This window comes from Sinohyriopsis cumingii, chromosome 12, assembly GCF_028554795.1.
Source record: "Sinohyriopsis cumingii isolate HCF-2022 chromosome 12, ASM2855479v2, whole genome shotgun sequence".
Lineage (NCBI taxonomy): Eukaryota > Metazoa > Mollusca > Bivalvia > Unionida > Unionidae > Sinohyriopsis > Sinohyriopsis cumingii.
Window position 1 is genome coordinate 25444818 of NC_142972.1, and position 144179 is coordinate 25588996.

The 144179-nt window shown below is 38.5% G+C and overlaps 1 protein-coding gene across 1 annotated transcript; it reads right to left on the bottom strand.

The window, feature by feature from the left end:
- Window positions 1–51969: 51969 nt before the first annotated feature.
- Window positions 51970–109884, bottom strand: LOC149786119 (uncharacterized). The gene is made up of 16 exons (XM_089976449.1): window positions 109818–109884; window positions 101557–101717; window positions 98453–98575; window positions 93357–93972; window positions 92692–92722; window positions 88317–88347; window positions 86208–86262; window positions 85197–85334; window positions 81910–82019; window positions 75616–75783; window positions 74207–74282; window positions 73103–73308; window positions 64724–64832; window positions 62101–62336; window positions 56282–56415; window positions 51970–55639 (listed from the first exon to the last, which is right to left on the bottom strand). Exons 2-16 carry the CDS (start codon window positions 101697–101699, stop codon window positions 55458–55460), a joined length of 2358 nt encoding a protein of 785 aa, XP_089832575.1. The 5' UTR covers window positions 101700–101717; window positions 109818–109884; the 3' UTR covers window positions 51970–55457.
- Window positions 109885–144179: the final 34295 nt, after the last annotated feature.

The window sequence follows — 144179 nt, forward strand, 5'->3', positions numbered from 1 at the left end:
ATGTATTGAATTCTGTTGTATTGCTACATAATTATACCTAATCCTGTCACTAGAAATATATTACATATGTATTGAATTCTGTTGTATTGCTACATAATTATACCTAATCCTGTCACTAGAAATATATTACATATGTATTGAATTCTGTTGTATTGCTACATAATTATACCTAATCCTGTCACTAGAAATATATTACATATGTATTGAATTCTGTTGTATTGCTACATAATTATACCTAATCCTGTCACTAGAAATATATTACATATGTATTGAATTCTGTTGTATTGCTACATAATTATACCTAATCCTGTCACTAGAAATATATTACATATGTATTGAATTCTGTTGTATTGCTACATAATTATACCTAATCCTGTCAATATAAATATATTACATATGTATTGAATTCTGTTGTATTGCTACATAATTATACCTAATCCTGTCACTAGAAATATATTACATATGTATTGAATTCTGTTGTATTGCTACATAATTATACCTAATCCTGTCAATATAAATATATTACATATGTATTGAATTCTGTTGTATTTCTACATAATTATACCTAATCCTGTCACTAGAAATATATTACATATGTATTGAATTCTGTTGTATTGCTACATAATTATACCTAATCCTGTCAATAGAAATATATTACATATGTATTGAATTCTGTTGTATTGCTACATAATTATACCTAATCCTGTCACTAGAAATATATTACATATGTATTGAATTCTGTTGTATTGCTACATAATTATACCTAATCCTGTCACTAGAAATATATTACATATGTATTGAATTCTGTTGTATTGCTACATAATTATACCTAATCCTGTCAATAGAACTATATTAAATATCTATTGAAATAATACGCAGTCTCGCTTCAGAATTAAACCTAACTCTGTCACTAGAAATATAATACACATTCATTGAAATACGTATTATTGCTTCAAAATTAAGTTAATACTGACATTTGAGGGATATTGCGTATTTTATTACCATTTTATAAAACGTCTCAACCTGTCTTCTCTGAAATTATAAAATTTTAAAAGTAAGAAGGTAAAGATACTTTAGATGTGTCAATAACAAAATTTTAAAAGATGAAACATCCGCACTGTTACAAAGATATTGTGCTCGGAGATTGTGCCCGTGCGTGCGTCCATCCTTTGGTTGGTTCTCCTTGTAACCAGGATTCCACCTACACTGATCGATACTGGGCATCATATTTTGTATTGTATATATGAGGATTGCAACAAAACGTTCCGATCCAATATGCATCCCCAACTGGAGTGAGAAGCTGGAGAGAAACATATCAGATCTAATGGATAGCTAACGTGATATTTGTAAGGATAGGCTTGTCATTACGATAAGTTTATTAATGTTAAATTTCATCTTCTTTGCGACAAAGATCTTCGAAAAAAGATAGGAACTATACAAGATTCATCCAACTCTCAGGCTTGACCCCATGCAGAACGTTTTCTGGAAGGTACGGATAACTAGTATATTGTTTCAATTGATTTGTCTCATTAATTGATCATATACGTGTCACAGAGTGGATTGTCACACGCTTTCACTTTATAAACGTTGGGCATGTCCAATCATAAGAGTCAAAAGATCAAAGGGTACGGTCACGAGGAGGTCACGGGGCCAGGTGTTCAGAACATACGAAACTAAAGACCTCGACTTATAAGATGTTTGATTACAGCTGGAACGGCTATCTTTTATTTCCTTAGACAAGATATGATCACAGAGAAGAAATCATTCTGGTTTTTTGTATGGAGGATTCCAAAAGTGAAAGATTATAGGTCAAAAACAAAATCCTGTTTTTGCCATGTTAGACCGTTAATCACGACCTATTTGTTGAAATTGTTAATTCCTTTTCTTCAGTTTTCGCAGAGAATGTATACAGAGAGGGTGATGTTGTGATACTGGTTCACTGTGTGGAGATCCAAAGGAAGTCGCGTGAGTTTCATGTAAAGTGTGCACGCCTCCTGTATGGAATTGTGCATTAGTCTTTAGTAGATAGATAACAGGAATACAGGTTGGACCATTCTAGAATTTGTGCCTTTGATCATGACACCATGTAATTATGGTAATGTGATTTGGAACTAGCAAAGAAGAAATTATGCATTGTAATCAATTTTACCTGATGGGTGTAACTATATCACAGTGATGTAATTACAAATCGGTTAAAATACTGAATCAGCTGTCACTTGAACAACCAATTTAATATTTCGTATTATTTTGTTTCACCAGAAAATGATAAAATATAACACATTAAAACAAGTATGACACAACCACATAGATGTATCCGAGAGCACACGCACAAGTGTCTCCAAATCATATAGTTATCTATTTAAATACAGTGGCCACTGATGTTACGGATTAGTAACTTTAACGTGACAACTATATATTTAGGGGGGCTAATTGGAAACAAAATCGTAATGTTTTGTACTCAAAGTTTCGTGAAATTTGTGATCTGCTTATTTGAAGCCATATGACCAAAGATCACACACACATGCACACACACACACACACACTTGAGACCACAAAATTGTCAAAATTCGCTGTCCTCTATCCACTGACCATTGTCCACTATCCACTGGCTTTTTCATACGTGCGTGCATCTGTGAGTGCAACACGCGTGGGTCATCAAGAGTTACAATCAGTACACTGCTACAACTGGCAGCACTGTTATTATTTAATGCGTCTATTTTGCCTAAACCGCAGAAATTATTTTATCATTAAATAAGACAGGTTAGATCATGCAATGGAATATTCTACCATACCTTTAATTTTTAAGGACGACTTTCAAAATTTCTTGAATTGACTCGTCTTGACCACCAACGATGCAAAAACCGAATCAAATTATTTTTGGTGGAACTGCTGATTAATAATTTATTTGAGATAATGTATTGCTGTACCAAGATGCCAGACATGTGTGACCACGAATGCGGTAAAACGTTTGGGATCACGTGTGCGATATGTACATTATCGAAAATAATAGGCAGTGGTTTAGTTATTCTAAATAGGATTTTTTTTTTACATTGACAAAATGAGGCGGTGCATCATATTGTTTCTCACCTGCAATTTTGTATTTTCTTTTAGATATTAAGAGTTATTTGTGGTCTAGTTGATGAATCATACTTTTTATTAAGACATTTTAGTTTCGAATCACACTCACTGAGGATAATATTTTCTTTTTAATTGAGGAACCGTTTAACTAAGATTGGTTGCGCACACAAATATGAAAATTGCATTTGACGGTAAAGGTTGATGACAATTATGGTTACGAAGCAGAAATAATTCTTTCAGACGTAGTTTGGTCTGAATCGATCTCTGAATCTTACTGATATTATTTGGCACTCTAAGGTATCATTCGGTGCTGTACATTCTTTCAATGAAAATTGTAACTGACCAAAAACCTCTGCTGACTGTAGGAAAATAATGTGCAACAGCTTAATACAGCAGCGTGTCTGTAATCGCAAAGATACTTAAGGTTACTGCATTTGTATGGGAAAATATGAACGAGTTTTGGGATGGAATACTGCACGAATTTCTGAGTGCAGTATATCCTTCCAATAAAACGAGTTCATATTTTCCCATACAAAAGCAGTAACCTTTTTATTATATGCTCATTTTTATTATATGCTCATTTTTTTAACTACATATGGCTTAATAGTAAAATACATTACAAGAAACAATGTATTTGATTTATTCTTTATTCCAAAATAAATTCACAACCGTAGATTCCTCAATACACAATAACAGTATTCATGCGCACATAGCTCCGCCCACCGAACTTTTAACTTCATATTGTACCTGTACGCTCAGTCACTCATTTGAAAAATAAATCCCATTTTTCTTTATCTGAAATTAAAATTTAAAGTCATGTTATGAATGACTGCGCCATTGAACAAAGTTCCCAGCTGGTCAGGAATGGAGGAATTGAGTTGTTCTGTCAATCCAGCTAAATTCTGATTATCTCCTTTTGGGTGTTTTCCGCACGATGTACTGGTACATGTGACTAGAAGGACTGGCGTTGACAACAAGCTGCACAACTGTTTCTGTTCTGCCATGGATAATTTGGAATCGTAAGCTGGAAAAATATGAAAGTTTTTAAATCTAAATTCTTAATAAGATGCTGGATTCAACATTTTATTTTTGGAGAACAACAAATTCTTTTCGTTTTGGAGTGCAGTACAGCCGACTTTGTAATGTGATTTCCATTTAAAAAATTTAGTCTGGATTATAGGCCTACAGATTACAGTACATTTCCGCGACGTAGATCAGTATTTGGAAACCATGTCATTCTTATTACCAGAAAGAGACTACAAAATACATTTTGAGGAGATTAAAGATGCAAAAGGCACGTAGATTTATTCTCATTATTATTACCAGTTATAGATGACATATTTTTATGCCCAGTCACTTGCATGATCTTTGTTGGAGGGACGCCAGCTTTCGACAGGGTTGTTACAGTAGTCTTCTTTACTGAATGGTTGGAAATTCTCCCCTGGATTTCTGCCCTTTCTGCAGCTCGTTTCATCAAACTCCCCAGTTGATTAACCCCCATAGGTCTCTTATAATACCTGCAATTTGTAATATTTTGTCCATTAAAATATATTTTTTATATTGTTTAAATTTACACGTTCATAAAAATCTGTTTTCTTATATTTTGCAAGGTTTGGTATTCGCAGAGTACAAAATTTATTCCATATTTTTCCGATATATTTTGTTTACTTTCATATAATTTTATTTTCATTTATTCATTTTTTGTCGTAAATGTTTTTACGAATATTATTTTTTGTATTTATATTTTTATTTTAAATAAGGGCATTAATTGAATCTTTAGAAATATAATTACCATATCTGGGAAGTTTGTGTCAGTTTCTGAACTGGAATTGGTGTCAAATAAAAGGGGCTGTTGGCATTCATCATTTCCAAGGACATTCGTTTTAAATATTGCATATAAAGATGAACTGGGTCTCGCTCCGGTGTTGTTCCAGTAGAATAAATGCGAGGTATTGTTGATCTGTAGTCATCCTTCCCAGTACCGTCAAAGGTTTTGCTATCCCTCTCAGCATATTGAAGATATTTTGTACCGGTTGAATCGGTGAAAACTGATACATCTCCAAATTTTAATTTTCTTTGCTCGTCTCGGCCTCTAAATCCAAACATTTTTCCAAAAAAGTAGAATAGGAAAAATTGCAATGCAGCTGGCGTGAGAGAGCCCATTTCACCGGTTGAAAATAAAGCTTTTTCGTCATTTTGGCTTATCGGCTCTGATGCTCTTGCTTTTCTTCCAAAACCAGCTTTTTTCAGTTGCCTTTTTTTAGAATTTAGTGCTTCGGTTGATTTCTGAAATTGACGGTCTCTAAGAGAGACTTGATACCCTTTAGCCTTAAGATGTCGTTCTATGCTGTTTCTTATGGAATCTAAAGAGCATGGCTCATACTCAGAACCATTGACTTTGCGAATCGTTATAAACATTTCGGCTAAATACGCGTTTAAATGATCAGGAATGATATTTTCAATGCAGCGTGTCTCACGTTTGTTATCATACAGCCATCGCTGTTCTGATATCACTCTCAGTCGCCTGCTTTGTTGAAAGTTTCTTTTGTGATTCTATAAATTCATCCACATTTTCAGTTTTGACATCTCTACTCTCAAATGGCTCAAACAACTGGTTTACTTCATCCACGGACAAATTAAATAAATCAAAAGTGCTGGCGTCTGCGTCCATTGTTTGTTTACAATAGAAAGTAGTTCCTTTATGCACGTGAATGATATATGTGTATTGTCGCGCGCGTTCAGTATCTGGAAATACTGAACGATTCTGACAATGTAAAGTTAACGGGGAAAAAAATGAGCATATAATAATGATATAAGTTACACATATAATGCGGAAAACGTCAACGATTATTACGTATAGCATTCTGGAAAGATTTGTGTGTTGCTAATGCGGGCATTCGATTGGCTGAGCAATGGTGTACTTGTAACGTTACAGATAAGATTAAATAACTATTTCGCCTAAATACACCGTACGAATTCGTCAAAAATCGTCGGTGAAATAGGCGTTTTGGTTTGTCAAAGAAGCACAAAATATATATAATTTTTAATCCGTATCTGGGGCTTTTTGATTCATTTATCTAGTTAGGGACCATGTTCGAACAAGAACTGTATCGGTCAAGCATATAACAGGAAGCGTGAAAAGCCATTGCATGATATTGTGCAAGAAATGTTTGTCATCGACGTTAAATCGAGTCATTAGTGGGAGACAGCTGTAACAGTGAATACATCAAAGATACTGAGACCACCACTTAAGAAGGAGAATGCAACAAGTATCACCACGGTATAATTCAAGACCACACAGAAGAAAGACAGCTGACCCTATGTTATTATTATTAATGTATGCTTGAAGTTGAAGAACCAGGGAACATAGCAGATATATATATATATATATATATATATATATATATATATATATATATATATATATATATATATATATATATATATATATATATATATATATATATATATAATTACGAGAGACAAGTCATTTAGCCCTTTTTGAAGGAAAAATAAACAAATGATTGTCGTATTGTTGTGACATCAGTGTCGAATAATTTGGGGATAATTAATCTAATGAAGTTTTAGGAAGATTTTATCAGAGTAGTTCCCTCACTTATTTGGTTGGTCTTTCTAAAATGAGTCCGCTTATTGAGCGGAGACTGATATAACAATATACATGACCATCTGTAAAATGTACTGCGAATATAATTGCCGTAAAATTGCGTACTATATTTTGGATTATACGATGTTTCCCTGGTTCAAAGCACACAAGAGGAAAACAATAGAATGAAGATAGAGTTTCCACACATATATGAAGTTGAATGGCATCGAGGCATAAATACAAAGGAACATGTCTTGTAAATCGTGAGATCTGGACGAGAACATACCACTATGAATTTTGTAAATCTCATGTTTTCCGCTTTATGTATTGGCACCAGCGCTAGACCATGCTTTAAATGTAGTGTCGGAGTAAAGTCCTGTAATATACTTTGCCATCCTTGTGGATCTGTTCGCGACTATTAAGCATTGACGACCTAAACACGGTTTCCAGACTCGGTTTACGCACTGGTCTTTTGGGTCGGTTCTATGTGATTGCACCATCAGCTGACTACCAACACTGTTATGATGTTCTCGTGAATATTACGAAAGCGCTTCGTCGTCAAAGAGATTTTCTAACCCACCATCCGTTTTTTTCACATTCAGTGAGGCTCTTGTCACTGAAAACCTCGATCCGGAAAACAATAATGTTGTCGTGGGCAATGATTTAATACTTGACCGGAAAGACAGTGCCGCGAGAATATTTTACCAGGGCCGGCACAAAAATCACATGTGATATGTGACACAACGATACGCACACATGCCTAACGTGATCCGGGGAAACTGGGAAGCTGGCCAGAATCGACTGAAGCTTATTTGATGTTACTTAGATGTCTGTGAAAGCGCTTGAAATATGTTTCCGTTGAAATAGGCCGCACGAGAAAACCTTACAGCTGGTTTTGAGCAAACGTTTGGGCCGCTGATCAGACCTACGCACGAAACAGTGGAACAAGTGAAGAGGGTCGCGAAAACCACTCCGTCGATGATGGGACCAGAAGATGAGCTTTAAATCATTATCAGGACTGCCCAAGCCAATGGATACTTGCCAACGTTGATTTCAGGAGTCCAACAACACCCACAGGCGTCGGCGTTGAAGATGCAATGGGTCATCCTCCACAACCACCGAAGCGCAGGTCAAAGAACCCAGAAATATTTAACGGGCAAGGCCTCAAAGAGACTGATAAGAATGTTATTAAATTCACTGCTTCTTTCTCCAGGAAGTGGAAGCTTAGTGGAAGTGTATAAGAAACATGACAGTTATGTAGCATCTATAAATGGGTCTAAGTGGGCATTTCGGGAGAAGTTTTACAAGAGAAAGCCAACAGGCGTAAAGTGATATGATTTTAACGATGAAGAAGACATATAAAACTCGACGCGAGAGATAGCAAGAAATCCTTGAGAGACCGGATCCGAAAGAATTCGTTTTTGAGAGTGTTAGAAAAGCTCAACGTTCACCCCCATGTTAATTGCACGACTGCAGGCTATCAGCAAGTCAATGAACTTGTGAACAAATTGGAAGCGCTCGTAGGGTCAGTTAGTGTCGGCAACAACGGGCCAGAAGTTATTAATGAGACCGGATCGGTTTGTCAACGGATGCTCATCAGCGACAAAATTGGCGGAGTTTCATGCATTAATGCATAAACTCATTGAAGACGTGGATGATGTATATAACAAAGATCGTGTCTTTGCAAAAACAACCACTGAGCGTTAGTAGTGAAGGGGGATACTATACGTACAATGGGAATTAGCATTACAGACCCCCTTGGGAACATATACGTACAATGGAAATTTAACATGGAGAAAAATCGTGGGAACATATACGTACAAGGGGAATTTAACATGGGAATAAATCGTGGGAACATATACGTACAAGGGGAATTTAACATGGGAATAAATCGTGGGATACTATACGTACAAGGGGAATTTAACATGGGATTTTTTTTTTTAAATTTTAAAAAAGGGGTAGGCAATTGAAAGGCTATCTCTTTTCGAGAAATATGGCTGGCCCTGAAAAGGGCCTTTGGGTTTATGTTAATGTATTCATTAACATAAATGGCACCGCATTGGTCTTCTTCTTGTCCTTAGGCTGCGTGTTACTGTTGGCCCGTACATCAGCACTCTTTTCAGGCATCCTTGCCTCTCCACGTAAATCCTACGTATCCACAGGCTGGTGTTTGTCCTGTGGACAACGGTCCACTTGGATCGGACATACATGAGCAAGTCTGTCCGAAACATCATGGAAGACACAAGGGTGGATGACTCAACTGTGGTCCACATCTTGAAGTGACGAGAACAGGTGAATCAATGCACTGAACTGCGCTTATTTATAGGCAGAGGTAGGATTGAAACGGATTGAGTTCATTCACCAATCCGAACACGCGTTACAGAATTCAGTCAGCCCGCATCCAATCCGAAGAGAACAGTCTGTGACGTCACGTAGTCAATATAGATTCGCTAGCGCTTGTGTGCAGTCAATCTATGCGACAGTCATTCAACATGACGGAAACTCAGAAAACGATCCAATGGGGTGCACCAGCAGGGGAGACCGCCCAAGGGAACCCGGACTTACTTTCAGAAGAGGTGAATTGGGATTTTGTGGATTTTCTCTCTTCGCAAGAATTTGTTCCGGAACCTTCGTTACCTTCTTCATTACCGCAAGTGGAGAATTTTAGACAGAGACAGAAAGAAGAATTGGAGAAATTTATACAACGACAAAAGGAAGCGGAACAAGCTTTTCTCCTACAGCAACAGCAGCAAGAAGAAGAGGTAAGAAAAAAACAACAGCAACAACAGCAAGAAGAAGTAGCAGCAAAGAAACAAGAGGGTGAAAATCAAACGGTCACGGTACTGTTGGACATTTTAGCGGAGTTAAGAAGTCTGAAACAAATGTATCAGACTTCTTTATTACGACCGAAGAGAATACGACCTTCCCGAGCTAAACACGTCAACCCTGTGATTAAGCCTACCGTACCACCCTTAGTGATTTCAACCCAATCATTATCATCATCATCAACATTACGCAGTCCAGAAGTAGGCCTTGGCCGTGGCAAAGGCATAAGGCAGTTAAAGTTGATTGCTTAAACTCACCCCTACGCCATAAAAAAGGCCCTTTTCAGGGCCACCCACATTTCTCGAAAAGAAATACAATTTCAATTTGCCAATAACTCAAAAATAAACCCCACCCATTTTACCCTTATAGTACGTCTCTGTGTATGAGTGCGTGAGTGTACGTTCTTATTTTAAAATCAAAACTCAAAGACACTTACCTTATATCATTCATTTATTCTTTTCTCCATTTTTTTACAATCCAATTCACAATTCTCAACACAACACTTTAATAAAAAGTTCATTGACTTCTTCTTTCTCCTTGTTTAGTCTCTCTGTTTTTTAAATTTCTTCACCGTCTTTTCCTCATTTTCTTCCCTTCTTCTTTTCTTCTTCTCCTGTTTCTTTGCCTCTTGTAAATAGAATTGTCTTCTTTCTTCCTCTTCTTCCTCTGAAGAATCCCTCTTTTCTTCCGAAGAATCCCTCTCTTCTTCTGAAGAATCCCTCTTTTCTTCTGACTCCTCTTGTTTCCTTTTTGGGCAATCTGGAGACCAATGTCCTTTTTCTTTACTATAATAACAGGTATCTTGACTTTTGTCTTTTTTAGTCCCTGTTTTTGTTCTTTTTTGACGGTCTGGACACTCTGAAGACCAATGCCCTTTCTTCTGACAGATATGGCAAGTATCTTGACTTTTATCTCGAAAGGAAGGAGAGTAGTCCGTAGGCTGGTCTGAAGAGAATTTTCTAATGACCCCTCGCAAAGCTCTGACGAAACGTTCCATCTGGTTAGTTTCTTCCATCGTTGTGCTCGGCTTGAGAGTGAAATGAATAGTGAAAGGACAAGACACACACCCTTTTATATACGCTGGTCTGCTATGACTATAAAGTAGCTCATGGTGTTTGAACTTGAGTCATTTGACTTTTTGCTTTCAAGATGAAACGATCTAATTCATTTGAGAAGGAAGAAGAAGAAAGTAAGAGGCAGAAACGTGATCTATCGCCTCGTACCAGAGCTGAAATCTTGGCACAAATTCATGCCAGTGATTTTGAAGAGGACATGAGTGAACCAGAATCAGAACCCTCTAAAACAAGTTCACCACCCTTAGTCAACCCTGAAAAATACTATTTCATTCGAGAGACGGAAAAGCGCTCCTCTAGAAAATTTAGAACCACGGCTTACAAATACACGGTGAAGTTTAAAGATTTCAAGGCTGAAGTGCCGTTAGAGAAAGCAGAAGTGTTCATCACTGAGGTGTGGGATTCTTTGCTCACTGCACTCAAGCAACAATGTCAACCCAAAGAAGACGATCGCTTGAGACTTTCCATACAACACGACGGTTTGAAATCCCCTGTTTGGATCGAGTTTAGCACCCCTGCAGAATTGACCGCTTCCAAAGTCATGGACAAGATTCAACACGTGCAACAATCTAATGACCAGTTTGACATCACCGATGGAAAAGCCACATTGGACATGACCCACGTCTCTCCTCCTCAAGGGACCGGACGCAAAAAGATGTTATTGGTGAACGACCTTCGCAGCATTAAGCGTAGCCTTGTCCAAATTCACAATCCTCATGACCAGATGTGTTTAGCCCGTGCCATCGTGGTGGGACGAACCTATGCCAACAAGAACGACACGGTAGAATGGAAAAGAACCTGGAACACTATTCAACGTTCCTATCGAGCCAAACAACGAAACGAAGCAGAACTCCTGTTACGACAAGCTGGCCTGTCCAAAGACACACCCTGTGGCATTCCTGAGATGCAAAAATTGCAAGATGCCCTAGCTCCACGATACACCTTGAAAGTGTACCCTCAAGAAGTGCGCGGGTCTCTGTTGTTTCGAGGGCAAGATTTTAAGGACGGAAAATACATTCACGTTTATCATCACGATGACCATTTTGATACCATTACCAGTATCACCGGATTCCTGGGATACGGTTATTACTGTGAGAAATGTGACCATGGTTATAATAATCGAGAGCAACACAAGCATTGTGGATCGAAATGCTCTGGATGTTTGGCCTCTTCACCCTGTCTGAGTGAAGAACCAGTGCCTTGTTCAACTTGTCTGCGTACGTTTGTCAGCCCTACCTGTTACCAACAACACTTGAAGACGCAAGGTTCACAGAAGAAATGTGCTTGTCAACTCCTGAGATTTTGCCCTACGTGTGAACAAGTCATACGTACCAATAATACCAAGGCACACGTATGTTCAGGAAAGAAAAAATGTCACATTTGTCACCACATCGTGGACTTGGAACACCAATGTTACGTGCAAAAATACCAACCCCCACCAGAGAAAGAGGACGGTCACAAGAAGAAAGGCAATTTCATCTTTTTCGATTTCGAATGCATGCAAGAGACTGGCATTCACATTCCTAATTTCTGCGTGGCTCATCGAGCGTGCGAGAAGTGCATTCAAGAACCTATCTTCAGTCATTGCCCTCACTGCAGCAAGATTCCTGGAGGGCGTGAAAAAATCTTTCGGGGACCAAAGACGCTAGACGATTTTGCCCAATGGGTCTTAGACCCCATCGACAAGACGTGGAGCAAAGAGGACATCGAACTTTACGGAGATTGTCATCGTCATGCCACGGTGATGGCTCACAATTTCTCCGGATACGATGGACAGTTTCTTTTGAGGTACTATACGGAACAAGGCACCGAACGTCCTAAAGTCACTTTGAACGGAGCCAAAATCATTTTCATGCAAGTGGGACAAGTGCAGTTTAAAGATTCGATGAGTTACTTGGCCATGCCTTTGAGTCGAATGCCTAAAACGTTTGGAATGACAGAAATGGCTAAAGGGTACTTTCCACACTTTTTCAATACGGAAGCCAATCAACATGCCGTTCTACCCCATTTGCCTGAGGCTCACTATTACGACCCCGACAACATGCGTACCGAACAACGAGAAGCTTTCTATGCTTGGTACCAGGCTCACGCCTCGGACCCTTTCGACTTTCAGGAAGAAATGCTAAAGTATTGTCGTTCCGACGTGGACATTTTACGACGTTGCTGTGGAAAATTTCGAGAACTGTTCATGGAACACGGAGGGGTCGATCCTTTGAAAGAAGCTTGCACCATTGCCAAAGCGTGTTCCTTAGTGTATCGACAACGATTCATGCCTGAAAACACCGTGGCTGTCATCAGCCCTCAAACGACCAACTTTGTCAAACGTCAATACTCGGTCAAAGCCCTACGCTGGTTACATTACTTGTGCGACAAGGAAGACAAGTGGATTCAGCATGCCCGCAACGGAGGGGGCGAAAAGACCATCGGAACGTATTCGGTCGATGGCTGGGACTTAGAAAACCCCAAGATCGTGTACGAGTTTAACGGTTGCTTATTTCACGGATGTCCTGTTTGTTACCCTGACCGTGGCACTAAAAATCAGTTTTTGCAACGAACCATGGAAGACTTGTACCAGGACACTTGTCAGCGACGCCTAAAGTTAGAACAGCAAGGATACCAAGTGGTGGAAATGTGGGAACACGAGTACGATCACCGTATGAAAACCGATCCCGAGTTTAAACGCCTCGTGGAAAGTTACCAGTTCATGGACCCGCTGAACCCGAGGGATAGTTTGTACGGAGGAAGGACCAATGCCACCTGTTTGCTGTACCAAGCCGACGAAGAGAAAGGAGAAGAAATCAAATACTTGGACGTGTGTTCGCTGTATCCCTACGTGTGCAAATATTGTCGCTTTCCCGTAGGGCACCCGCAATTGTTAACGGAACACATCGACCTGAAAAACATTCGACAATACGAAGGCTTGATCAAGTGTAAAGTTTTGCCTCCCACGAACCTATACCATCCCGTCTTACCTCACCATTGTCAAGGCAAACTGATGTTTCCCTTGTGCCGTACTTGTGCCGAAACGTGCAACCAAGACCAACCTTGTCAGCACACCCAGGAAGAACGGGCCTTGACGGGAACCTGGGTCAGCGTAGAATTGTTCAAAGCTCTGGACATGGGATACCAACTGTTAGAAGTGTACGAAATTTGCCACTTTCCCAAGACACAACAATACCGCAAGGGTGATCCCAGTCAGAAAGGCATTTTCGCAGACTACGTGGATGCCTTTTTGAAACTGAAGCAAGAAGCCAGCGGCTATCCTTCCTGGTGTCACACTCCCGAAGACCAAATAAAATTCAAAGAGAAATACTACGAACAAGAAGGCATCACTTTAGACCACATCGAGAAAAACGAAGGCAGGCGATCGTTTGCCAAAGTGATGTTAAATTGCTTGTGGGGTAAAATGGCACAACGACCGTGTTTACCCAAGACGGAATATTTGACAGAACCTTCCCGCTACTTCCAGATGATTCACGACAAAACCAAATACATGAAACACGTGGACGTCGTTCGAGAGAATTTGATCTTGGTCAATTACGAAGAAGATCTGGACTTTGTACAAGACGACCCTTTTGGAAATGTCATCATTGCGGCTTACGTGACAGCCCATGCTCGCTTAAAATTGTACGAAGCTTTAGAACTGTTAGGGGAACGCGTCCTGTACTTTGACACGGACAGTTGCATTTACATCCATCACCCGATTGAACATCACCCTAACATCGAAGGAGACCGTTTAGGAGCCTGGACAGACGAGCATCCCGACGACAAGATTCTAAGTTTCGTCAGTGGCGGTCCCAAAAATTACGGCTACGAATACCGTGACAAACAAGGAGAAGTGCACACGACGTGCAAAGTGAAAGGACTGACTCTGAATTATCGTACCAGTCGTGTGGTCAACTTTGGGGTATTGAAAGAAGCCTTGCAATCGGGAGAGGATGGAAACTTTAATGTGACCACTTACCAACCGAACAAGATTGTACGTTTACCCACTCACCACATCGTCAGTCGACCTTTGGAAAAAGTTTATCAAATCGTGTACCAGAAGCGAGTTCGACTTCCCAATCATTTCACCTTACCGTATGGACACGTTGGTATAAAACATTGGTTGTAAGAGGATAGCCACCCACCAGAAAGATGACTTCGCCACAGCAAGAATCGAGTGAGAAACCCGATGAGAACTCCAAGTTCAAACCCTACCATTTTCTAGTCTTCTTACCTGACTATTGTGATTGTGCCCGTCGATTGGACACGTTTCAGAAATGGCCTACGGATAGGGAAGGATTACCTTCTTCGCATGTTTTAGCTAGAACAGGATTTGTCTACTTGGGACCTGAGTCAGGATTGGGATACGATGTACAGTGTTTCGCTTGCGGACTGAAGTTACGAATGGATCTATGTATCTATAAAGATTCAGCTATTCTGGAACATACTCGATGGTCTCCGCACTGCCCTTACCTTTCTATGGCCTTTCCACCCATCACACTACGGTACAATGTTGACGGTACCTTAGAGACGGTACCTTCCGAAACAAGACATAATAAACGTAAAAAAGGAAAGATGTACAAGCTGGAGACTGCATTGCGACTAGTATAAAAAGGGGCTATGGTCAAGATCGATAGTTCATTGTGACTACCAAGACCGAGCGAACAAGATGAATACTTTGAAAAAGACATCGTTTCAGTTTGGGGATTGTAAAAAAGTTGTATCTTCCTCTAGTGTGACTAATATTGGATGGATAAGACCCAGGCATTGCGACGGAAAATGTCCGGAAGGAAACTGCGATTGTCCATGTGGTTACCATTGTAATTGCGTAACGGAGTTTGCAGACGAGTGCGATTGTGAGCCTTGCGATGGGACCGATGCTGTACGTTGTGACCTGAGCGATGCCGTAAAGCATCATGGGAACTTTGTTCTCACTGCCCCTGTCATGGAAAGTGATGCTGTACGTGTCAAACCTGAGGGATGCGAAAGCGATGCCGCTCGTCCTCTTAGACATTTTACCGGGTTTAAAGGGGAATGTTCACCTTCACGTCTACCCCCCTACGGATGTCATCCAGCCCTGAGCAAACTCCTGTTCCTGTCACCCAACCCTCATCGAAACGAACCTGTGAAAAACGAATATTCGTTTCCTGTGCGTTTGTCGGAATACTGCGACTTTGAAAATCGTCTTCAATCGTTCAAAGGAAAATGGCCTAAGTATCTGGGAGGACCGACCCCCGAAGAATTAGCCAGAGCCGGATTTTTCTACTTGGGCGAAGGAGATAAAGTCAAGTGCTTCAGTTGCGGTGTGTCACTTCACCACTGGGAACCACAAGATTCGGCCTACGTTGAACATGCTCGATGGTCACCGAATTGTCATTACTTACCTTTAGTGGGACAGAGACATTGAAGTAACTTTTTACCATAATAATCTGTTCATGGATACTTTACAAGAGAACATTCGTGCTTTGCCTGTGGAGTTGAGAGAACGCATTTACCGAGAGCTGGTCAAAATACAAGTCAAACGTAAAGAACAATTGCATCCGATACGTCACCAGATCTTTAACCACTGGTACCTTCAGGCTATACAAGGACTGATTGAGTTGAAAGTGTTCCATTGGACAGACATTGATCAACGACCTCCTGGTTATAAAAAGGAATGGTTTGGTATGGACGATTCTATCTACTACATTGTAAACGTACTGCATCGAATTCCAGAGGAAGAGTTAACGAATTACCAACATCTTGAACACAATGTCAACTTGGTGAAAGAGGAAACTTCTGAACGAATTGTAATGTGTAGATTAGTGACTCAACGATTTAAATTCGACACTGAAGTAAAACCATGTTTGTGCAAACAGTACATTTCTTGTGTCAGACCAAAGAGGATTTAGTATAACCTATTCATGGATACTTTACAAGAGAACATTCGTGCTTTGCCTGTGGAGTTGAGAGAAAGGATTTACCGAGAGCTGGTCAAAATACAAGTGAAACGTAAAGAACAATTGCATCCGTTACGTCACCAGATCTTTAACCACTGGTACCTGAATGGTATAAGAGAACTGATTCGTCAGAAATTCTTTCAATGGTCAGACATTGTTCAAAACTTTGAGGTCGCTAATGATCGACATGTTCATAATTATGGTTACTTCGAGATTCACCTACAGCAATACATTGAGGAAGACAAGGTAAAGGATTACCAACATTTGTTACGTGGAATCTACTTAGCGGAAGAGGAAACTTCTAAACGAACTCTGACGTTTCGGTTACAGTATGCAAGTTTTAGATTCCCTACTGGAGAACGAAGATCTCTGGCTAGAAAGTACGTGTATTGCATCCAAAAAAAAGAGAATATAAAAACAGGCTGCCATGCCACGGTTTATGTCACATGTCATCCAACAGATTCCGTGGAAGGAACTCAATGACCATATTCAAACCGTGGATCATTACCATCAATTATTACAAGAACTGTATCCATTCAATTTTGGACGACAAGTGGTGTGTGTTTTAGTGACTTGTTTTCTGGGATTTCGTTTACCAGTCGATTCTTTGTGGACTCTTTACGATCAGTATTTACCACCTCCATGGCCTTAAATGGTCACGAAAAACTTCTTTTGCTCAAAGCCTTGCGTTTTCATCTGGATACTTCTCGACCTCTACGGGAAAAAAAGATTCGTCAACTTTTAGCTACCCAAGACGTGTATGACGATGTGTGTGTAGCTTGTGACTTACATCCCCATTGGACAGATGTCCGTGCCTGGAAAGAATGGGATTTTGAGGCTTGGACCCAAGAAGTGGCCCAGTATGCACGAGAGTTGTTCAAGGAAAAAAGTTACTTTTCAACCCGTGTTAGTGACGGTGCCAGAAGAACCCGTCACCCAGGACAGGACTGTCGTGGACAGACCTGAAAGACCCTTTCGGGAGGACACTTGTGTGACCTTACCCCCTGTTGAACTGGTTAGAACATTACCCAAAACATGTGGTTGTTGTACAGACACTTGTTTTTATTCCACGTTCATCGTTATCATGTGCCTTTTATCCTTGTACTTAAGCCTTTGGCTTTTATGTATTTTTGTCTTTCGTATTCATGTTTGAAAAAAAAAACATTCAATAAACGTGTTCTGAAAAAAGTATATAAACTCTTGTCTTGTTTGTTTTTCGTGTCACAAGTGACATTTCTCACACCATGGCTACCTCTGCTGTCTCTGCTCCCTCTTCCTCTACTGTCAAAGTCATCGACGAACACTTAGATCGTGCCAGTTGGGAGGCTTTGTATCTTCGCCATCCCTTTAACATGCTCATTGCTGGACCTAGCGGTTCAGGCAAAACAGAATTCGTCAAACGTTTGATCGAACATAAACATCATTTGATTGATCGACCCCCTCAACGAATCGTGTGGTGTTACAAAGAGTGGCAATCGGCGTACAGCCTCTTGCGAGAAAGTCAAGGCGATTCCATCGTGTTTGTGGAAGGCATTCCTAAAGAAGACGATGGCATCGTCTCTGACTCCCGTCTAACCCATTTGGTCATTTTCGACGACATGTTAGGAGAAGACGAAGAAGAAATTAAATTGTGGTTTCCGCGCAAAGGGCATCACCGTAATGCCAGTGTCGTTTACATCACCCAAAATTTGTTTCAACAAAGTAAAGCCCATCGCACCATCAGTCTCAATGCGCATTACGTGGTCTTGTTTAAAAGCCCTCGAGATAAATCGCAAGTGCAAGTCTTAGCCAAACAGTTAGGAACGCCTTGGCTGACTCAGGCGTACGACGATGCCACTCAAACGCCACACGCCTATTTACTCGTCGATTTGAAACCTACGACTCCCGAGGATTTGCGATTTCGTACCCACTTGTTTCACCACTGGTGCCAAGACGGAGGGCCTGTCCTGTACACGTATCCGTCCTCGACTTCATTTCACTCCCCATGAAAAAAATCTATAAAAACCTCAGACCCTTTTTCGTCTGTCTCACACAGTGTGAACATGACGTCCCTTCAGTCGCATCTTCCCGTCAAATTGATTCGTGCCTTGTATGGCATCAGTCGAGAAAAAGATCCACAAACACGAGCCCGTGTCTTAGAAGCTAGTCTCAAAGAAGTCTTACGATGGTTCACGGTGACGGCACGTCAATTACTCCAAGGAATCATTCAGATTCCTCATCAAACCCAACGCTTTTTCGATCGAAACAAAGTTGCTTTGGTCCAACTGGCCGATCCCCGCATCGACACTCAAACCAAAAAACAAATCATTTTGAAACCTGGAGGGAGCGGTACTCTAGGAGGGGTCATCATTCGCTCACTCTTAAGATGGGATCCTAATGCCCCCAAAGTTATCCCCAAGACAAAAGTCCAACGAAGCCCCAAGAAGAAAAAGAAAAAGACCAGGTCCCCAAGAAGAATAACTTCTCCAGTGGCAGGACCCTCCTCTTACCAGACACCACCCCGGAAAAAGAGAAGAAGTCCCCAGAAAAAGAAACAGAGAAAAAGTCCTCAGAAAAAGAAAAGTCCACAGAAGAAAACTAGTCGCAAGAGAGGCACTTCAGCCAGGACGCAACCTTACACTCGCAAACCACGACCTGCCACAGCGGTGACTGCGTCCCCGGCAGCCTCACGTTTATCCACTTCTCCGTTGATGTCACCAGGAACTGAAGAGTACTTGGAGACGTTGATCACACCAAGAACTTCTCCGTTGATGACCCCCAAAAGAACTTCCCCAGTGGCAGGACCTTCCAATTTAGCGGCAGTGGCTGCTGCTCAAAAAGTACCTTCTCCCAAAATCAAAGTCCATGAAAGATCGGGCATGTTACAAAGTTTACTGGATTTGTCCAAGCAAGAACTGGCTCGATTTAGTCCGTTACGTACCCCTGCACGACGTGTCATGCCTGTCCTCAAACTGATATGCCGTAAAGACAATCAATGGCGACGCGTTCCAGTATAAAAAAGGCCTGTGACCGAGTAGGGTATCAGTGTTTTTTTGGTGCTCCTAAAGACTCAAAGATGTCACCCTCCAGAAAACCCCAAGGAAAGAAAAGGAAAGGACTGCCACCACGTTTAGCCAAACATGGGGACATGTTATCTGTCCTGTCCAAAGCTTCTCCACCCCTACGAAAAAAACTCATTCAAACGGCTTCCAAAGAGGTCATCGATACCGTGTGCGAATGTTGTTTGAACGTTTTGAAAGGCACGATCCCTTTGTCCAAACACCAGAAACAATGCTTAAGCAAACATCGTCACGTTCTTCGCCAAATGGTTCGAAAGAAAATTCCCATTCGTCAAGAAAAGAAGATGTTAGTGCAACGTGGAGGCATTTTGCCTCTCTTGTTAGGCCCCATACTGAAAGGAGTCTTGGGAACCATGTTGGGAGGACTAGTGGGAGCAAGATAAAAAGGCCCTCGAAAGTCCCAAGATCTCAGAATTCACCCCTGACAACCCCATGGAAGGACGAAAACTAGCTTTAGTGCCTTACAAACGATGGATGGAATACCATCGGTGGCAAGAACAACGCACCCCGCATTTACCTCCCAATCCCAATTTGAGCGAGATGTCCCAGTTACAACACGAATTGCAGTCCTTGATGGATCGCCAAGATTTGTCCGAAACAGAAAAATCGCAAAAGTACGGTCAACTCTTGCAACGACTGCAACTCTTTCACCAGAAAGCTTTAGACGAAACAGCTCTACCCACTCTGAAAGATTTTAAGACCTTGATGAAAAGTCCATCACCATCACCAGTACCAGTACCAGTACCAGTGACCAAGACAGAAAAAGGAGAAGAAGAGGAAGGGTTTCAAACTCCACCAGAAAAAGTACGCAAGTTAACAACACCACCTACCTCCAGAATTGGATGGATTAAAAAGATGATGGCCACCCCTTCTTCCTCACAAGAGAAAAAGAAAGTGAAGACAGAAGTGAAGACAGAAGTGAAACAAGAACCGATATCCCCCGCTCAGACATCCTCCTCCTCTTCAACACCTATTGCCGGTCGCACACGCAAAGCATTGCAATCCAAGAAAATACCCCAAGAGAAAAAGAGTAGCATCCTCCAAGAGTGGGTGTCTTATTAACACACCAACCAACACAAAAAAAATGGAAAAAGTCTTAGCCAGCATTTACTACGATCCCTCGCATCCTGCAGGTTACGCAGGAGTTCAAAAATTGTATCGTGCTGCCAAAACGCGACTGAAAAGTCTCCGTTTACCTCAAGTGCAACGATGGTTACAAGAACAAGCTACCTACACTTTACACAAACCCATTCGACGCAAGTTTGCCAGAAGTCGCACCCGAGTGGAAGGCATCGATCATCAATGGCAAGCCGATTTAGCCGATGTCTCTCATTTGGCCAGCTACAATCGTGGTTACAAATATTTGTTTTGTGTCATCGACGTCTTTTCCAAATTTGCCTGGGTCGTGCCCTTGACTTCCAAATCGAGCAGCGAGTTAGTGCGAGCCCTGCAACGGGTGTTGAAACAAAGCGGTCGTCACCCTCTTCGATGGCAAACGGACAAAGGCACCGAATTTCTGAACCAAGCTTTCCAAAAAGAATTAAAGAAACGTGACATTCATTTTTTTACCACCGAGAATCCCGAAACCAAAGCCAGCATCGTGGAACGTTTTCAACGCACTTTGAAAGAACGCATGTGGAAATATTTTACGCATCACCACACTCTGAAGTACATCGACATCTTACCGCACCTGGTGCAAGCGTACAACCAATCTTACCATCGAAGCATCGGACGTGCCCCGCAAGACGTGACTCCCGAGAACGAAGTGCTGGTGTTTGAGCGCCTGTTCGGTACGTCCCCGACGAGGGCTGTCCCCAAGAAAAGTGGAGAGTTGGCCGTAGGAGATTGGGTGCGCATTGGCAAAACCAAACGCACTTTTGACAAAGGTTACTTACCTAACTGGACGACCGAATTGTTTCGCGTCACTGGACGAGTGCATGGCCGTCATCCTGTCGTCTATAAATTGGAAGACATGAACGGAGAAGTGCTCAAAGGAACGTTTTATTTGCCTGAGTTACAACGTGTCACCAAAAAAGAAGACGACGTGTACGACATCGAAAGCATTCTCGAACGCAGAACCCGTAAAGTGGGCAAACGACGTGTCAAAGAAGTCAAAGTACGTTGGAAAGGATATCCACCCAGTTTCGATTCTTGGATCGACGCTTCGCAAGTCATCGACTATAAAAAGAAGAAGTGACCATCATGCCCTTTCACACAGCAGACGCAGCTACGTCGACCACTCCTTCTTCCCCTAGTTCTTCTGTGCAAGATTTACAAAAACAACCCTTGTGAGCGTGGTGTGGAGAACGTGTGCCTAAAACGCAAATCGTCTTTTTCTGCCAAATATTCGTGGTGTATTGTGTCATCGGGGCAGCCATCGCCAATTTGAGTTTGCAACAAGGAGACAAACAATTGTGGACCATTTTATTGAGCAGTTGCATCGGTTACCTGCTTCCCAATCCCTGCCTGAAATTCTCCTCGAACGGGAACGTTGTGTCCAGTGCCAGTGCCAGTCACCACTCCAACCACAACCACAACCAGAACCCCATTTTGGACGGAGACACGCCTCTGACATCCACTAACCCCTCGGACAGCCACAGAACTCTGGAATTATGAGTCACCAAAACCAATTTTACTTAACCTTACCCAGTGACAGTTCCATGGAGGTGTTTCCTGACAACACGTTGTGCTGTTACACGGCCAAATTACCTCAAGCCATCCCCTTAGATCACGAAGCCCATTGGGAAGTGGCTTTAGTGGAAATGATTCACCCGACCCAAGTCCTCAATGTCCTTCCCAATCAAAATACTTTTACGGTGGAAGTTTATGACGAGCCATTGCAACAATGGATGGATACCCATAGCAAATATAAGCATAAAATCCCTAACACAAAAAATCCAAAGTGGACCGACTATCACTTGTTCATTCCCCCAGGTTATTATTTTAGTGGCCAACATTTGGTCAACACCATAGCCACCAGGTTTAATGGTGTGTTTGGGAAAGCTTTTGACATTGTCAAGAACAAAAGTGTCACCCTAGAATACCACAAAACAGCTCGTCGCTTCCTGATGAAATTTCCTGAGGGGGATAAAATCATGGGTTTCTATTTCTGTGATGAATTGTTTGACATGTTGGGCGGTAACATGAAGATGAGGAAGAAAATAGAACAAGAAAAAAAGGAATTATCAGTCATTTACAACAACGAGTCTTTTGGCCAGTATTTTCATACCCCGGTAGAACTGAACCAAGGACTGAATTTGATGTTTGTGTATTCCGATGTGGTGGAATACAACGTGGTGGGACACACCTCCGTGCCGTTACTGCGTGTCATTCCTTTCAAAGTGGATTCTGCCGCAAACGCTGACGAGGAAGGTGGAAACACTTACCACGTCCACCGCGAATTTGTCCATCCTCACTATTTGCCGGTCAGCAATTCGTATTTGGACACGGTCAACATTACTATAAAAGGAGATTTGGGACAAAATATTCCATTCACCAAAGGAAAAGTCACGGTGAAACTCCATTTTCGAAAACGGTTCTCTCACGACTCGTAAGTAAGTCATGTATCCAGTGTACCGAGGGGTGGCTCGACAGCGAGGACACGGTTTAGGAGATATGTTAAAATCGGCCTTTCGTTCGGTGGCCCCGGTGTTGAAACCGATGGTGACACGCGGATTGCACGCCTTGAAAGATGTGGCACTGACGCAAGGCAAAGAATTTCTCCAAAATGTCATCATCGACAAACAAAACCCTAAAGAAGCCTTCATGAGGGCAGGTAAAAATGTCTTGCTGCAAACGGGCAAAGACATTTTGGGCCGACGAGACACACCTATAAATGCCCTGCACGCTACCGAGTCTGGCATTCAGCAAGGACAAGGCAGAAAGAGACGACGAAGAAAACACCCTTTCACCAGACTTCAAGCTAGAAAGGCCAAGAAAAGAAAAACCGTTCGAGACTTAGACGTTTTCGATTATTGAGACACAGAAAAAATGATGCACCGAGAGTCATGTGCTTGTTCCAAGACGGAACTGGATCTGTTTGCCATGCCCCCCACCATGATGACGATGCAAGAATCCCAGTGGGTGGAATTTAATCCCATCTCCTCTTTGACCGATTCTGCTCCCATCGAGTTCGAAATCAAAGGACAACCCGAAGATTACATCGATCTGAATAGCAGTTACCTGTATTTGAAAGTGAAAGTGATCAAAGCGGCGGACAACAGCAATCCCGGAGCCAATGATAGGGTAGCTCCTGTTAACAATTTCATGCATTCCTTGTTCAGTGAAGTGGACTTGTACTTGAATAACAAACTGGTCAGCAGCAGCATGGATACTTACCCGTATCGCGCCTACCTGGAAAATCTCTTGACGTACGGAAAAGAAGCCAAGAATACTCATCTGGATGCTTGCGTGGTATGGAAACCTGACACGGCCGGTGCAACCACGTTTAGCGACACAGCCCTGACAGAAGATGACAATCCTCACAATGTGGGGTTTAACACACGTAGAACTAAAATTAAGGAAGGGCGAAGTTTAGAACTGATGGATCGTTTGCATTTGGACATGTGGTTACAAGAAAAGTATTTGCTGAACGGGGTGGATATCCGTCTGAGACTGAATCGTAGCAGTGCCACTTTCCATTTGATGGCCCATGCCAACGAATACAAAACTGTTATCCAAGAAGCCAGACTTTACGTACGCCGTGTGGAAGTGTTACCGAAAGTGGGAAACGACATCAGTCAGACGTTGAGCAGAACGACCGCCAAGTATCCCATACGACGTGTGGAAGTGAAAACGTTCACCATTCCTGTTGGACAGCGATCCATGATCCAAGATCATCTGTTCCAAGGACAGTTACCCAAGCGTTTGATTGTTGGTATCGTCAAGAATTCAGCTTTCAATGGTGTCCATAACGAAAATCCTTTTGAGTTTCAACATTACAAAGTGTCCAAGATCGAAGTCAGTCGCGACGGCAAGACCTTGTGTACCCGACCTTTCGAACCTGTCTTTAATACCGCCGATAGGACTAAGTCGAATTACTTGAGATCGTACTTGTCCCTGTACGAAGCCACCGGACAGTTAGGAACCAACACCAGTCACGGCATTACGTACGACGATTATGACGGAGGCTATGCTTTGTGGGCTTTTGATTTCACTCCTGACCAGGGCAGCGACGAGGGACATTTCCACCCTATAAAATCCGGCCAGATTCGTGTGGAACTTCAGTTTGCGAGTGCTCTACCAGACACGGTGAACGTCATCCTGTATGCAGAATTCGATAATACCATAGAAATCAACAGTTTGAGAGAAGTCATTCTAGATTACTAGAAGCCATGGAAGACTGTTATCCCTCTTTACAAAGTGGAGAAACTTTGGACATGGAATGTAAGGAGACCGTGGAAGGAGAATCCCAAGCCAAAGACGAAGAAGTTGTCATGATGAAGTCGAGATGGCCAGAACAAGAAGCCCATTTAGTCTCCTGTTTTGCCAAACACTTGGTCGACAAAATGACGGAATTGATCAAGAAAAATTGCTATGGATGTCAAAACGATCATCCCAGTCAAATTCAACACGATAAATGCCTAATGTTAAGTCAAGAAGAAAAATTGGACGAGTATCTGGACGAAGCTTGGAGTCTCATCTCGAACAAAGACGTGTTGCACCAGTGGAATAAAGACTTGCGTGAACATTCTTGTCCACCATTAACCACTCAAGAGATCCATCGTATCGAAGCTCTCCTGAATCAGAGTGAGGAAACAGAACGAATAACCGTTTATTCGTCAGACATTTTCAAGCAAAAAGTCAGGATCGAATTGACGACTTATTATTACCTGTGAAGAAGAAGAAAAAAAAAACACACAAATCAATGGATACCTGGGAACTTTATTACCTTTTGAACCACAGTTCGTATACGGCTTCTTGGAATCCTGTCGTCTGTGCTAAAGATGAACTCCCTCATCGCAAACCTAAAGACCATCAAGCTTACGTGATCAACACGGACGACAGTCATCTCCCAGGAACCCACTGGGTAGCCGTCTACTTTCCTCAAGAAGGATGTGTGGAATATTTCGATTCGTACGGATTGCCCCCTTTGGAAGACGATATCATCGACTTTATGAGAAGAAATGCTCAAACCACCCGATTCAATAATGTGAAATTACAAGGCACAGATTCCTTGGTGTGTGGACAGTACTGTGTGTATTTTCTGCATCATCGCAGCCTGGGCTATTCCTTAGAACATTTAGTGACTCATTTCGATCCTCGTTCTTCTGCTAGAAACGATGTGAAAGTAGATCGATGGTTTTGTGACCATTATGCTTATCTTTTGTCTCAAGCTAGGAAACGTAGTGTCCATCAATGGCCTAATGATTTCCAACAGTGGAAATCACAATTTCATTCACAACGTTGTCAGCCCTGTTCAAAGTAGATTGTATATTGAGAAAAAATGTTTGTGATTTGAAAAAAATTGTTTGATGTTATATTATTGTTAAAAAATGTTAGTGCTAAGTGATTTTTGAATAAAAAATGTTGTGTTTTGAAAAAATGTCTTTGTCTTTTGTTTAGCTAGAAGAATGTTGGATTGATGCTCTTTGATTTCTTACTATCCCTCTCATGACACTCACTAAACGTTGCGGCTCGAAAACCGTGTGGGGATGTTTTCCTTCACGTCCGCGCTTTGAGTTTAAGAACCGGGGTTGTTTCAAGTCTAACCATCCAATGTCGACTCATCCTCCTAAGAAGATGTGCTCCAAACTAGCTAAGCTCAACGAAGCCTACGTGAATTTGCATAGGGTCAGACACAGTCTGATACCGAAGCCAGAAGAAACAGAGAATGTGAGAATGTTAAAAATCACTGAAGACCTGATAGAAGAGCTCTTCAGAGAAGAAATGAACAGGGAAAAAGAAGAATGGACAGAGAAGTACAGACTTCAGAGACAGCAGCAACAGCAGCAACAGCAGCAGAAGCAGCAACCTGAACCTGACAGAGGCTTTGTCGATTGTCGTATCGACACCAAAGAGTTCTTCTTCTCTTTCCGAAGAAGCAGACCTATCGCCAGAAAATCTATCCTCAGAGGACATCGCATTCTTAGAAACTAAAAAAGAATGCCATAGCAAACAAAAAAAACAGCCCTTTTCAGGGCTACCCAATACTCTAGAAAAGAAATAACCATCAATTTGCCAATGTGTGTAGGTAGAGTAGTGTGAATATAAACACTAACTCTTTTTTTAAAAAATGTGAGGGTATGTGATGGTGTGTTTGTGTTAGTAAGAGATCAAGTAAGTTGGTATGGATAGTAGATTAAAATGATGTTTTTTGGTGTTTGAGGTGTATATTTGGAGTTAGATTGAATTGCTTTGAGTATGTGGATAGTCTATTGAAGTGATTTATAAAAAATTTTACAATAGTGATGGGTAGCATAAAAAGTGAGTGAGTGTTTCTTTTAGGTCCGCGCGTTGTTGTTTATTAGGTCATGATCTAGGTAAGATGAATTTTATGTTATTAGGGGGATGTTTTCCATCACGTCCGCGCTTTCAGTATAAATTGAAACTCGTTCGGCAGTCCAGCTACCCTTGTTGATTGATCAACACCAAAAAATGAACACGAGACTTGAGAAACTGTTGGAGCTTCATGTGCATCTGGAATATGCCAGGCGCATATTAAATGAACTGGCCGCGGAAGCCATTGTCGAGGAGGGAAGGATAAGAGAGGAGGAAAGAAGAAACAAAGAAGAGGAGGAGAGAAGATATAAAGAAGAAGAAGAAGAAAGAAGATATAAAGAGGAAAGAAGAAACAAAGAAGAGGAGGAGGAAAAGGAGAGAAGAAATTTCAAAATCCCAGAGAGCGAAAATTGGGATTCTGAAGCAACATATCCTGCCTCTGCTCTCTCCCCCCAAAAGGTAAAAAGTAACTGGGGGATAAGATGTGTATGTGGCGCCAGGCCTGGAAGGTGCCACCATTAACCAGGTGTCCATGAAGTTCCAAACAAAACAGCCCTTTTCAGGGCTACCCAATACTCTAGAAAAGAAATAACGATCGATTAGCCAATGTGTGTAGGTAGAGTAGTGTGAATATAAACACTAACTCTTTATTAATAGTGGAAGTGTATGTGATTGTGTGTTTGTGTTTGTGTTAGTAACTAATAAAGTAAGTTTGCGTGAATAGTAGATTATGGGTTTCTTTATTGTTTCTTAGCGTATGTGGAGAGTATAGTTTGGGTTATATTATACGAAATGAGAAAAGTGGGGATGTTTTCCTTCACGTCCGCGCGATGTTAGTCATGATCTAGGTAAGATCAAATTTATGTTATTAGGGGGATGTTTTCCTTCACGTCCGCGCTTTCACTATAAGAACCCATAGTGTTAGTTGTTCAAACCATTCTGCAAAGAATAAAAAGAAGATGGCGTCAAACCAAATCGACAAAATACAAACCTTGCAAGACGTTTTAGACAACTTAGGAATAATGGAACAGATGCTATTAAGACTGGTTGAAGACCATTATTCCTATAGTCCCCATCGTGTGAAGATGGAAATTAATAACTTAAGGAAAGCAAAGGACAAGATTAGTGGTGTCATGAAAGAGATCAAGGAGGAGAAGGAGGATGAAGAGGAAAGAATAAGAATACGCAATTGGAACGAAAAAATTGAAAAAGAAGAAGAAAATGAAAAGAAGAAGAAAGAAGAGGAGGAAGAGAAGAAGAAAGAAGAGGAGGAGAAGAAAAAAAAGAAAGAGAAGAAGAGTGTAGGAGATAAAATAAGAACTTGGTGGAGGAAAAGAAGAAATTAGAAGAAGAAGAAAACCCAAAGGCCCTTTTCAGGGCCAGCCATATTTCTCGAAAAGAGATAGCCTTTCAATTGCCTACCCCTTTTTTAAAATTTAAAAAAAAAAATCCCATGTTAAATTCCCCTTGTACGTATAGTATCCCACGATTTATTCCCATGTTAAATTCCCCTTGTACGTATATGTTCCCACGATTTATTCCCATGTTAAATTCCCCTTGTACGTATATGTTCCCACGATTTTTCTCCATGTTAAATTTCCATTGTACGTATATGTTCCCAAGGGGGTCTGTAATGCTAATTCCCATTGTACGTATAGTATCCCCCTTCACTACTAGCGTTACCTCGACGATCAAAATCCCATCAACAAAGGCAGTATTGCATGGTGCTTTTGCAGAGAAACCTCGAACACTCAATTGTTGCAGTTGGTTTATATCACTTAGCTTAGTATTCGATCACGACTGTTTGGAGGCTACAACGCAATATTTAGCTTGTGACCTCATCAAAAGGCGACTGAGATGGTACCTAGAATGTCGTTTGGTTTCCACGGGCTCATACAAGATTGAATCAGTCAGTGATGCAATCTGACAGGGATCACATCGGTGACCAGGAACTATTCTAAAGTTAATATATGTATAAACTACCACACACTCAGCTCTGCCATCTCGCTCGAATATCCACATTACTTGTTTTACATTGCACATTCGTCGCAAAGAGCGGTTTTTGGTTGGCCCGAATATATTAATAAGATTCCTGAGGTCCAACGAATTCTGCATGCAGGACCCGACCGTAGCAGCTACAATATCGCGCCAGACATTGTCAGGACTAACTCGATTATTCAGCTTAATCTGACCTGAGACACCTTCAGTAGCACCTACAGAGTCTTCAGTTCTAAATTGGCTTTTTAGGGTTCGGGTTCTATCAAAAGATGGACCGCTCCGGTGGCCTAGTGGTTAGAGCATCCGCCTCGGATAGGGGAGGTCGTGGGTTCGAACCCCGACCGAGTCATATCAAAGACTTACAAAAATGGTACTAACAGCTGCCCCGCTAGATGTTCAGCATTCAGAGGTTAGTGTTAGGACTGGTCGGCCTGGTGTCAGAATAATGTGACTGGGTGGGACATCATACTACATGTCTGCAGCATGATGCCCCAGTGCTAGACATCACTATAAACTGCCACATTGTAGACATCGTAGCAATATGACTGAAAAATTGTTAAAGCTACGTTAAAAATCCTAATCACACACACACACACACACACACACTATCAAAAGATGGCCCTAGGTGATTTGATATTAATTACTCACACTGCGCTTGTGTTATCTTTCATGCAGGAATCCCTGGTTGACGAACCATCATTAAACCTTTGTTGACCAAGATGGGTACGTGTTGGACCAGTGTTTGCAGATACTGAGCATGCAACTCTGCATAGTGATTGACGCAATATTTAATAGTGACAAGTGACAGTTACGTGGATTTGTGAGTTCCGTGCCTGTCTCCAACTGGAGAAGATCCCTTAAGGCATCATATTGCGAAAATGGCCTTGTCGATATGGGTCTTGCCGGTCCGTGCACCAGTTATGTTGTGCCTGGTAGGTGCCACGATTGCGTGTGTGACATTTCCGGATATAATTTGAATAATAGTGGTAAATGGATAGTGGGCAGTGGATAGGGATGCGATCGTGGATGTAATTATGTATATAATTAGTGTACATGTTCGTTTATGTCACGTGGACGGAGTTTTATATCACGATATCAGAGATATGTGTGCAGTAACATAATAGCGATAGTGAGACCCAGCCGAACAACAAATGTTCCTAATAATTTTCGGTGATATAATAGAAAGGCTCCTCGTGGTAACGTCGCCAGGGGGCGGACGTGGGATTTTGCCGCTCTAAGTAAATCAGAATTACTTTGCACCACGTGTTATGCGCTGAATGCATCTTTAACTGGATGATCCTTGATGTGACACCATAATGGAGATCGCGCGCTATTGAAGCGAAGGCCCTTGGTGGTGTTGTAAAGGAAGTAGTTGAGTGGCAACACAATGACAAGAACCTATTAGAACATTGCTTTAAATCATGTGGTACGAATTCCTTTCATTCACTGGCACTTAACGTAAGTGGTATACTAGTTTAAAATAATCTTAAAATTCGTAAATACCAGGACATGCACGGCAGCAGCTGTTATCTCGGATGCGGGTGGCATCGCCCAATCAACTATCGCATAAAGAAATACTAACTAAATACCAGCTCAGTAATCACACCAGACTGGAAGTATTTCACATACACTTAAAATTCTGGCAATTACTAAAATTGTTTAAGATGGTTTAAATCATGCAAGTTCGTGACATTATTCACATTTATGGTTGGACGAGTAGATACATTACACTTTCCTGTGTATGTTTGACAAATATGCAAAGGAAAGTTATTATTGGATAACTCTTTCTTTTCCTTTTGTGAAGGAAGGTGATATGTATATTTAGATTATATTGCGTGACTGATTTTCTCACGTTTTCTTCACTTGATTTCGTGGTAATTAATAGTGGTAAACAAGATGTTTACTAAAATTTATGTTCAAGGCCTAACCTTGCCTAAGAGATAGTTATATTTTCCATTAATTGTTTGGATAATGTTTTGCGTTGCAGGTCAATTGAGATGTGTATACATAAAGTTTAATAAACAAATTGCTCATCTTTTTCTTCTATACACGTGAGAGGGTATCTGCAATCACTTATCTGTTCCTCTGACGTGTGTAATGTCAATATTGTATCCCTGCAGCATCAAAACTCTACCTTCACAATTTCTGACTTTTGTTTTTCATTTTCATGAAAATTAGGGGACTGTAATCACTGACTACAATAATCGGTGAAGAATGTTGCAACGCCAACGTCAAAGACAAACATTCTTTTTCGATTGAAGAATAATTTCTCTGCTGCTTGTTAAATTGTTTAGAAAATAGCATTCCATTTGTATCTTCTTAATCCAAACAATCCACTTAATCTTAATCCAAACAATCCACATAATTTTAATCCAAACAATCCACTTAATCTTAATCCAAACAATCCACATAATCTTAATCCAAACAATCCACTTAATCTTAATCCAAACAATCCACATAATCTTAATCCAAACAATCCACATAATCTTAATCCAAACAATCCACATAATCTTAATCCAAACAATCCACTTAATCTTAATCCAAACAATCTACATAATCTTAATCCAAACAATCCACATAATCTTAATCCACAGAATCCACATCATCTTAATCCAAACAATCCACATAATCTTTATCTTCTTGACCAGATACTTCACCAATCCCTACATCACTTTCGGCAGGAGATTTTTTTACATAGATGACTGAAATCTGGAGCTGACAGAAATGGTGCACCTTTAAGCATGGCTTTAATTTGTTAATTTGTCAAAAGATTCCTGACTTTTGTCTGACCAGTAAAGCTTCGATTTCGTACTCGAAAATTTCGTTAGAGACTGAGCAATTATTTAGCAATCTGAACAAAAATTTTGATAATATACAGACACACACGAAAATTGCACGAGTTGCGTTTTACTAAATAGATATTGGGGATTCATAGGGAGCCTTAACCTTAAGAGGTTGCCGTGACCGTGTCCCACAAATATATCCTAAAAATGTGAGACAAGCATGGAAAAACTCACTTTTACCTAAATTAACCGTCAAATTTGCATCACTGGGTCGATCAAATAATCTCCGAATAGTTTCCTAATGATCTTTCCATGTATCGTTGCACATGATGACGTCATCTATGTATTCGTTACAATAATCTATACCAGATGTTATCATGTTCATTAAACGCCGTAATGTTGAAGTTTTCACTTTATTACTTTATATTGATAAAGTACATCTGGAGTAGCTATTTATGAAATGTCTTTTGCTCTTTCCGTAGGTGGAAACTGCCTGGTGACATATTTTGCAATTCAAATTTTGTCGATGCAGTCATCTATTCTTGGCTCTGGAAATGAATCCATTTTAGTGACACTGCTGACTGTTCTTAGTCAATACACGTACGGCATGTATTATCTGGTTCAGGCAAAAGAATACTTGCGAACTCCAGTTACTTTTTACTTGGTTCTTTGAAATCATTCTACAGCAATTTCGTTTATCGAAAATTCCTGCTTTAAGATGAAACATCATGTTTACCTTAATTTCATTGATGACTAAATATTGTGAAGATTAGTTCTTGCGGTTTGACAAACCTTTTGCTGACTTGTATTTGAAACCAGAGACATAGTCAAGAAGATTAATTGTGGAATCTGTATTTGAAAGAAGTTTCTCTTTCGGTAACTTCAATGATACAAAGACAGTATGTCCAGAAACCAGTTCAAATGGACTAAAAGCTATTGATTGTTTACTTGATTCCATAACAGGAAAAACTGTAAAACAAACACCCTCACCTCAATATTTATATGTATCAATGCAAAATGAACAATTCTAATTCTTCAACGTTTAATGAAATATTTTCAATGTCCCTTGACTATAAAGATGATAGGCAGAACTATTTGACGTGTGTAAATTACTGGGAAAATCCAGACATACAATTTGACCTTTCATCAAACTAGATAGACTTGAGGAGGCCTTAAACATTTTTCAAAACATTTTTGTCAAAATTTGTATTTCGGTTTTTATTTTAATATAGCTCAACGAACCTGCCTCTGGAAATCGTGTGGATAAGCACTTTATCGTTAACAAGTCTTGCCACTGGAAATCGTGTGGATAAGCACTTTATCGTTAACAAGTCTTGTTTGCCTGACTTGATCTTAGGTAAGGGACCAACACTATCTTCTGTTATTCTGCAAAATGGTACGTCATATGCAAGAATATGTTCCAGATGAGCCTTGGTATGTTTTCATTGGGTGCTCCTACCATTTGACATGTCCGTCAAGATAATAATAATAATAAATATAATAATAATGAGGACTATGTATAGCGCCTAATCTTTAGAAGCTCTAAGCGCTTTACAACATTAGACAACACCTATAAGATAAAAAAACATATATAATGATATGTTTACAAAAACAAACACCATGAAATTAGAAAACAAAAAAAAAACATGGTGAGAATATTTAAGGTAGAAAATATTATTAGGTCTTTAAGTTTGTTCTTGCAGTCGAAATAAGTGAGTTTTGAGAGCACTCTTAATGGGATCACTGTGTCTTTGTGTCTAAGTTCAGTATGCAATTCATTCCACGTTGCTGGGCCCTGGTATGCAAAAGAAGGTTGTCCATATGACTTTGTTTTCATAGTGGGAATAATGAGTATACGATTGTCAGAAGAGGAGCGTAAGTATCTTGCTGGTGTGTACACATGGGTGAGGTCGGATAGGTATGTTGGACTAGAGTCCGTCAGTGAAACGTAGCACAGAGAACACATTTTGTGTTTGATTCTGGATCGTTGTTGTTGTTGTTGTTGTAGGGTTTAACGCCATTTTTCAGCAGACGATAGGCTATACATGGCGGCCAGTATTAATGGTGGAGGAAGAACCCGGGAAATCCCCAGAAAGAACCACCGACCCTCGAGAAGCTACTGGCAAGCTTTCTCACATACCCACATTGGCTGAATCCGAGACTCGAACCCACGCAGACAGAGGTGAGATGGCAGTGATCCGTAACGGAGAGCGCTTTAGACCACTCGGCCTCTCGGGGCCTCCGATTCTGGATCGAATGGATAGCCAGTGTAGGGTACAGAGCAGCGGAGAGGTGTGCTCTAATCGTGGTACTCTAAGTATGATCCAAGCAGCTGTGTTTTGAACTTTTTGAAGTTTCTGGAGTAGATATTGAGATGAACCAGAAATAATTGAATTACAATAATCCAGTCTTGAAAGTTCTAATGAACACACGAGTGTTTTAGTGGCATCAACTGAAAGATATTTGCGAATGGAGCTGATGCGTCTTAGCTCAAGATATGCAGCCTTGCATAAGTTCATGACATGTTGGTGCAATATGAGAGTAATGTCCAGAGTAACACCTAGGTTTCGTACTGATTGTGTGAATTTAATGTTGGTATTGCTGATATTTATTGTTTGAGGTAAAGGATGTGAATACGAAAGTCTTTGTGTTGTGATCCGAATGGCCTCAGTTTATGATCATTCATCTGCAGCTTGTTACATGTCATCCATGATTTCACATCAGAAATGTACCTCTCTACACCTTGGATGGTAGCATCAGCTTCAGTTGGGTGGCTAGATTTGTATATTTGGGTGTCATCAGCGTACAATTAGTGAGACACTGGATGATGATCTATGACACTTGAGAGCGGCTGAGTGTATAGAATGAAGAGAACAGGTCAAAGAACAGACCCCTGTGGAACACCACAACATAGATCAACTTGGCTGGAGTGTATTCCATTTGCACACACAATTTTTGTCCTGTTGACCAAGTAGGACTTGAACCACAGTAAGGCTGTATCATGAATGCCAAATACATGCTGGAGACGGTGAAGTAATACGTCATGGTCTATTGTGTCAAATGCTGCAGACAAATCAAGGAGGTGAGGACTGTAATCTTTCCGGAATCCAAAGCAGAGAGAATGTCAGTAACTACTTTTAGAAGAGTAGTTTCAGTACTGTGGCAAGGGCGATATGTAGATTGCAAATGAATTCAGATGAGATACAAGCTGGGATACAACAACCGTTTCTAAGATTTTTGATGTGAATGGGAGATTAGAAACTGGGCGGTAGTTCTTTAAATCGTTATGGTCTAGTGTTGGTTTCTTCAGCAGAGGCTTTACAATGGCAGTTTTGAAAAATGATGGGAATTCCCCTAATTAGGGAGAGGTATTAATAACATCAGTTAGTGAAGGCAATACTGGATCTAAGCACTCAAGCAGCACTATGTTGGAATTTGATCAAGTTTACATGACTTTGGTGGACTCTTCATCAGGATTATACGTACGAAATCCATAGAGACAGGTTCAAATGCTGCTAATGGTTGCTGCTCAAATTCTGTATCCCAACTGTATGGTGACGACGAATAAATTGAAATTGTGGTGTCAAGCTTATCTCTAATGGTTTGTACTTTGTCACGGAAGAAATTTGCAAACATGTCCGGAAGGTAAACTGGAGAGAAGGTAGTTGGAAGTGGTGTAGATTTGTTCCTTGACATTAGCTTGTTAGTAATCTCGAAGAGCTCTTTGCAGCTGGAACTTTCCATGATCTTAGTAGTGTAGTGGGCTGATTTCGCTGCATGGACTATATTTGTGACATCCTTCTTAGTGGCTTCATAGATTTGCTTATGGAAAGTTAGTCTGGTGGAAAGCCAGAGCCTTTCAGCTTTACGGCGTTCTCTTTTAGCAGTCCGAAGTTGGTCCCTAACACTGCTATACCATGGAGAACACTTCTGAATTGATACTCTGAACTTGGTAGCTGGGGCATGTTTGTTAAGCAATGAACGCAGGCAGTTATCGAGTTGTTCTGCTGTAGGAGGTAAGCAAGTTGTTAGGTTTGCTTGGATGTCATGCAGTAGTTTGGTTCTATTTGTCATACGGAGGTTTCTCTTAGTAGCAGATAAAGGTGGAGGGTTAGGGACTGATATGTCAAGATGGCATATAATGCAGAGGTGATCTGATGCAAGTTCGTGGGATACCAGGGATGACCGTAGAATGTTATCATCAGGTCTATGAAGAATCCAGTCTAAAATGTGACCATGTTTATGGGTGGGTTGGTTGATTGACTGTTTGAGGTTGAAAACATTGATGGAGTCTTGGAGTTTTGATGTGTTTGGGTTTCCGGGACAGTCAAAGTGAAAGTTGAGATCTCCAAGAATAATCAGGTTGCTACCTATCGAATTTCCATACTCCAGGAGGTTCGGAAACTGATCCGAAAAGAGAGATTCAGTCAGCTTGTTTTTTTTTCTACTAGGAGGAGGGCGGTATAGGCAGAAAAAATGGACTGACCTTTGCTCCAGTGTGAATGTGGTTTGGACAAGTTCAAACGATGTGTGGTCGAAATTGAATGTTGTGGTGATCTACAGAAGTTATAAAAATCAGTTTTAATTTTCGGCCAATAAAATGATTCAAGATCTTGTGACAAGTCTTATGGATTACTGAAAGACCAATAAAAGGAGTTTCATGAGCTAGAAAAAGAATTTTCTGTACCAACAATTTGATAGCTCACTGACCACTCGTCACGAACGGGTACCTTAGGTGGTCTCACTTTCTCATAAGGACCACATCTTTCACAAAATAACAAACTGGTACTTGTGTGACTTCCGTTTTGCTTATAACCCTCTGAAACAAATCTCAGGATCTTGTTACAGTTCAACAACGAATGATTGTCCTTTGTTACCATGATTAGAATAGAGAAAATGAATAGTAAAATGGTCGTTGTAATCAATATCAAATGATTGATTAATACTAGGAGTAAAAGTGACTTCATCAAAAGACTAACTAATACAAATGTCAGCTAAAGAACAATATCCTAATCAAGACCAGTCTAAGGAGCTCTTTTTACCATAGCACTGGTAACTGCACAAATCAGCGATTTCATTTTCGATAAGATCAACCTTTTTATTCAAACAAGGCGTGTTTGTTACAAGTGGATATACACCGATCATATCTCCAAACAGGTTATTGCCCGCCTCGTAATAAATAAATATCTGCGATGGTAATGAAGGCAGTGCTCCAACAGTCCCGGGTTCGGTGACCAAGTCTAATTACAAATTTACATAATAGAGACGAATATTAACAAAACTGCACTCTTCTCCTGAAAAAGAACACTTTCACTTGGACTAGATTTCACAGACAAAAACAAAGTACCTGATAATAAAAAACTATGAAAAAGTCCTGTGCCCCTTACATTTTTAATAGGAATAGGCTGAGCTCAAAGGACAATAAATGGTGTAGAATATTTCACTTGAACGGTTCATAATTCTCCAAAACTGAATCAGATTAGGGTTTGTTTGATTCAGCTAATGCGGTGACCGGGACAACGTTTAAGTAAGAGCATTAAGAATAGCGCTGTCTTTATTCTGTTGCTTATTTTTCAACCTATAGCAATCATAAATGAAATGTGCATTTTCTTCCTATATTAAGTGCACGTAAGAAGAGAAAAGGGTGTTTGATCAGTCTTACCAGAAGTCTAATTTCTTAAGTTGTGACAGATTGAGAGTTAGAAGTACTCGTATCAGACGTATGATAGTTTTACGAAAGTGCTGCTGAGAGGAAGACTTGTTGGCAAATGAAACTTTGTGAGTCAAGGAATAATAATCTCCTGTGCAAACGACCTTTTCCAAAATTTCCACTTTTTCTCATCAAGATTGGTCTTGACATCACCAAGGATACAATCCTTGCACTTTTAAATTAACATGAGCCATCTCAGGTTATCTACATATTTGTCGATTTTATTGGCCACCACATATCAAATAGTTGTTCTTTTACTCATGCGAATTTGTTATATATTTGTTCAGTTTCTTTCTTACAATTCCTAAACCTCTGTCGATATGCCTCAAGTACCAACGCGTAACCATTAAAGACATATTCCTTAAAAACATCGTAATCGGTTTTCTGTTATACAGACAGTGAGATATAGATACCACGATCTCTGCCAATATTTATGCTTTGTAACGATAAATTCCACTGATATCTTGGCCATTTTATACTTTGTAACAATAAATTCCACTGATGTCTTGGCCATTTCAATCTATCAGCAAATTGCTCAAAGTGAATAAAGTATTTATCTACTTCTATTTCTAGGAAAGATGGTTCAACCCTAATGTTATATTTCTTGTAACACCAAAGCCTGAACTGTGGGGAGTGTTCCGCCTGTCACTTCTAATTCTGTTAATCAATACTGCATTCTCTCTCTCTCTCTCTCTCTCTCTCTCTCTCTCTCTCTCTCTCTCTCTCTCTCTCTCTGTGCATCAATATTCCCCACCTCTTCTATTTCTCTCAATTTGCATTTCTCTCTCTGAATTTGTATTTGCCTCTACTTTACTCTTTCTGAATTTGCATTTGCATCCTTTTTTTTCTGAAGCTGAAGCTATCATAATTTGAAATCTATCCTGCTTTTTTTAATCTGTAATTGTTCTAATTTCCTATCTAAACGAGCGACAGACTTACGAATCATACCCAAGGCACTAATATCCAAAATGTTCTTTCCACCTAATACTAAAGAAAATTATTCTTTATATCTTGTTTTGTTAAAATGCTCTCGTTTCATAAAGTTCATAATGTATGGCAAGCCGAAGCATCTCGTCCCTTTTATAAAAAATTGTTTAATACTTCCTTGTAAGACATTTTGAATGCTTTGTGGTTTCACTAAAGATTTATAACATGTTTGAAATTAAAATATTTAGCATGGATATTGAACGTTCGGAAACAAGTCAAAGTAAATGTCAAAAGGCAATTTTAATATCTCTAAAATGTTTTTAAAAAATTCGAATTCCAAACGAATTCCAATTTCTGTTTCGATTCTAACGTCCTAAGCTGTGTATTAGGAAAGAAGTAAAGCAAACTATTTAAGTAAAATTCTTCAAATAATGTATTTGCTTAAAATACATTATTGTGAACTAATTCCGAAATGATCCTCATGTTATATTACAAGTGAAACAGTGCCGATTGTTCCGAATGAATTCCATCATTCAAGAGTCTCGAATGTTCTGATGAACTACAATGATGTAATCGAAAATGCCATTAAATGCGTTCTCAATAATCCCAAAGTAATGGTTCAGTCCATAAAGTCGGTGAATACTTTGTAATTCCAATGAATAATTGAAGTAAATAATTCCTCTCAAATTATATCTGAAAAACACAACAAAAAACTCTGATCATAATTTCCCAAATATTGGTATCAAACAGCAATGGTCACTTTGTTTATCAAACCTCTATGTTTACACAGCTCACTTGACCTGCGAGGTAATAGATTTTCCGAAAAACCTTTGGAACATTTCACTACTCGTAAGCAAGTATAGTCCTTGAAATTAAAATTAGTAACAGTGTTTACCACTTATAACCTTGACAAGAATCAGGTAGGCAAAACATGACAAACTAGCTTGTTCTTTATTGTTTTTCGTACTGAAAATAAATGTTTTGATAAAATTACATTACAGTGATAATGCTAATCAAGAATAAACAATTTCGCATTAACAAAAGATACCGTTTCAAGATAATGTTGAAATCCAGCTTATTATACTATCATACATACCAAAGTGGCTGCAGATTTTTTTTATAGCTATGTTAAACAAATAATTGTCATCATTTTTATGGAACCTTATGCAGCCACTAAAGTTTCGAATGATTGAACTATAATTTTACATGGAACTTTATGCAGCTACTAAATTTTCGAATGATTGAACTATAACACTGGACAACAAATTTTTACAAAAGTCATGTTACTGAAATAAAATTAGTCAATTCTTATCAATTTTTATGTGCTGAACACGAATATGACAGTCAAATTGCAAAATTGGCTCTAGTTTTTTTGTAATCTGCAAGAAATTAATGTTTACATAACGAAATGCATTCCAATAGTAAAAGGTCAACTGTAATAGCCTACCTATAAAAAATCAAGTCATTGACTACATCTTAGATTTCTTCGCCTGTCTCTTGTACAGCTGTTCGGGAGCATCTCTGAGGAGTGTCCAGCAATAGTCAGCCAGCATTGTAGTGGACCATTTTCCCTGGTATCTTTGTTCCATTGTTGCGATATCTTGATGAAAACGTTCGCCGTGTTCATCACTAACAATACCACAGTTGCTAGGAAAGAAATCCAAATGGGAATGAAGGAAGTGAATCTTTAGAGACATATTGCAGCCAAGTTTCTTATACTTCATCAACATGTCTTCTACTAGTTCCTTATAGTTTTCTGCCCTAACATTTCCGAGGAAGTTTGTAGAAACTAGGCGAAAAGCATTCCATGCTTGTTTCGCGTCACCTTCCAGCAAGTTGTTGAACCGGTCATCTTTGAAAAGCTCTCGAATCTGAGGACCCACAAAAACTCCCTCTTTAATCTTTGCTTCGCTGAGTCGAGGGAATTTTTCATGCAGGTATCGGAATGCTGGCAAAGTCCGGTCAATGGCTTTCACGAAGTTCTTCATCAAACCTAGTTTGATGTGAAGGGGTGGTAGCAAGATTTTCTGAGCCTCAACCAGAGCTGGGTGTTGGATATTCTTCTCTACAATGGCTACATTCTGCCTGTGAGTCCATTCCTTCCTCATGTAGTGCATTTCCCTTGCTCGGCTATCCCACTCGCATAAGAAACACATGTATTTTGTATATCCTTGCTGCAGTCCCATTAAAAGGGCAACTACCTTCAAATCACCACAGAGGTGCCAGCTGTACTTGTTATACTCAATGGAATTCAGTAGCTGCCTTAAGTTATCTTATGTCTCTTTCATGTGGACAGCATACGCTACTGGAATAGATGGAAGAATGTTTCCATTGTGCAAAAGCACAGCCTTGAGACTCAGTTTCGAAGAGTCCACAAATAGTCTCCATTCTTGTGGGTCATGAGTGATTTTTAAAGCATTCATGAGGCCCTCAATATCGGAACAGAATATCAGATTACTTTCCTTTCTGAAGAAAGGCTCCAATTGCTGGTGGCGCTTTCAATATGCAGTAATTGTGACATCTTCTTCTAGAAGATTCCATTGTTGGAGTCTTGATCCTAGCAATTCTGCCTTGTTCTCTGATAAGTCCAAATCACGAATCAGGTCATTTAGTTCTTCCTGTGTTATTCTGTGTGGGGTTGATGATGCACCACAGTGAAAATCTGGATCACTGCATGCTGATGGACCAGGAGAAGAACAGGTCGACTCACCTTTGTCTTCGTCAGATGAATCAAGAGAATATTCTGCTGGAGGTTCTGGAATAGGAAGTCCCTCACCATGTGGAACTGGTCTCAATGCAGACGGAATGTTTGGGTAGACTATTCTCGACTTCTTTCGCTTCGTTATTCCGCCGGAAAGAGGAGGAACCAAGCAGAAGTAACAGTCATTTAGGTGGTTGCTTGGCTCTCTCCACACCATTGGGACTGCAAACGGCATTGATGACCTTTTGCAATTCAACCACTGTGAAAGCTGTGTTGTACATGTAGCACAGCATATATGCAGAGCCCAAGGCTTGTCTTGGTCACCAACCTTGCATCCGAAGTAAAGATGATATGCCTTCTTCACTTGAGAATTGATACTTTTCTTCTGGTTGGCAAATGTCACTTCCCCACAAATATAGCAAAAATTGTCCGCGGTATTAACACACTTTCGAGGCATTACTGTTCTTTATTGTACGTAAATGGATAAAATAATAAGTTTTATGTAACAGTAGCTTGAACTGTCTCGCACAACGTCTAAAATATTTTAAATGCTGAACCTATCTGATTGGGCTTTATATAGTACACTGCTTACGTCAGCTTCAGCAGCCGCCTGGCATTAGTATAATAGGCCTACACATGTATAGTACACTGCTGACGTCAACTTACTTCAGCAGCCGCATGGCATTAGTATTGCATTGCATCAGAAAATGATGCAATCAACTGTGGATGATGTGAGCATGATGGTATTATGCAATGTTACATCATTATTCCGGATGTTGCTGCAGTCCTACTGGAGAAATTTACACAGTGAAACATAGAAAATGAGGTATATGAATATCTTCAAAACGAGAGCCAATACAAATTTTTCACGGTTATATTCGTGTTCGGCACACCAAAATACTACAGATTAGAGCCTTTTCAAGTCAGTAATGATTTCACTGTTGACCAGTGTAATTTTACATGTAACCTTATGCAGCCACTAAAGTTTCGAATGATGGAACTATAATTTTACATGTAACTTTATGCAGCCACTAAATTTTCGAATGTTGAACTACACTTTTACATGGGACATTTTGCAGCTTCTAAATGTTTGAATGAAAAGACAACGACACGCGTACAGACTGAACAGACCACTGGTATGATACATACAAAGTTACTGTTAGTCGAAATCATAGTTTGCCTTCTTGCTATTCCTGAATAATTAATTGGACTGCAGAATATAAAACATAAAAATACAAAGAGGAGGTGCAAACTTCAGTGATGAGTAATATAATTTTTCCAGCATATTCAATAATTTTGGAATCAAATTATCAGGTAATGATATCAATCGAATCATAGCATATTTTATTCTGTATAACTGTAAAAATTAAATGTCGCATGTAGGCCACTAAAATATAGACTTTAGTAATTCTTGTATATTGTGTATCATTGTGCTGTATACATGTAACCTAATGCATAACAAATTGAAATACTACAACAGCAGTAACAAGGAAAACTAGGACGAAGGCAACAACGACAACAACAACAGCATCTGAAACTGATACTACTACTTTCACTATTTACATCATCATCGTGCTCCTTCCTTGCTCCTCTTCCCTTTTCTTTCTCCGTTTTTTCTTTTCAAGCTTCTTATTTATCTTCTTCTCGTATTATTATTATTATTATTATCATTAGCATTCTCAGCACTAGGAATGTTTCTGGGTCCCATGGAACATGTTAGACTGACAACAGACGAACTTAATGCAGATTCTTTGCAAATGGTGGCTAAAATGAAAGAAATGTTGACGATTAGTATCGACAGGTGATTATACATTTTTTGTGCAAGCAAAGTTTCTCCTTCGTTCCTATATACAAAGATTACCATTGTTATGTTTTATCGGATTTGAATAATTATTTGAATGGCCAGATCGTCCTAATCACACGAAACACACCGAGGAGACAGTTCCCACCGTTTTCATTTGATCTCATTCCTAGAGTTGATGCTGCGGTGGGGTTGGGTGAACTATTTGTTCATGCCTGGTAAGCGTAATGTTATATGATGTGGGACAAGACGTGAGCATTTTTCCCACAGACAGAAAGAGAATATGAAAAATATTGTTACACGCAAGTTGTCCAATATCGAGCGAATCAAACACCTGGGAGATCGTAGTTCTATTGTCAATGTTTACCCATATTTCCAAGGAGCGCAAGACAACAGTCTTTGTCATCTGAAAGCTTCCCTAAACTCGCGAATGCTACAAATAATTTTATCTAATCACTTAATGACCGCTCATCTGGAAACTCTAATTTCACACTTGGATATTTTTTTCTTATTTCTCATTTGTAAGATTGATAAGTAAACTTTTCGAGCCTGTTATAAGTACTTAAGCCACACAATACAAAGCACGACCGGAACAATTAATGCAAATAATTATTCCTATCTCAAATTACTAAACACGTTTACCTACGATATATATATATATATATATATATATATATATATATATATATATATATATATATATATATATATATATATATATATATATATATATATATATATATATAATTCCTTGTGGTGAGAAATTTGGGAGGGTCTAATCCACGAAACTAATCCACAAAGTCTCGTGGATAGAGTAAACTATGAAGTCTGCTTCTAGAAAGTGGCCTATTACTCTGGCTAAGAAATATCTTCCGAACAACGACTATCCCTAATCAACAAATGATCATGACAGTCTTACAAAGATATGAGCAGAAACATGAACACAAATGCCAAAATCCCTTGGTTTATTATATTTTATTACAGCCCTGATCTAGAATAGATAAGTTACTATTGCTGTGATTTTCTTCAAATTTGAAATTTATCATTTAGTTGAAGGGATGAATCTATAACATTTTTTAATATTTAATACATTAGAAAAGATTTTCCTCTGTAAATGAACGTGGTAAGAGTATGGAATGACATATTTTATATTTTTGTCACTTAAGAGATTGGGTTATTCTGAATGAAATATGTGATTGTTTGGTTTTTGTTATTGTTTTTGTCGTTTCGAAAGCACCAGAGCAGCAGCAAGAGTTCAACTGGCCTGTAGTCGGAGCTGTAAGCAGATTCTTCCCACTGATTAGCATGGTTAGATAAGCCTCTATAAGTTTAGAAGTCATAAAGTAACAAATAGCCAATCCAACAGTTGTATTAGTCAATGGACGTTCAGTTTGCTGTGTGCAAAATGTTTTGACTGATAGTTTGGTATGTCCGACGATCCGTCTATTACTAATAGTAGGAACTTGATGGAAATTCGAAACTTTTAATTAATTCTATGTTAAACTGAACATTCATTCGCATTGGAAAATTTTGTTTTAAAAGCGTATTATATTTTCACTGTATTTTGATTATTTGTTTTGAAAATCACAACGTGCAGTGAAAATCTAAACCGTGTGATTTTACAGACGAAAAGATGTGCATACGAAAGGATAGGCAGCGAAAGTTAATCCTACCGCACCCGGTTTTAAACCGTAAATTTAAATATACGGATAGGTTTGGCTTGAACACAAACCATGTACAATCTGTTTCTACCCCAAAGCTGCTTGCACAGTTCAAGTTTCGAAGTTCTGATATTTCAGCAATCAGACCAGCTATATAAAATATTGTTCCAACAACAAAATGAACAGTTGCTGATCTCCACAGAACTTCGATGCAGTAGGATAAAACGTTCTAAACGACTGATAATTCGTTATCTTTCTTATGAATAGTTGTTCTTTCAGCTTAATTTATTTTTCAGATTTTAGGAACTGATCTGAGAGTTGATGGGAAAGCAGGTGAAGCAATCATACGAGTGAGTCAAGAAAGGAAGGCCGACATGATAATAACAGGTTCAAGGGGGCATAGGATGTTTTGGAGAGCCATCTTTGGAAGTGTTAGCGATTATGTTCTTCACCACTCTCGCGTGCCGGTACTTATTTGTAAGCAATGAATGGATTGTAAGTTTCGTCCACGTGAAGCAAATTCTGGTAAGTTCTTGGCGCCAAGGCAGGATGATTGTTTCTTTGGCCCTAAGCCAACCACTTTTGCTAACTGTAATGCCAAATGATCGCCAAGAAAGATAGCTTATGTCGTATGCTTATTACTTTCACATTGCTTATACTTGTATTCTTCTTTTGCATTGATAACAAATACATTGGACGAGGGACAACTTTAAACACTGTTACAATCAATGTGACTACTTTCTTAGGGTGTAAGGTCTTGTATCACAGAAAGATTTTTCATATATATTCCTATTTATCACATCCTTTGTACACAGAGATTTTATTAGTAAGGCTGTGACAGTTTCTTTTGCCAGCAATCGTTTCCTGGGGAAAATACATTGGAGATTAGATTTTACACCTCCTCGACATGTATACGCAGACATCGATATTTGTCACATCCAGGAACTATTTTTGTTCAGTCCGCATACAATTAGGGGTAGTAAAAGTGTGCACCTGTAAAATTCCTTTACTTGTAGTAGATTATTGTAATATTTTTCAACGAAGCACAATGGTGGTACATGCTATTATGTGCGATGACTTTGTGTATATTTTAACTTTTTGTACCATTAGGTATTCGCATGAACCATCCCGCGTTTCCTGTCTTTACTAACATGGATGCTTCTGTGTTTATCAACTAAGTCATAATATTGTTGTCGACATGTAGGGAGAGACAGTGCGTCCCCAGTGACCAGTTACAATTTTCCTGTCTTTACTAACATGGACGCTTCTGTGTTTATCAACTAAGTCATAATATTGTTGTCGACATGTAGGGAGAGACAGTGCGTCCCCAGTGACCAGTTACAATTTTCCTGTCTTTACTAACATGGACGCTTCTGTGTTTATCAACTAAGTCATAATATTGTTGTCGACATGTAGGGAGAGTGTGTACCCCAGTGACCAGTTACAATTTTAGAGTTCCTCAGATAAATTGCGTGGACTATTAAATGCAACTCCTACATTAAATCCCCTTTACTCTACATTAAATCCCTTTTACTCCTACATTAAATCCCTTTTACATAAGTTATTAAGTAATTTAAATGAACTTTAAGCACATTGAAAGAAATTGTAATTGCCACTTGTAAATGACTGCAAGTGGTTTTTAGTTAAATTAACCAATATATCACTTAATTTTGAATATAAAGAATTTTAAAGAAATTCTTAATAATTCCTGAAATTTTATAAAGTTTTAGTTGTATCAAGCAGAATGATAACTAACATTAATAACGACTTGTTGCAGTGGAAATCGAATACATAGTTTGGCTTTGCAACGGTTTGAATGTAAAATGAATGATATTTTCCAATATGTAGATTATTTATCGAAAGTAGACATCTGTTGTCGGGTGGCCGACAATTCACTCGTATGTTTGCCAAAACGGAGAACCTGAAGCGGCATAGATTTCAAGAAAGTTGTTTAAACAATGAACTATCCAGACCTTATCTTCATAATGACCAGCGCGTTTTTGTTCACATCTTTTGAAAAGATTTTGCTAATGACAACGCTACAAATCGGTTTTACGCTACAACAAAACATTTCAACGGCACGGGTAGCGGGGTAAAGAGAGACACTTCAAAATAAAAAATAAGTTTAATTAGAAAAACATTACACCAGTAAAATGTAAATAATAAATAAATAAATTTAAAACGAGCACCGTCTAAAAATGTGATATAGAACTTGTAAATGTCACAAATTGATATAAATGTCACAAGTGACACATACTTATGACTTCGCATGCAATTTTCATTTCTCAAATTTTTAAATTGGCGCGTCCACCAATAATAGTTTCAGTCGTTTTCACGTCGACGGTGGTGAAGTTTAACTTTTGGGGGCCTTAATATGAAAAATGTTATGTTTCTCTCTGAGAATTATAGGCACGCATGATCAAAGCATATTTGATATTAATCCGTCTGCCACAACATGTGTCAAGCTTGTGGTGGTGTTTTGGAAATTCCAGAACTGACCAATAATACAGTGCTATAAAGGGTATAGTAGCTTCTATGGTATAACGCATCAAAGTTTTCGGTATTCGTTTGGCATAGCGCCACCTATCGTGTGCTTATTTTATGTACACTACATGACCATACGTTACTCGTCCTCAATAACCAGTTGATTTTGCGAAAATATCGGGATTTTTGGCACCCATGAATATCACCGTTTCCAAAGACGGCCGAACCTCAAGTTCTCAAAACAAAATCTAAATCTTTTAAAAGGTTATATCACTGTAACAAACTGGCTACCTAGTTTATCAGTTTGTCCTCTGGTAATGTTCAAAGATGTTATGCAAGAGTCAGATCACACGATTACCGTGTTTGTCAAAAGCCAAGATATCGAATCCATGATAGCATATAAGAGTCAAAATGTGAACCATGTTAATATCCTTGTTTTCTCGTGACTTTCGGAATTGGCATCCATTTTGCAAATTTATTTACTTTTTGTGCAACATATACTTTAAGTTCCCAACTTCAGAACAAGTAAATGCCATCGTAATTTTTTCTCTCAGTATTACCGCGATAACAGAGTAACTTTTTAAGTAAATTTGCCACAACGCTTGTTGGATCAACCATGCTCGAGTAATCCCATTGGTGATTTTTGCGTCGCTTGCAAACTTTTCAGCAGGTGCTTCGCCATTCCAATAATCGGGAAGATTGTATTATATAGCGGCCAGTTTCTAATAAATACTGGTTCATCATTATTATTATTATTATTATAATCACCCATACACCCAGTGTTTTAGTTTGCCCTACAAACCTCCTTTGATGATCCACATGTTAATTCTTTTTCTTGGCCTCATACCTTCTTTGATCATCCACTTGTCAATTCTTTCTCCTAGTGTAGGTGAGTATGCAGAGTTTCTCGCAATCGCGTTCAAGTCATGGATGAGAGCTATATCAACCCATTGAAGTGCACAATCGTTTGATGCTTGGTGCGCGAGATCATCTCGGTAACATGCAGCATAAACGCGATTTATAGGTGCTATCCGAGGCTTTGTTTAGTTATTCGAATCAAGTCGTGCTGCAGGCCCACGGCAATTGTATTCAGGTATGTGCTCTTTACTGGATATTTACTCTCCGGTGTTCTGGGTTGCTTCGCTAGCACAGCAGCGACATCACCACTGACGACTTTTCATTTTAATAACCGTGAACGTCTTTGCCCCACATCTAACTTCCATTTACCACGGCTCAACCATTATGTGTTTGAACTCGAGTTGGATGTGCATTATAAGTTTTCATTCGGCATTGCACACAATATGAAGATATGATTGTATTGTACAACAAATGACATTCAACATGGCATCACAAAGGAGATAAAGTTCTGATTTTACCATCATGGACTTCTCCGGACAGCTAAAGCTCAGAACACAAAAGCACGGAAACATGTTTCGAAACTCACTTCGCGCGTTGAATATTGGTCCGACCGGATCAGGGATACCCAAATGTTATTGAATCTGATTTCTGAGATGGTTAACGTGGGATCGCATGTAGATAACTACGCCGTCAGCGGACTATCAGTCGTATTATGATGTGGTCAGGGAATTTAAGGATGCACTTCAGTCGTCCCCAAGAAGCAAATTGTACACCACTGATTGCTTTCCAACAGTCGATGAAAGTCGTACCATTTTTTGATTCAAGTGGGGATAATCTTGTCGTGCACACCGCTGTGATGTTTGAACACCTCGGGAACCCCCGGAGAATATTTTCTCGAGGTCGACAGAAGAACAAAGACGTGATCTATATTAACAACGAAATACACACGTGCCTATAGTAGAGACGACTGCATTATGTTTATATATCGTGGTATTGACGCACACGCCTTGCCAACATTCATTTGACCTAGTCTGCTATTGACCACTCGTGTTATCAGTTTCAGAATCTGTTTGCACAGGTAACCCAGAGTCTTATAGTTTCCTCTCTATTGATTGGAGAAGTTAACCTCACAGTGGTCTTAGCTATGCCTCCCAAAACCTGCCAGTGATATAATAGCAGAGCATAGAGAGCGAATGTGTAAAACTGGTCGCGAACACCAGAATCTAATTAATAATGTTATATCCGGCTGCAAATATGTCCACGATAGGATACATCGAGACAAACTGCACAGGAAGACATCACAGAGGGTTTCGAACAAAACTGTTGATTCAACCAACAGAAGAGAGTGTAGCCAGACTGCGGAAAAGTGGACTTAAAACGATTATATGTTACAATCTGAAATAACCGCGGATAAGCGACCGAGTTACCTCAACAGAGTATGCAACGCACTGGGTAATTAAAGAGTGGACTGCATATAAAAGACTATATGATATTAATCATGTATGGATCGATTATAATAAGCTCTTTGTCCTCTGTAGAATACCCAGTCCAGAAATTGTTTAAGCCATCCTGGAATATTTTTCTCCGAACGCACAAAACATACTTACAAAAACACATCTATTGGGTTGCGTGCAATAATGTAAAACAAGGACGTGCCTGCTGAGAAAGGAGAATATCTCTCCCCTGAAACCATTTTCACTTGGAAAATGTAGTGGTGGTCGTACACGCAAACGTGGGACAACTTAAGATTACATGACAACCAATGGTGGCCCGGTAAGGCTCAAATGCGTGCTTTTGGACCAACAACAGATAAATAAACTCGTAGATCGGATTAAACACTAGTAGGGTAAAATGTCGTGTGCCACAACGAACCAGAATCCATCAATGAATGCGTATCGATTTGTCAGCGGTTGCTCACCAACGACATCATGGACCAGGGGACGTTTCGCGCGTTAATGCACGAACTTGTTGAAGACATCGATGATATATATTATTACACCGATGATGAAGTCTGAGGCGATTGAAACACTTCGTGATTTACGTGAAATCAATTATGTGATGCAGCGTGTCGTTGCAAACACAACACGAGAATTACCTCGATGATTACGATCTCGTCAAAGAAACCAGAATTTGATGTGGCTTTTTCTACACCAATCATGGCATGGGAAGGTCGCACTCTACATCGCACTAAAATCACTGCGCGTGTTTTACAGCTAGCCAACTATCGGATCTTCGCCGTTATGGGCTTTTCCCGCGAATAACTAGTTTGTGTATTCATGAAACGGCGGTGCAACCTGGTATGCTGCTGAACTTCCCACTTGCGTGTGCTACATTACTTCAATCAACGAAGAGACCCGACGGAGGACTACCTCGGTGACTGGAAAATAGTCTAAAATCCATGCAAGCTAAGACAAGCACATACTCCACTCCGTGGTTTTGATAGACTCTCCATAGTACGCGGTTGACATCGCACAATTGAGCTAAAAACGGATATTGATTGGCCTTAATATAGTCACGAAATTTCTAAGGACAAACGAATCTTAAGTGCATTATCCAGATGGTCTGGATACCACACCTCACCAGATATTGTTAGGATTGTTCAGTTAATCTAACCAGTGACGTTATCAATGTTAGTTATGAAATCGGAGCTGCATAAGCATAAACTCTCAGAATTATATGTTGTTTCCATTCTCCTCGAATTTTACTCTCCGTTGCTCCCGCTGCGTTCGTGTATCTTTCGTGTCATAATGGTCGGTTGGCACATAATGGTCATACCCGTGTGGGCCAGATCAATAGAAGATTTGACAGAGACACCATATTTTAACACTTGATCTCCGATCGAAATTCCTGTGTTATGTCACATAGTTAATCGGGATAGTGTGTGTGATTAGGATTTTTAATGTAGCTTTAACAATTTCTCAGTCATATCGCTACGATGTCTGCAGTGTGGCAGTTTATAGTGATGTCTAGCACTGGGGCATCATGCCGCAGACACATAGCATGATGTCCCACCCAGTCACATTATCCTGATACCAGGCCGACCAGTCCTACCACTAACCTCTTAATGCTGAGGTGAGTTTATTGACTCATACAAGTTAACATGTAAAACACATTTGTCATATGATGGGATCCATGTTACATCTATTCCCCAGCACTCTATTATTGATCAACAGCAATAGTTTTATTTGTTGTTGTTGTTGTAGGGTTTAACGCCATTTTTCAACACACAATAGGCTATACATGGCGGCCAATATTAATGGTGGAGGAAGAACCCGGGAAAGAACCACCGACCCACGAGAAGCTACTGGCAAACTTTCTCACATACCCACACTGACAGAGGTGAGATGGCAGTGATCCGTAATGGAGAGCGCTTTAGACCACTCGGGGCCCCTAGTTTTATTTGTAACAAGCCCCCCTTTTTTTTCCTTCAGAATGTGCAGAGGTATGGAGCTCAAAAGACGTTTCGTGTAGATTAAATTAGTTACCTCCACCCAAACAAAGTGAATCTGCTATAAAGCGAATCTGTACAGAAGAAATATCAGGTGATAGTGGTACAGTTGCTGCCTTCCTCATATTTAAGAAAGAGACAAATGTTGCCTACCTCTTATTTAAAACCAGAGGCACAATTAGATTTGAGATAATTCACCATATCCCAAAAGCCACATGTAGCAACAGCTGCCTAAGATGTAGATGTTTATTTTAGAGACAGCCAATTTTTGTTTTGATCGGTTTTTGTGAAGATTAGTGTTCAAAATTTATGATGGAATGGTATCATTTGTATTCAAATTTTAAGGCCCAGATACCAAACTTTCTCAAAAATAAACACTAACCCATTGTAGTGCCAGTGAATATAAAATCGTTGGGCCCATGCAGACAATTTGGTCAAATTATTTTTATAATGTTAAGTTTTGTTATGCAGCAGCTATAAAATCATTGGTACTAAATTCAACCCAGGAGCTGGCCTGATTGTCGAGTCAATCAAACAAAGATATATTCCAAATATAGGCAGTATATTCTTAAAATATTAATGAAAAAATTCATGTCAGAAATTGTCAAAACAATAAGTTTAATATCCATAATATGCATGAATTTAACCAGCATCACAAAAAGATGAAATTTTAAGAAGTGATATAATTTGCTAGCGACTTATGAAAAACTTGGCAGAATTATTATCATTATTAATTCAGAACAAAGTACAACTTTGATAGAAAGCCAAGCAAATCTTTCACCTGAGATACAACACTGGTGAACAAACAATTAATTACAAAATCAATCAACTTAACACAGAACACCCATATGAAACAAGCACTAGCCCCAAGAACATGACTGTAACAAAACACATATACAAACCAATGTCATTATTTGCATGCTTGAACAGAGAAACATTTGTAAATATGAAACCTACTCTTCATATTCAATTTGTACACAATTTGTACAATCTGTGATGTAGAATTAAACCAATCAACTTTAAACACATAAATTGTGCATGCAATGATGATGGACATTGTCTTTTAAATTATATTAACTTATCTTAATTTTAATATTAAAGGCCCCTGAGTGATATCTGTAACTTGGCATGAGCTATCAACAAATCTCTTGCTCATGCATTATGTCCCCTGTATATTAGTTTTTCTATACTTCTGATGAAATCCAGTACTTTAGTTACAAGCTCAGATTCTGTGACTGGTTAACAAAATGATCTCAGTCTTGAACTCTGGAGATTTATGATAAAAAAAAGCCAGAAGTTGATACATGAAGCTGAGAAATCCTAATAGACCACTCCCTCACAAAAGGCCCTTCATTATGACACAGTTCCTGTTATAAGGCAAATATGGTCCTGGATTACTGTTCACTGTTAGTGAAATTATGTGTATCTTGAACTTCATTATCAGGTCTTCTCATTGTTTGGTGATATATTCTACGACTTCAGCATTATAATGAGGGAATGTTGTACATGTGAATGCTCAGACATTTACAAGTTATTTCCACTTTTCTAAAACACAAAACTAGGTTATGACTAGATTTGTTTAGTCAAATAAGTAGGCCCCTGCAGACCAAAAAGGTCCAAGTCCAGCAGAATTAAAAATTTAGAAACATTGGAAAAACTGCTATAATAGCATGAAATCTAATTTAATCCTCTGCTGATGCACATGCATAAAAAATTTCATGATTTGTCAAAAATTGTGCTTGCAAAGTTTGTTAAAAAAACAGTTTAAGTCTAACAATGTTTGACTGTAGTAACCTGAGAATCTAATCAATTTATCAAGACATTAATACAAATATGCCTGTCAAATTTAATTTGTTACTGCCAGTGGTCTTTGCTTAACTGTACCAACAAGCATTGCTTTGTCCTTAAATACCAAATCAAATGAAATCAAACATCCATCATTCACAAAAATGCAGGATACAATGATTTTAATTATCATGTACAAAAAGAAATTGTGGATTACTGGTAACATGCCAACTGATATAGCCACAATGTTCTAAATCTAACAGGTAGGAAAACTTGTCTGTGATATGTGCTTTAATATTCATTCACTTTGATGGCATTGTTCGTGTATATTTATGGTTCTGCAGTGTATTCTTCTAACATGGAAACAAAAAAGTAGAAGTCAATTACTCTTATTTTCTTGATAAGAAAATTGAAATGTGCAAATATTTCTCGTCACATATTACTAAATAGAAGATAACATAAAACATTTTTCTCACTTCTCTCTTGAAAATAGTAGGAAAATATGCTGTAGCACCATTGGCCAAGATTTAAAATTAGAAACAGTATTGTTTTACCCCAATTGTTTCATCTCATTAGAAAGGTATAAAAAATTAAGTTTACAAAAGATGTGTATCAAAAACGATTGTTTTAAGGATATTAAATATTTTCTAGTATTAAAAAGGAATTTACGACTAGAATTAAACATTTTGTAACTTGCATTTCTTTGCAAGTGGAAAAAAACCTAAACTTGCAAAATCCTATTGTCTTCTTTTAAGTTTAAATTAAGTTTACAAAAGATGTATCAAAAACTAATGTTTAAGAGTATTAAAAAGGCAAGAGGCATTCATAACTAGAATTAAACATTTTGTAATTTGCATTTCTTTGCAAGTGGAAAAAAATCTTAACTTGCAAAATCCTATTGTCTTCTATTGTTTTTTTTACCTATTGTGTAATACCATTTTTGTAATCCATAAGCTTTTTAAACTAAATCAACTGTTTTATTTCAGTTTCATTTGTCAATAACAAAATGTTACTTGTACAGCAGAATTATTTTTGTTTTTGACTTAAGTCTCATTATTCATGTCCAAGTTTGCATTATTGGACTTAAGTCTTATTATGCCTATCCAAGTTATTATTATTTGACTCTGAAAGGCAATACAAATACCAGCGTCCAAATTTGTATCTTTTGACTTTTGATCTGAAAGACATAATAATATGATTCATTGACAAGCAGGTTCAGCAACAACTGCATCAAGAAGAACAGTTTTGTTTCTAGGACATGATCTGCATAATATGTGACACAAATACATGAGACTGGCCATCCTCCAAAAAATAAACCAAAACAAAAGTTCCAAGTCTTATGAAGAGATGTAATAAGACAGTATTAAAGTTGGCTAATATTTGAGAAACATTTCCATATTTGGTAAATGAAATGTTTGGGCATGGAAACGAGACACCTAGAAAGCATAATGGAGGTATCATCCTGTTTTCCTGTAAATTATCAGCAGGTAATTGGCTTTAGTTAACAACTCACATGGGATCATGTCACTGCTTGCAATTTACCTATTCATAACATATGTGCATTATATTATATAGGGGGGACAACTCTATGCCTTGGGTAAGAAACAACACTGATATTTTGAAGCTACACTATGTGTAGTATAATAAATTTTTCACTGTTTATCTCTATTAAACTCTTATGTCCCCATAAAATTTGACTTACTATCCTGCCCTTAGGAAACAAAAAAAATCTGTTCCGACATTACCACTCGATATGGTCATGATTGTGTTTGCTTGATATGCCATGCACTTAATGAAATACTGCCCTCTCATATACATGTCCTGGGTACATCCTCACATCTTTCAATTTCTCATTTTCACATGAACATATATTATGCTACAATGGTCAAAAAGAAATCAACATTTACTATTGTAAAACTCTTTCTTCCTAAACAGAGATAATTCATATATTTATTTTTATAAATTTGTCACAACATGCATAATGATTTGAAGAGACTACGCTAATCATATTACCAATCATAAAAGAAAGCAGTTCATGTTCGGATGCAACGTTACTGTGTAAATGATACATCTGGTACAAACATGTAAATACTATTTCCAAATCATTATACCAGCCACAAGTATGTTGTACTGTTTATCACATCTTACCAAACTGAACCTGGCTGTTTCTCTTGCATAGTTCTTAGAATCCTACTGGTACATTTTGCATTGCAAAAGAAAGTAATCATGAAAGACTGGTGTGAACTTCTTCCCAAACAAAAAAGTTCAAGTGAACTAATATCAAGGAATACATATCCTCAGACTTTATATGGGGGCAAAATTGGAGAGTCCCAATGCGCTGAACTGGTACGCTTGTTAAATCGTGGCCGCTTCTTCTCAAAAAATACATTAAGATCTGGAGGCTCAATATGGGGAAACATTTTCTCTAGATTAGGTGGATGATAGTGTTGGTTGATTAGTGCAGCCTTCAAATTAACACCTGAAAGTAGTAAACAAAACAAAAGTAAAAAAATGAGGCAAAAAAGATGTATACTTCAGTTCTGAATATATTTCTTTGTATGTGATTGCAAAGGTTATTTAACAGAGAATAGTAAGTATGAACTTTTTGAATTACCTAGATTGTTTACAGTGTAAATGCATGGAAAACAATGTTTACAATGTAAATGCATGGAAAACAATTAGACATGAGCAAAATAAATAAAATTTCTTTCTTCAAAATTAGTTACATTCACATTTTCTCAGAAGATTAAAATAATTCTTCCTGTAACATGATTGCAACCTAACAGTGAAACCCCAAAGCCAACTGGAACTTAGACCTGACATCTGAGTTGGTGTATGATCCTCTATATCATACTGAATGAATGAACCTCCCTCTCAATCACAAATATCACCTAAATCATGTTAATAAACAAATGGGTGAAAAATCAAAGCTAAAATCTTGAATAAAAGGTTTTAATATATTTGTTATTTAACTCGTATGACATAATGTTGCATCACTCTACAAGTATCATGTTTTCTGCTGTTCAACTCTTTCCTTGTTTTTTTTTTTCATTATAAATTAAAGTCCATAATGGCACATATGATCTAAGTTGTGATGTGAAATGACATCCTGTTTGCCTACCTTGAGCCCAAAGAGGGATTATCTTCCTTGGGGCCTCTTCATTATCTGTGGAATCACTGGAGTGGAGATCAGAAATGTCATAGTTATCCTGCGAGCGAGACTTTTTGTGCATCCGGACAGGAGTTATTTGGTACCTTAAAAAGATATCATGCTTTGATGAGAATTAATAGTGAAAAACTGAAAACAAAATAAATAACTAAAAATAATTTTAAAAATCATTTGTCAGACATATTTTCTTTTGTAAAATCATACATGAACACTGTTTGTGCTTAAGGTATCAATGTAGCACGCGCATTTTAAAATGCAGTCTCTCTCATATTTCCAGTTCAATGCTATATCTTCCTAATGCTCATACAAACAGAAAAAAAAAAGATGATTAGATGTTTATTTGCATAAAAACAATTTTTGATTTAGGGCAGAATTTTAGAATTCATAATGTCTGATTCATTGGCAGAAGTGAAACATGACATCTACTCTGTCTAAAAACAACCAGTCTGGGTGTCTGGTTATGGCTGTTTTAAGCATTACTCAAGCTTGTTTCTTTTAAAGGCTGCTTTACACTGCTCTGGTGGCATAAATGGTTTTAGCGTCAGCCTGTGATGTGGGAGGATGCAAGTTAGAATCCAAGCCGAGTCATGCCGAAGACTGACAAAATTGGTACTTGCAGATGCATCACTTGGTGCTCAGCATTAAGAAGTTAGTATAAGGACTGGTCAGCCTGGTGTCAGGATAATGTGACTGGGTGGGACATCATGCTCTATGTCTATGGCATGATGTCCCAGTAATAGACATCATTATAAACTGCCACACTGCAGACATCGTTGCAACATGACTGGAAAATTGTTAAAGCTACGTTAAAAATCCAAATTACATACACACACACACTGAAAGGTTGGTGTTACTTTAGTGACTGCCAGCAATCCTGACCATGGGCGTGTTTATCGCATAATGAAAAATTCTTGTATTCTTCAAAGTTACCAAAAAGCATATTGAAATAACAGTACATTTGGGTGCCTCAGACATCATGCAATTGCCTCACATGTCACAACTGAAACATCATGAGGCATTAATAATAAAGGTGCTAAATATGAGGCTGACTTGTGAACAAAATAACTACTTTAGTCACTTTCAAATGAGTCTATACAAATTCTTGATCTCAATCAACTAGGGGATGTTCTATTCAATTATACACGGAAACAGAGGCAGTAATGAATCAGTGTAGCCCCCTATGATGCACTTAAGACCCTTCCAGCATGATCCATCACCAAAATTTATTTCAGGTGAAAGTCATGCTTTGAGTTTATTTTTACTTATACTAGGTGTGTGAAACACACAGGAAAAACCTGTCATAACATTTACCTGTTCACAATTTCCCCTAGCAAATGTTGTGTATGTAACTGTCACCTGCATTCCATGGACAGCAGCCAGGGGTTTCCTAAACAATGACCTTTAAGAGGTTACTACAGCGTATCCACATTGACCATTCATTCTATGCAAACCAAACTTTTGCTTCATGAGTAAGGATTTTTCTAGATAAAGCAATATCATATGAATCAATGTGCAAATATATTTCTTATCTTGCTTGTATTTGTAACTCCAGTCACATTGACCCTGTACACAGATGTTAATATGTTGAATTTGAAAGTGAGGCAGTTTCAATAGTGTAAAGCATGAAAGCAATTCATTTGCTGGATGGTGGGAAAGGTAGTTGTACTATCGCAACAGAAACGGATGTCACCTTTAGTGCCAAGCTAGCTCTGAAGAAAAAGTTCAGGTTTGAAAAGAGATATGAATTACATCCCTTTTTATTTAAGTCAGGCAGTTATTCAATATTCAAAATGTGTCTGTAAATGCAAGTAAAGTTTCAGTTCAAGGATCACAAGGACTAGCCATATACACCTTTTTGATTTTCTGTTTTCTGTTTATCACAGGTTTCTCACACAAGACAACTGACTTGTGATCTTAGGAGTTGGTGAATTTATATATCCAGATATTGTTTTCATAGTGTGATCAAAGTAATATTGGTGTATATTTTTAAATCAGTGATGAAGTCATTTACAGGATGGATTAAATTAAGCAGGACACAGCAATCTTATAAATCCAATAGGCTTTTTTAAAAGTCTGACTGGCTCAAGCAGATTAACTTAGTTTGGTCAGCATGTTTTCGTGATAGTCAAAGTGTAAGAGGGCAAAGAACATTACCCCCATTGCCCTAGCACAAGATAGCCCATAAATCAACTGGTCAGTCTCACCTAATTTATGCACACTTCATGTGTCAAGTGTTCCAGAATGAAATACAGACTGACACCAAGTTCTCAAAAGGGGTTACTAGTACTGATCACAATTTTAATGGGAAATATCATCGTATGCAAGAATAAATCTATGTGTCCAGTAAAACTTTCCCCTGTCTTTGTCTGGATTCCTGCCACAAATTTTAAAAAAGATTTTGCCTTTTTCCATACCAAAACATAATAATTTCCAAACTTCCTGAAGAGCCCCATGTCTGAAAACATAACCTTCTCCCAAATGTAAAAGAGCGGTCACATTACCCATTTTCAACTAAGAAAGTTGTAATAATGACAATTTTTGACTTTTTCTAGACTGTTTAGTCATTTTTCAATTTTTCCAGATATTTTCAAGATAAGCGAAAACCATTTGCAACCTTTTCCAGAATTCCATACCCACGTGGAAACCCCGTCTTATGCATAAGGTCACCTAGCACTGACTTCCATCCTATGTCATATTACTACTAAGTTATAAAATGGAATCTATGACTCTACCTGCCTTACAACAGAGTGAACAGTAACATCTTTCAGTTCTGTTTTTTTAAATAGCAAATTCAAAACAGCACAAAATTTATTATCAGTATTTCAGAATATCATGCTAAAATGATTTCTTACATTAAATGCACTGTTAAATTCTCAGTGTTCACTTTCTTTAACAGTATAAAGACAATAAGTCTAAACCATGTCTACTCTATACTCTGCAGTTTCAATGTCAGGAATATGACCATATTTAAAATGAACACAGACAGAACAGTGTTCTAAAATTCAGATTAACTCAAAACGATTTTCATGAATAAAAATAATTACAAGAATGCAATAAAGTAGCCATGACTGACATTTGTCTTCAATCCATGTCATGATTACAAAACAAACTTTACAGGATAAAATAAGACTTGTAATAATGGTCTCACCTGGTGCTCAGCATTAAGAGGTTAGTGTTAGGACTGGTCATCCTGGTTACAGGATAATGTGACTGGGTGGGACATCATGCCAAGTGTCTGCTGCATGATGCCCCAGTGCTAGATATCACTAAAAATTGTCACACTGCACACTTCTTAGCAATATGACTGAAATTTTTTTACATGGTTCCCACACTTTTCTAAATATAAATTTCAAGGTCTTTTCCAGAATTTTTCCAGGATGAAATGAATTTTTTTCAAGGTTAACATATGACCATTACTGAATGGAATTAAAGAACATTTTGGATTATAAAACATGCATTTTCCAAATCTGAAGATGTTTCTCCTTCAAGACTCTCCAAAACATATATATATGTCAGAAAAAATGATCATGTACAAAACCACAGAATGAGTCACACAAAACAAATTTGACTATATTCCCATAAATTGGCAATTAAATCCATTTCAATGTACATAATACAAGTTCTAACTTTACTTTGCTGACCTGCATTATGTTGCCACATGGAAATAACATAATGAGCAAAAATTATTTTATTTCCTTTCAAACCTTTAATTCTAAAGAATTCTAGAGCAATATATGTGCATGTTATAATAATAATAATAATGAGGACTTTGTATAGCGCCTAATCTTCAGAAGCTCTAAGCGCTTTACAACATTAGACAACACCTATAAGATAAAAAGCATATAATGATATGATTACAAAAACAAACACCATGAATTAGAAAACATAAATATAAAAAAACGTGCTGAGAATATTTAAGGTAGGAAACATTATTAAGTCTTTAAGTTTGTTCTTGCAGTCGAAATAAGAGAGTTTTGAGAACACTCTTGAATGGGATCACTGTGTCTTTGTGTCTAAGTTCAGTGGGCAATTCATTCCATGTTGCTGGGCCCTGGTATGCAAAAGAAGGTTGTCCATATGACTTTGTTTTCATAGTGGGAATAATGAGTATATGATTGTCAGAAGAGGAGCGTAAGTATCTTGCTGGTGTGTACACATGGGTGAGGTCGGATAGGTATGTTGGACTAGAGTCTGACAGTGAAACGTAGCACAGAGAACAAATTTTGTGTTTGATTCTGGATCGAATGGATAGCCAGTGTAGGGTACAGAGCAGCGGGGAGGTGTGCTCTGACCGTGGTACTCTAAGTATGATCCGAGCAGCTGTGTTTTGAACTTTCTGAAGTTTCTGGAGCAGATATTGAGATGAACCAGACAGAATTGAGTTACAATAGTCCAGTCTTGAAAGTACTAATGAACACACTAGTGTTTTAGTGGCATCAACTGAAAGATATTTGCGAATGGTGCTGATGTGTCTCAGCTTAAGATATGCAGCCTTGCATATGTTCAAAGTAAACATTTCCTATCACTGTATGAAAAAACTCCAATAAATGCAAAGTATTAGAATCTTTTCTTGTAACGAAAAAAGTTTAACCCTGAAATTATGTGTGCCAATAAAATCTCAAACAAGATTTTTCAACCAACCTAAACTCCTTAAGATGATTTGGTTAAAAATTCCGTCATTTAAAGACATTTACAAAAGGGTTGATTTAAATTTTGATACAAGACCCTCAAAATTATACATTGTTGTATAAACAAGGACTGAATTTTCTGTAAAATCAACTTCTCTTCTTATAGTTCAATAACCCAGTCCCCAAATCTGTATTGATACATGGGCTCTTATCGTTTCTTAATATATAAACAAAAGGGATGACAATTTCCCATTTCTCCTGTGTTCCATTTAAGATCTGAAACCAATGCTTCAAGCTACATATCACTGTGTAATAGTTAAGCACCAAAGTTCAGCTCAGACTCTCAAAATGTTTCTAATCCGAGTTTCTGCAGAATATTCCAACCCCATTTTTCACATTTGGACCTTTTGGATGGAGTATGGGTTCAGAGCAATTACATATAAAAAATTTGGAATCTGCCACCACCGTATGATAGCTTACCAGTGGCCCTAGCAAATTTAAACTAGGTTATATCAACTTATACCTGCATGAAATCGATAGGAAAATTATTTATTTTCTCAAAAATGTTAAATATTATAATCGCAATATCTTTAATCCGCCGACATGCACAGGATAAAAATAGTCTCATCAAAGAGTATATATCTGCGCCAAAACCTAAATTGATGAGACTAGAAAAATATGGTCATGATTTTCATAGGGTATTAGGACATTATGGATTATCATTAACAATTCAAATAGACTTGTTGTAAAGTTACAAAATTATAATTTTATCCCATTCCTTAAATATTATATTATATTCATTTTAAACTGCCATCCCTGGGTCACATACATATCATAACAGAATGGCTCTTATTCTAATGAAATTATGCAGAGTTTCTAAAACTTTTAAACTAGTTCCAGATCAGATGGTCCAATACAAATTTTGACAAGGATGTTATTTTATTAAACAACTTTGCACATGTAATAGTTGTATACTTAATTCTAAGCTAAAGCTGCATTTTTAAGATGAACAATGGCACAAGCAGCCAGCATCTACGCCAGGTAACGAAAACATGTAGCAGATATTGCCTATCAAGGTAGATAATTAAATATGAAATGTTAACCCTCTACTTGTATTAACGACAAAATGTTAGTATTACTTACGAGTTGGGATTAGGCGAAGATGTTGAGGGAATCTGAGGTTCTGTAATTGTAAGTGGATCTGTACTTGTAATCATCTCATTAAGGTTGGGTTTTGGAATGCCCTGTGTGATAGCATCCTGCTGCTGTTGCTGCTGTATCAACTGAACATTATGCTTATTCAGCAGTTTCTTAAAGTCCTCATCCCTCTGTTTCTCTTTCTCCTTCTCCTGTTCCTCCTCCTCAAAGCGTTTTTTCTCCTGGTTGAAACAATATCAAATTAATACAAACCATTTTCTCTACAAATGAGTACAGTTTCCCCATATACAAAGCATAAGGTCCATTTCTATACAAATAAATATAGTTTCTCTGAATAAAAGTATTAGGTCTATTCTCTATACAAATGAATATATTTTCTCCATATACAAAGCATTAGGTCCATTTTCTATATAAATGCATATTAAGTATTACATCTGTTTTCTAGACCAATGAAAATGGTTTCCTCATATACAAAGTATTAGGTCAATGTAACTACCTTTCATGATTCTGGAGAAGTCTGAAACACTCCAGATTAATTAAATTTCTGTAGACTTAAAAGTTAACAACCTAAGCAATACCACTCATCTTAGGAAGCAAAGTACTACCACTGTAGCCATATAACTATTGCACTTTTTTATATTATATAATGGTGCATTACATTTTTTATAGTTTTTACAGAAATTTGTTTTCAGACAAAGGCAAATGGTAAGCAGCTTTAAAAAAATCACATGCATGGACCAAAAATCCAAATGCTCAGTAGGACCATATTTGTTTAGAATTATTCTCACACAATATTTAAACCAATATACTTTATATAAAAAATGCTTTAAACTAATCTTCTGTGTATTTGCCTCTTATAAGATTGTACTTATGAAATAAAGTGATCTTGTCTACTAAAACTTTCATTTAATCTGGTTTTATTAAAAACAAAGTTTATCTGAGTCCTGATCAAAGCCATAACTAAGTTGTTTTGTTTTCTTATCACTAAAGTAAATCTCCACAGGATTCTTAATTAATGCTTAAAACAGAAATAAAGTCAATGAGGCATATTCTCTGAACTACTGGGATTAAAATACAACAGTGTAAATTGATGATCATGGCTTATTTTGTCAAACCATCCTATAGGTAATGCTTGATAACCTGTTCATGTAGGATGTGTGTGATTTTGGATTTTTAACATAGCTTTAAAAAGATTAAGTAAAATTGCTACAATATCTGCAGTGTGGCAGTTTATAGCAATGTCTAGCACTGGGGCATCATGACGCAGACATCTAGTACTATGTTCCACCCAGTCACATTATCATGGCACCAGGCTGACCAGTCCAAACACTAACTTCTTAATGCTGAGTGCCTAGTGAGGCAGCTGTTAGTACCATTTTTAAAAGTTGTTGGTATGACTCAGCTGGGATTTGAACCTGCAATCTCCCACATCCAAGGCGGACGCTTTAACCACTAGGCCACTTGAGGTTCATGTAGGACAAGTTACTGGTAATTTCAGGCAACCAATAAAATATGGAGAACAGAAACAGTAATGTCTCTTAAGTATCAGTCATGTTCTCTATTTGATGCACAATGCTTGTAGCCTTTGTGTGTGTGTTTGTGTGATTTAGATTTTTAATGTAGCTTTAACAATTTGCCAGCCATATCATTACGATGTCTGCACTGTGGCAGTTTAGAGTGATGTCTAGCACTGGGCAATCATGCTGCATACATTGTCCCACCCAGTCACATTATCCTGATGCCAGGCCGACAAGTCCTAACAATAATCTCTTAATGCCGAACGCCTAGCGAGGCAGCTGCTAGTATTATTTTTAGACGTCTATGCTATGACTCGGTTGGGGTTTGAACCCATGACCTCCTGCATCCAGGGCAGATGCTCTAACCACTAGGCCACTGAAGCGGTTTGATACAATTAAACAGACAATCTTCATTAAGGCAAAGATACCATCATTTGATAATATAGAATCTGAGAATGGCCAAGTGGCAAAGGAAACATTGTGAAAAACATGGGCCATATGCATTACTCAAACGAAGTGAGTGAACAAAAACAATATGGGCTAAAAGCAAGATGTCAATTTGAATTAATTAATATGCAACCAATAGAATCAATGGCTTTCTATTTGCTCTGTGGTTAGGCAGTTTCCTAATTGAAAAATGCATTATGAAGAAGAGACGTCAGCTTCATGATACAAAAAAAGCCAAACGATTTCACACATTTTTAAAAGACAGAAATATTGGAGTTTTTCATGTCTTGATTGTAGCTCAGATTTTTCACAGAAGGATTGTCTAATTCTCTGAGCTGCTCCAACCAAATCGGACGAACTGGTATTTCCGTTAAGGTGATGGGACATTCAAATTTAGCCCCAGCAGGGGGTTGAAATGAAAATTAACTATTTACCAGTGTCTTTCAAAAACTTCATGAAAATGATGCATTTTGTTGGTGCTCAAGGTTCTATTCTGGGAATTAAGTTAACATTTTTCTGACAAGGCCAATCAGTAACTTGCTGAAAATCTGGAAGGGGCCTGATCTTGAGGGTGGCAGGGAACTAAAAAGACATCCATAGGCCATTCTGAAAGCTTCACAGAGACAATAAATATTTTTGTTTACCAATTCCTTTTGTTTCTCAAGTTCTTTCTTCATCTGAAGCTCCCTTTCTCGCTTTTTTTCCACTTCTATCCTTTCCTTTTCTGTCCTCTCTTGGGTCAGCATCTTTTCCCTGCAGAAAAGATAGATAAAACTGCCAGATGTTAATTTTCATTTGCACAAATATTTTATTTAAACCTATTATTAGACCTGCCAACCCTGATGACACCATCTCAGTAAGGCAGTTTATATTTTTCTGTAAGTTTGACATTTTTCAGCAAGGTGTAACAAAATATCAAAAACTGCTACTGTAAAGCTGGAAAATGCATTTAAAGGTTTGGTAATCAAAACAAGCAGTGATAGTAGACATTGTGTGAAAAGTTTGTAAAGTACACATAGACCTTATTTACCACAAGTACAGTTGCACAAAATTCTGTTCCAAACCCTATGCAGCTCAATAGCTTGTTGTTATTTCTCAATTTGATGTAATTCTTGGAATATTTTTCCTTTTTACATGACACTGGCAATCATCTCTTCCACCAAGTGACATACTCAAATTGGCACGTGATGTCCAATAAAAGTAATTGTGTCCCTTCCTGGTTTTATTCACAGCAATATGAATATTCCAGTTTATTCTTCTGTGCTGATTATTATCACTTTTTAAGAGGCTAATTTTCCCTTTTGTCTTCAACATTCATAGCTGGCTGGATGCCATATTTTAAAAATTCTATAATCAACAGTTCAATCATGCCGATGTTTCACATGAAAGTATGTGTAGTTTAAAGCGTCTCAGGTACTGCTGTAAAGTTAGTCTGGTTCCCTGACTAATGCCACTAATTCTAATATGAAACCCAGATCCAAATCAAACACAGATGAACCAAATTATCAGGATTTTTAAGCAACAATAATTTTTCTGTAGTTTTTGCTTTGATTCCATAAGTCCATATTTTAAGGGTCATTGCTGTAAGACTTACGACAAAATCATAAGATTTGGCAGGTCTGTAATATCAGCAAGCAGCCATTACCCAAAAATAACCAATAAGCACGCCAACTTTATCTCTCAAGTCCAACTATGTATTAAATTTTAAGGCCAAAAAAGCTGTATATTAATGATCTATTTGCTGTGTGCATGAAGAACCAGACATAAATTTAAATACCCAATATTTTTACTCTATTCAGTATTTTTTTAAAAGACCATAAATAATACACTTATATGCCCATCACATGTTTATAAGCCCTTGATGCAAATAACCACTTCTATTGTTCAGCCACAATGACTTTTGGCTTCTTCCTTTTCCCCAAGTATAAGCCAATCACCAAGTTTGGTCCAGGACTGTGACTAATGTTGTGTCCAAAAGGTTCATAACAACCTTGACCCTTGGATCTCAATAGGCTGCTTCCTAACCTCAAAGTCATCTACAAAGTTTTGTGACCAAAGATAATGGAGAAATAAAGCTACTGTGTGGAAACCACTTTTTCTTTCATCTGCATTCACCTCATCATTTTACCTTTTGACCCCAAATGTGCAAATAGTGGAGAACTCCATTTATTGTGCAGAAAGCATTTTTGTTTTCTGTCAGTCAGTGACCTTGTCCTTTAATTTTTTCATCCCTGCATATAGTTTAGAAACCATTGATGAAGGAGAACTCGAGTCATTTTGTGCAAATAATTTTTCTGCTTTCCATCAGTGCCCTTGACTTTTGCACTGAACTAAAATGATTCTTTCATATCCCAAGTGCAACATGCTATAAACAATGTTTGGTATCTGTAGATGGTGGAAATCAAGTTAGAGTCTCTTAAACCTTAACGTTTAGACCCAAAACTGATGAGGTTCTTGCTATCCCCCAAGTGCAAGCCATTCAGTTAGGTAACTGTAGACTGTTAAGAACTGAATTCTTCCTTACCTAAATGCAAGCCATCCACAAAGTTTGGCAAGTGTTGTTAATGGAAACTTGAGTTAGTGTTTGGAAAAGAAACTGGTAACAGATAAATAGACAGAATCATAACATAATATGCCCTACATTACGTCAGGTGTATAATAAAAATGATGCAAACAAGTGATTCATAGGTCTTGATTGCACTTCCATACCTTTCAAAAGTGAGAATGTAGATGATGATTTATATTTTGGTCAATACATGTTCTGATTCCTGACACATTCAGAAGATATAACTTGTCCCTAAAATTCTAGAATCTGATGCCATAAAAACCATATTTGCTAAATGTAAAATAACCAAACAATGGCAAAGCATACAAATTAATGGAATTAATTAAATTCCAGACCATAACTTCTCAAATTGACGATAGAGTTGCTGGAAATGCAATTCATTTAATCTATCACCAATATAAAGGTGCATTATTGTTGACTTGACTTTGCTTGCAAAGATTAGGAAGAGGTATGTCCATGTCTATTGCACGTGCACTGGTGGCTGACGAGCCCTATACGTGACAGGCACATCCATCCACAGAGGCTGCAGGGGAATGTCTGGGTTGTAGTGGGTGCTGCTGATGGTTCCCAGGTTTTTCTTTGCCATCGTTTTTCCTCCAAGATGGCCTGTCTGTTTTGTTCAAAAGTGCCAGCGGCCTGGTGAACTGTATGTTACCAGCTTTCACGGTCAGCAGCTTGTGATGCCCATTGGCTGTGATAGATGCCAGAGGTGAGGGTCTTTTTCAGGGTATCTTTATATCTCTTTCAAGGTGCCCCTCTATCACGGTGGCCAGTTGACAGCTCACCATACAGGGCGATCTTTGGCAGGTGATGATCCTCCACTCTGGACATGTGCCCTGCCCAGCGAAGCTATCTTCACGAGCATGGCCTCAATGCTGGTGATCCGTGCTTGTTTGAGGACTTCAGTGTTGGTGACAAAGTCACTCCAGTGGATGTTGAGGATGGTGTGGAGGCAGTGCTGATGTAAGTGTTCAAGGAGGCGGAGGTGACGGTTGTAGGTGACCCAGGATTCGGCGCCATATAGGACGGTGGTCAGTACAACAGCTCTGTAGAGGCTGATCTTTGTATCTCTCTTGTGACTGGCATTGTGCCAGACTCATTCATAGAGTCTGCCAAAGGCAATGTTTGCCTGGGCCAGTCTGTTGTTTATTTCTTTGTCAATCATGGCATCAGAGGATATCACACAGCCCAGCAAGGGTGGCATCGTCTGCAAAGAGAAGTTCTCTAATCAGTTTTTCCAAGGTTTGGTGTGGGCATCAAGTCGCCTTAAGTTGAAGAGGTTGCCATCAGTCCGAAATCGGATATAGATGCCATCTCCGTCATCAAGGTCTTCTGTTACTTTTTGGAAGATTGAAGATTGAGAACAGTGTGGGGGCTAAAACGCAGCCCTGGTTCACGCCATTTGCAATGGGGAAGGTCTGTGACAGGTCATTATTGTTTCTGATCTGACCATGGTAAGGAATTTAGGAGGACAGCCGAGCTTTTCAAGGATTTTCCACAGTCCAGTTCTGCTCACCGTATCAAATGCCTTCGTCAGGTCCACAAATACGATGTACAGTCCTTTGTTTTGTTCTCTGCATTTTTCCTGGATCTGTCTCAGGATGAACACCATGTCAGTTGAGCCTCTATTGTCTCTGAAGCCACATTGACTCTCTGGAGCATGTTCTTCTGTAATGGTGGGCACCAGTCCATTTAGCAGCTCTAGCAAGGATTTTGCCTGCAATGGAGAGCAGAGTTATCCCAAGGTAGTTTGAGCAGTCCGACTTTTCCCCCTTGATTTTGTACAAGGTGATGATGACTGCATCTCGGAGGTCTTGTGGAAGTTTCCCTTGCTCCCAGCAGCAAACGAAGAACTCCTGGAATTTGGTGTGCAATGCTAAGCCTCATCTCTTCCATATCTCTGGTGGGATACCATCTTTTCCTGCAGCCTTTCCTGTCTTCAGCTGTTCTATGGCTTTTACAGTCTCTTGCAGTGTGGGTGCCTCATCAAGTTCCATTTTAGGTGGCTGTTGTGGGATGTGATCAATAGCTGCCTCCTAGACTGTACGGCTAGTGATGGAGAGGGTGTGGAAGTGCTCTGACCAGCAGTTCAGGATAGATTCCCTGTCAGTGAGTAGCTCTTGGCCATCTGCACTCCGTAGGGGGCTCTGCATTTGGAAGGAAGGACCATACACTGCTTTCAACGCTTCATAGAACCCTTTGTAGTCACCAGTGTCAGCGTACAGCTGGGTTCTTTCTGCAAGCTTTGTCCACCATTCATTTTGTATATCTCGGAGACTGCACTGGAGGGAGCTGCAGATAAGGCGGAAGGCTGCTTTCTTCTGTGGACAGGATGGTTGTGCGAGATGGGCTTTGGTACGCTGATCACTTTTTGGCAAGCAGTTCTTGGATTTCTTGATTGTTTTCATCAAACCAGTGTTTGTTTTTCTTAATGGTGAATTGAAGGATTCCTTCTGAGGTTTGCAGAATGGCAGCCTTGATGTGATTGCACATCTCTTCCGGAGGTAGATCTGGCAGAAAATTAAGTTCTTCAAGTCTAGACTGCAGGCTCTCTTGAAAATCTGCCTTGACGTCTTCAGACAACAGGTTTTTGATCTGGAGCTTCCTTTTCGGGGTACCTCCTTGTTGTCTGGGTTTGAAGTGGAAGTCGAGCTTGCATTGGACAAGACGATGGTTTGTGTGTCACTCTGCACTGGGCATCACTCTGGTATGAAGGTCATCTTTTAAGTCCCTCTGGCATACTATGATGTAATCAATTAGGTGCCAGTGTTTTGATCTAGGATGCATCCAGGTAGTTTTCTGGCTGTCTTTCTGCTGAAATACGGTGTTTGTGATGGTGAGCTGTAATTCTGCGCAAAATTAAAGAAGCAGGCGCCCATTGTAATTGCAGCCACCCATGCCATGTTTCTCAAGGATGGCTTTCCAGGCTTCTGAGTCTCAGCCCACTCTGGCATTGAAATCTCTGAGGATGATTATTTTGTCGCTCTCTGGGACGTTCTTGATAAGTCTGCGCAGGTCAGCATAGAATTTATCCTTGTCAGACGGATCTGCTTGGAGTGTTGGAGCATATACACTGAAGAGTGTAGCGTGTTGTTGGTTCCCTAACGGGATACGCATGGACATGATGCGGTCGTTGTGACCAGTGGGAAGGTTTGTTAACTTGGTGGCGATTGAGTCCTTGACCTTGAAACTGACTAATGAAAGTCGTTTTTCAGTTTTTGGTTTTCCTGACCAGTACACGGTGTATCCAGCGCTGAGTTCTCTCAAATTTCCCTCCTCTGAAAGGTGGACTTCGCTAAGTGCAGCAACATCAACAGCAAGGCAAGAGAGTTCGTGTGCGATTAAGGCCTGGTCTGTTGTTGTTGGTTGAGTCTGGCATTGTTCCGATGTTCCAACAAGCCAGTTTTAAGGAAAGGAGTTTTGGTTAGACCACCTTTTCCAGGCCCCTCTCCATGCAGTGCTGTCCCTAGAAAAGGCTGCTTGGTCAATCAGACTGCTTCCAGGTGATGCTGTCATCTCCAAATCAACACCAGACAGCCAAAGGCCTGAGTCGCTTGCATGCAGGATTGGGACTGTGGCTTCCAGTGACATCTTTCACCTGCCGTTTTTGCCTCTTTCCCATTGCTGCAGAGTTTGATAGAGTTGAACATAAACAGTAGACAGTTCCTTCATGCCTGTGCAATGGAGCTTTTAGGTGGAGTGCAGTCTGCACAAACTGGCCCCACCCTTTAAACTTGGGGTTAATCTGCCATAGCCCAACAAGCCAGGATGGTGACGCGAGGTCCGCAGGCTGTAGGTTTTTTTTCTTCGGAGTTTCCATCTCCTAGGCAGATGGCCAACCATGACTGAAGAGATCTGCCTTCCCTATTTTCATCCATAGCTGGTCAGCCACAGTCTATTAATACATATAGTGCACCTTGGTCCTGAACACTTGGCCATTGATCTGTAGAGACCTTCCCTGTAGAAGTTTATACGCCGAGTGATGCAGTGTTAACATCACCCCCTCAACGTTGTTTGGCCCACCAGCTGAAGTGGTGTACCGGAGTATGCCAGGAATAATTCCTTCTTGGAAGCAGATGTGAGAGATATAGGAGATGGATGAGGACCAGTGCGTTAAACTGGGTGGAAATGCAACATTCCTAAATGAAGTTATACTGCTGAAATCAAAGGTGAAGGGGGCAATCAGGAGTCATAATTCCTATAAATGTGGTCGAATCATGGAAAATAAAATAATTCAATGCTGCATTCCAAATTGGTTTAAATACATTAACCTTAGTAAAGTAATGTTGCTGAAACCGAAATCAGGAGGATGGGCAATCAGAAACTATAATGCAAATAAGTGTGTGTGTGTGATTTGGATTTTTTATGTAGCTTTAAAAAAATTCAGTCATATCGCTACAGTGTTTGCAGTGTGACAGTTTATAGTGACGTTTAGCACTGGGACATCATGCTGCAGACATGTCATGTAGCATCATATCCCACCCAGTCACATTATCCAGACACCAGGCTAACCATTGCATACACTAACATCCTAATGCTGAGCACTGAGTGAGGTAGCTGTTAGTACCATCTTTAGAAGTCTTTGGTATCACTCGGCCAGGGTTAAAACCCACGACCTCCTGCATCAAAGGGGCACACTCTAACCACTAGGCCACCAGAGTGGTCATGCAAGTAAGTAATGTTGTGGAAACATCGAACCAATAAAAGCATTGATTTCAACAAGATTTTCATATAAAGGAGGAATGCCTGAACTGGAATTTCCAATTTTAGGGAAAGACTGATTAAGTTATGGTTCGTAAACAGACCACTTTCAATATATGTATGTTTGTGATAAAAAAACTTTAAATGAATAAAGACACCTGCTCAGAAGTAAGAAGCATATATTATGACAGTATGTAATAGAAAGTGGACAGCCATCAAACAAAAAAGAAAGAAATCTAGATTTCTACCATTTACAACCTCACCATCACAGTTGTTAAAATACTTTTCAAAGCAAGAGTCCCTTCAAGGGATTGATGTTCTAATGGCTTAAAGAATTTTCTGGAATTAAAACCATTTCTTTCTTTGAACTACTCAATATTTAACCCATTTCTGATATTCTTCAGCAATAACAAGAATTTCAAGAGAGCTAAGAGACCATTATTTAGAACCAACTAGACAGCATGGTAAATCTTTTGGTGAAAGTCCAACATCAATTTGACCAGCCATATAGAAGCTGCCATAAGATTGCTACCTCTTTCACTTATGACCAACTAGACATCATTATTAGACTTCAAGTGAAAGTCCTATGCTGATATTACCATTCATTGAGGTGTAGGGACCTCAAGATGATCACTGCAGTAGTCATACTAGACACCTGGGCAGCAACAATTTAACACCAACTACACATCTTAAGCCATTTTATAAAAAACCCATGATGATAAGAATAAGGCCATTTATTCAAGAGAAAGTGTGAAAAGAAGATTTTCAAGATGGCCAATGTGGTGGTCATATTAAATGTGCAAGCAGCACCATTTTCATTTAGGACAAACTGGACATCATTATACGTATTCCGGTGAGAACCCCATGGCAATAATATTTTTCAATCAGCAGGAGCAGTGATAACAATATTTAAAGATGGCTGCTATCATAGCCATATTGGACATCAGTTTAACATCTATTTTATTCAAGACCAAATCAAAACTGATTACTGAAACAACATTCCCTCTGAATGACATTCTCTGGTGGAACATCATCATATAGCTTCTTCATCGAGTTGACATAAAAAATTTCACCTTCAAGGATGAAGCTGATGCATGAGAATGAGAAGCAATATGATTTGCTGAACTGCACATTTTCTGTTGAAGATTTTACTTACAAAGTTTCATGGCAATCCAGCAAAATCTTCAAAACACATTGTGTTAAAGAGATTGTGTAATACACCACATTAAGCTACAAGACAAACAGGCAATAATTCCACAAATAATTGTTTAGGCTAAGTGATTTGCTGCCATGACAATAACTGCTTTGTTTCTCCATTCTCTGATGGGTCAAAACTTTAACACATGCTGATAGTAACGGAGCTTTATTTTGACAGCTGGTGACTTCAAAAGATTAGAGAGTATATCCTGGAGCATGGCAAAAGCCAAAAATTGTTTAGTGCTACTTTATGTTTGTTACCCTGAAGCTGGCTACACCATATCTAATCTTTCGACACTGAAGAGCATTAGAAGGGAAATAATTTTCTTGGGAGGTAAAAACATTTATGGAAATAGCTTATAGGGCTCCATCAATTTTTACATCAGGGCTCTAGCAATGAAAATAACATCTGACTCGTTATTACATTCTCAACAGGATATCAGAATGTCCACAAATTACTAGTAGAAAGTTTTGCATTTTGCTGATGAGATAATACAGTACTAGGACCACTTCATGTATTGGAATTCTTATTGCAGTAGATACTTGGAACAGTCCATACTTTTCTTCTTTCTTCTTCTGCCACTCTCTTTCTTTTTCTTCTTCAATCTGTCTTAGCTTTTCAGCTTCTGCATCACGTTCTCTCTCAATCTCTGCCAGTTTATCTTTCATTTTCTGGCTTTCTTCCTGGACTTTTTTCTGACGCTCAAAGTCTTCTATTTCCTTTCTCTTATGGAGCAACTCCTGGTGCCTTCTTTCCTCATCTTGCTGCAAAATTTAAGTCACAATTTTCTTTTGATCTATGAAATTTACATAACACTGTATTGTTTATTTGTTCTAATGATATACAGAAGATTTCAATTATACATATAAAGCAAAGACCCTATTATTCATCACTGATATTGCTGTGTCATGTGTCGATGTGTGAATTAACTATGGGAAACTACTGATTATTAATCTAATTCAGGTGCATCAAATGGTTTGATTGACCTTAGCCAGACACAAGTGAGTGATTATTCTAGGGTCAGTTGGAGTAAAGCCTGGTCCCACCATGAGTTATAAGTATGTGGTAACTGGATGTCATCAACTGGGAATAAAAGCCGAGGTGCAAAATAAACTGAAAATTCTGAATGATTTCAAATATTTCATAGCATGAATCAGGCGATGTATTATCTGAACTGGAGCCATTTAATCAGCCCATGGGGATCCCTAAGAGAAAAAGAAATCCCCATACATTTATACATGAAGGAAGAGTGCAGCAAATTACTTTTGATATCCTGTCCACAAATGCCTGAGTTTTTGTTTGTTCGTTTCCATGGTATTTTCAATGCATTATTAATATCATGCTGAGGAAACAGAGGCAGCTTACCCGGGCTGGTCTGGGCAGGTATCAAATCTGTGACACCTGGATTACTAATTTGATGCCAATCAAGTTATCATGGCTTCCTGTCATTAGCAGCCACTAATGTGAAAAGGAAAAAGTGGCTGTTGCATACATGTGACAGATATACGCAGGTGAACCTTTTAAAATTGGTCTTTGAAGTAGTACCATGTACTAATATCATTATTTCTATTGTTATAATTGTAATTATTACTATTATCATAATGATTGTTTTATGTGCACTGACAACAAAATCATATTTACAGGTATATGTTGTGCTCATACCTGCTCTTGAAGTTTCTTTTCCCATTCTTTTTGCTCCTGAAGGCGTCTTTCTTCAGCTTCCTGTAACTTTTGTTGCCTATAAAGCAAGTAAACTGATAAATTGTATACACAGTCCCTGTTTAAATTCTTGTCTTCTATAAAATTAAAGAAGCTGTCAGTAAATCTTGTTAGATGTATCAGAATCTTGTTTCCAAATGTTCGTTTTTTTGCACCTGGAGCAAGGTATCATTATTCCCATGCTTTTCTAAGTTATCATTACTCCCCATCCTCCCAATTACACTACGTCCATAGCTGTCTTCTCCACCCAACCACCCCAAAATTGCACATACATGCATAGGTGTCTTCCCTGACCTCTTCTAAATACTGTTGTGCACACCTGTAGATTACTTTGAAGGATATCCCCAAGTTTGAAGTGCAGGTGACTTGTGTGACATGATTTGTGCATGTTCATATCAGAAGGATAATGTAATCTCCACCTTTTCTTTGAAAAGCATAGGGATAAAAAATTCTGAGACCAAATGTTCCACTGTACAAGTATAGTCACTGTTGCATAAACAATACTTACTTACTTTGACTTTCCTACATTTCAAACACTGACTGCTCTAGTTTGATGTAGGGACTCAATCAATTTATTTTATTTATCATTTATACCAATAATTCTCTGTATAAATTTGTAAATTACTTACTTTTGAAGCATCTATGTACTTCTGTTTGGCAAATTTATTCATAGCATAATTTCTGATGATCATACTGGACAGTATGTCACATTTTTGAAAGCAGTACTCCACTTATATTTTAGATCATTGGAATATGTGTCACATTTCCAAAATAAGTGGCCAGATAGACATTAGCTCGTTGGAATATGTCATACATTTCCAAAATAAGTGACCAGATAGAAATTAGATCATTGGAATATGTCACACATTTCCAAAATAAGTGATCCAGATAGACATTAGATCATTGGAATATGTCACACGTTTCCAAAATAAGTGATCCAGATAGACATTAGATCATGGGAATATATCACACATTTCCAAAATAAGTGATCCAGATAGACATTAGATCATGGGAATATATCACACATTTCCAAAATAAGTAACAGATGCCATTTTTTCTTCGACAAAGTTATTATCGAGATTTGATTAAATGCAATATTTGAGAAAATTCCTGATTCTCAGTGACCTAAATTATTCTCATTTTCGCATTTGTTTATATCCAGTTTTAACACTTCTTTACAAAGTTTGAACTTTTAGCATTAATATCCTTGTGCATCTCCAGGATGGCTAAAGACTTGAAACAAGTCAGTCTAAGAACAACTATGTCTTTGCCATACTGAAGTGAGAACAATGTCATCGCCATAGTGAAGTGACAACAATGTCTTGCTATTCACCGAGTTGTGACAAAATTACCTGATTTTCTGTTTTTCTTTTTCCTCCCTCAACCTGTCTTCCCTCAAGCTTTCCAACAGTTGCTCTTTCTGCTGCATCTTTTTGTTCAACAACATTCTATGTTTGTTCTCCTCATCGTGCTGCTTTGCACGTTGTTTTTCTGCCTTCTTCATCCTTTCTTCACGTTTTCTATGGGATTAAATGTACATTTTTTTTCACACAAAAATCTGATGACATTTTCTTTGTGTACAATTTAACAGAAGAGCTCTATAAAATTCTTTTTTTGTTTTTACAAAACTATCACATCGAGTGGAAAAAATCTGGACCAACAATATGTCTGCAACATATCATTGATAATGACAAAAAGCATCACTTAGAATTGAATGCTCGAAAACTATCAAACAGGGTCAAAATAAACAGTATGTTGTACACCCATCACATGTTTAATAGTCCTCTATGTAGGCACTAGTAGAGTATGGTTGACTAAGGAGATGAAGGACTCACTGGTCTTAATGTGCAGATACTAATTTTATTTGGTTAGGCTTACTAAAACAGTGGCCTCTGATCTTAAGCCTCCTGAATTCATATGCTTCCTTATTACCCTAAGTGCATGCTATCTTCAAAATTTGGTAAACGACCTAATTTCAAAACAAGTCAATCTGCAATATTCTTTTTTCTTAATGCCATGATGACCATGACCTTTTAACCCCAAAATCAATATGCATCTTACATACCTTAAGTGTAATCCTTCACAAACATTGGTTAATGTATATAATCTAGAAGCAGAATAATTATGCAAAAATCGTTTTTACTCTTCCTTCGGTTTTGACCCAAAATCAATATGACTCTTTCATACTTAATGTGAATCTGTGTGTGATTTGGATTTTTAATATAGCTTTAACAATTTTCCAGTCATATCACTATGATGTCTGCAGTGTGGCAGTTTATAGTGGTCTTGCACTGGAGAATCATGTAACATCATGTCTCACACATTCACATTATCCTGACACCAGTCTGACCAGTTCTAACACTAACCTCTTAATGCTGAGTGCTAAGTGAGGCAGCTGCTAGTACAATTTTTATAAGTCTCTGGTATGACTTGGCCGGGGTTCAAATCCTTGACATTCCCAATCTGAGGCAGACACTCAAACCTATTAGGCCACCAGAGCAGTCACCCAAAGTGTAAGTCATCCAGAAACTTTGCTGAAAGAAAATGCTTGAGAACTGAAATTAAGTGTGCAGAGATCAGTGTTCTTTAAGACAAATTAACTGTAATTTTTAGACCCCACAATTGATAGGCTTCTTTGTCATCCTAAGTTCTAGGCATCTACAAAGTTTGGTTCTGGTATGTTATGCAAAATCTAAAATATTTTGCAGAAACCATTTTTCTTTCAGTCATAGTGACCTCCTAAATCAACAAGCTTCAGGTGCAAGCTGTCTGAAATGATTGTTAACTGTTGATATTGAAGGAGTTATTGCCTGAAAACAATTTTCTTCTTTCACTCACTGTGTCTTTGGTCTTTGACCTTTTGAGCCCAAAATTGATAGGCACCTTCCTTACCCTAAATGCAAGCCATCTGCAATGTTTGGTCTTGCTATGTATTGTACAATTATGTTATCATGTGGAAAGCATTTGTCTTGTTTTAGTTACTTAGTGTTCCCTTTATCCTCACTTTTGTATCAGAGACCCTACTATTAATTTTATACCTGGTTCTGGCACCAACATTTGTATTTTACTCGAACTCAATCTGACTCCCAGCTGTGATACCAAGGGGATTTTTTGACTCTCAATCTTGCACCCTTAGGGGAAACAGTGTTCCTGTAACCTTGACCTTTGACCCCAGAAACCAACTGGACTCTATAAACTACCCAAAGTGCATGCCATCCACAAATTTTGGTAACTAGATGGCAGAGAACTCAAGATACTGTGTGGAAACCATTTTTCTACTTTCAGTTATACTGCCCTAGACCTTTGATCTGACCAAGAAGTTAAGATTGTGGCGAGTTCAACTTATTGTGCAGAAATGAAATTGATAAAAGGAAGATGGACAACATAATATGCTCCAACTTATGCTGGATGTATACAAAAAAATTCAAGGTCTGTGTGTGAGTGTCCATATATATTATTAACTCCTCCCTTGCACCTGCCAGGAGGGTACCTATATGATAGATTTAACGAGTTAAAAGCTTGAGTAAAACGCTGAATGAAGAGGATTTATGGGGAAGGACATATGGGGTTGAGAATAATGTGGATGAGTAAGTATTTTCTAAGAAACATAATCTATTAAGACAGTTCCTTTCTCCATCAAATACAGTGCCGGATCACATCAACATCAGGAGAATAGAGGAGGAAATGCCTGAGAATCCAGCCTCTGCCAATTTCGATCTACAGGAAGATGATGACTCCTCTACTGAAAGGATGAACTTTAGGTTATAAAAACTGACAATTAGGCATTTATACATATATAAGGGTGGTTCCTGTGGAATCAAACACAGGTGAGTTGCTTTACTTTCAAACATTTTCAGGGTGAATCGAGCCGAGGTTGCCTTGGGCTAAGACTGTGCCATTATGAACAGTTGTTGTTGTTACAGGCTTTAACGCCATTTTCAGCACAAGATAGGCTATACATGGCGGCCAGAATAAAAAGTGGAGGAAAATCCAGAGAAAACCCCGGAAAGAACCATAGACCCACGAGAAGCTACTGCCAAGCTTTCTCATATACCTACATTGGCTCAGCCTGAGACTTAAACCCATGTAGACAGAGTTGTGAGATGGCAGTGATCCGTAATGGTGAGCACTTTATACCACTCAGGGCCCCCATTATGAACAGAGCATGAGAAATGTATTAGCAGCTACCATTGGCCTAATAAGATTCAGCTCCCTCCTTTGCGAGACCTTGTCCCACAAATAAAAGCTGGAGAAAAATAAACTGAGCTAACTGACCGCAGTATGTTTAGAACAGATGCATTACGTTTGAAGGCGTTTCATAAATTGTATTATGCAGCTTGCCTCTTTCAATGGATGATCAAGGAAAGAGAGAAAGAGTGATATTTGGGTTTTTTTTGGTGTTTATCAATAGTAACCTGATTTGAGGAACAAAACAAAATTGTGTCATCACTATGACTGAACAGTCAGATCAGAGCAACATGTAGTTTGGACCCACTGAGAGTGAATGCAGCTCACTCACTCTGCAAGATGAAGTTAGTGCTATATCAGAAAATCTTTATGACTGCTTCACTGATACAGAGGACAAGTTTGGCAAGCTGACCCACATCAAGACCCAGAAGACATTCCATTTTAGGAACTAGCGTGACCTGGATATGTTGAAATTTGACAACAAGTTGTAAAGGTCATTGCTGCAGCCAATATCATCACTCCCATAAATTCGGCGATTATGGAATGTTAATTTGATATTGTAAATGGGGCTTGCAACTTGTTTTCAAATAAGAAAAAAGACTGAAGGTAGCCAATTGAGGGAACAGAGGCTAAGAGTGGTGTGACATTAATGTGATACCAGTCACTGTAAACATGTCACTCACTTCCCTCACATGCTTTCAAAGTGGAGGGCTGTCTACCTGTCCATAATCAAAGCACCACACTTCCTTTTGTACTTGAATTTCCTGACCAGAGCCAGGCATGGAGGAGGAGTTTCTCAGTACACCAATGAAATAATGGTGACCATGGAGGTCACTACAATTTTCCTGGGTACATTTGTTGCCAGACTAAACAGATCATTGCTTCAAGATTTGTCCTGTCAGAGAGGGGCAAACAGGACAATTTTGTAAACCCTGCACCCCATTTTCTGGATAATCTCTAGTATTAAAACTGCTGGGGGAGGCATGTGCCCATGCTGCCCACCAAGCTGACTGAAAGCATCAATGGTCCATACCTCTGTGTCCATGCAGTTTGGGGCTGAGGCTTAAGCTCGTAACATTCAATGTAACAAAGCCTGCTGTTGTTATGCTCATCAAACACAATTCCAAATTAGCTTCAGTTCAACTGCTTGACTTGGTTTGGACTGGATCTGAGTGATCGTTGCCATATGTGCTGTTTTAGGCATCTTTGTGTGTGTGTGTGTGTGTGTTGGTGGGGGGGGGGCTGTAAATGTGGCCCTTCAACTGCCTTTTCAAGAAGTTGGGCCAAATGTCTTCTGCTTATATTTTACACATGTTATGTCAAGTCCAACAATCCCAGGTAAAAAGTTATTGTGGTGGGCAATCAGGGGCAATAAATAATGTAGAAAGTTGGAACTGACTTCATTCAAGTTATAATTAATAAATCACTGCATGTCAGTAGCTTCTGAGAAGTCATTTAATTACATTTTTGCATTGGTTGCCCGATTTTATGGCAGATCAATGCCATTTCTACAAAACTGTCAAATTTGGTTATATTATGTGGAGAATAGTTTATTTGAGGTTTTTTAATTGTCATAGTTTTTTAAGCAATGATGGCCAAATCTGATTGGGGATCGTAATCTTTTGTATAAAATTTAAAGGATTATGCCAAGATGATTTTTTTTCAACTGTTCTTCCGACATTGTTATTTAAATGTCTTTCAAACCAGAATGCTTTCTGTTGAAATCTTAATCTAATTCATTTCAGTAGTTTTTGAGAAGTCATGTCAAGGTTTTTATATTTTCGGTAGCAAAGGTGGTCTTCAATAGCAAATAAGAATCATTTGTACAAATTCAGAAGTCTGTCATGCCAGGATTACTTCAGTAAAATTTTTGTCAAATTCTGCTGAGTGGTTTTTGAGAAGAAGTTTAAAGGTTTTTCAATTTTTTGTAACTGCAGCAATGTTAAAAGTGGATCAAAATCATTTTCATTAATTTGAAAGCATTTTATGCCAGCATGCTTTCTGTCACAAATTATCTGAAACTGATTTTGTGGCTTTTGATATGGTAAAATATGCTGATGGATGGATTTTGTATGACTAATGCAGGATAATACCACACACTCACATGGCCTTTTAGCAAAGTAAGCAAATGACGATCAGAACTGAAATCATCTGAGGCCTTATCAATATACAGCTGAAAACCAAATTTATTTGGTTCCAATCCTGCAATTCCCAATCAAGTAATCTTATAAATAACCAAAATGTTGACAAACAGTGATTACTGCAGGGCTCCACTGACTTCATTTAGTGGGGACATAATTAGGAGTTTTATCATTCCACAAAAGGTACCAGTATTACATGTGATAAGCAGTTGTTTTGACTTACAATCTATCAGCCAAAAAATAAGATATATTCAAGGAAAACAGAGAAGCCAAGAGACTAACACAAACAAGAAACTTAAATGAACATACGGACAATAGTATGACTTTATACCCCTATAAATCAGTCAATATTTGTCATCCAGGAAGCATGAATGTTTGCTACTGAGTTTTCTGTTCCTCTTGTCTTCTTCCAACCAATACAGCTAAAACATATGCAGTATGCCTTCCTCCAACCAATACAATTAAAATATATGCAGTATGCCTTCCTCCAACCAATGCAATTAAACACCTATGCAGTATGCCTTCCTCCAACCAATGCAATGAAACATCTATGCAGTATGCCTTCCTCCAACCAATACAATTAAAACATATGCTGTATGCCTTCCTCCAACCAATGCAATTAAACACCTATGCTGTATGCCTTCCTCCAACCAATGCAATTAAACACCTATGAAGGATGCCTTCCTCCAACCAATGCAATGAAACATCTATGCAGTATGCCTTCCTCCAACCAATACAATTAAAACATATGCTGTATGCCTTCCTCCAACCAATGCAATTAAACACCTATGCTGTATGCCTTCCTCCAACCAATGCAATTAAACACCTATGAAGGATGCCTTCCTCCAACTAATGCAATGAAACATCTATGCAGTATGCCTTCCTCCAACCAATGCAGTTAAACACCTATGCTGTATGCCTTCCTCCAACCAATGCAATTAAACACCTATGCAGTGTGCCTTCCTCCAACCAATGCAATGAAACATATATTCCGTATGCCTTCCTCCAACCAATGCATTGAAACATCTATGCAGTATGCCTTCCTCCAACCAATGCAATTAATCACCTATGCAGTATGCCTTCCTCCAACCACTGCAATGAAACATCTATGCTGTATGCCTTCCTCCAACCAATGCAATTAAACACCTATGCAGTATGCCTTCCTCCAACCAATGCAGTGAAACATATGCAGTATGCTTTCCTCCAACCAATGCAATTAAACACCTATGCAGTATTCCTTCCTCCAACTAATGCAGTGAAACACCTATGCAGTATGCCTTCCTCCAATCAAAGCAATGAAACATATGTAGTGGTAACCTTTTGAGTTCCTCCATCTTTTTCTGGTACTGCTTCTCTCTCTTCTTCAGTCTTTCTTCATGTAACCGCTCCTTCTCTTCAATTGCCTTCTTCTTCTTATCTTGCAAATCCTGCAAAAATGTACAACTTGTATCCATGACGACTTTGCATGCTATTACGAGTTTCCTTAATTTTGAATTGTCATCAGTACTTTATATATTGTACTATGCCAATCAAATGAACTGTACCTGTGAATTCTACCACTACCGTAACGTGGTCAATATTGTCTAATTTGCATGTTTCAGTCAGTTAGCTTCTAATTTTGTGTGTCCTGAGGTAGATATCACATTTGCTTGGAAACATGATTGTTCAAAGATAGGTAGCTGTGACTTCTCACGTACTAGTGGAAGATTACCACTTTAAAACAAAGACCACAAGTAAGCCACATAGCATACTGGCAATGGCTTTATTCAACAGTTTTAATATGATAAGTTTGAATGTTGTAGAAATTCATAAAACATGATGGAAAAGATGCAGTTGTGCAATTTTTCCTTTTCAAACATACAAGTTGTTGTTATTGTAGGGTTTAATGCCATTTTTCAGCATACGATAGGCTATACATGGCGGCCAGTATTAATGGTGGAGGAAGAACCTGGAAGAAACCCGGAAAGAACCACCGACCCACGAGAAGCTACTGGCAAGCTTTCTCACATACCCACATTAGCCGGATCCGAGACTCGAACCCACGCAGACAGAGGTGAGATGGCAGTGATCCGTAACGGAGAGCGCTTTAGACCACTCGGCCACTCAAACATACAAGTAAAAAGAAAACTAGATTCGTGTTAGTAAAACAAGTATGATCTGCTGCAGATCTCAGAAGGTCCAAAGATTCCAAATATTACAAAAAAGATCCAAGTGACCCAACACTGCACACATAACGTGCATTACTTGACCATTTCACTAAGCATACTAATACATTATGGTAAAAACACAATCCTATGTAAACTAAGTCCTCCTAAACTTTCTATTACAAAAAGTTCTTTCGAAAGATAACTGCATAATTAATATCCATTAAGATTTTGCTCTTATTCCAACTAATCCAATATTGATATATACCCGTCAAAACCTTATAAAAAATATAGGTTCTGATGATGTAACAATCTCAGCCAAACAGATGAATTAAGATGCAGAGATCTCACTAATTACAAAATCTAAGATCATGGTTATCAGTATCCTATCAAAAATAGCTACTAGAGTTATATATGTTTAGCCAATTAGATGCAAGATCACTTCATCAATATGCATAGGTTTTGCTCAACAGAACTTAGTCAACATCTTGATTTGCAGTGTGTATTACCAATTACCATCTATATACCATGTAACATGACTGTGCTGTACATATCAAGATGCCTCCATATACCATGCAACATAACTGTGTTGTACATACCAAGATGCCTCCATATACCATGCAACATAACTGTGTTGTACATATCAAGATGCATCCATATACCATGTAACATGACTGTGTTGTACATATCAAGATGCCTTCATATACCATGCAACATAACTGTGTTGTACATATCAAGATGCATCCAAATACCATGTAACATGACTGTGTTGTACATATCAAGATGCCTCCATATACCATGTAACATAAGCGTGTTGTACATATCAAGATGCATACAAATACCATGTAACATGACTGTGTTGTACATATCAAGATGCATACAAATACCATGTAACATGACTGTGTTGTACATATCAAGATGCATCCATATACCAAGCAACATAACTGTGTTGTACATATCAAGATGCATCCAAATACCATGTAACATGACTGTGTTGTACATATCAAGATGCATCCATATACCATGCAACATAAGCGTGTTGTACATATCAAGATGCATCCATATACCATGCAACATAAGCGTGTTGTACATATCAAGATGCATACAAATACCATGTAACATGACTGTGTTGTACATATCAAGATGCATCCATATACCATGTAACATGACTGTGTTGTACATATCAAGATGCCTCCATATACCATGCAACATAACTGTGTTGTACATATCAAGATGCATCCAAATACCATGTAACATAACTGTGTTGTACATATCAAGATGCATGCACATACCATGTAACATGACTGTGTTGTACATATCAAGATGCATCCATATACCATGTAACATGACTGTGTTGTACATATCAAGATGCATCCATATACCATGCAACATAAGCGTGTTGTACATATCAAGATGCATACAAATACCATGTAACATGACTGTGTTGTACATATCAAGATGCATCCACATACCATGCAACATAACTGTGTTGTACATATCAAGATGCATCCAAATACCATGTAACATGACTGTGTTGTACATATCAAGATGCATCCATATACCATGTAACATGACTGTGTTGTACATATCAAGATGCATCCATATACCATGTAACATGACTGTGTTGTACATATCAAGATGCATCCAAATACCATGTAACATGACTGTGTTGTACATATCAATAAGCATCCATATACCATGCAACTGTGTTGTACATATCAAGATGCATCCAAATACCATGTAACATGACTGTGTTGTACATATCAAGATGCATCCATATACCATGTAACATGACTGTGTTGTACATATCAAGATGCATCCAAATACCATGTAACATGACTGTGTTGTACATATCAAGATGCATCCATATACCATGCAACATAACTGTGTTGTACATATCAAGATGCATCCAAATACCATGTAACATGACTGTGTTGTACATATCAAGATGCATCCATATACCATGTAACATGACTGTGTTGTACATATCAAGATGCATCCAAATACCATGTAACATGACTGTGTTGTACATATCAAGATGCATCCATATACCATACAACATAACTGTGTTGTACATATCAAGATGCATCCAAATACCATGTAACATGACTGTGTTGTACATATCAAGATGCATCCATATACCATGTAACATGACTGTGTTGTACATATCAAGATGCATCCAAATACCATGTAACATGACTGTGTTGTACATATCAAGATGCATCCAAATACCATGTAACATGACTGTGTTGTACATATCAAGATGCATCCATATACCATGTAACATGACTGTGGCTTACTGAACTTGAGAAATGACCATATACTAAACTTACCAAGATTGATTAAGGTGTGGATGGAAACATACATACACATTTAAATGTGATCAAGAATGATGCTAAGCTTCCCCGTTTGACAAAAGCTATTAACAGGAAAGAGAATGTAGGAGAACAGATATCTTACCTCCATAGTTGGCCTTGATGGAGTAGTATTTCTTTGGATAAAGGACCGTGCAATTGTAGTGGCAACATTTGCAGGACGTAAAGTACTGTTAGTGTTGTTTTTGTTTAAGTTATTCAAGAATGAAGCTGGATGTATAATCTGAAGTTGTCAAAAGAAAAGAAAAATCTCAGTATAAAAACAACACTGACTTATACTAATTACCAGAATAATTTATATACAACAAAAAGAAACTGAAAGTACAGTAAGATTTTAAGACAATTAATTGAACTTACTACATCTTTTGCCAACTTTAAATTGCTGAAAGTAAATAGTACCTTTCCACTTATAAGCCCATTACAAACTACTTTTACCACCTCTACCACATTTCAGTGTACCTCTGCAACTTACTCTAGTCCAGGCAGAATTATTAATTTACATATACCTGTGAACGGGATGTTCTACCTAGGTGGATACCACCAAGATTGCTTTAAAGGAATATCATTCTTTGATTATTTTAACTACTGCCATGGGAATAGTCAGTTTTTTATGCCCCCTTGTGGAAGCCGCAAAAAGCGGGACAGTTGGCACCAAGATAAATTCAAATGATGAGGGAGGACCAATCCAATATAGTTGAATAGAGGGCTCAAACATTGTGGGGATGTAGTTTAAAATGTAAGCAGTAGCAGGCATCATTTGTAAAGAAAAACATCAATAAGATTTCAGTGTTGCATATTTACTTTTGGTTGGAAGTGCTTATATTCCAGGGACTAAGGCAAGGTTTCAGCCATAACCATTATTGCAAAATAGTCTTTGCTTGGTAATATAAATCATGGCTGTGTTCATATGTCATTAGGCCCTATACATACATAAATACATACATCATCTGACTGAAGAAGCAGGTTACCATGATCTAGTGCTCATGTGAAATATGTTTACTGTTACAATAAATCAAGCTTGCTCAAGTTCTGGCAGATTTGAAGCTATCATGAAGGTCAACAGACCTAACTATTCTGACAATCTATTGATATGTACCTTAGGAGCTGGAGGGGATGGGGATCTAGGCACAACATCACTGTCATCATGTGACCTGAAATGAAGTTTTACAGTGCATGTAATTGAGTAGCAGCTAGAGATGATGGGGATCTGGGCATAACATCATCTGACCTGAAATGAATTTTAACAGTGCATGTAATTGAGTAGCAGCTAGAGATGATGGCGATCTGGGCATAACATCATGTGACCTGAAATGGATTTTAACAGTGCTTGTAATTGAGTAGCAGCTAGAGATGATGGTGATCTGGGCATAACATCATGTGACCCGAAATCAATTTTAACAGTGCATGTAATTGAGTAGCAGCTATAGATGATGGGGATCTGGGCATAACATCATGTGACCTGAAATGCATTTTAACAGTGCATTTAATTGATGATGGGGATCTGGGCATAACATGAAATGAATTTTAACAGTGCATTTAACAAAGAAAGTGAAATTCACTGGGCATGGAGTAAATGCAACATTTAACAAAACTTAACAAATATGAATGCTGCACTGCAGTGCCTGAAAACTGACCCAAATAAAACCTTCTCATTAGATTTTAAAGTAGCACACTGAAACCAAAAGTGTGGGGATGTATGTGCTGTGGGGGCCCATTAAATATTGTGCAATAACAAAACAAAATCTTAACCAACAGACACACACAAATGCAAGAGTAATAATACATGCCACTAGTTATTAGTGATGGGAATAATGACTGCATTATGAAAATGTAGATACAAATTATTAAACTGTACTTCTAACATGGCAGCAGTACTTAACACGATTTTCAGGGAAATATATTACATATTCTCCAAGAATAAAAGTACAATACACCATTTTACCACAATTGTTAAACCTCTTAACGCTGAGTGCCAAGTGAGGTAGCTGCTAGTACCTTTTTTATAAGTCTCTGGTATGACTCGGCCTAGGTTTGAACCTGTGACCTCCAGCATATGAGCAGACACTCTAACCACTAGTCGACCAGAGTGGTCCTTTGGCACAAGGAAATTCAAACCTGTGAATTTTTATGATGGATGTTGATTTCGGCCAGAGTACCAGTCTTAATTACCTCTGATTTGCCTTCGCATAATTTTCATTTATACATGTGTTGTAAATCACAAATTCTCTATATGTGCCAGTAACCAACACTTGCTAGAATACTGTTTACACCTTACCAGACCATAATATCACAACAATGTAAATTAAGTATGAACTAATCAGAATTAACAGGTTAGTGATGTAACGCACTGGTATGCATAAATGAATAAATGTTACATAATTATGAGATTATTTTTGATGTTTACAATACAGAAAGATGAAATCAATTAAAATTATATTGGATTAACTTTTGAGACAAATATTGTTGTTTGTTTTACTACCAATAAAATTATAATCACTTAGACAAAACTGGAAAATATGGTGGCTTGCAAAGCCAGTTGTGACAAGTTTAAGTGGAGAAATTTTAAGGCAATTTATTTGTTTAAGGTGTTTTAATTAATGCATCATTCATAAAAAATTCCCAGCTCAGAGATTTTGCGCTTTAGAATTATTCAACACTGAAAATGAGACTGAATAATTTTGTTATATTAAAATGTATTTGTGAAATGTTAAACACAATGGCTCAAAAGAAGCCTATGTTCTTTCCGTCTCAGTTTCAGAAATGGCTTGTCAGTGATGATTTTTCTGATCTGCAGACTCCAAAGAAACAGAAAGTTAGTAAAAATTCTGAGCTGAAGAAGAATACATATCCCTAAGTTATAAGAAAATTTAAGGAAGAGTAGAAAAATAATTTCTGTTGGTTAAAAGTGTTGTGAAAGATGGAAGTTGTTGTTGGGTTTAATGTCATTTTTCAACACAAGATAGGATATACACGGCAGCCAGTATAAATGATAGAGGAAGAACCTGGGAAAACCCAGGAAAGAACCACTGACCCATGAGAGGCTACTGGCAAGCTTTCTCATGAAAGATGGAAGTACAATGATAAATGACTGGTGTACGAACACTGGAAACTCAAACCTGTTTCTCATTGTAGGCAATTTCAGTTTTGAAATGTATTAAGAACCCGGACTTAGACATTTCTGAAACAAAATATGTAAAATACTTACTCATCACCTGGTGCAGCATCCATGTTAGACTCTGCACAGGGAATAAAATAAGAGAAATATTAGGAACACAAGTTAGGTTTGCTAGCATACCTACGGGCAGTATTGTAGCCTGTAATTTTAATACCCACTACAACTAAATGTCTCTGAGCAATACTTTAAAGTAAATTTCTAATCCAACTGCAACACTTTTTTATCAGAAGATCAGAAATACTAAATGTATATTCAACAGAAATACAAGTGAATATTTTTAACACTATTAATCCTGGAAGTGGTCATTTTTGCGTGACTTTTTTTTGCTGGTGCTGATTTGTTTCAGCATATGCTGAATTGTCTCAGAATGCTGACTTTATAAGCTAAACCCATATAACAGCTTCAAAATTAGTTTTTATATTTAGACGGGTGAAAATGAATAAAGTGATGCAAATATGGATGCGGACTGTTAACACCGAAAAGGTCAGTAAAATTAATGTGTTCTTCATTACCTTAGCAGCAAAACAGAAAAAGGGTGGAAAAATATTGAGAAAAAACTGACAAAACAAATCTAATGTATAATTTTCCTTTCCATCAAATATAGTTAATCAAAATGTGTACATACACAGTAAAATATCTGCCAACATAGGACATATCTTCAGTTCATGGCTTTTAGGTTTAAGCTACTTAAAGTTTTACTTTCAAACACATTCCTACATTTCAGTGTGTTGCAATATCTATGTAGTGTTGTTAATTACAAATTGTCTCCACATAAAATATAATTCGATTCACTTACTTAAGGCACAAATACTAATCTTACTGAAAATGATAAATAATTATAGACTTTGGTTGCCATGGCAACCAAAAGTAATGGTAGTGTTTGAAAGGTTTAAGACGTTCTAAACTACGATTGTTCACAGAATCTTTGACACAACTAAATATAACATTCATTTTTCAAAGAATTCACTGTGATCAACCGGTTTTAATTATCATGGTGAAATACTAATGGATATACATGTAGAACAGTTTCATTGTTTAAGTTTTAGTGTGAAGACAACTGTTTATGCAATAAAGTCAAACTACAGATTATTTATGTAAAGACATCTATAAGCAATTACTGTTGCTAGCAAGAATAAATCTAACAAATACAAGTACCTCAATACAAGTGACAAATCTAATAACTGACACAAAATCCAACTGTAGTTTTATTGTCAACTGCAGTGGGTTCTGTTCTATCAAAGCATGTAGAAATGAAAATTGTTTTTTTTTAAATCTTAAAACATAAATAATGTTCAAAATGTTCGGATTTCATTCATGGATATAAAGAATTTTAGGGTCATTGCTGACTCACACTAAATAACATTTTATTATAGGATTAAAAGATCATGATTGGGTATTGTACTAGTGTGCTAGGTTAAATTTCCAATCAAACCTTAAATCACAATGGATTTTATCAATGAACAACATGGAAATATGAACAAGATGATGCTATCCCTTACTAACAAAGGTAACAAATAAATAAATTGTATAAACAAATAACATTTTATATCATTCTCAAAAGCGTTAATACTTGTGAAGACCCGTTCAGTGATCTAATGTCAAAGAAATGTAACTACTGTCACAGTTATGTTTATTCGGCAACTTCATACTTTACATATTAGGCAGTGACTACCCGCGGTGTCAGCACATTTCTTTTCATATAAAAAAATAAGATTCTTTTTTTCTATTGTATGTCCTATACAGGAATAACATTTTATATCTTTTTCATCAGCATTAATACTCAACACGACCGTTTCATTTATCTAATCTGAAATTAAATGCGTAGTTCTTAAATGTAGAGTTGCTTGCAAAACCGACCATTTATTTTGTTTGATTGTATAGTTGAGTGCTGGAAGGAATTAATGACTACACATCCAAAATAATTTAAATTAGCAAAACAATTCACCTTTATTCATTATTATAAACATTTTTCAATGGTGCTAAGTCACACTGGTGCAGATGGTAGTTTTACCATTTAAAAACTTTTTTTCAGTCTTTGAATAATGGTCTCATAAATGTTTTTATTTCTGTGTAAGTGGTCATATTCACCAAGCCACCAACATCCACATGTTTCATATTTTTTAAATAAGCAAACAAAATTAAAATAAATTTAAAAAAAAAATACCATTGAAAACGACATAACTCCATTTTGTGTTTTGTTAGTAGCCTCTGAGTATTGATTATTTCAGTAGCTTTTAAGTCCTCCTCAGATAATTTCTCGAATCTTGGTTTATATCCCTCAGCAGCCTCAAAACTGACTGACCCAGTTCTCATGCTATTATTGTTGTTGTTGTGTATGGCTAGGGTGACTGAGGTCATTGTGTGCCACGTGAGGGAATTTATCAATCTCTGTTGTTCTGTTTCATTTTCAGCATTTGTAACATCCATCACATTATAGTCAAATCCATTTTCATCTGCTTCAATCACTGCTATTATTTCTTTTAACTCCTTGTCATCTAATTGTTAAAAAAACTCAGAAAAGTGCAGTGAAAAATCACCGTAATCGACCATTTTGCGCAACTATGTAGCAGATGAATGCTAAATTGTAAAATAAGCATTTCAATCAAAGAATACTTGAAAAAGTATAAAAAGGGTATAATTTATATTTATTTGCTGAATAAAAAATTTAAAAGATGAAACAATCGTTTCACAATGACGTGTCTGTAATGTTTATTTATACTGCAAACAGTACAAAAACTGAAAGTAGTCCCAGAATTTATCGATGTGTAAAAATTTCCAGATCAGTGTCACGTTTACAGCCAATCGTATTGCAGAAAATCCATTTCATCAGAGGCCTCGCTAGGATTTTAAAACTAGGAGTCCAGGACTCCCATTTTAGTAAAAATAGGAGCCCCACCATCAAAAGTTGCAGTCCATTCTTTCCTACAGAATCAACACAAACGGGAATGCATCTATTTTTTGATGGAGCAGTTTTCGTAATGTAATCATTTACTATAATATTATTTCATTACAACAGTCCACTGACAGGATTGCAAATTTATGGTTTATTTATTTGTATATGTACCTGTAGTAATTTTAGGCAAATAAATAGTATCTGATTTGCTGTCCCCCCCCCCCGTATTTTTGCAAATACGTGTCGTCAGAAAACAGCTTCGACCTTAAAGCGCATCTCACGAATTCCACAACATAGCATTGTCACATATGTTTCTGACGTATATAATTTGCATTTTAAAGTTAAATCGTTAATAAAATAATACATAGGCTTTGCTTTCAATGATTTGTATATTTGTTCTGAATATATCTGCCCGATGATTAAGAAAACAGACAATCTAATAAACTGGTACATCCCAGACTTAGCGAAGTCCACCATTATTTCCCATTAGGCCTACTGGTTCACTTACAGTTTCAAACTAATTTTATGACAAAATAGTGCATAAGAGGAAGTTAATATATATTCAGATCACAGATTATGATCTGAAAACACAAGTTTGTATGTTTTATCATCAAAGGATAGCATACAGGAAATTGATAGTTGCTACCTTAATCAGAAAAGGGTTAATGGTCAATCAGCTATCAAAACATAATGTTTGTGAATGGACAAGAGTTTGTTTGTCAACATAACTGATATAAAAACTAGGCCTAGTTATTGATGCCTTGATGAATACATTTCGCTACAACACTAGAGCTAACCGGGATAAGGCGAGGGGCATTTAAAAAAAATATGGTATGGTCAGTCAATGTACCTCTTAAATAATCACAGGGCAAAGTCGTTTTCGCTTTCCCAACAGAAGGCGAAGTTTACATTTTTAGGCGACTTGTCACCCACTTATGAATGGGATTTTGTCTAAGCCTCAACATGTCTTGATTCTGAGGTCATGTGCACTGCTTGTTCCGCTACATTCAGAAATGAACACAATAACAAAAGCTAAAGTTGTTTATTTGATGTACTTTTATAAATGACCACATGTACATCTCTGGGTCTTTCTGAATGCATATCACTAGTATGGGATGCATAATATCTGTGATTTCTTTAATGTGTGTGTGTGACTGATTTCCAAAGGAAAGAATGGTTGACATTCAGTATGGGTGTATATATATATATATATATATATATATATATATATATATATATATATATATATATATATATATATATATATATACATATATATATACATATATATATATATATATATATACATATATATATCTTTGTGGATGCCGATGCCATCTGTAGCACAACTGCTTACACCTGTTTCATAATGAGCTAAAACTGTCAGTACTGACTCTAATAAGTACTGACTGTAGAAATATTATCTGAGGTAGTTACTGTACTATACTGTGTAATAAGATATATTATCATTTGTTAAATCAGATTTCATCCAAAACAAGAATTAAGAATTACCTTCATCTTTGATTTTCTCTTCGTCTGAAGTCTGAAATAAAATGTTGTACGATATAAAACTGGCAGAAATAGAATAGCTGTAACATATGGATATCCATGGAATAGGCCACTGTTACAAATTACCTTATCCTCTGATACAAGTAACATTATGGAAACATGAGGACTATTTTACTGAAATCATTCAGGGACACGTGGAAACTAGTAACTTAACATGTACATAATTCCATTATCCCTTGAATGTTGACAGTCAAACTCAGTCAATATCTAGCAGCATGCAAAATTAAGCTGAAATGCAATTTAATGAATGGTGGTTTTGTAAAGAATGAAAAGAGAACATGACTGAAGTACAGCTGAACAGGCCAAATTTAACATTCCCTCTTTTCTACAAAAAGTGACCAATCAGGTGGGCTGTAATTTCCAGCATGGATAGATGTAAGGTCCTTTTAAAATATGTTAATACAATACACAGTTAAAATTTCTGACTGTCCCCAAGTACAATAGCTTATAGCAGTTTTTAGTCTTGTAGGAATAACGAGTTATGTAAGTTAGCATCATGGTCAAACATTTCATTCTAATGTCAAAACTTGCTTTTCAAGAAGTTTTGATGAAACGTCCTGGATTAAAATTGCCTAATCTTTACTAATAATGCACACAAATACACCTACCAATTTCTTTTCAAGCTTTTCAGTTTTCTTCAATGCTTGTTGGGATTTCAACATCTTGAGTGATTTACGAACACCGGTTCTTGAGGACCTGCGACTAGATTTGGGTGTCTCTAAATGAGAAATCTTTCCGTTTCTGATACTTCTACGAATTGATCCACTTCTGCAGCTTGAACGTCTGTCTGTTTTTTCCCGTAATCCTCTAGGGGCAGAAGCAACAGGAGTTCCATGACTCTGATGGCCATTATCATTCTCATGTAAATGTATGACTTCCTCATATGCATGGGCCTTTGGTTTTATATTCATTATGTTTTGTAGTGGTTTCAGAGAGCTACATGATTGTTTACTTTGTTTCTGAACTGGGGTAAAACATAAGTTGTTATTTTCTGTTGTTACTCTTTTCTCGAGTTCTAATGTCTCTTGCTGCACCAATTTTTCAATACACACTATTGGTGAACTTTTATTTTTCTTTGATGGATTTGTCTGCTCTTTGACATCCATACTCCTTTTCTTTTTGGCTTGTGATGTAGTAGCAGCTCTCATGGCTGCTCTAGTGACTCTTGTGTGTTTTCTTGGGGAGGCAAAGTCATCTCTTGAATCATCAGCTTCTGGGTGTAAACTGCAAAAGTTAAACAAACACTACTGAAGGACAGTCATTTTCCTTTATACCAATCACCAGATCTATCTGACTCTTATTGTTAAAATGCCCAGATCTGTCAGACTCTCTCTCTCTCTCTCTCTCTCATACAATGACCAGATCTGTCAAACTCTCTCTCTCTCTCATACAATGACCAGATCTGTCAAACTCTCTCTCTCTCAATGACCAGACCTGTCAAACTCCCTCTCATACAATGACCAGATCTGTCAAACTCTCTCTCTCTCATACAATGACCAAATAGCTTTATTACAATGACCAAATCTATCTCTCTTTTTCTTTGTACAATTGTAAGTATGGATGAAGTGGTCATGTAAAAGACATTTAAACAGCAATCAAGCTAAATGTTTTATTACATGTATCTGGAAATCAGAGTATCAATTCTGGGAGTGAGAATTAAGATAGTTTGAGGTCCGCAACCAATCCTGTTCTGGCTGCTGACAAACCATACATTACCAGCAATCACTTTTTATACCACTACTATTTTTAATTGTTCCTTCAAATTAATTGAAATAAGCAGTTTAATTCTTCAAATATTTAAAGGGACATAAGGTGCACTGATACAAGTGAAAGTTGTCTGATAACGTAATATTAATATTGCAACACATTACTTGAAATTGGCAAATTTAAAATGTAATATGTGATGCAGTTTAAACTTGAACAGAGTCAGCATGTTACTCTGAATTGTCCCAGCTGCATATTCATTCATGCCAAGTATAGTGAAAATCTATCTTTTGGTTTAGAAATAAATGCAAATGAATAACTTTATATTGATATGTATATTTAATTTGTATTATTCGTTGGCTTTTCTTAATGATTATCCATGTACATCTGTATTTTGTACCTGACCTTGTCCAAAATTAAGATATGGTGTACCCGACCAGTGATATTTATTTAGGAAACAACATATGGCTAATAATTCTCTATGAAAATAGATTCAATATTCAGATCATTATTAACAGTAAACATATTTACTTTGATCTGAGTTATAGATACAGTCTTCATTCTGACCTTAGAAACTTGCAACCTAGATCAAGCAGAGGGATATATAAGCTTGTGTACATTGGGATTATTCAATCTTGCTTTAACACCTGAAGCAGATTCAGTCTTTTTGTTGTGTGAGTTTTTAATTTGGTGGACTTCTTTATTCAAATTATTATTCACTGGAATGTCAAAGTGTTCCAAAATATTCCTGGACTAAAACACTAATTGCACTGGTTGTAAAATGTTGGGTAGGTATGTTTTATTTTAAAACATTATATATATATATATATATATATATATATATATATATATATATATATATATATATATATATATATATATATATATATATATATATATATATAATGTACTCAATGTTTCAAGTACTGGGAAAAACTGACTCAATTAGATGAACACCAATCAGTAAGGGGTGTGGGTGTGCTAGGGTTGGTCCCTAAAAACAGGGACAGTTGGGACAGAGGAAACACACATATTTTCTTTTTGGCCTTACTGTGATACATCAAAAGACTTATCATATTGCCATGCTCCAGGCCATTGGCTCCTTAGCATGTTCAAGACTAAAGGTAAATCAACACATTCAGTATCAGAATTTTTTGTAATACCACTGGAATTCAATTGGAACTTTGATAGAATTTTTAGGACTATTGGGTATTTCATTCAAAATACTGTAAGATCTTTTCTAAATTTTCACTTTGTAGTCAAAGGAAATAAATTATTTGTCAAGTTGCTAAAAAATTATTGGTTTTCACTCTTTTCTGTTACTTAGTTTAAGACCAAAGAGTCATTGTTGCTGTTGTACAGTTTCACACCAATTTTCAACACATGATAGGCTATACATGGTGGCCAGTATTAATGGTGGAGGAAGAACCCAGGAAAACCCTGGAAAGAACCACCAACCCACGAGAATCTACTGGCAAGCTTTCTCACATACCCACATTGGCCGAATCCGAGACTCGAAACCACAGACAGAGGTGAGATGGCAGTGATCCGTAACGGAGTGCGCTTTAGACCACTTGGACACTCTTGCCCCCATAAAGAATCAAAGCAAAATCTTAAACTGCTTACAACAATGGAAATGTGGCATGTCTCGCTTTCATACTAATGTGGGCTGGACAAAGAGGCCTGAATACTAATGCAAATCCATTTTTAGAAAGTTGAAAGATTAAGCCAATTAGCAGGTAAATTCTTTCCTGGAATTGATTTTAAGTGATTTACATATAATTTTATCAGTGAGGGGATACTGGGAATACATCAACACAAGTTTCACTGTTACTTTTCAATGAATGAAATTCAAATAAATATGGTAAAACAGTGAAAGATTAAGAAGAAAAACTGCAATTTCAATAACAATAATGCTGAAATAAGCATGTTTTCACAATCCTCGCTAAAATATGAAACAAAAACAATGAAAACAAACGTAACTTAAGATTTTATAATAGATTCAAATCAACTTTGGAACATTCATTATTAAATGTTATGTACTAATAAATTACAAACCTGGTGTTACATTTGCTTTCATTTTGTTACATTCACTGCTACAAAGTCATAAAAGATTCAAGGAAAGTTAGAAAGTTTTTAAGGTTTAGGAAATATATGTAAGTGATAAACTTTACTCAAAAAGTTGAGTGAGTGAGTGATCTAATTTTTAATGTAGCTTTAAAAATTTTTCAGTCATATCACTACGATGTCTGCAGTGTGACAGTTTATAGTCATGTCTAGCACTTTGGCATCATGCCGCAGACATGTAACATGATGTCCCACCCAGTCACATTATCCTGACACCAGGCCGACCAGTCCTAACACTAACCTCTTAATGCTGAGCGCCAAGCGAGGCAGCCGTTAGTACATTTTTTTAAAGTCTTTGGTATGACTCAGCTGGGGACTGAACCCACAACATACCGCATCCAAGGTGGACACTCTAACCACTAGGCCACCGGAGTGGTCAAAAAGTTGAACTGTAGACAATGACAGAAATGTTACTGTCATTCTTCCTACTAATGTGGTCTCCACAAAAGTCCACAAGATTACTGTAAAAGGTGGATAACCTTGCAAAAAAGTAAATCTCTGGGAATAAGAAGGTGGATGCTTTTCTCTCTCTGCTGGAAGGATACTGGTAAATAAAAAGCTGACTATGTTAGATGCTTGTCTGCCTGTGTTGGAAAGATACTGGTAAATAATATACTGGCCATGGTGGATGCTTGTCTCTCTGTGTTGTAAGGATACTGCAAAAGGTGGATAACCTTGCAAAGAAAGTAGCTCTCTGGAAATAAGAAGGTGGATGCTTTTCTCTCTGTGTTAGAAGGATACTGGTAAATAAAATGCTGGCCATGGTGGATGCTTGTCTCTCTGTGTTGGAAGGATGCTAGTAAATAAAATGCTGGCCATGATGGATGCTTGTCTCACTGTGTTAGAAGGATACTGGTAAATAATATACTGGCCATGATGGATGCTTGTCTCTCTGTGTTGGAAGGACTGCAAAAGGTGGATAACCTTGCAAAGAAAGTAGCTCTCTGGAAACAAGAAGGTGGATGCTTTTCTCTCTCTGTTGGAAGGATACTGGTAAATAATATACTGGCCATGGTGGATGTCTGTCTCTCTCTGCTGGAATGATACTGGTAAATAAAATGCTGGCCAGGGTGGATGCTTGTCAGTGTTGGAAGGATACTGGTAAATAAAATGCAGGTCATGATGGATGCTTTTCTCTCCGTGCTGGAAGGATACTGCAAAAGGTGGATAACCTTGCAAAGAAAATAGCTCTCTGGAAATAAGAAGGCGGATGCTTTTCCCTCTCTGTGTTGGAAGGATACTGGTAAATAAAATGCTGGCCATGGCCTGCATGTTGAGCACAGTACTGGAATTAATGTATAAACTGGAACGTGGAGGTTATTTAGGAGTGTGGATGAATATACAGACAGAGGTATCGATGGACGTGCATATGAACACCCAAAAGATTAGACAAAAAAATGTTTAAATTATGCAATGGTTTTAAAATTAGGGTAGGTAGGGATTTTTTTCTTCTAGCAATACATATATTATAATGATGGGTGTGTGTGTGTGTCTGTGTGTGTGTGTGTAGCAAAACTGGCTCAATTAGATGTCCAAATCAATTTTGGGAATTTTTTCTCTCAAATTTTTACCACGGGGAGAAAAAGTGCTTGGGTTGGCAATAAAAAACAGGGACAGTCGCTGACTAGAAACACACATATTTTTTTGTACATTAGTATGCAGAGCTTTCATCAAGGCAGGGTTGACAAGCCTATTGACAGTAAAGACATGAAACATTTTTCAATAAATTTTAAACTGAGAAGGATGTCCGTTTATTTGACCATTCATTACACAAGATATTAGGGCCTAGTCCCCCACACTGATAAGGTAAACTGACACTCAAGAATATTCCAGTGAAAAATCAAATGAAAAGGTCCTTCTTGTCAACCAATACCTGGGTCTTTTAGCTGGTGGGTCGTTCTCTTCATCCTCATTAACTTCTTCAATTTTACGCCGTAGTACTTTTTGACGGCTTTGTTTTGATGCAGGTGTCTTTGGAAGAACTTCAATTTTGGAACTGAAAGTAATCAAGACAAAACAGTCATCTGAGGTCATTTTGATATGTTCAGAACATACATGGTTAATCTGCAAATTCTCACTGTAACTTGTAACTATTAAAAACTTTATACAATCATAAATTGCAATAGGTTTGTGTTGCACCTAGGATCCCAAGGACAGGGGACACTGTGTCCCCCATCCTTTTTGCAGGACACAAAACATTATAGAGCGTCACAGAAAAATAGTAGATAGTACTGAAATGTACTCCGAGGTGCTGCCAGATATTACCTAAAGGGGTAACTCCCTCCTTGTCCAAAAAATAGAGCAGAAGAAAGTAAGATGTTGAAACATCCATTATTCAATATTTACCTAACACTTCAATATTCATCTCTCTATCTTCCTGTTCTTTTAAATATGTTGCATCTAGTTGTATAAGCATTAATCTGTTGATTGTTTGTGAGCTTAATCTGCAACTTATCTCAGTTTCGATATTGTTCTGTGATAAGACCCCCCAATGAACAGTCTGCTGTCTGAAGGGGCATGTACATTCTAGCTTAGTCAGTTTGAACAACTTGGGAAACTGTTCTTTATTGTTGTTATGTATTATTTTCCACAACTCATGCATATTGTTGATTGGTATGTTGGCACTTTCCATTTGTCTAGGACTCAGCGAACAAAGGGCAGTAACTCGTGGATTGGATGTTTGTAGTATCGTGCATGTGTGTTCGTTTCATCGGTTAACTACCTTTTTCTGCAAAGATTTCATCATAGTCTTCAGAGTTTTTGGAATTTTATTAGTGCAGAATTTTTGGGAAATTTTTTACTCAAGCAGTGCTTGAAAGTACTCTGTTCCAGTCAAATGTCTTCAGGCTTTCAAATCATCATTTTAAAAAAAAATGAACACAATGCATTTTGCACTGTCTGTAAGAAAAGCTCTTAAGTAGCTGCAGTGGGAGAGCAAGCCATTTCTAATCATGGATAAGGCAGAAAAACACGATGATTTACTAAAATAGTCACAGCCATCAGTACCATTCTCAAACTTTTTTTTACTAAAACTATGCCCTATTTTGCCTTGGAAAATAGCACTTTGTTGCAACAAATACTGCAATCCAATGGACATGGTGTGTAACTAGCACTGGCACCACAGAATAGAAAGAAGAAAAAAAAAAGCAAGAAACCTGTATGCTTTGTTAGCACCTATGACGCTTTATTGAAGGCCAAGCAAATCTCTATTCTATATTCCTTCATTTCAAATCATGTTTCAAGAAACCTGTTTATAATGATGGTTCATGATTGATCAGTCACTTGGTTTTACTTGTCGGCCATTTTAAAAACAGCTGACAGGCCCCAGGTGGCCAAGTATTCTTAAGCGCTTGCCTTTACAGGTAACTATCATCTTACCGCTGTCTGCATGTGTTTGACTCTCGGGCTCTGCCAATGTGGGTGTTGAGAAAGCTTGCCATTAGCATTCCATGGGCCAGTGGTTCTTATATTGCTTTCCTAGGTTCCTCCTCCACAAGTTATACTAGCTGCCATGCACAGCATATCTTGCACGGAGACAATGCATTAAACCCAAAACAATAACAAAAACAGCTAAGAACAACAACAAAAACAGCTAAGAAAACACTGCACACCCTTTATAAAGTTAAAAAACACCTACTCCCTGCATGCATATTCCAGGATGTTTGTGTTAGGGAGACTACTTGCACACAATTAGCAGGTAACACATTCACTTGCAGTCCACTAAAAACTTTTGAATGTCAACTACCCCACTCCAAATAGGAACAGAAGAGCAAAAGAAATGCTTGAACACATGGTTCGTATATTCTATTTTGTTGTCATTTTCACCAAATTCAAGGACATGTAAAAGGAGTTCAAAACAGTGATATTCAAGGGCTGTACCAAGCCAGGAATGTGCAATAAAGAAAAGTAGTAGTTGTATTTTTTCAATTTGTTTTTTCATGGCAAAATAAACATTGGGATATGCGACAAAATGCTGCAGGAAACCCACAATCCTGTGCAACACATATCATATGATACATTTTCCCCCATAACTGCAAGTAAAAGAGATTTACAATTATATTTAGCAGCAATGGGATACTGGGAATAAACCAACACAATCTGAAGAGTTACTTTTCAATTAATGAAATCCATACAAATGAAATAAAGAGGAATAGGAGTGTCATTATAAGCATGCCTTGTGTTTAATAGTCCTCTGTCACCAACTGAAATTTGTATGCAGAAACCATTTTCCTTCTTTCAGTCAATATAACCAAGACATTTTGAGCCCAAAATCAATAGGCTTTTTCCTGATGCTAACCGCATGCCATCCACAAAGCTTGGGCCAGGTTTGTGATCAAGAACTAATGATATGGTGTAGAAACCATTTTTCTTGTTTCAGTCATTAATTTTAACCACTGACCTTTTGACACCAATACAACAGCATTCTTCCTCACCCCTAGTGCAGGTCATCCATGACCTTTGGTATTAAAAAAGGCCAAAAAAAGTATGTGGTTCTGGTTACCAGACCGACCTTATATTTTTTTAATAGAAGAGTGCTGATGAGAGTAAAAGGAAAGTATACAAATAAATCAGCTTCCTAAAATGAAAATTTTTTTTTTATAAATACATTTGGAAAAAAAAAAAAAAAACATGGGGTGAACAAAACTTTTTTAAAATAAACTGATGTAACTTTGATTACAGTTAAATTGAGGATGCAAATGATGCTTATTTCCTAACTTATGCTTCATTTAAATCCATCCAGCCCAAGAAAATAAGTCTATACTGATCTACCTACCATTTTCTTTCAATGTAATTAGAACCACACATTTTTTTCATTTGATCCAATGTTTCAGTGCCGAAACCTTTGTGAACACAATAAAATTTTCTCATATTATGCCGCTACAGGTCCAAATCCCTGACTTCCTGAAAATTTTCTAGAAGAAATTTAATATCCTAAGATAATACACATACCTTGAAAATACCATAAAAAATACAAACCTCTTAAAGGTCTTCTTTGCTACAACCAGTATTTCATTGAGGTATGTGAAGGCATCCTCTTCTAACCTCTGAAATATATCCTCCACCATTAGCCGAATGGTCTGACTGGTCTGAAAACCGATGGCAAAAGTTGGATCTGCCATACTACAGTGGTTACTTTCCTGGAACATGTAAGAAATAAAACAATTGCTTTATTCTACAAGGTATAGTGTTTAAAACAAATTGTATCTATAGTAATACATATCCTATGATGTCATCATGATGCCAATACATTGCATCTATTGTAATACATGTCCTATGATGTTATCATGATGCCCATACATTGTATCTTTTGTAATACATGTCCTATGATGTCATCATGATGCCAATACATTGCATCTATTGTAATACATGTCCTGTGGTGTCATCATGATGAAAATACATTGCATCTATTGTAATACATGTCATATGATGTCATCATGATGCCTGTGCTCAAACACTGAAATATAGAAGGTTGCCGAGAAGAGGAAAAAAAAGGGTATACAAGTAAATCATCTTCCTAATATTTAAAAAAATTATATTATCAGTCAGGGTTCTTACTAGGTTCTAAGAAGTTGGAGTATAGAATTCCTTACCTGAAAGAAGTTACTGGCTCAGAACTAAACATGGACATTCCAGTAGGACCTGGTATTTCTTTGCAATAATGCAGGGCATATCATATGTACATATTGGTGTGTCACCAATACAAATGTTATCCGACTCCTACTGCTCATTTACTGCAAATGTATAGCTGTGAAAATCAAAGGCAAATGAAAACTGAACGTGCTTCTAATGTCAAACTACAAAAATGCTCGAAGGTTTTATATCGTTGCCATTCTGCCATTTTGTGTGCAGCAAGAAGGAATGATGAGATTTCAAGTTTCCTTAATTGACACAGGATTTTCCATCCAGCTGTGTCACAGTATGTAAAAATGTCCAATATTTTTTCATTTTGTGGTGTATGAGAATGTTCACTTCCACATTCATTTTAGTTTCTTATATAATCAGTTTCTTTGCACCAACATGTCATGAACATATGCAAGGATGAGACACATCAGCTCCATTCGCAAATATCTTTCAGTTGATGCCACTAAAACGCTTGTGTGTTCATTAGTACTTTCAAGACTGGACTATTGTAACTCAATTCTGTCTGGTTCATATCTACTCCAGAAACTTAAAAACACAGCTGCTCGGATCATACTTAGAGTACTAGGATCAGAGCATGCCTCCCCGCTGCTCTGTACCCTACACAGGCTATCCATTCGATCCAGAACCAAACACAAAATTTGTTCTCTGTGCTATGTTTCACTGACAGACTCCAGTCCAACATACCTATCCAACCTCACCCATGTGTACACACCTGCAAGACACTTATGCTCCTCTTCTGACAATCGTATACTCATTATTTCCACTATGAAAACAAAGTCATATGGACAGCATTCTTTTGCATACCAGGGTCCAGCAACGTGGAATGAATTGCCCACTGAACTTAGACACAGTGATTCCATTCAAGAGATCTCTTAAAACTCACTTATTTCGACTGCAAGAACAAACTTAAAGACCTAATAATGCTTCCTACTTTCAATATTTTCAAGATTTTTTATTATTATTATTATGTTTTCTAATTTCATGGTGTTTGTTTCTGTAATCATATCATAATATATGTTTTTTTGTTATAGGTGTTGTCTAATTTTGTAAAGCGCTTAGAGCTTCTAAAGATTAGGCGCTATACAAAGTCCTCATTATTATTACTATAAGTACAAGCTTACTGTTTACTCTTGGAGAGCATTTGTACACTAGTTTGAAATTATTTAAGAGTTTCAACTAATGATCAGTGTGTCCCCTAAGGATGCTAGACTGAGTCAAAATCTCCCTGGTGTCAAAACTAGTGGGTCAGACTGAGTAAAAAACGTTTATTGGTATTAAAACTGGGAAAATTTTAAATAATAAGGGCAAAGGAAAACACTGATGATACATGTATTCATATTAACATGTTTTAAAACAGATGCATCTCAAAAAGCTTTAAGAGCTAGTTCCAGTGCCCTTTTGGACAAGAAAATTTACATAAATATTTCACATCCAATCTGATTCTGCTTCATTAATTAGGGCTGGATGGCAGCACCAATGTTCATTAGCTCCCAAGAATATTTTATTCTGAAATATCCCAATAGAAAGTTGGAAAATTTACTTCATGGAATTTTTCTCTCATTCCATTGATGTAGATAAGTAGCCTTAGTGAGATGCAAATAGGTGCGACTGGGCCTGCAAACTAGGGGGACCCAAAATTTTTTGAGTATGTTTAAAACAGATTATTTAAAAATAAATTTGATTTGAAAATGAACCGGTGTGTTTTATGATTATTTCACAGCATTTCTTTAGTGATATACAAATTAGATTTTGGGGGCCTACTATCCTCAATTTTGTACCAGGGCCACACAGCCCTTAAAAACTGCCACTGCCATAAGTTACTGGATTGAAAAAATAAATCAATTTAAAAAAAACAACAAAAGTCATCTTAATCATACAAAAGCTTGCCATATCTTTTTAAAGTGCATCTTAGGAATAGCAAGTATTTGAATTATCCATCATATATGCATGGTCAAAGGGCAGACAACAGATCCTCCATTTTCATAGTAATGATGTACAGTCCTTTCTTAATTAGAATGTTGTCTGGGCTAGACATTTGGATAGTTGACAATATACTGGTAATGACTGATACAAACTGAAAAGAGCCCAAGATTTGTCTGCTAGGGTCCCTTATGTGCCATGTGGTCTTGCATGAAACGCTAAATGCCTTTTTCGACAGCTTTACTTCCAGAACAGAATAATGGTTCGATTTCATGCTTTTTTTATTACTGAAAAGAGAATATATAGTTTAAAATAGTGTTCAACATATCTGGTTTGTTGCACTTTTATTCCAATAACAAATATAACAACATTATAATGCAGGCTAAAAACAGAAACATTTGGCTGCTGATCCTGTCTCAATTTAAGGGCTTGTTCTCAGAAAGCTTGTTAAAGATAAGAACAACAAAACTTATTTTGTTTTATGCTACACATGAACTCATGTAATATTATTAATCCGCTATAAAAGGGCATTACAAAATTTGCAAAAATCTGCTGGATCTATTAAGGGCTGGACATTAGAAACTCCAGAAGCCCATGTCTTAAAAATTTGCAAAAGAACTCAATCCGATAAAAAGATTCTCTATTCTACTCTAGTGATACAGGACCCAAGATTGTATTCTTGGAATCATCAGTGCACACAGACCAACATGTTCCAAACGCTGAACTGAACATGTATTCCATTATTTAAGTGTATAATATGGTCATTACTGCAAATTATAACTTGATGAAGAACAAGAACGATTTTCGTATTAGCCAAATGACATATCACTTCAACGTACCCAGATGTAAAAACTGTCCCATATATGTGGTTGTTTCATTTCACCAAGAGTGATTGTTTTTGGTTTTCTTTATGAGGTAAATTCTACAATATAGGTTTGGGCCATATGTTTCTGACCTACCTAATTGCATTTTAAAGTTAAATCTTAAATAACCTAATACACAGGCTTTGGTTATTATGAACTGTATATTTTTCGAAATATATTTGCCCAGTGATTTACAAAAACAGACAATGTAATAAACTGGTACTTCCTGATTTAGCAATGTCCACCATTATTTCACCAGTACTGGTACACTAACAGTTTCAAACTAATTTTATGATGAAATAGTGTACAAGAGGCAGTTAAAATATCCAGATCACCGAGTCTAATCGTAAAACACAAATTGCTATTTACACAGTATTGTTATTGTTTCGAAACACAAGTCTGTATGTTTTTTTATCATCCAAGCATAGCATGCTTAAATCGGGTAGTGATAGGGGCCTAGTTGCTAACTTACTTGGGAAATGATTAATGGTCAGTCAGCTATCAAAACACATGCCTGTGATTGTGCAAAAGTTTGTTTATCAGCGTAATTGATATCAAATCAAGGTCTTGCTACTGATGGCTTGATGAATACCTTTGGCTACAACACGATAACTAACCAAGCTAAAGCAACGGGGCATCTTAAAAGATGTGAATAGTCAATGAACCTCTAAAAAGAAATCACAGGACAAAGATATTTTTGCTTTCCTAACAGAAGAAGGTAAAGTTTACATTTTTTAGGTGACTTAGTCGCCCACTTCGCCTTGTAGCATGACCCCTGACATAGGTCAATGGGGGTAAACTGTCCCTCCATATTTGTAGGGTACGGTATGTATTCAAATCAAATGGTGTCCAATATTGAACCACAGCATGACAGGCCAATCTGTTCAACATTTGCCATTTCTTACACTGCTTGTTTATGTGCTTCAAAATCCTGTGACCTAATGGATATCAACGGTTGAAAAAGAGGACTCACCAAATACGCAGTATTAAAACCTTTAAATAATACATTTTTGCATAAATCCAAGTATCCTATATTATAAATATGGACAAGGAATGAAAGAAATGGATGCTGACAATAACAACCCATTATAGTTTAAAAGATTTCCTGCACTCAAAATGTAAAGTCACAAGCATTGATGAGTCATCTGAGTAACTAATTTAGACTCTTTTGCAAAATCAACCTAAATACAAACAAATATCAAAATTTCCTCCTGAGAATCTACAAAAGTAAACATGCACATAAACAGCGCCACAATGAATGAGATGCCGGCAATGCAAAAAATATAATAAACAAACATGAAAGATGTAAAAGTTCATAAGATATTGGGATATGTCTGCATTAGATGTAAAATTATTCCAGCTGATTATATAAATAATCTGGATTCGGCTAATGTGGGTATGTGAGAAAGCTTGCCAGTAGCTTCTCATGGGTTGGTGGTTCTTCCTGAGGTTTTCCCGGGTTCTTCCTCCACCATTAATACTGGCCGCCATGCAAAGCCTATCGTGTGCTGAAAAATGGCGTTAAACCCCACAACAACAATATAAATAATCTGAAACATTGCATATTTTATAATTATGACACAATTACAGCATGTGCACATAAAGGCATCTGATTATCTTGAGAAATTCAAGAAGATGCGAATGAGAATCAGACATAATAAATCTACATCAAGAATTGCAATTTTATGATACTAATGCCATGATATTTTGCGATCATGTGATCAGCATTGTTGCATAAAGTTTAAAATGTTTCTAAATGCAGGTTAATTGGCTCATATGTCAGCTTAGAGAAGTTACAAATTATATTTAACTCCGTGAAGATGAATATCTGGCTACTTCCATTTCAGACTGGTTTGACACAGTGTCAATTACTTTTGATATCCCCTTTTCAAAGCGACATTCCAATACCATTCCATTGCAGTTTCAGTGAATTCAATGTTTTAGACAGAAACCCCTACAAGCTGACAGTGTTTGGGACACCCGGGCGGCAATCAGGATAAAACTTATAAATTCAATGAATGATATAACTAAGTTTTGCAATTCTTTATAGCCTTGATACCTTCTGTTTTTAAAAACAGTACAAACAAATGGTACAGCCTGGGAATCCCATAGAATCCATTTTATTTGCAGATAGTATGTGCATAAAGACCTCATGTTCAATGTCTCCAACTTACATTCAAAATCCACTTCTCCTTGTCACTAAATGGATCATTAATAACAATAATAATAATAATAACAATAATGAGGACTTTGTAAAGCGCCTAATCTTTAGAAGCTCTAAGCGCTTTACAACATTAGACAAAACCTATAACACAAAAAACATATATCATGATATGATTACAAAAAGCGAACACCATGAAATTAGAAAACATAAAAATATGCTGAAAATATTTAAGGTAGGAAACATTATTAGGTCTTTAAGTTTGTTCTTGCAGTCGAAACAGGTGAGTTTTAAGAGCACTCTTGAATGGGATCACTGTGTCTTTGTGTCTAAGTTCAGTAGGCAATTCATTCCATGTTGCTGGGCCCTGGTATGCAAAAGAACGTTGTCCAGATGACTTCATTTTCATAGTGAGAATAATGAGTATACGATTGTCAGAAGAGGAGCGTAAGTATCTTGCTGGTGTGTACACATGGGTCAGGTCAGATAGGTATGTTGGACTGGAGTCTGTCAGTGAAACATAGCACAGAGAACAAATTATGTGTTTGATTCTGGATTGAATGGATAGCCTGTGTAGGGTACAGAGCAGCAGGAAGGTGTGCTCTGATCGTGGTTCTCTAAGTATGATCCGAGCAGCTGTGTTTTGAACTTTTTGAAGTTTATGGAATAGATATTGAGATGAACCAGACAGAATTGAGTTACAGTAGTCCAGTCTTGAAAGTACTAATGAACACAAGTATTTTAGTGGCATCAACTGAAAGATATTTGTGAATGGAGCTGATGTGTCTCAGCCTTGCATATGTTCACGACATGTTGGTGCAATGATAGAGTACTGTCCAGAGTAACACCTAGGTATTATACTGTTTGTGTGAATTTAATGTTGGTGTTGCTGATATTTATTGTTTGAGGTAAAGGATGAGAATGAGAAAGTCTTTGTGGAGTTATCAGAATGGCCTCAGTTTTATCATCATTCATCTGCAACTTGTTACACGTCATCCATGATTTCACATCAGAAATGCACCTCTCTACACCTTGGATGGTAGCATCAACTTCAGTTGGGTGGCTAGATTTGTATATTTGGGTGTCGTCAGCATACCATTGGTGAGTCACTGGATGATGATCTATGACACCTGAGAGTGGCTGAGTGAATAGAATGAAGAGAACAGGTCTAAGAACAGACCCATGTGGAACATCAACTGGGCTGGAGTGTATTCCATTTGCGGACACAAATTGTGTCCTGCTGTCCATGTAGGGCTTGAACCATAGTAAGACTGTATGATGAATGCCAAATACATGCTGGAGACGGTGAAGTAATATATCATGGTCTATTGTGTCAAATGCTGCAGACAAATCAAGGAGGGTGAGGACGGTAATCTTTCCATCATCCAAAGCAGAGAGAATGTCATTAACTACTTTTAGAAGAGTAGTTTCAGTACTGTGGCAACAGACATGCAGATTGTACATTGCTAAAAAGACTGTTTGAATTCTGATGAGATACAAGTTGGGATAGAACAACTTTTGCTAAGATTTTTTATATTTTGAAAAATTATGGGAATTCCCCGGATGAGAGAGAGGTATTAATAACATGTTAGTGAAGGCAATACTGGATCTAAGCACTCAAGCAGCAGTGATGTTGGAACTGGATTAAGTTCACATGACTTTGGTGCACTCTTCATCACTAAATCCAAAGAGACAGGTTCAAATGCTGCTAATGGTTGCCACTCAAATTCTGTATCCCAACTGTATGGTGATGACGAGTCAATTGAAATTGTGTTGTCAAGCTTATCTCTAATGGTCTGTACTTTGTCACGGAAGAAATCTGCAAACAGGTCCGGAAGGTCGACTGGAGAGAAGGTAGTTGGAAGTGGTGTACATTTGTTCCTTGACATCAGCTTGTTAGTAATCTCAAAAAGCTCTTTGCAGCTGAAACTTTCCATGATCCTATTATTGTAGTAGGCTGATTTCGCTGCATGGACTATGTTGTGACAGCCTTCTTAGTGGTTTCATAGATTTGCTTATGAATAGTGAGTCTGGTGGAAATCCAAAGCCTCTCAGCTTTACGACGGTCTCTTTTAGCAGTGCGAAGCTGGTCCCTAACACTGCTGTACGACAGAGAACTTTTTTGAATTGATACTCTGCAGTTGGTGGCTGGGGCATGTTTGTTGAGCAATGAACGCAGGCAGTTACCGATTCGTTCTGCTGTAGGAGGTAAGCAAATTGTTAGGTTTGAATGGCTGCCATGCATTAGATTGGTTCAATTTATCATACGGAGATTCATAAGTGTCAGTAGCATCTCATTTTCACCACAAACTTCATATTACAGTGTACACTTCATGAAAGTCTGTGAACAAAATGGTATGAAATTGTTTTTATTATAAGTTATTATTTCACCCACCCACTACTAAATGGAGCATGCTACTTAAACTGAAAGAAATGGGACATCAAAGTTACCATAAGTTTAGCTATTTCTTCACAATCTGATACCATCCCTGTACTGAAGTGTGCATTACAAAACCCCCAAATCCACTCACCAGCTATACTGAAGATATCGTTAACGTTAGGTATACCATACTGAATACTGTAGAAATGAACAAATATACCGTATATCATATAAATATCAAGAGTTTCAAAGCATTATTTCAGTGACATACTTAGCTATGGTGCACGACACCAGCACTGCCGCCTACTGTTCAAACCTTGGGCATACAGGAAATCGCATCAACCTATCAGAGTTGAGATTTCTATTAGACTGGTCCTCTTTCGTCTACTTCCGATAACTAAACATGGACACAGAACACAATTAATTTTACTATATATTATCTACATTTATTTCTCAGTACTGACCTTTTCACTGTGTGACAAACAGTACAAATCATATGTTAATCTAAAATACATTCAAAGATGACTTCACGGTGAAGTCCTGCATGTTTTTTTTTTTTTGAGAAGCTATACTGTAAACAGAGCAGCATGTAAACAGAACACAGATTTCACTTCCGGATCATCACCAAGGCCTTATTACTCACTGTGCACTGTCGCCAAAATACACACGGACAACCACACACTGAGCTCATATTCTCAAGAATAAACAATTACCTTTAAATCCCTACAAAAAATGCATAGATTTAACTCTTCTGTCACCACCCAAATGAGAGAGGAAAAAAATGATCGAAAACTAGACTAGAGCTGCTGAACCGGAACTATTAACTGTGACCTGATTCCACATGGGCAAAAGACCATATGTATATTGCAACCACTGGAATCGGGTCACAATTAGGACTTCCAGTTCAGTACCCATGTAGTTTTAGTCTATTTTTAGAACATCTTTTCCTCTCTCATTTTGGTGGTGATAGAAGAGTTATATTTATATAAACAATATAGGTAGGGATTTAAAAGTGTGTGTGTGTGTGTGTGTGTGTGTGTGTGTTAGATTTTTAACGTAGCTTTAACAAGCTTTTAGTCATATAACTATGATGTCTGCAGGGTGGCAGTTTATGGTGATGTCTAGTACTGGGGCATCATGCCACAGACATGTAGTATGATGTTCCACCCAGTCACATTATCTTGACACCAGGCCGACCAGTCTTAACTCTAACCTCTTAATGCTGAGCGCCTAGCGAGGCAGCTGTTAGTAGTATATGGGGCCACCCTAGCGACAATGGGAATTAGCATTACAAAACCCCTTGGGCCACTCTAGCGACAAGGGAAATTTAACATGGAGAAAAACCCTGGGTCACTCTAGTGACAAGGGGAATTGAACATGGAAATTGAACATGGGAATGTCACCTGGGGATCAGTGGGAATTAAACATTGGTAACGTCATAGGTTTATAGGGTCAAAACCTTTCAAATAAGAGAAAGTTCGTGTTTGTCTCTCTATCCGTTACACACGTTGTTTAATATCTGGTCAGCTACCACTTGTGTCCCAGCATAGATGTTTCCGATCTCGTATTCCCTGTCAGTCGTAAATCTGCTGTTACGTCCATCGTGCTAGGTACACTTATCGGTAAGCAGATCAAGAGCAGTGATAGTCTTCTTCCCATGGAGGTGCAACATATGCCATATGAATAGTCACTTTTCCATAGGTGATGTCAAATTTTTCTCTCACCGACCGCACGTCTTCAACAGCCCTCAAAAGTTTGGAAGAAGTTATTTCTGCAAGTGTGCTAAATCCGAGACATACAGGCGAGTTCAAACTGTCGTGATACATAGATAGACTCAAACGACCTTCATCTTTGACTTGGCAATGACATTTGAATTCCTCTAACAGTGAGTCAAGTAGATCCGTAATGAAACCTGATACTTCCTCGGCTGGAACGTCAGACGTGAAATCTTTAAATTTCATCGTGTAGGTGTAAGTTGTCGTTCTAAATTTTCTCGAGGTCGCTGTCTGGGTCATTTGGATGCTAAAATACTCCTTTAGGTCTATTGAATCCTTTCCCTTCTTGAACGCACTTTGCTGTGACGGTATGGTGGTGAAAGAGGTCAATGATGTTTGTTCCTTCTCTTTTTTCTTCTGCGTAGAGTTATTCATCTTTCCCGTCGCTTGTCCTCGCAATGAAGTGTCGTTCTTGGAAGTCGTCCCTTTTTATACTGGGTGATATCAGCATGTCCATAAGGTAAAGTTTTGTGGTCTGGAAGTTTTACTGGTTGCACGTAGTTTGTCATGGCATTAGTACATAACAACTAAGATGTGGTATTGCATTGGTGATGTGATCGTGAGGCATAGAATCACACCCGAGTTTCTCGTTGGACTTGAGTCTTACGCTCTATACTTGCTGTTTGAAAGGATTCATTTTTGTCGATTGGTCTTGGTAGTGACAATGAACTATTGGTCTTGGACGTTGTCCCTTTTTATATGCTGACCAATATCGATGTGACCGTACGGCAACGTAAAGTGATTGGGAAGTCTCACTCGCTTCTGGTACACGATTTGATAGATTTTTTCCAGGGGTCGACTGACGATGTGGTGAGTGGGTAAACGTACAATCTTGTTCGGTTGGTGAGTGGTCACTTTAAAGTTTCCATCCTCTCCCGATTGCAAGGCTTCTTTCAATACCCCAAAGTTGACCACTCGACTGGTACGATAATTCAGAGTCAGTCCTTTCACTTTGCACTCCGTGTGCACTTCCCCTTGTTTGTCCCGGTATTGGTAGCCGTAATGTTTAGGACCTCCACTCGCGAAACTTAGAATCTTGTCGTCGAGATGTTCGTCTGTCCAGGCTCCTAAACGGTTTTCTTCGATGTTAGGGTGTTGCTCACCCGGTCGATCGATGTAGATGCAACTGTCCGTGTCAAAGTACAGGACGCATTCCCCTAACAGTTCTAAAGCCTCGTACAATTTTAAGCGAGCATGAGCTGTCACGTAAGCCGCAATGATGACATTTCCAAAGGGGTCGTCTTGTACAAAGTCCAGATCTTCTTCGTAATTGACCAAGATCAAATCCTCTCGAACGACGTCCACGTGTTTCATGTATTTGGTTTTGTCGTGAATCATCTGGAAGTAGCGGGAAGGTTCTGTCAAATACTCCGTCTTGGGTAAACACGGTCGTTGTGCCATTTTACCCCACAAGCAATTTAACATCACTTTGGCAAACGATCGCCTGCCTTCGTTTTTCTCGATGTGGTCTAAAGAGATGCCTTCTTGTTCATAGTATTTCTCTTTGAATTGTATTTGGTCTTCGAGAGTGTGACACCAGGAAGGATAGCCGCTGGCTTCTTGTTTCAGTTTCAAAAAGGCATCCACGTAGTCAGCGAAAATGCCTTTCTGACTGGGATCACCCTTGTGGTATTGTTGTGTCTTGGGAAAGTGGCAAATTTCGTACACTTCTAACAGTTCGTATCCCATGTCCAGAGCTTTGAACAATTCTACGCTGACCCAGGTTCCCGTCAAGGCACGTTCTTCCTGGGTGTGCTGACAAGGTTGGTCTTGGTTGCACGTTTCGGCACAAGTACGGCACAATGGAAACATCAGTTTGCCTTGACAATGGTGAGGTAAGACGGGATGGTATAGGTTCGTGGGAGGCAAAACTTTACACTTGATCAGACCTTCGTATTGTCGAATGTTTTTCAGGTCGATGTGTTCCGTCAACAATTGCGGGTGCCCTACAGGAAAGCGACAATATTTCCACACGTACGGATACAGCGAACACACGTCCAAGTATTTGATTTCTTCTCCTTTCTCTTCGTCGGCTTGGTACAGCAAACAGGTGGCATTGGTCCTTCCTCCGTACAAAGTATCCCTCGGGTTCAGCGGGTCCATGAACGGGTAACTTTCCACGAGGCGTTTAAACTCGGGATCGGTTTTCAAGCGGTGATCGTATTCGTGTTCCCACATTTCCACCACTTGGTATCCTTCCTGTTCCAACTTTAGGCGTCGCTGACAAGTGTCCTGGTACAAGTCTTCCATGGTTCGTTGTAAAAACTGATTTTTAGTGCTACGATCAGGGTAACAGACGGGACATCCGTGAAATAAGCAACCGTTAAACTCGTACACGATCTTGGGGTTTTCTAAGTCCCAGCCATCTACTGAATATGTTCCGATGGTCTTTTCACCCCCTCCGTTGCGGGCATGCTGAATCCATTTGTTTTCCTTGTCGCACAAGTAATGTAACCAACGTAGGGCTTTGACCGAGTATTGACGTTTGACAAAGTTGGTCGTTTGAGGGCTGATGACAGCCACGGTGTTTTCAGGCATGAATCGTTGTCGATACACTAAGGAACACGCTTTGGCAATGGTGCAAGCTTCTTTCAAAGGATCGACCCCTCCGTGTTCCATGAACAGTTCTCGAAATTTTCCACAGCAACGCCGTAAAATGTCCACGTCGGAACGACAATACTTTAGCATTTCTTCCTGAAAGTCGAAAGGGTCCGAGGCGTGAGCCTGGTACCATGCGTAGAAAGCTTCTCGTTGTTCGGTACGCATGTTGTCGGGGTCGTAATAGTGAGCCTCAGGTAAATGGGGTAGAACGGCGTGTTGATTGGCTTCCGTATTGAAAAAGTGTGGAAAGTACCCTTTAGCCATTTCTGTCATTCCAAACGTTTTAGGCATTCGACTCAAAGGCATGGCCAAATAGCTCATCGAATCTTTAAACTGTACTTGTCCCACTTGCATGAAAATGATTTTGGCTCCGTTCAAAGTCACTTTAGGACGTTCGGTGCCATGTTCCGTATAGTATCTGAGAAGAAACTGTCCATCGTATCCGGAGAAATTGTGAGCCATCACAGTGGCATGACGATGACAGTCTCTGTAACGTTCGATGTCCTCTTGGCTCCACGTATTGTCGATGGGGTCTAAGACCCATCGAGCGAAATCGGCTAGCGTGTTCGGTCCCCGAAAGATTTTTTCACGTCCTCCAGGAATCTTGCTGCAGTGAGGGCAATGACTGAAGATAGGTTCTTGAATGCACTTCTCGCACGCTCGATGAGCCACGCAGAAATTAGGAATGTGAATGCCAGTCTCTTGCATGCATTCGAAATCGAAAAAGATGAAATTGCTTTTCTTCTTGTGACCATCCTCTTTCTCTGGTTGGGGTTGGTATTTTTGCACGTAGCATTGGTGTTTCAAGTCCACGATGTGATGACAAATGTGACATTTCTTTTTTCCTGAACATACGTGAGCCTTGGTACTATTGGTACGTATGCCTTGTCCACACGTAGGGCACAATCTCAGGAGTTGACAAGCACATTTCTGCTGTGAACCTTGCGTCTTCAGATGTTGTTGGTAACAGGCAGGGCTGAAAAACGTGCGCAGACAAGCAGGACAATGCAATGGTTTTTGCCCTTCGCTCAGACAGGGTGGAGAGGCCAAACATCCTCGGCATTTCGATCCACAATGTTTGTGTTGCTCTCGATTATTATAACCACGGTCACATTTTTCACAGTAATATCTGTATCCCAGGAATCCGGGGATGGCGGTAATGGTATCGAAATGTTCATCGTGATAATAGACATGAATGTATTTTCCGTCCTTAAAGTCTTGGCCTCGAAACAACAGAGGTCCGCGCACTTCTTGAGGGTGCACTTTCAAGGTGTATCGTGGAGCTAGGGCATCTTGCAATTTTTGCATCTCAGGAATGCCACAGGGTGTGTCTTTGGACAGTCCGGCTTGTTGTAACAGGAGTTCTGCTTCATTTCGTTGTTTGACTCGATCGGATCGTTGAATAGTTTTCCAGGTTCTTTTCCATTCTACCGTGTCGTTCTTGTTGGCATAGGTTCGTCCCACCACGATGGCACGGGCTAAACACATCTGGTCTTGAGGGTTGTTAATTCGGACGAGACTTGTTTTGGTGTTGCGAAGGTCGTCCACCAATAAGACCTTTTTGCGTCCAGTCCCTTGAGGAGGAGAGACGTGGGCCATTTTCAGTGTGGCTTTACCATCGGTGATGTCAAACTGATCATTAGATTGTTGTACGTGTTGAATCTTGTCCATGACTTTGGAAGGGGTCAGTTCTGCGGGTCTGCTAAACTCGATCCAAACAGGGGATTTCAAGCTGTCGTGATCTATGGATAGTGTCAAGAAATCGTCTTCTTTGGGTTGACATTGTTGCTTTAGTGTGGTGAGCAAAGAATCCCACATCTCGGTGATAAACCCTTCTGCTTTGTCCAATGGTACGTCGGACTTGAAATCTTTAAACTTCACCGTGTAGGTGTAAGTCGTGGTTCTAAATTTTCTAGAGGGTCGCTTTTCCGTCTCTCGAATGTGATAGTACTTTTCAGGGTTAACTGGTTGACTTTGGTTTGGAGTGGGCTCTCTATGTCTGGTCGCAGACGTGGAAGGTGTTGGTTCAGGTTTGCTCATGTCTTCGTTTTGAGCGAACACTTCTTTTCGTGTGTGAGACGATACGTCACTTCGCTGCCTCTTACGTTCTTCTTCTCTCTCACTGAAATCGTGCGATCGTTTCATCTCGATTGCTGATTCAGAAATGATTTAACCAAGTTCATTCTCTCCATATATACCCTCTCTACCTCTTGTTGTCACAATGACTTGGTATATTTCACAAGGGCAAGTGAAAGCCAAGCATATAGGAGCCCAACGACAGCGGTGCGTCTTAAACACCTCATGCATCTTGATGACCCTTCGATTCAAACCCTACCACGAAAGAAAAAAGTTGCAAGAAAAAAACCCAGACAGTTGGTGTCTTCAAGAGAGCTAGAGACGCCGGCACTGTGTCGCTGGGACACGTACGTACTCCAGAAAACTACGCCACTCGACAACGTTGTCTCCTTCTCTCAGTCACTTCTACTTTGTCGCTGAATACATTCTACCAACCCTGTTTTAACACACGTTTCTTCATCTGATATTTTTAGAAAATATACTAAACACATTTTTAAAAGAACTACCCTTTTTCGACAGCAGTGACGGCGTCTCCTGCTGCTGTTACCACTGTTGCTGCACAAAGATGATCTTTCCTTAAGATCAAAATATGAGACAGAGCAAGTAAGTTGTGAAGTTGAGCGGAGGTGTCTAAACAACAACTGCCAAGCCCCTATGTTCCATTTCTGTTTGTGATAATAACTTGTGATACTTCACATTTTCTAAAGTGGAAATCTTTACAAACCGTACAAAAGTTATATGACTTTGGCTTCTGACAGTTGTACAGACTCTTCACTTTATAAGTGTCACGAGAAAATAGTGTATCCAAGTTTTACCATTTTCCAAAACACCCACACACTTGCAACGTGACCAGAATCTGTACTTCTTTATTTGTGGATATCCAACAGACCCGTCCCAGCATATATAGCTGGTTAAGAACTGTAGGAATATCACCTCATTTTTTTTCAGAAATATCAAAGCTTTTATGTGTATCTTCCCTGTTCCACCCTTTATTAGTGCTTAGGTATATTCCCTAAACAACACAAACAATTTGGAACAAAATTAAATTTTGAATTAAGGTTTCTCTCTGTTTATACATTTTTTTTCAAGTTGTTGGTACATGGCATATGACATCCAAATACTTTCTCAAACTGAGAGGCATTTCTACACATGTCATTGCCTTTGTTAAATTCGGTTTTGTTGGTTAGTCATCGTTAATCTTTAATTCTATTTTTATGATGTATTTCTTTTTTGCTAGAAGATTTAATTTATTTATGTTGTTTAGTCTGCTGCTGCAAAAAAGAAAATGCATGTATCTATAGCAAAGTGTTTCAGTTTGTTCAGTTTTTTATTTCAAGCTCTACAAAAGGTACCAAGTTTGTCTTGCAAGGGGATTGAAACTTGAAGTTACGCGGACGTGAAGGAAAACATACCTTTGTTACTACAATTTGCTGTCTTTGTGTTCGTTCTAATCATGCTTGCCTTATATCTTTTTGTTTTAGGATCATATTTCTTCTGATGTAAATACATACATCAATGGATAGACAGCTTGGGTTATCATCCTTGAGGTTCACTGTACTTTTAGTTTCTTTACTTCATACAAACCCAAAAATCACTAGCTTGAAGGGAAAAAAATAACAAAAAACTGACACCTGGTACTGTAACACATCTGCTTCTGTTGATGTGAGTGTGCTTGACAAAATGTTTGAGTAAGATTAAAAATGTTTGTCAGTTTCAAAACTCGAACCAGTACTGTGGCCGTTTAATATTTTCATGTGGCAAGAAGAAATGGTACAATACGCAACAAAGGGATTGTACATTTACACTCCAATCTGTCTGCACTGCTATGGTAACAACGCTCTTGCGTTGACATTATTTTGCCACACTACCTAAGAAAAAACAATTCATCACTCATCATAAACGATTTCATTGGCTATACATATTTTCTTACCGCTTTCGCTTCGAATTGACTTCAGTACCTTTTCGCACAGTGACAAGATTGGACGTGTTTTTTGCTTTTTTTTTTATTCTGCGGCTGGTCGCTACACTACTTGCTCTGAATTTACAACCAAACATTGTGTTACGCATTGTAAGTGACTTCATTGGGCCAACCGATATTTTACACTTCTGTCTCTATTCATATGAGTGTGCTTGTCAAAATGTTTGAGTAAGATTAAAAATGTTTGTCAGTTTCAAAACGTGAACCAGTACTGTGGCCGTTTAGTATTTGATCTGGCAAGAAGAAATGGTACAATACGCAACAAAGTGTTTGTACGTTTACACTCTCCAATCTGTCTGCACTGCAATGGTAACAACGCTCTTGCGTTGGCATTATTTTGCCACACTACCTAAGAAAAAAAACAATGCATCACTCATCATAAACGATTTCATTGGCTATACTTATTTTCTTACCGCTTTCGCTTCGAATTGACTTCAGTACCGTTTCGCACAGTGACAAGATCGGACGTGTTTTTTTTTTTTTTTTTTTTATTCTGCGGCTGGTTGCTACTCTACTTGCCCTGAATTTACAACCAAACAATGTGTTGCACATTGTAAGTGACTTCATTGGTCAGTCGATATTTTCCACCGCCTTAGCTTCAAATTGGTTTCACTTGTTATTCGCACCGCGAGATAATCAGACGCGTTTTTCTGTACCTGACCATTAGTCACTTCACAAACAATAAAACTAACACACAAATGATCACGCCATGGGCGACTCATGGAAATTATGTTAGTCATGTTACGAAATATATCACGACTTGTTTGGATGTACTTTTCTGTGGTCACTCTTTAAACACATGCGTCTTCAGTTCACTCTTGTCATGTTTTTTAAAGGGTGTATTTTTTCTATGGATGTGATTGTTATGTTCTATATGTTCTTTTATGTTTTCAGTGATTTTACTTTATATCTGTATTTTAATTTAGATGTATAGACTATGTAGTCTGAAATAAAGAATTCTTATCTTGTCTTATGTAAGTGGAATGAGTGTTTCTTTGAAACTTTCATAAGGAAAATATACCGTAAAAAAACAAACGTACGTGTCGTGATATTTTTAAAGTAGGAATACATGCTTTCTCTCTCTCTCTCTCTCTCTCTCTCTGTGGTTTTGATTTATACCCTAATGAAATATGTTCCCGTTTGAAGATACCTCTCCAAAATTGTGATCAGTGGTCACCATAATTACGCGAACTGTTCCGTTTGTCATCTTATTTTTTTCAAAAGTTTACACTCTAAAAAATTGTAGAACGATTTTTTTTCTTCCATCAGTAAATCTTTGGATAAAATAAAAGCTTGAGTTTGCACAATTCTGGTATCTTAACTTTATCCTATTTTGGAACTGAATCATGTCACGGAATTTTTTTTCTTCTTACATTAGATTTACAGTTTTTCAGAAAAAAAGACAATCACACGGCTTTTTCAAGAATGAAGCAAGCGACATTGCACTGTATAACCCTGCCTATGGTTAACTCTGAATTCTAAAGTCAAACCATGGGTTCAGGAAAAAATGTAACAATGTTCGTCTTAGGAGGATAGGACGAACATTGTTACATTTTTTCCTGAACCCATGTTTTGACTTTAGAATTCAGAGTTAACCATAGGCAGGGTTATACAGTGCAATGTCATTTGTTTCATTCTTAAAAAAGCCGTGTGATTGTCTTTTTTTCTGAAAAACTGTAAATCTAATGTTAGAAGAAAAAAAATTCCGTGACATGTTTCAGTTCCAAAATAGGATAAAGTTAAGATACCAGAATTGTGCAAACTCAAGCTTTTATTTTATCCAAAGATTTACTGATGGAAGAAAAAAAATCGTTCTACAATTTTTTAGAGTGTAAACTTTTCAAAAAAATAAGATGACAAACGGAACAGTTCGCGTAATTATGGTGACCACTGATCACAATTTTGGAGAGGTATCTTCAAACGGGAACATATTTCATTAGGGTATAAATCAAAACCACAGAGAGAGAGAGAGAGAGAGAGAGAGAAAGCATGTATTCCTACTTTAAAAATATCACGACACGTACGTTTGTTTTTTTACGGTATATTTTCCTTATGAAAGTTTCAAAGAAACACTCATTCCACTTACATAAGACAAGATAAGAATTCTTTATTTCAGACTACATAGTCTATACATCTAAATTAAAATACAGACATAAAGCAAAATCACTGAAAACATAAAAGAACATATAGAACATAACAACCACATCCATAGAAAAAATACACCCTTTAAAAAACATGACAAGAGTGAACTGAAGACGCATGTGTTTAAAGAGTGACCACAGAAAAGTACATCCAAACAAGTCGTGATATATTTCGTAACATGACTAACATAATTTCCATGAGTCGCCCATGGCGTGATCATTTGTGTGTTAGTTTTATTGTTTGTGAAGTGACTAATGGTCAGGTACAGAAAAACGCATCTGATTATCTCGCGGTGCGAATAACAAGTGAAACCAATTTGAAGCTAAGGCGGTGGAAAATATCGACTGACCAATGAAGTCACTTACAATGTGCAACACATTGTTTGGTTGTAAATTCAGGGCAAGTAGAGTAGCGACCAGCCGCAGAATAAAAAAATAAAAAAACACGTCAGATCTTGTCACTGTGCGAAACGGTACTGAAGTCAATTCGAAGCGAAAGCGGTAAGAAAATAAGTATAGCCAATGAAATCGTTTATGATGAGTGATGCATTGTTTTTTTTTCTTAGGTAGTGTGGCAAAATAATGCCAACGCAAGAGCGTTGTTACCATTGCAGTGCAGACAGATTGGAGAGTGTAAAAGTACAAACCCTTTGTTGCGTATTGTACCATTTCTTCTTGCCAGATCAAATACTAAACGGCCACAGTACTGGTTCGCGTTTTGAAACTGACAAACATTTTTAATCTTACTCAAACATTTTGACAAGCACACTCATATGAATAGAGACAGAAGTGTAAAATATCGGTTGGCCCAATGAAGTCACTTACAATGCGTAACACAATGTTTGGTTGTAAATTCAGAGCAAGTAGTGTAGCGACCAGCCGCAGAATAAAAAAAAAGCAAAAAACACGTCCAATCTTGTCACTGTGCGAAAAGGTACTAAAGTCAATTCGAAGCGAAAGCGGTAAGAAAATATGTATAGCCAATGAAATCGTTTATGATGAGTGATGAATTGTTTTTTCTTAGGTAGTGTGGCAAAATAATGACAACGCAAGAGCGTTGTTACCATAGCAGTGCAGACAGATTGGAGTGTAAATGTACAATCCCTTTGTTGCGTATTGTACCATTTCTTCTTGCCACATGAAAATATTAAACGGCCACAGTACTGGTTCGAGTTTTGAAACTGACAAACATTTTTAATCTTACTCAAACATTTTGTCAAGCACACTCACATCAACAGAGGCAGATGTGTTACAGTACCAGGTGTCAGTTTTTTGTTATTTTTTTCCCTTCAAGCTAGTGATTTTGGGGTTTGTATGAAGTAAAGAAACTAAAAGTACAGTGAACCTCAAGGATGATAACCCAAGCTGTCTATCCATTGATGTATGTATTTACATCAGAAGAAATATGATCCTAAAACAAAAAGATATAAGGCAAGCATGATTAGAACGAACACAAAGACAGCAAATTGTAGTAACAAAGGTATGTTTTCCTTCACGTCCGCGTAACTTCAAGTTTCAATCCCCTTGCAAGACAAACTTGGTACCTTTTGTAGAGCTTGAAATAAAAAACTGAACAAACTGAAACACTTTGCTATAGATACATGCATTTTCTTTTTTGCAGCAGCAGACTAAACAACATAAATAAATTAAATCTTCTAGCAAAAAAGAAATACATCATAAAAATAGAATTAAAGATTAACGATGACTAACCAACAAAACCGAATTTAACAAAGGCAATGACATGTGTAGAAATGCCTCTCAGTTTGAGAAAGTATTTGGATGTCATATGCCATGTACCAACAACTTGAAAAAAAATGTATAAACAGAGAGAAACCTTAATTCAAAATTTAATTTTGTTCCAAATTGTTTGTGTTGTTTAGGGAATATACCTAAGCACTAATAAAGGGTGGAACAGGGAAGATACACATAAAAGCTTTGATATTTCTGAAAAAAAATGAGGTGATATTCCTACAGTTCTTAACCAGCTATATATGCTGGGACGGGTCTGTTGGATATCCACAAATAAAGAAGTACAGATTCTGGTCACGTTGCAAGTGTGTGGGTGTTTTGGAAAATGGTAAAACTTGGATACACTATTTTCTCGTGACACTTATAAAGTGAAGAGTCTGTACAACTGTCAGAAGCCAAAGTCATATAACTTTTGTACGGTTTGTAAAGATTTCCACTTTAGAAAATGTGAAGTATCACAAGTTATTATCACAAACAGAAATGGAACATAGGGGCTTGGCAGTTGTTGTTTAGACACCTCCGCTCAACTTCACAACTTACTTGCTCTGTCTCATATTTTGATCTTAAGGAAAGATCATCTTTGTGCAGCAACAGTGGTAACAGCAGCAGGAGACGCCGTCACTGCTGTCGAAAAAGGGTAGTTCTTTTAAAAATGTGTTTAGTATATTTTCTAAAAATATCAGATGAAGAAACGTGTGTTAAAACAGGGTTGGTAGAATGTATTCAGCGACAAAGTAGAAGTGACTGAGAGAAGGAGACAACGTTGTCGAGTGGCGTAGTTTTCTGGAGTACGTACGTGTCCCAGCGACACAGTGCCGGCGTCTCTAGCTCTCTTGAAGACACCAACTGTCTGGGTTTTTTTCTTGCAACTTTTTTCTTTCGTGGTAGGGTTTGAATCGAAGGGTCATCAAGATGCATGAGGTGTTTAAGACGCACCGCTGTCGTTGGGCTCCTATATGCTTGGCTTTCACTTGCCCTTGTGAAATATACCAAGTCATTGTGACAACAAGAGGTAGAGAGGGTATATATGGAGAGAATGAACTTGGTTAAATCATTTCTGAATCAGCAATCGAGATGAAACGATCGCACGATTTCAGTGAGAGAGAAGAAGAACGTAAGAGGCAGCGAAGTGACGTATCGTCTCACACACGAAAAGAAGTGTTCGCTCAAAACGAAGACATGAGCAAACCTGAACCAACACCTTCCACGTCTGCGACCAGACATAGAGAGCCCACTCCAAACCAAAGTCAACCAGTTAACCCTGAAAAGTACTATCACATTCGAGAGACGGAAAAGCGACCCTCTAGAAAATTTAGAACCACGACTTACACCTACACGGTGAAGTTTAAAGATTTCAAGTCCGACGTACCATTGGACAAAGCAGAAGGGTTTATCACCGAGATGTGGGATTCTTTGCTCACCACACTAAAGCAACAATGTCAACCCAAAGAAGACGATTTCTTGACACTATCCATAGATCACGACAGCTTGAAATCCCCTGTTTGGATCGAGTTTAGCAGACCCGCAGAACTGACCCCTTCCAAAGTCATGGACAAGATTCAACACGTACAACAATCTAATGATCAGTTTGACATCACCGATGGTAAAGCCACACTGAAAATGGCCCACGTCTCTCCTCCTCAAGGGACTGGACGCAAAAAGGTCTTATTGGTGGACGACCTTCGCAACACCAAAACAAGTCTCGTCCGAATTAACAACCCTCAAGACCAGATGTGTTTAGCCCGTGCCATCGTGGTGGGACGAACCTATGCCAACAAGAACGACACGGTAGAATGGAAAAGAACCTGGAAAACTATTCAACGATCCGATCGAGTCAAACAACGAAATGAAGCAGAACTCCTGTTACAACAAGCCGGACTGTCCAAAGACACACCCTGTGGCATTCCTGAGATGCAAAAATTGCAAGATGCCCTAGCTCCACGATACACCTTGAAAGTGCACCCTCAAGAAGTGCGCGGACCTCTGTTGTTTCGAGGCCAAGACTTTAAGGACGGAAAATACATTCATGTCTATTATCACGATGAACATTTCGATACCATTACCGCCATCCCCGGATTCCTGGGATACAGATATTACTGTGAAAAATGTGACCGTGGTTATAATAATCGAGAGCAACACAAACATTGTGGATCGAAATGCCGAGGATGTTTGGCCTCTCCACCCTGTCTGAGCGAAGGGCAAAAACCATTGCATTGTCCTGCTTGTCTGCGCACGTTTTTCAGCCCTGCCTGTTACCAACAACATCTGAAGACGCAAGGTTCACAGCAGAAATGTGCTTGTCAACTCCTGAGATTGTGCCCTACGTGTGGACAAGGCATACGTACCAATAGTACCAAGGCTCACGTATGTTCAGGAAAAAAGAAATGTCACATTTGTCATCACATCGTGGACTTGAAACACCAATGCTACGTGCAAAAATACCAACCCCAACCAGAGAAAGAGGATGGTCACAAGAAGAAAAGCAATTTCATCTTTTTCGATTTCGAATGCATGCAAGAGACTGGCATTCACATTCCTAATTTCTGCGTGGCTCATCGAGCGTGCGAGAAGTGCATTCAAGAACCTATCTTCAGTCATTGCCCTCACTGCAGCAAGATTCCTGGAGGACGTGAAAAAATCTTTCGGGGACCGAACACGCTAGCCGATTTCGCTCGATGGGTCTTAGACCCCATCGACAATACGTGGAGCCAAGAGGACATCGAACGTTACAGAGACTGTCATCGTCATGCCACTGTGATGGCTCACAATTTCTCCGGATACGATGGACAGTTTCTTCTCAGATACTATACGGAACATGGCACCGAACGTCCTAAAGTGACTTTGAACGGAGCCAAAATCATTTTCATGCAAGTGGGACAAGTACAGTTTAAAGATTCGATGAGCTATTTGGCCATGCCTTTGAGTCGAATGCCTAAAACGTTTGGAATGACAGAAATGGCTAAAGGGTACTTTCCACACTTTTTCAATACGGAAGCCAATCAACACGCCGTTCTACCCCATTTACCTGAGGCTCACTATTACGACCCCGACAACATGCGTACCGAACAACGAGAAGCTTTCTACGCATGGTACCAGGCTCACGCCTCGGACCCTTTCGACTTTCAGGAAGAAATGCTAAAGTATTGTCGTTCCGACGTGGACATTTTACGGCGTTGCTGTGGAAAATTTCGAGAACTGTTCATGGAACACGGAGGGGTCGATCCTTTGAAAGAAGCTTGCACCATTGCCAAAGCGTGTTCCTTAGTGTATCGACAACGATTCATGCCTGAAAACACCGTGGCTGTCATCAGCCCTCAAACGACCAACTTTGTCAAACGTCAATACTCGGTCAAAGCCCTACGTTGGTTACATTACTTGTGCGACAAGGAAAACAAATGGATTCAGCATGCCCGCAACGGAGGGGGTGAAAAGACCATCGGAACATATTCAGTAGATGGCTGGGACTTAGAAAACCCCAAGATCGTGTACGAGTTTAACGGTTGCTTATTTCACGGATGTCCCGTCTGTTACCCTGATCGTAGCACTAAAAATCAGTTTTTACAACGAACCATGGAAGACTTGTACCAGGACACTTGTCAGCGACGCCTAAAGTTGGAACAGGAAGGATACCAAGTGGTGGAAATGTGGGAACACGAATACGATCACCGCTTGAAAACCGATCCCGAGTTTAAACGCCTCGTGGAAAGTTACCCGTTCATGGACCCGCTGAACCCGAGGGATACTTTGTACGGAGGAAGGACCAATGCCACCTGTTTGCTGTACCAAGCCGACGAAGAGAAAGGAGAAGAAATCAAATACTTGGACGTGTGTTCGCTGTATCCGTACGTGTGGAAATATTGTCGCTTTCCTGTAGGGCACCCGCAATTGTTGACGGAACACATCGACCTGAAAAACATTCGACAATACGAAGGTCTGATCAAGTGTAAAGTTTTGCCTCCCACGAACCTATACCATCCCGTCTTACCTCACCATTGTCAAGGCAAACTGATGTTTCCATTGTGCCGTACTTGTGCCGAAACGTGCAACCAAGACCAACCTTGTCAGCACACCCAGGAAGAACGTGCCTTGACGGGAACCTGGGTCAGCGTAGAATTGTTCAAAGCTCTGGACATGGGATACGAACTGTTAGAAGTGTACGAAATTTGCCACTTTCCCAAGACACAACAATACCACAAGGGTGATCCCAGTCAGAAAGGCATTTTCGCTGACTACGTGGATGCCTTTTTGAAACTGAAACAAGAAGCCAGCGGCTATCCTTCCTGGTGTCACACTCTCGAAGACCAAATACAATTCAAAGAGAAATACTATGAACAAGAAGGCATCTCTTTAGACCACATCGAGAAAAACGAAGGCAGGCGATCGTTTGCCAAAGTGATGTTAAATTGCTTGTGGGGTAAAATGGCACAACGACCGTGTTTACCCAAGACGGAGTATTTGACAGAACCTTCCCGCTACTTCCAGATGATTCACGACAAAACCAAATACATGAAACACGTGGACGTCGTTCGAGAGGATTTGATCTTGGTCAATTACGAAGAAGATCTGGACTTTGTACAAGACGACCCCTTTGGAAATGTCATCATTGCGGCTTACGTGACAGCTCATGCTCGCTTAAAATTGTACGAGGCTTTAGAACTGTTAGGGGAATGCGTCCTGTACTTTGACACGGACAGTTGCATCTACATCGATCGACCGGGTGAGCAACACCCTAACATCGAAGAAAACCGTTTAGGAGCCTGGACAGACGAACATCTCGACGACAAGATTCTAAGTTTCGCGAGTGGAGGTCCTAAACATTACGGCTACCAATACCGGGACAAACAAGGGGAAGTGCACACGGAGTGCAAAGTGAAAGGACTGACTCTGAATTATCGTACCAGTCGAGTGGTCAACTTTGGGGTATTGAAAGAAGCCTTGCAATCGGGAGAGGATGGAAACTTTAAAGTGACCACTCACCAACCGAACAAGATTGTACGTTTACCCACTCACCACATCGTCAGTCGACCCCTGGAAAAAATCTATCAAATCGTGTACCAGAAGCGAGTGAGACTTCCCAATCACTTTACGTTGCCGTACGGTCACATCGATATTGGTCAGCATATAAAAAGGGACAACGTCCAAGACCAATAGTTCATTGTCACTACCAAGACCAATCGACAAAAATGAATCCTTTCAAACAGCAAGTATAGAGCGTAAGACTCAAGTCCAACGAGAAACTCGGGTGTGATTCTATGCCTCACGATCACATCACCAATGCAATACCACATCTTAGTTGTTATGTACTAATGCCATGACAAACTACGTGCAACCAGTAAAACTTCCAGACCACAAAACTTTACCTTATGGACATGCTGATATCACCCAGTATAAAAAGGGACGACTTCCAAGAACGACACTTCATTGCGAGGACAAGCGACGGGAAAGATGAATAACTCTACGCAGAAGAAAAAAGAGAAGGAACAAACATCATTGACCTCTTTCACCACCATACCGTCACAGCAAAGTGCGTTCAAGAAGGGAAAGGATTCAATAGACCTAAAGGAGTATTTTAGCATCCAAATGACCCAGACAGCGACCTCGAGAAAATTTAGAACGACAACTTACACCTACACGATGAAATTTAAAGATTTCACGTCTGACGTTCCAGCCGAGGAAGTATCAGGTTTCATTACGGATCTACTTGACTCACTGTTAGAGGAATTCAAATGTCATTGCCAAGTCAAAGATGAAGGTCGTTTGAGTCTATCTATGTATCACGACAGTTTGAACTCGCCTGTATGTCTCGGATTTAGCACACTTGCAGAAATAACTTCTTCCAAACTTTTGAGGGCTGTTGAAGACGTGCGGTCGGTGAGAGAAAAATTTGACATCACCTATGGAAAAGTGACTATTCATATGGCATATGTTGCACCTCCATGGGAAGAAGACTATCACTGCTCTTGATCTGCTTACCGATAAGTGTACCTAGCACGATGGACGTAACAGCAGATTTACGACTGACAGGGAATACGAGATCGGAAACATCTATGCTGGGACACAAGTGGTAGCTGACCAGATATTAAACAACGTGTGTAACGGATAGAGAGACAAACACGAACTTTCTCTTATTTGAAAGGTTTTGACCCTATAAACCTATGACGTTACCAATGTTTAATTCCCACTGATCCCCAGGTGACATTCCCATGTTCAATTTCCATGTTCAATTCCCCTTGTCACTAGAGTGACCCAGGGTTTTTCTCCATGTTAAATTTCCCTTGTCGCTAGAGTGGCCCAAGGGGTTTTGTAATGCTAATTCCCATTGTCGCTAGGGTGGCCCCATATACTACTGCTGTTAGTACCATTTTTGAAGTCTTTGGTATGACTCGGCCGGGGTTCGAACCCACGATCTCACGCATCCGAGGCAAACGCTCTAACCACTAGGCCACTGGAGCGGTCGGATTTAAAAGTAATGGTTTATTCTTGAGAATATGAGCTTATGGTGTGGTTGTCTGTGTGTATTTCGGCGACAGTGCACAGTGAGTAATAAGGCCTTGGTGGTGATCCGGAAGTGAAATCTGTGTTCCGTTGCATGTCGCTTTGTTTACAGTCCAGCCTCTCCAAAAAATGCTGGTGAACTTTTGACAAGAACTTCGCCGTGAAGTCATCGTTGAAGGTATTTTAGATTAACAAGTGATTTGTACTGATTGTCACACAGTGGAAATCTCAGTGCTGAGAAACAAATGTAGAGAATATAAAGTAAAATTAATTGTGTTCTATGTCCCACTGACCTGGAGAACCTGTCCTCTCCCAGAACCAATCGGAACACAGAAAAAGCTAGAAAGCTACGACGTGTTGAGATTAGCATATACACAAATGTAATTGTAAAGTTCTTTTCAAGCACGACAATATTTGTGTACAATTCTGACATTATGTAACTAAAAACGGAATGCAGCGAAAATCGTTCTCTGGTACTTTTGCCGTACATAAAGATGCGTCTACGTCGACAGAACCATAGTTTTTACCGCCAACCATACTAATTGGAAGTAGAAAAAAGTTCTTTACTAAGTTATACAAAACGTGTGACACCTTTGAGACATAATGATTTATGTGCAATAATATCAAAGTATATATTTAAGTTTACTCTCAGTAATTAAATTGTTTATAGTTTCTTGTTGGTGTTATCATTATTGTTGCTGTTTTACGTACAACGGGAACCTATGGATAACCGCTTAGGAACACACAGTGAATGGTCATCCATGGATGATCGTAAAATTGCGTTGTAAATTAAACCCAGTTTATGACAACAATATATATATATATATATATATATATAAAGCCATTTTCAGAAATAATTTATGCACACACACACACTGCAATAATATTTTCATAAAACCATCTATGTACACAGACAAATACGATAAATACATGTAATTATTTTGATGTTCATTTCTCGTTGTTTTCTGTCTTTTCCGTATCTTCACACTCACTCAAATTCACAAAAATAAATGTAAAATCACATTTTCACCCAAACACGTGTGCACTAAAATACAGACAAGTACATATTGCTTAAAATATAGAATTTTCGTTCTGGGGGCCTCTCTCTCTCTCTCTCTCTCCCAAGCCACAAATCCTTAGGGACCTCGAAAAGCATTTCTTAAAAAAACTACTCCAAAATAATAATATACATCGTTGTGTTATTTCGTTGTCTTCTATGCAATTATATGTTAAATTATTTAGGCTTGTTTTGGCATTCATTTCCAAATTTCAACATAACCAAGGCCTAGTCAGACTCTCTAAAAGCCACAAGTCTGTCTCAACCTCTGGAAGGGCCTATTTATTTGTGCCCCCCCCCCCCCCCTGCATCGGGCTGTCTCATCATACGTACACACATGAGCGCGCATAAGCGCGCACGCAGGCATGCACTAACTTTGACACCACATACTGATTACATAATCTTATATCATGCACGAAGTGACAACTCGCCTATTTGGCATCTCGCGAAACAATAAATTCACGGATTGAAATATGATAATAATAATAATAACAACAACAACAACAACAATACTACTACTACTACTACTACTACTAATAATAATAATAATAAGAAGAAGAAGAAGAAGAAGAAGAGCAATAAGCGTGTTCCGAAAATGTCATTATGCTACTGTTATAAACAGGATATATTTTACAGAGTACTATCGCAGTCATCAAAGTACGATCATTTAGTATATTAGTCCAAATCAATGAACCATTGATTCCAGCTTTAAACTATAACAAAACTTTTGTAAACAGTTGCTGCGATTTAGCTTCAGTTTATACAATTCTATTCTTACACATAAATCAATATGTGTTACAAGTGTCACACATTTTGATACATTAGAATAGATTTTAATTGTGATAATCAGAATTGGTGGATGTTGGAGCAGTTTTTGGAACTCAGAGATAATTGTCATATTGCTACTACTATGAATTAATATTAGCCTTAATCTTGAGGATGCATACCTACATGATCGCGAACCAAAGAATCCAGTTAATGTTTTAATTTGTGCTTACCAAGACGCAGTTTGATTAAACGCTGGCTTTTTTGGGAAAGGGTGAAAAAATTATCGGAGAAATTTTCTCGCTGCATTATTTCTCTTTCATTCCTTATGTTTTGGAAAATGTCAGTAGTGTAGGCAAATATTCACTTGGTTTAAAACTAGATATAATTATTAGTATGTGATTAATGTATTTTGATTTTAAGGGCACACGTGAAAATAAACAATACTTTAGGATATATTTTGGTCTTAGGAGTTAATGTATCTGCCATCTGGACATTTAGATTGTGTTTGTAATCACACGATAAAAAGTATTCTCTTGCCAGAGATGATGCTTAAGTCAATGAAGAATACGACTTTGGAGAACCAAAGAATAACTTTCATCACCACACATGGATCAGTTAATTCTGGAAACACCGAAACAAAACTGCAATGAAAAATTCCGTCAATGTCTGTTTGAAAACCCCGTCCGTGCAGAGTTACTCTCACCTCCAGCCCCAATGCAAAGATAAACGTGTGCCTCCTGAAGTGAAAATTAAACGGAAAAAATATGCGAAAACACCCGAATCTCGTACATTGGAAGAACGATCAAAATGGATAGATGAACAAGTACAAACTTTGGCACGGCAACCGATACGAAGACGTATACCCACAAAGCAAGGATAAGGTCATGTTGGATTGTATGACTCTAACGATCTTGTTGATCGATTGGAAACACTTGTGAGATCAGTTTGTATGGGCAACAACTCAACCGAAGTCATGGCGTGGACGTGTGAAATCCGTGCGCGTAGTTAGCGCGTGCAAACCTGTGTACATGACATCTTACGGAACTGTGCTTGATGATGTTATTCGTGGATTATTTGCGAACCCACCAAAATCACTCATAACTTTATCATAGCTAAACATACTGCAGTGTGAGTTTTGGATAGTATTAAAAGTGCCGCTGTGGAACGATTGAAACAACTGGGCTTGCAGGCATTTCAGTCATTTTGAGATCGACCACGACGATTAGTAACAGGAGCACTATCATCAAAAGCAGTTTCGTTACCTTCGACAGAATCACTGCCGTCCGCAGTTAGTAAGGTTATTAAGGACGCGCTCAACAACGATTGTTAGATTAAGCGCATTCAAAGTTTTCAGTGGGAAGCGAATTTGAACGGTAAGTGATATTAAAGAAAATCAATAGTGTATAAATAAAAACTGAAAGTTTTGCCATGCCTCTGTTTAAAATGTATTTGGTCCAGCATTTGACATGGGAACGCCCGTATTAGTGGACCGATGCAAGAGAGATTTTCAGTATTACTCATATCCTGTGAGGGATCCCAATCGGTTAAACATAGAACTGCAAGTGTAAGAAACATCAAGGTTTATCATTCCATTAGAGGCATTTTTGGAAGTCGAGGGGAAAAATTGGTATTGTCCAACGATACTAATTACCCCGCCAACGCCCAAGTGGGATTTGTGAAAAACGGAATTATGGCGTTGTTCAACAGTGCACGTTATTCCATGAATGGAAAGAAATTTTGGACAGCATTGACGTAATGTTAGTCACTGATGTCAATAATCATGCAGATCACAGATCACATATAATGCATCAACTCGCACAAGACGCTTTTCTTGACTCACAGTCTGCGGGTATGCCTACCAGACCTGACGTTTGTGGTGCACCTATATTTAATTCCGATTTATTTAAATCTTGGATTTGCACAGCATCGATCACAACTAATTGGTGAATCACTGATGTTTTCGTGCGCAATTGCCCTGAGTCACATCTTTGGGTTTTGCATGGCTGTTCACACGGTTATTTTTGGAGTAAAAAACACAGTCACTTTGCTCGTAAGAACAACTCCAATGATGCAATTTGGCGTACGCGAGGTGCTGCTGGTAAAGTTGAGTTGTCAGTGCTGACTTTGTGGCTGCCTGTGTTATCCTCTTCACTTTCTACAAAATCACGTTTGTTGTCGTTTATGCAGTCTGGAACCACTTCAACGTTGACATTTATCGCACATACCACAGGCTTGCACCCACCAACTGTTATTGCGGAACAATTTACTTGGCAAATAAATACACAGCATGGCCTTACTGCACCAAACCATGTGTTTGTGACGTTTCAAAATATACTTCGAGCTAATTTGGTCACGAACATACTAAAATGATATTTAACGCTTGAGAAGTGAATGAGGTCTCTTTGCGGTTAAACCATCATCAAGGACCGTCTGAAGAAATTCGGCATGACTATGCAGAAGCCACTCCTCATATTACAGTTGCATATCATAATTTGTGGTCGTACATGGGCCGGCTTCATAATGTTGACACTAGTCTGTAGATTTCGCAACAAGAATTTCGTACGTTGTATCCGATTTATTACTTTCAAAGGAACACTTGGAGAGTTGTTCAGACAGTCCATCGTTGCTACGTATTTTCATGCACATGCAGTTTTTAGTGGCGATAATTACATAAATTATGTTGTGATACCTTCTGACAAAATATTGTAGTTGGAGTGTGATATATAGAAGTGAAGGTCAGTCTTACTGGAAATCAACTTGTCAAAATAAATAAAAGCAATAACAACTGGTGTGGGGGCACACTGAAATTTTCTCTAGCAAAATTGACTGCCAATATCTCCTTGTGGTTGACTCAAACACATCTTGCTCAGCTAAATGCAGCCAAACACAGCAATGCATCAGTAACACTAGAATTTTTTACGTTAGAGGTGATACAAATGCAAAATGACTGGTGATAGATTTCCATTACTTGCAGATATTCAAGCATTCTTGGCAGCAGCAGCTCCAGTGGTTGCACTGTTAGGGGCTATCGGAACTTCATCAGGAACGTCTTTGAAAAAGGCCCTTTGTAGACGCATAGCGTCTCGCAGCCGTATAAAAAAAGGAAGGGGCCTTCGATTATTATGCAGGAATCATCAAATTCAATCTGGCAGAAGTCATTGATTACCAGGTTGCAGAAGATCACTCCGTTGACCCGTCCGTTGACCAATATTCATTTACTCGTGATGGGAAAAAAGCAATCAAACGTTTTAGTGATGCTATAATGCGAAATGATCTTGCACTGATGGTGCCACGCATACGTGCAATATGTATTTTCAATTTGGATTTGACATCAGGACCTGACACTCACTGGGTCACATACGAGGAAACACCTCAATATCGTTTTTGTTTTTTGACTCGGATGGACTTGCACCGCCAGTTGAAGTTGTTAATTATTTATTCAAACATGGTGAATGTGGACGACATATTCGTCTATCGCTGTTTTATTCTATTATGCAAGCACAAACTCATTTGGATGGTCTCATAATTTACCGACGGGGTGTTCGATCACATATCAGCGTATGTTAACATGGAGAACAATTTTGTTCTACTTGTTGATGAATATCTGAATCAAAACGGCGTTGCCAGTCCCTTGCACACTCTAAATACTATCTTGTTAAGGGTCAAATAGAAATTGATAGCTGGAACCATCCCGATGTACCAATACCAACTCGAGGTCAGCTTGGAATCATCGCACATGACCGTGAAAAAGCTCTATCACTTTTTTCAGCAGCAGATGTAAAACCTCTCCGGGATTATTTCTACAATCTTACAGAAGTGAAGAAATAATCGAAGCGGAAAAATATATTCGAGATGAAATTACCAAAAAGAACCGTGCTGATCGTGAGATACAAATGCGTGTTTGGCCATAGATGCTATATGTAGTCTTGTTGCGGAAATCACTGTCGATTTTGGTATGACTACAATCAAGACAACATCGGCCATTGCAGGTGAACCAGTCGGAATTATTGTCAGAGCTGTATCGATAGTAACCAGTGTCTCTGGTGGTACTAGGAAATACATTTCGATACAACTGTATTTACGATAACGCGTCTATTCCGAATTGTTAATTACTGCACAGAACAGTCTCAATACGATTAGTAATTCCGTAGTAATCGTGGATATAATAATCATCGAGGCTGAGTTTGAGACTGCTGACGGAAATTGACAATCACAGAGAGTTACGAGCACAAATAAGAAACAGCGCGGATTCACAAAATGTCAAAGTTGAGTAACCTGCTTTCAAAAATAAAAATGACATAAATTATAAAAACACAAATAGACCTTCCGCCAGTAACTATTAAGGAAATACAAAACCTGCGTGGTCCAAGAATACTATGGAATAAGCTCAACCATATTATGTCAGATATGGAATGCTCTCAAATATTTCCCATAGATAAAACCATCTGATAACAATCAAGAAGATTTATACTTTATAACTAATTAATAGCCTTCAGAGACTTAAGGTCCTCGTAGAAGAAACTCTACCGACGCTGAGCTATGATATGTCTGTGATAATGTTGCAATCCAGTGACAAAGGGAAATAAAGACAATAAGGGATATAAAAAAAGGTTCAATGAACTCCTCAATCTTACAAATATTATAGTAGTATTATCACATTTTGTGACAAAATAGTAGAATATGCTCTAAAACAACGACATGGAGAAAAGGAAGCCAAACAGATTAGGAAAAATTGCTAAAAAATATAAAAACCGATATGTCATTTCAAAAGTATGAGGACGAGCCTCAGATTTGGTAATAAATAGTACGATTATCACTTACACGCAAAAGCCCGATTATCGATTTTAAAAAAAAACCAAATACATTAGTTGCCACAGTAAGTTCATTCATTATGCAGATTGTGTATTGATCAGTACCATATGCTTGCATGAATAAGTACACTCCACTGTTATTAAAGGCTAGGATTTTGCCCTTTTTGGAAACTCTGTGGGCCCTTTCATCCATCCAAGACTATAGCCCCCCCCCCCATGACAGCATCACGTGTGTGGACAAACTTAAAAGTGATAAGCATGCAAAAATATGACATTTAGGTAGAAATAGAAGAGCCACAAAGGAATAAAAAAAGATAAAATCCTACATTCATACTACTAGTTTTGTAACTGGAAAATTGGAGATAATGTTTTATTGATATCAGTCCTTTTACAGACTTTTGAACCCTCGTTACTGAAATTAGCACCCGATTCTCTAGGTGCAAAAAGGAAAAAACCTGTTTCAGACACGGGCAAATATAAAAACAAAAACATTTCGTGGGACATGTGGATTTCTTCCACGTAAGCATGAAGTATGCGTCTATAGTGAAAAATATAGTTTTGATGACGAGCATTTAGAAATTTAAAGTTATTTAAGTTTTCATATCATGGTGTTCCATAGGTTTACCATGCGAGTCGTCTACCAGATACACATATATACGTAAAACATGCTGGCTGTTCAGTTGCACATAATTTATGCATTTAATATCCTGTATTGGTCTAAATGTGACTAGAAGTTACAAATTGCAGATTTAGTTCCAGTGTGAATTTATAGCCCGCTACATCAGATTGGGGGTAGGGGTGGGGTTAAAATATAAATTTGTGCAGTGAGACCATACGTATGGTTATTTTGGGTCCATTTTTATTTCCTGAAGTAACAAAATACTTCCTTGCTCAACTATTCTTCTGAACTGGTTAAACTGTGTATATTACAACAAGCGAATGGTGTACCAGTCCGATATAATGTAAATAGATTGGTGTGTCAGACAATACTGTGAACGATGATGGCTCGGTGGTTAGCGTGCCAGACTCGCGCCCGAAGGAGTGATGATTCGAATCAAGCCATTGAACCCGCCTGTATCAAGTCATTTTGATTCCAGTTGTCTCGTAACTAAGTAAACTGCGTGTGTTTAACATGAAATATGGTATGCCCATCTCTCAGGCAATAAACGTGCAGTGTACACGACAAGTTTTATTTTTGTCGATAACATGTCTCTGTTCCTCTTCCAATACTTGAGCAGGTAGAAGAGGATACTTTTGTAAATGAACCCGTGCCAAATTTCTGAACTATGGTGTGATTAGTTTTAGCTATTATTGTTTAATAATTTAAAAATATGGAGATTTTTATGAATTAGTTATTTCAAGCCTGAAGATTATTTTTCACACTTCATCCAACCCACAAAATGACTCCCCAAAGCTGTATTTTTTGAGGACCCGTTTACAGACGGAAAATACTTTTGTGTAGATCAATACAAAATCATTTTTAATACCATTACCATTATCGCAATATTTCTCAGATACATTTAATACTGTGAAAAACGTGACCAAGGATTTACCACTCCTGAACAACCTATTCATTGTGGCAAGAGACGGGATGGCTGCTTAATATCCATACACTGTGTTCCTGAAAGTCAAAACATGATTTGATGCTTTAGTTACTGACGAACATTTTTGAGTCAAGAAATTTACGTGCGTCATGGCATGAAACAATTCCAACAAGAGAAAAATGCTAGAAAAATATTGACAGTATGTCCAACCTGTGGACATCATATATGCATCAATAACAATTGGTCACACGTTTGTTCAGGAAAGAAGCGATACTGCATTTGTGGGAAAGTCATCGAGTTGGTTCATCAGTGTTATATTCACATATATGACAACGAACCTGAATAACTTTTAAATCCATGAAAGAAGAACACGAAATAAGACAATCATGTCAGTTTTATCTTTTTCTTTACTATGTTCTCAAGAAATAGAGAATCATATTTCTCATTTTTCTATGGCTCATTGCGCTTGCCAAGACTCTTCAAAAACCTTTATTTCATCCTGTAAAATATGTAGCTTGATTCCAGTGTCATTTCTCCTTTCCATACTCTTTCCGATTTCGCTTAGTGGAATTTTGATACCACATACGCCACCTAGAATGAAGAGAGCATAATCTTTTATGGTCACTGCCAATAGTACGCCACAGGGATATGAGTTTCTTTTTGAAATATCTTTCAGAATAAGGGGCTGGATTTCCACAAGTCACCATGCATGGAGACAAAATCACTTACATGAACGTGGGAAATATGCGGTTTAATTCCACAAGTTATTTGGTTGAGTATTTGAGTACAATGCCCAAAACACTTCGGAATGATGGAAAGTTACAAACGAAACAGCCAGAAGCTTTAAAAGCTTTGAACCAAACCCATTCTTCGGATCATTTTGATTTCAAGAAGAGTTGTCAGTAGTTGGGGGCGGGGGAGGGGGGGGGGGGGCAACAGCACGACAATGAAATTTACCGTTAAAACCATGGTCCAGGCACTATAGCGACAAGGTGAATTTAACAAAGGGCCTGTCTAGCGACAAGGGGAATGTAACATAGGGCCTGTACAACCACAAGGATAATTGGCTAGATAGGGGTGACAATACGGTACTGGAAACTGGGGAGACAATGTTGAAAGTAGCTGACCTCAATTTGACGGAGCAGTTAGTAACAATATCACAAGTGGCAGACCTGAACACGCGCTACTCTAGTTAGGGACAAACACAACATATACACACACATACATATACCAACAAACAAAACTTTTCTTCCATAAACTTCGTCTGTGTGTGTGTGTGTGTGTGTGTGTGTGTGTGTGTGATTTGGATTTTTAAAGTAGCTTTAACAATTTTCAGTCATATCGCTACGATGCATGCAGTGTAGCAGTTTATAGTGATGCCTATCACTGGGGCATCATTCCGCAGACATGTAGCATGATGTCCAACCCAGTCACGTTATCTTAACACCTATCCGACCAGTCCTAACGCTAACCTGTTAATGCTGAGCGCCAAGCGAGGAATCTGTTAGTACCATTTTTATAAGTCTTTGGTATTACTCGGCCGGGATCGAAACCACAATCTCTCGCATCTGAGGTGGACGCTCTAACCACTAGGCTATCGGAGTGGTACTAAACTTCGTCTGTCAGCTAGACCGTAGATTAAGACTCGCTTCAGACGACCTTCCCTCTCCACATAGATCATTCGTTTTCAAATGGCCGTATCTGATCTTGGTGATGGCCCATGATGATCTGGCATACATGGGATAGTCCGGGTTAAACAGCATTCCTGATATGAGGGTTGACGATTCTACGTTAGTCCACACCTTATCGTGAGAACAGGTAAACGGAACGAAGTGAACCGCGGATATTTATAGTGGAAGAGCTGATGGAAACGAATTGATCACCTTCACCAATCCCAACGCCCATTACAAAAATTCAGTCAAAGCAGAGTCTATCTTCCAATCCAAAGAGAGCTACATGGAACGTCACAATCGCTATATAGGTGCGCCAGCGTTCGTGCGCAGTGAATCGATGTGACATAGTTAGAATATGACGGAAAATATGAAGACGATAAATTGGGGTGCACTGGCTGTGGAGACGAGGAGTCATGACATAGCAGTGGCTACTAAAGCAACCACAATCCTAGTCCCAGAAGAGAACACTTTTAAATGGATTTAGTGGATTTTCTGTCTTCACAAGAACTTGTTCCGGTATCAGCACCTTCGCCACCTTCTCCTTCCTTACCGCACGTCGAGGATTCCAGACAAAAGCAAAGCGAAGAATTGAAGAAATTTTTGCAACAACAGAAAGAAGCAGACAAAACTTTTCTCATTCAACAGCAACAACGAGAAGAAGAGGCATAGAACACGAAAGGAAGAAGAAGAAGAAGATGAAAAATAAACAAATTCTAAGAGAGAAGGAGGACAGTGAAAGTCAAACGCTAACGGTACTCTTAGACATTGTGGCAATTGTTGTTGTTATTCTAGGGTTTAACGCCATTTATCAGCACAGAATAGGCTATACATGGCGGCCAGTATAACTGGTGGAGGAAGAACCTTGGAAAACCCAGGGAAGAACCACCGACCCACGAGAAGCTACGGGCAGGCTTTCCCACTTACCCACGCTAGCCGAGCCTTGGACTCGATCCCACGCAGACAGAGGTGAGATGGCAGTGATCCGGAACGGTGAGCGCTTTAGACCAATCGGCCACTCGTGGCCCCTACATTGTGGCAGAGTTAAGGGGTCTGAAACAAATGTATCAGACTTCTTTAATGCGACCCAAGAGATAAAAACCTTCCAGAGCCAAACAGTCCAACCCCGTCAACACGTCACCTACTCCTGAGATACCAACACTAGTGATCTCAACCAAATGACCGACAGTAGCCGGCCAAGAAGTAGGTCTTGGTCGTGGCAAAGGTTTAAAGCAGTTAAAGCTCATTATCTCTCGTTCCTGAGTTTCTTTGTTATAAAAACAAACACCCAACGGTCCATTTCAGGTCCAGTGACCTCTCTCGAAAAAAGTGACAACTCAAAATTTGCCGAAATCAAATAAAAATTAAATCCCTTTTTCCCCCATGATGTACGTGTGTGTCCGAGTGCGCGAGTGTAGATCGTCATATTATTATTATAAAATCAAAACCAAGAGACACTAACGTTTATTTTGTTATGGTCTATTCTCTAGTAGAAATTACAATCAAAATTAACAACACATAACTTTCAAAAGTTCATTAACTTATTTTATTTTCACTCTCTCATGTTTTTCCTCCTCTTCTTCCTCACTTTCTTCTAGACGTTTTTCTTCTCTTTTTCGACGGGTATGTGTTCATCCTCCATTTCGCAGGGTACCTCCGCTTTCTGTTCGGAACCCCTCTTCTGTTACTCTAGTTTCTTGGGTCGGTCCTCTTTCTCCTTAGGTCAGTCTGAAGACCAGTGTCCTTTCTCCTGACAATGAAAACAGGTACTTGACCTTTGTTTCTCTTGACGCCTGTCATGCGTGGACGTTGTGGACAATCTATTGCCCAGTTTCCTTTTTTCCGACATATAACAAGTATCTTGATTTTTATCTTGAAGGGAGGGGGGTAGTGTGACGGATTCTCTGAAGAAAACCGTCGTATGACGCATCGCAAAGCTTTGTTGATAAGTTTGATCTATATTGGCTCTCCCATCTTTCTTGGAGGATTGAGAGTGAAATGAATACTTTGAGGGATGACACTGATCCTACACACACACACACACACACACACACACACACACACACACACACACATATATATATATATATATATATATATATATATATATATATATATATATATATATATATATATATATATATATATATATATATATATATATATATATATATATATATATATATAGGGTATCATGTTGTTTAAAATTTAGTCATTTGACATTTTGCAATCAAGATGAAACCATCGCGCGCTTTCATTGAGAAAGAAGAAGAAAGTAAAAGGCAGAAAGTTGACCTATCGCCTCGCTCAGTAGCAGAAATCTTGGCTCAAATTCATGTCAACGATTTAGAAGATGACACGAGTGAGTCAGAATCTACATCTGCTACGCCTGCATCCAGACCATGACAGTCTATGCCAAACCAAAGTCCACCAGTAACTCTTGAAAGTTATTGCAACATTCGGAGTAGAAAGCGCTCCTCCCGAAATTTTAAACACGGCCTACACATATACAGTGAAATTTCAAGATTTCAGATCAGACGTACCGCTGAAGAAGACAGAAGGGATCATCACCGATTTTCGGGATTCTTTGTTAACCACCCTGAATCGACAATGTAAGGGAAAAAAGGAAGATCATTTGAGACTCTCCATTTATCATGACAGATTGAAGTCACCTGTTTGGATAAAGTTTAGCAGCCTAGCAGAAGTGACACTTTCCAAAGTCATCGACCAGATTCAACGCGTACAGCAATCCAACGACAAGTTTCACCTCACCGATGAAAAAGCGACACTGTTCATAACCCACGTTTCTCTTCCCAAAAGGACTCGACAACGCAGAAAAGCGTTATTGGTGGACAACCTTCGCAGCATCAAGCGCACTATCGTCCAAATTAACAACACTCAAAAACAAGATATGTTTCTCCCGTGTCATCTTGGTGCAACGAAGGTATGACAACAAGAACGACACGGAAGAATGGAAAAGAGCTTAGAAAAATATTCAACGATCGGACCGAGCCAAACAACGTAGTGAAGCAGAACTGCTGTTACAGCAAGCCGGCCTATCCAAAGACAACACTTGTGGCATTCCTGAAATCCAAAAATTGCATGACGTCTTGCCTCCACGCTACACATTGAAATTACACCCTGAAGAAGTGCGTGGAAAACTGCTGTTTCGAGTTGATAATTTCAAAGACGGAAAATACATTCACATCTATCATCACGATGAACATTTCGATTCATGCCATTACCAGTATCACCGGATTCCTACGATACAGTTATTATTGTGAGAAATGTGACTATGGGAAAAACAATCGAGAGCAAGACAAGCATTTTAGATCGAAATGTTTAGGATGTTTTGCCTCTCAACCCTGTCTTAACGAAGGACAAAATCTAGAGCATTGTCTGGCGTGTCAGCGAACTTTTGTCAGCGCTACCTGTTACCTAAAGGTGCTTTCCAACTGCTGTAATGATGTTATACTTGTGGACATGTCACACGTACCAATAATGCCAAGGCACACACTTGTTCATGAAAGAAAATGTGTCCCATTTGTCGCCAAATCGTGGACTTGGAACATGAGTGATACATTCAAAAATACCATTCCAAACAGGAGGAGGAAGAGGAGGAGGAGGAAGATAACCACAAGAGGAATGAGAATTTCATATTTTTCAATTTCGAATGCACGAAATAAACTGGCATTCCCATTCCTAATTTCTGAGTGGCTCATCGAGCGTGCGAGAAGTGCATCCAAGAACCTATCTTTCGTCATTGCCCTCACTGTAGCAAGATTTCCTGGAGGAGGTGAAAATCTTTCGAGGACCCAACACGCTGGCCGATTTTGCTCAATGGATCTTAGACCCTATCGACGAGACGTGGAGCCAAGAGGAAATCGAACGTAATGGAGATTTGCATCGCTATGCCACGGTAATGGCTCACAATTTCTCGGGATACGATGAAACATTTCTACTTAAATACTATACCGAACAAAGTACTCAACGTCTTAAGGTCACTTTGAACGGAGCCAAAATCATTTCCATGCAAGTGCAGTTTAAAGATTTGCTGATTTACTTGGCAATTTCATTGAGTCGAATGCCTAAAACGTTTGAAATGACAGAAATCGCTAAGACTACTTCCCGCACTTTTTTTTTTTAAATACCGAAGCCAATCAACACGCCGTTCTGTCACATTTGCCTGATGCTCACTACTAAGACCTCGACAATATGCGCACCGAAGAACGGGAAGATTTCTACACTTGGTACTACATTCACGCCTCGGACCAACTCAATTTTCAGGAAGAAATGTTAAAGTACTGTCGATCTGACGTGGATATTTTGCGGCATTGCTGTGGAAAATTTCGAAGAGTATTCATGGAACACGGAGGGATCGACACCTTGAAGAAAGCCTGCATCATTGCCAAAGCATGCTCCTTAGTGTACTGAAAATGATTCATGCCGGAGAAGATCCTGGATGTCATTTGCCATCAAACGACTAACTTTGTCAAGCGTCCTTATTCCGTTAAAGCTTTACGCTGGTTGTATTACTTGTGCGGCAAAAAAGACAAATGGATCCAAAATGCCCGAAGCGGAGAAGGCAAAAAGACTATTGGAAATTATTCGGTGGATGGCTGAGATTTAGAAAACCCTAAGATCGTGTAAGAGTTTAATGGTCGCTTATTTCACGGATGTCTAATCTGCTACCCTCAACGTGACACCAAAAATTAGTTTTTACAACGTACCATGGAAAACTTGTATGAGGCAACTTGTCAATGGTGCTTGAAATTAGAACGGCAAGGATACCAAGTTGTGGAAATGTGCGAACACAAGTATGACCACGAACTGAAAACCAATCCCGAGTTTAAACGTATCGTGGAAAATTACACGTTGGTGGACCCTCTGAATCCGCGAGACAGTTTAGATGGAGGAAGGACGAATGCCATCTGTTTGATGTACCACGCGAACGGAGAGAAAGGTGAAGAAATCAAATACCTAGACGTGTGTTCGCTGTATCCTTACTTGTGTGAATATCGTTACTTTCCAGCAGGACACCCACAATTGCTGACAGAACACATTGACCTGTACAACATTTGACAATATGTAGGATTAATCAAGTGCAAAATCTTGCCTTCCACGGACTTGTACCATCCCGTTTTACGTCACTACCGCCAACGAAAACTGGTATTTCATTTGTGTCGGTTATCCTTCCTGGTGTTTAACTCCCGAAGACCAAAATAAATTCAAAGAGAAAAACTTTGACCAGGAGGCATTACTTTAGACCAAATCGCGAAAAATGAAGGAAGGCGATCATTTGCCAAAGTGATATTAAATTATTTGTGGGCAAAAATGGCACAACGACCGTGTTTACCCAAGACGGATTACTTGTCATAACCTTCCCGCTTTTTCCAGACGATTCACGAATAAAAAAAATATGAAACACGTGGACATGCTTCGTGAAGACTTCATATTAATCAATTACGAACAAGAACTGAAGAAGTTTGTACAGGTCTACGAATTTGGAAATGTCATCATTGCGACCTACGTGACAGCCTGTGCTCGCTTAAAACTGTACGTGGCCTGACACTAGTTAGGAGAGCGTGTACTGCATTTAGACACAGACAGTTGCATCTACATCGATCGTCTTAGCGTCACCCTGACATCGAAGGAGATCTTTTAGGAGCCTGGACGGAAGAGCACCCCGACGACAAGATTCTAAGTTTTGCTAGCTTCGATGAAAAACATTACGGCTACGAATACCGTAACCATCAAGGAGAAGTGCACACAGAGTGTAAAGTGAAAGTATTGACTCTAAATCATCTCACCAGTCAAGTGAACTTTGGCGTGTTAAAACAAGCTTTGCAGTCTGGAGAAGATCAACATTTTAGAGTGATCACCTACGAACCGCATAAGATTGTACGTTTACCCACACCTCAAATCGTCCATCGACCCTTGAAGAAAAAAGCACGATCAAATCGTGTAC

Bases quoted from the DNA above. Each gene is read 5' to 3' on its own strand.
- LOC149786119 (XM_089976449.1), bottom strand. From the start codon at position 101,699: ATGGCAGATCCAACTTTTGCCATCGGTTTTCAGACCAGTCAGACCATT. The intron at 92,723-93,356 runs GTAGGTGTATTT...ATTTTATTTCAG, and splicing joins AAAAGCTTGAAAAGAAATTG to ACTTCAGACGAAGAGAAAAT. The intron at 55,640-56,281 runs GTAGGCAAACAG...TACTACTTTCAG, and splicing joins AATCCCTCTTTGGGCTCAAG to GTGTTAATTTGAAGGCTGCA.